The following is a 121,896-nucleotide window of genomic DNA, read 5'->3' on the forward strand; positions in this document are numbered from 1 at the left end:
TGATAAACCATATAATTTCTTAGATTACTCGGGTTTTTGAAGATGACTTTTATTTCCAGTGTATTCCAGGGCCGGCTGCATCATGTGGTTGCTGTGCAAAGTGCTTTATTTCAGGGTTAGCTTTTTGACTTCCCCGTAGTGTACTTAAAGACCTCAAGGCGTGTTCGAAAGCTTTGGATTGAAATTTTTTCCTCAATGCTTTGAATGCTTATAGACTAATTTGATAATTTAGAAAATATCCGCCTATCCCACGTCATGATTGTTGCCTTTCTTTCCTTTGTCCCTTTGACGTCGTCTGACTGCGGAGCCACACTTAGCTTTGTCCTGTCTTCTGTTTGGTCTGGATAATGCTCTGTAGGTAGATTTCTGCTTTACACTTGCGGTGTTCATTTGCCAGAGAAACATTTCAAGTTAGGAGGTTCTAGTAGGCATTTAGTTTAAACTGTTGTAGCTGCAGACCCTCTATAGGGCCTTTTCTTTAACGTTTGTGTTTACTTTCTACATGTGGCTTCTAACAAATCACTTCTCTGTCCATTTTCACTTTTTGTTAAGACACTGATTTCTATGAGGTAAAATAAGACAAAACATGTGAGGCAGTTTAAACTACTGGTAAGTAGTGGTATGTATGACAGCCTTTGCTTTTCAAACGTGAAACAGAGTAGAAACTGGCTTAGCTTGATGACTGAAGAAAAAAAGTTAAGTTTACTTTTTATCTTCGTGGGCTAAGACCCTTGTTAAACAAAAATTTTCTAAATTCAGAACTCTAGAGTCATCTTAAAAATATCATTTTGCATTAAACATTGGTTAAAAGGCTACTTAGGTTTTGATGTTTGTTTTAAGCAGAACTTTTTCAAAAAGATTAATAACTCTTCCATTTTAAAATTAGTGGTTAAGATTGTAGCTTTTGGGTACATGGAGATACTTGTAATTTTATTTAATATATAATATTTTTATCTACAAGTCAGAGCTATTTATGGTCCAGTTGGTAAGGAGTTTATATGAGGGTGATGTGTAGAATAGAACACATTCAGGTTCTCATATGAGAGGATGGATATGTTTGTGTCCATAAGGAGACACCGTAGTGGATTTTTAGGTACTGAATCCTTTTTCAGTTGCTCCCCCATCCAATTTGTCAATCTCTATATTGCATTAGTTTTTCTTGCACTTAATGTGAGGAGGGGGAAGCTGGAAAGGAGAATTCATGTGTTTAGAGTCATAAAACTTAAACTTCCCTAGTGCCTCCATTTCTAGCACGTGCCCCAGCCTGTGCTGCATTTGTAGGAAGACATCATGAACTTTCTAGAGTTCAGTAAGTGTCTATATAGACATGTGCTCACGTATATAGAAGTGCTTTTCTTTGTTATCTGTAACCACACTAGAAATGTATTGGAGCTGTCATGATTGCGTGTAGCCCAATGAACTTTTATGTATGAGTATTACTTTTTTAAAAAAATATGTTGACGAGTTATTGTCTTTTCTTTTTCTCCTTAAAAAAAATTAATTGGTGCGTATGAGGGGTCAAAAGGTATTTTAACTGTAGCAGTAAATTTAGTCCCATAATGTTTTGGTTTAATGAAACCATACTTTAAATGAACTTTAGATTATGACATGTTTTTTGCATTGAAAAATCTGGTATAAATGCTTTGCTCCGCACATTATATAGAAATACATTTTCTGGAATTTTTGCCAAAAGTTATAAAAGTTTCCAAGCTTAAGCTGTTTCACTTCTACCAGCAAGTAAGGGTCTGTGAAATTAATAAGAGAAAGACTGTTTTTTGTCTTTAGCTTTAAGGGGCTCGGACTCTTCAGCTTATTAACTGAGATTGATACTCCAGTTAGCGGTCTCATTTTAAGAAGGCCCATTTCATCCCCTACATTAACTGTATCTTCCCTGTGTATGTTCAGGGCCTCTCTGAGTAGCAGGGTTTGAGGGAAGTGGGAGTGAAAGCACCTCTCAGTTTTCTGATCTCCTTTTTATAACTTGTTTAAAGTCTTCCAGGGTGTTTATTATCTGGTATCTTTTAAATTATCCTGCAGACTTGCAGGCTGGGGCAGTCAGGGTAAGGGACATTTCTGTGATGTCTGCTATGTATCTGATACTGTGTTAAAAGTTTCACTTTTCAACAATTATGAGAGAGTTCCATTTGAAGAAGAAGGCTTGAAGAAATAATTTTTCTATCATCATGCACCTGCTAAGTGGTGAACTACACATTCAGACCCAAACCAGTTTGATCTCAAAGGCTGAGCTTTTTATTCATTGACCCTCATAACTCTTTGAAAGCAGTTATTCATGTTTTAGCCTAAAGGTGGCCTCTAGACTGACCACCTTAGAGATGTGTTTTGTTGATTTGCAGTGTCTTTGAATTTCAACTAGTGATCAGCATTGAAAAACTGGGAAATTTCTCGATGAGGCTTATGGATTTCTGGATTTTTAGGGATGACTTGAAAATCCAGTCAGTCACTGGTAGGCTGTGTTCCCACCTTCTGGGGCAGAGAGGTGGGGCAGTAGCTGCCCTTTGTAGATCGGGGTGTGTGTGCAGTCAGCGTGGTCCCCTCACCCTGGCTGGTGACGTGCGTGGCCTGTGGCACTGATGTTCTGTTACCTGCCTCAGTCCTCGTAGGTGTGTCATTCACGTCTCTGCCCCAGCTTCCCCTTGCGTGGATGACTCCAACCTTTAAAAACAAAATGTTTTTTGGACTGTGACCACTTATCCAAATTCTAATATATTGTTTGTCATTCTTAATTTTTTCAGAAGTCCTAAAAATTTGTTAATAAAACCTGTGGTATTCATAATACTTTTTATCCAGTATTAGCTTATTAGGTATTTTTAAAATCTTTGTTTTTTATAATAGTAACAATTTGAAAGTTCTAAAGAATGATGATTATAATTTTTCCACATCTCTTCATCTCAGTGAGCAAATAAAAAACCACTACTTTTTTTACTGGGATGAGACTCACAAAGAAGAAATTAATTGAAGATCATATAAATAACTTTTTTCTTTTAAGAATGGGTTATAGAGATATCGCCTTCCACTAGTCAGAATGAGCACCATTAAAAGTCCATGAATGATTAACACTGGGAAGGGTGTGGAGAACAGGAAGCCTCCTGCACTGCTGGTGGGAATGTAGTTTGGTGCAGCCACTATGGAAAAACAGTATGGAGATTCCTTAAAAAATTAAAAATAGGCTTATCATGTGATCCAGCAGTCCCACTCCTGGGCATGTATCCAGACAGAGCTCTAACTCGAAAGATACATGCGCCCCAGTGTTCATAGCAGCACAATTTACAATAGTCAAGACATGGAAACAACCTAAATGTCCATGGACAGACGACTGGATGAAGAAGTTGTGGTACACACACACACACACACACACACACACACAATGGAATACTAGTCAGCCATAAAAAAAGAATAAAATAATACCATTTACAGCACCATGAATGGACCTGGAGATCATCCATTCCAAGTGAAGTAAGCCAGAAAGAGAGAAAAATACCATATGATATCATTTATTTGTTGAATCTAAAAAAAAAAAAAAGACAGAAGTGAACTTATTTACAAAACAGAGACAGACTCACAGACATAGAAAACAAACTTATGGTTACCAGGTGGGAAGGGACAAACTGGAGTTTGAGATTTGCAGATACTAAGTCCTTTATATAGAACAGATAAACAACAGTTCTCTACTGTATAGCACAGGGAACTAGATTCAGTATCTTGTGTGGCCTATAATGGAAAAGAATATAAAAAGGTATGTGTGATCCAGATTTATTTAAAATAAATAAATACTAAAAAAAAAAAAAGAAGGTATGTATGTATATATATGCATGACTGAGGTATAACTTGGTACACTAGAAATTGACACAACATTGTAAACTGACTAAATGTCAATTTAAAAAGAATGGGTTATAAATATAAACTCTGCTTTCAAAATGAAGACAATGAAATGGAATAATAAATTCAACAATAAGCATTTTTCTAACATTGTTGGTAGATGACGGGTTTGGCAAAGAGAAGATTGCTGTGTAAAAATCTCTGGGACCAGACTTAAAAATTTTGGCTGTTTTTGATGGAAGTTTTTCTGAAATGTATTACATATTTATTGTGTCCCTAAAGTGGACTGAGTTTAATCTTTTCTTAAATGGTTGAAGTTTAGTATAAGAACAACTTATTGTTTTGAGCTCTCTTGTAGTTTCTGTTTTTTATTTTTCCAGAAACAACTGAATGGGCATTATAAACTTAGATGATGGTGTTTCTTATTCTTGTATCTAGTTTTAATTCTATTTCCAACTTTTTATTTAAATTTCCTGGTTTTCTTGCAAACCTTGAGGATGTCACCTTCTGATTAACTGTTTCTAATATATTTTCTGTGGAGAAAGTAATCATCCTTGACATTTGCCTGTAAAGTGGAATAAATAAATTCTGAATCTTCTGTGCAGTAAGATATATGAGCTTTAGTCGTTTTTTTTTTTTTTTTAACACCTGTTTTGGCTGTGTAGTGTTTAGTGTTGCGATTGCCCTGTTACTTTCTAAACAACTGGGATGATGTATTAGTTAAAGTGAAGCAAAGTAGGATGGAGAGAAGAAACTGATGAATAACCAGAAAGACACAGCAAATAAAATGCACATTCCTTAGGCTTCAGGTAGATCATTTCTGAGATTTGAATCATGAGTACTCTGGCTCTAAACTAATACACTAGGTTATTGATATTAAACATAGCCTAAAGTGTCTGATTGTAATAGGCTCTCCAGAAATGTAAATTATCAATGAAGAAAAAGTACTTTCTGTATTTAAAGGAAAGAGTAAGCAGGAGGTAGATGACAGGGGCTCCGGATGCTGTTTTGCTGTTAGTTTGTAGTAAGTCGCTGCTGTGCATTACATTACAGGTTTGGTGACTATGACTCACATGAAGTGAACTTGCTTGTTCATCTTTGAATTTTACTACATTCTAATGGTCCGGAAAATTTTGCCAAAGTTAGAGGTATATTTTTAGGGTGGCCTAGCTTCAGATGCAGTCTATATGGGGTATCAAAAAGTGGAGTTTGTTGACTTGGAGAGATTTGGGGGCAGGGCAAGGGCAGTCACTGGCTATAACTGCTAACACAAAGTTTAATGAGAGGCCTACGTGGCCACTAGCTGCAGGAAACAAATTGTAGGTGCGAAAGGCTGTGAACAGAGAAACACTTGGTGCCTTCAAGTCTGAGCCCCAAGTCGCAGGGCGCACTCTCCAGGCTGCAGGACTTGATTTGTGTCTTGTGTTTTCACATGAGCAACTCTACGTGACATGCTTGGGCAAACAGCCCCCGGGTTTTTCTCAAAGAAGGATTTGATTTATTGAATGATTGTTACTAATTCTTCTAGCAACTCTGAAGTCTGCTTATTCTGAATGAAACCCCAGCAGGGCTAGCCCTCACGTAGTTGAGCTGCCCGGCTGCACAGCAGCAGGAGGAAGCCGTGCTCAGGGCGGATGGGAAGGGCCAGGCAGCCCCCACCAAGTCAGATCCCTGGGAGGCAGTGGCCCTGCCGCCTGGCAGCGCGCAGGCCTCGGCTCGGTGCTCGTGGGGCCAGTCCTGTCCTGGCCGGGCTGCTGCAACAGCAGCGCTGAGACCAGTTCTCAGGGAATGCAGGTTCCTTTTGCTATTGGGTGAATTCATCCCGAAGCTACTGCAGTTCCAACTCAACAGCATGCAAACGTGCACAGGGAGAGCTCTGCTGTTCAGTCCCCAGGCTTTCTGGTGTGTCTGTGACTCTAGGAGTCATGATGCCACAGCCTGGAGGGGGAAGAGAAGTGAAAAACACAGTTTGTCGGAGTAGACAGAAATATCAAGACCTAAAACTAGAGTTCCAATTATGTGTTTAGTTGCAGTTGAAATGAGAATTTATTCAGCTGGAAAGACATCAGCCAGCTGGGGAGAGCTGTTCTGAGGTAGCAGGGAATGGCATGCAGTCTAGTGAGGGGCGTGCAGGTTTACCTGCCTGGAGTGCGGAATCCAAGGCAGGAAATGAGGGGAGATGCTAACAGGACCATGGTAACTGCGACTCTGATTATTCACGTAACAGGCCACGATAACCGTGAGGCAGAGTATTTGGAATTTTGATTGATTGAGCCGTTGGGATATAATACAATAGGAAATAAATTAGCCGCTTGACGAACTGGGTTGATTGAGTCCTGGATTAGGGTAGTGATTGTCGAAATAAATAAGAGTAGAACAAGACATTACATGGAAGAAAAACTGGTCAAGCTTGGCAAATGTTTGATGTGAAAGTATCAAAATTTCTTGAGGGCTCACTCTCTGGGTTGAATTTGGACCACAGACGCTGTTGTATTGGAAAGAGTCTGATTTTATAAAACTTTAAGGAACTCAGGCTTTGAAGTTGAAAATGTCTAAAATTCTGAATCCAGATAGGAGGTTATAGGTTGGGGTTTGTGTCAAAGTCCGATTTTATCCTACTTGCAAGCTAATACTTTTGTTGGGGGTTGGTTAAAAGTTTGCACGGTCCTTCAGTAACCTGTGCCTAGTCTTTTGGGAAGCTTTGGTCCAGATAGTTGGGAGGTAGAAGTTTGGTGAATTTGGAGAGGAGGGGAGAAATTAGATGTAAAGATACATTATCAATTTTATTTCTCCTTTACAGGTATATATTCACTCTCCTTAAGCTGGAATTAGACTCTTCAGGTCAAGAATATGCTTGATCCCATTGATTATATGTGAATTGTAAAATTCTTGTTTCAGAGACAAGGTGGGGGAAACTGTGATCTCTGCATTGGAGGCAAATGTATATGTATGATTTGTGGAGCAGAATTACCTTTTCATTTATCTCTTCTTGCATTGATGATGGCAAAGGATACACACATACACATCTTTGAACTTTGAGGTTTGGATTTAGTTTTCAAAAGAACACAGATAGAATCTTATACTTAGGAATTGAGTGGGATATTTATACACTGCTTCTTTTCCTAAGAATTAAGTAGGTTAAGTTTGTAAAATGGTGAAGAAACTGTAAAGTGCTTTGCAAATATTGTTAAAATTATGTTGTTTCCAGACCTACTTTCTTTTGGAATCCATCAGTTAGAAAATATGGATAAATAAATGTATTTTTAGAAGTTGAAATACTGGAACATCATTACCAAACATCATCTAATAGAACTGAAAAATGCCGAATTCCTTCTCAAATACGATTTTATCACTTTTTAATATTCATCATTCAGTCTTTTAAAATGCCAGTTGTTATGAGTTTACATCATAGTATTTATGCAGTTTTGTATCCTTTAAGAAATTAACCTGTATTAAAAAATGTATATGCAGAGCAGAGCCCGCAGCACTTGTAGGAGGCATGGAGGCGGTTCGGTTGTCGCAGCTGGAGGGGTGCTCCCAGCACCCAGTGCCTAGAGGCCAGCGATGCTGGTAAACAGCTTACGGTGCTTAGGACAGCCCCCGGCAACAACGAATTATCTGCCCCAAATGTTTGCAGTGCTGAGGCTTGAGAAACCCCACCCTAGCAGAGATTTGTCACTGTTGTCACTGTCTTCTTTGTCTTTTTTGCATTGTTGTTATTTCCTGCGGTTTGCTGTCTTCACTGATTACTCCAGTTGCCTAAGCTTCCCGTATTCTTACCCTGCGAAGCCTCCCTCTTCCAGCGCTCAGGCACTGCAGTCAGAACAAGTGGCGTCTGCTTTCCAGGGTTGCCCATGCTTCTCTTCATCTTTGAGCTTGTGTTTGGGAAGAATACCTGATTCTGTTAATTTTTAGCAGTGATGGAATGATGGCCCATGGGGATTATCTCAAAACCAGACCAAGCCAGTTGCTTGTTAACCCAGAAGAGCCTGGATTAGAAGGGTTTTAGTTTCTGTGGGGGAAGATATTTGAAGGCACTTAAGCAGCAATTTACTCTGCAAATCTATCTTCACAATTAGTTCTACTCAGCTTCAACTTTTCACAATTTATTTTCTTCAAAATTTTAACTCGGAAGTCCTAAAAAATCTTCATATCTTTCTCATAACTCCATCCCTCTCTCCACTTATTTTCATCTGTAACATTTTTGGCAGAATTGTTTTATGTACACATGCAGATTTCCTGGAAAGAGACAGAGGCAGATGGTTTGAGGTGCAATATGGGAGAAAGGTGAGGTCTTGAGGGTGGGTTTAGGATATACTGTAGGATGTGCGATAGACAGATACCAACATTGGGGGAGTGACTAGAGCCATTGTGTGTGTGTGTGTGTGTGTGTGTGTGTGTGTGTGTGTGTGTGTGTGTGTGTGAGGGTGTGTGTGTTAGATGGTTGAAAGTTACAGTCCTTTATGCAGGTCGCTAATGTCTGTCCTTGTGTCTGCACTTACTTGAAATAGTGTACAGGAGTTTCAAATTAGTGTGGAAATCTAAATTATGTACATGTTTCCACTTTTGGATTTTTAAGTTATATTTCATAAGTGGATGTAATTTAATACATTCAGTATTAAATCGATGTTTTATGTCCTTTGTGATTGATTTAGTTTATAATTTATAGTTTAGTATTTCACTGTGAGCCAGCTAGCTGCATTAGTTTTAATTCTTAGAGACTAGCTTGTCTGAAAAAGTGGGTGTGTTGGAATATGCGTATAACTGTAGACACACTCTCCTATCTTGAACTTTCATTTGTAGCTCTTAGGTGTAGATATTTGTAGAAAATAATTTGACTAGTTTCTAATGAAGAAATAGATAATGCAGCTAGGTTTGAAGTCACATTGTACAAGTTGCTTCTCCAAGACTGCAGCAGTAAAGGCACTTAAGTATGTTGCTGAAACATAAGACAAGACAGTTCCTCGAAATCTGCCTTTGTCCTACAAGAGAACAGCTTTGTTAATGGAATTTAGTTCTTTAAGATCAGAGTGAATACATAAATGTTAGAAGCCCTGGTCAGCACAATGTGATGCCTAAGACATGGTTGATGACTCAAGTTCCTTAGGAAGAAAATACAATTTTATGTTGGGGAAAATGCTCTTGTTATCTGGTTTTTAAATTGCACAAGTGAAAAGGCTGTACAGAACACCTCGATTACAAGTGATTTTCCTGAGGAACGGGAATGTGCCAGCCTTAGCTTATTCTTACACATCATCTCATATATTGTAATTGAGTTTTTCTGTAAACACAAAGATCTGTGATGTCAAAAGATTTTTGCAGATTTTCTTCCTCTATTCATAAGATTGTCTGATCAACTTTCTTTCATATAAAAGGAACATGATTCACTTTGTTTCTTATATAATATTGCTTTCCCACACAAAGATGACACTGAGCCACCGTCAGTGAGCTGTACTGATGGTCTCTTCTCCTCTGATGTCAATGGCATGTTCATTCTGTGTTTTTTGTCCTGTTACATTTAATTTAGATCAGAACAGAAGATCGTAGGCTTTAGATTTAGGAGTTAGGAAGGAAGCTTTTGTTCGCAGGCATTCCTGGGAAGCAAGATGCTGTCTCCTGATGGAACATGAGAAATAGCCCTAAGGGCTGGCACTTAGGGCATACTTACTGTATGCCAGGTTTCTGGATGGAGTTGATACACCAAATGCCCAGGTGAGGGTGTATCAACTCACATTCCACAACATCTCTGTAAGGCTCTGTTACTGTCATTTTATAAATGAGGGAACAGATCAGGGAGGGTAAGCTATCCAAGTCAGAAAAGCCCTTTAGCTATTAATTAGGGAAGCCAGGATTTGAATGTGTTCAGTCTGGCTCCAGAATTCATGCTCTTAAAAACTTAACTGCCTCTAAGAAACATATGCTTTAAAAAGTATAATGAGTTTGTTAGATTCTGCCTCTGTATGAAGCTTGGATCATTTCACAATCAGAGCATAATTCAGGCTCTTTGTGCTTAGAGTATTTGAGCCATTTGGCTTTTGGTCGGTCAAGTTCTTTGCAAGGTTTTTGGTTGTTTTCGTTTTTGATGTTAGAAAGTGTTTGCAATTAAGAGAGGGTAAGCAGCTTACAGAAACATTTTATGCACAATACCATTTCAGTTTTGCCAGAGATAAATTTATATATGTATTCATTTTTTAAAAGCTGAGGACAGGTAATAAATCTCTGGATGGTGAGATATAGGTTCTATCTTTTACAAAAGTATCTATTAGAAAAGTAATCCCTTATGTAATTTTGTGATCAAGTACTCACAAAAGACATCAGGGGAAAAAAAATTTTTTTAATGGCAGACTACCTTTAGTAAATACCAGAATCCTGGTGTCTTTCAAAAAAGTTACAGGAATTAAAATGCTTTTCTCAAATTATAAAAAAGAATAGACCTGCTATGCTCTCCAGTGGCAAGGAGACCAAGTTCTATTTTTTCTGCTTAGAGTCTGCTGGCCATTTTCCTCCTATTCCTGTGTGTGTGTAGGTAAGTGAGTTTTTGGTGTAGCTTTACTCCCCCCGCCCCCGTTTTTCTTTTAACCTGTGAAAATTAGTTATCTGTTTTCTCCATATCACAGGTACAATCTAATTATTCTTCTACCAGTTTTACACATAGGCATTTGCTTGATATACTATGTTTGTTTTTCCCTAACTTCTTAATCTTAAAAACTTCTATATTTTCTAAAAGGTTGGTAATATATATAGTCCAATGAACATCTGTATACTTTTTACCTAAGTTTACTAATGGTTATCTTTTGCCACATTTGTTTTCTCTCTCTTAATATATATTGTTTTTTTGTTCTGAACTCCTAATTATATACACTTAAATACCTCAGTTTGCATCTTACAAGTTTAAGGGCATTGTCCTTACATAACCAAGAAGATGATCGTCTCTTTTTAAGTGTGGCGATGTTCAAATTTCCCATGGAGCTTGTAGGTACTAGGCACCACATGAATTTATTTTATGCAGATTTCTGGTGATTACAACTAAGGACTGGAAAGTAAAATGCTGTTGGTCTGCTTTTTATGTATAGATAATGTAATAGTAGAGAAAAGAGACATTGACATATAACTACCCTGCAGGATGGAGCGCTTTATATAAGAACAACAGCACAATAAGGCAATAGCCTAGAGGTTGTCACAGCATTATGACCTCTGAGGATAAAGATATTAGTAAGGATGAGCCCGGCTCAAGAAGATGCTAAAGTAGAGGACAAACAAACAAAACCCAGTACTAGTCCAAGTGGAAAGGTATTTGGCACATAGATAAACTTCAGTTATCTAGAAAGTTTCCTCAGTGGAAGCTGTCATTTTCCTTTAATGTCAGATCACTACCGTCTTACTGTACTCTCGGTTAAATGGATTTTGTCTTCATCATTGTCAGGAGACAGATCTGTTTTCTCTATTGTTAAGGACTTTACATGATTAGAACATCCTCAGTGAGTGTTATATGCTTTAGCAGAAGGGAGAAAAGGAGTTAAAGGTTGTCATCCTTTGAGTCCTTCCCGGTCTGTCCCCTGTGGTTCACGTTGCCCTGCTTGGGTAATATATCCGAGTGATAAAAGCAGCTCCAGGTCTGTATTTAGGAACTACAATAGAATATTCATTTTTTTCATTGTTCATTGTTTTATTATTTTTACTCCTAGATTTGTAGGTTTGTTTCCCCGTTGAGTATTTTTTTTATTCCCTATTAATTTAAAAAAATTACTAAGGCTGAATGGGTTAGAATTTTCTCTGTAAAAACTTCATTGCTTTTTCTCAACTACTATGTCTTCCTATTAAAAAAATATTTTTTAAACACTTAGCAGTTGTCATTCCCTGCAAAAATTAGACTAAAGGGAAATGTAGAACATCTTCATGGTTATCTGATTCTATCCAATAAAAGTTGTAAAGTTGACTATGTTATTAACATGAATCCTTATTAAAAAAAAACCCTTTTCATTTTGGGGTAAATTTAGAATCACAGAATGTTAGTGTTAGAAGGAAGTTTTGTACTCTTGGTTGGGTTACTTAACCTCTCTGTGCCTCATCTTAAGATTAATTGTACTTGTCTTACATGGTTGTTTTGAGGTTTAAGTGAGATAGTATATTCATTGATTAATTAAGCCATAATTTACTGAATTCTTACCTGTTAGGTAATGTATGCTATTGTAAGCACATTAATTCATTTAATCCAGGTGACAACACTATTAGGTAACAGATCCTGCCATTTCACTTATTTAACAGACAGGGAAAGTGAGGCACAAAGAGGGAGGTAACTTGTCCAAGATCACTCAGCTAGTAAGTGGCAGAGCTGGGATTCTAAGCCATGCAGTTTAGTTCTGCTTATAAATGAAAGCTAGTGCTTGCTAAAGTGTTGAAATATGAAGTAAGACGTTGACCATGTACTTCTGTAGTTATTGAAAAACGTAGTTGCAACAGCAGTATGACAGTTACAATGCTGTCCAGAAACTCATGCAAAATGGTGCTGAAAGTTGCATGGGTAATTCCAGAGACCGATACCTGAAATGTGCTCATAGCATCAGTGGAAGATTTTTTAAAACCTTATCTAGTGAACAGATCTATAATAATTTTATTTTTAACAAATTGCACTTTGCAAATGCTAGACCTATTAGAAATTCTGATACTTCTTGGATGAGTATCGTAAGATCACATTTCCTGATAATTGATGCATGGCTCTCTTATCAGCAAGGTATAGGCTGCTTTTTTTAAAAAATAAATATAAATGAAAACAGGTATTTCCATGGACCAGTAAGTGGATTCCTTAATTCTTATTGCAGACATTTACTGAGCCCCTATTTTCTTTCTTACTCTGTTCTAGGTAATGAGGGTACATCACAGAACAAATCTAAGTCCATGTTCTTACGGAACTTACATTCAAGTGGTGGAGGGATGTCAATAAATGATAGTGTGAAGGAAGGCAAAGCAGGGCTAGAAGGAGTGTGATTGGGACATAGGCTTTCAGACAGGATGATCAGAGACAGCTCGTGAAGAAATTGAGCAGATGTCTGAATGAAGTGTGGCAGCCAGCGCTGCTCTGGGGGAGGATGGTCCAGGCAGAGGGACAGGCGTTGAGGCTCACGTGGCTGCAGAGTAAGGGGAGAGTGGCAGAAGGTAAGGTGAGACAGATACGCGAGTGGAGTGGCGGAAATGCAGCCTCCTGTAAGGATCGTGTCAGCCTTGCAAGCCATGGCTAGGACTTAGAGCAGCTGGGAAACCTTTGGAAGGTTTTGAGCGGAAGACTGACATGATATGACTTCACTTCAACATTGTTCCTCTGGCTGCTGTGTGAAAAGGAGACTGCAGTGGGGCGAGAGCGGAGGCCAGTTATTTGTCATGAGCTTTGACTGTCTAGAACCTTTTAAATCTTGCTTTGTTTGGTACATTTTCAGCCTTAAGAATTTCATCTCCCTAATTTAGACTCCTCAGCCTTTCATTTGCAACTAGGGCACAGACACGTACACTAGCCTTCTTAAGTAGCTCCTCTAATCAGGAGCATCGCTGGAGACCTGGCTTCTGGCTGAGCAGGCGTGTGTGCTTGCTGAAGTCTTGCCAATGCTGTGCACCTTTCAGACAGCTGTGACAGGTTTCCCCCTGGTCATTTAAAGCTTGTGTTTGTGGTACAAAAGGGGCATTGGGGAGGCAGGGCTCTCCACTAGGGTTGATGTTTTTCACAAGATATTTTGGGGGTAATTATGGGATACACTCCTGCTTCTGGGACTACCTGGATAGTCTTGAGGAGGATAAAGGTGGGGAGGGTGCCAGTACTGTTGTCAAGTAATACCTTAATACTTCAAGTAAAAGAATGTTGTTTGGGAAGTATGGGAATTGAATGAGGTCATAATGGAGAATGCTTTATCGTTTATGGAAAAGTCTATAGATTCTGGGCCAGGTTTCCTTTGTAGGATTTGCACGTTGATTTGCAAGAAACACAACACCTTGTATTCATATCTGTGTCTGGTGTTCCTTTGCTTGGCTCATGATTTCTCTTGGTTCGTGCTTGTTCTTACAGAAGCAATGATATTGTCGGCGTTTATTAGGGCATATATTTTCATAGGTTGATGGAACCTGGGAGAGTCTAGCAAGTAACAGGGGTCAGGAATAGGGTAGCCAATTAGGAACTGGAGTAGACAAGTAGGCAGCTTGGAACTAGGGCATCAGATCTGTATCAAAGGGGAGAGAAGATAACAAATACGAGTGGATCAGAGGCCAGGGTCTATTCAGACATGGTTGAGGAGAGGAGTGAATATTTAAGTGTCTCAGTGAGATTTGGTGTTAGAGCTGCATCTGTCCCTACTTTTTGAGCTTTTGACTGGTTGCTAAGGTATAGGAACAAATCTCAGTTAAGTAGATGCAGACTCCACGTGTGGGAGCAGGCAATTCTGTGGCGTCTGACAGAGCCAAGGAGCGCAGGAGCTGGAGACTGGCATGGGCTCCTGTAGGGGAAACTGTGCCAATTTCAGTCACTAGCTGTGGAAATCAAATATCTATATTTGGTGTATAAGAAGTACATTCTTCTGTATTATTTTGTTACATGTTTTTCCAAGTCTTCAAGGTAGATGTCAATTTAGATTTTAAACTGGTTTAAAAGATCCCTATTATATGCTATATTTAGATAATTTTTTTCTTTTCATTTTTTTTTTAGTCATAGCAAAAATGTGAACCAGTAACTTCCCTTGTAATAAAATTATTCTAGAAAGTTATGAAGATTGAAACCAAAGTTGTCTCCTTGGCACTGTCTCCTAATTGCTGTGTGACCTTGGGCTTCTTATAGATCTCAATTTAATTGTCTTTATTTATTATTTATTTATTTATTTATTTATTTATTTATTTATTTATTTATTTATTTATTTAAATGGAGGTACCAGGGATTGAACCCAGGACCTCATGCATGCTGAGCACACACTCTACCACTGAGATATACCCCAACTCAGTTTTCTTTAAAACAGGCTAGTCGTTCTTACTTTATAGGTCAGTTGAGTGGCTTACATGAAAAGCTACAGCAAGTGCTCAGTAAGTGTCAGCTATCATTACGTCCAGTAATTGTTTCTAAACAAGAAGTTCATCTAGTCAGGCTATTTTTTGCACCTAGCGAGCTATCTGTACATTTAAAGAATTGAATACATGTTTGAAATAAAGGAGACATATATAGTTTTGGCTTTTTCATTTTTCCATTTATAGATGTGAAATGTGAAGCTTAAAAAAAAAAAAAACGTTTGTTTTAAACACATCATTTTAGCCAGATTTTCATGTGAATTTTAAAATACTAGGTTTCTAAAGTAGGAATGGGAGTAAACCTTAGTGGAATATTATGAATATATTACATGATGAAAAATAAAGATATTTGTATTAAAGTCAAGAGCAAAGTGCAAATGCTCTCATTCACTGTTACTCTGCATGGCTTGATAGTTCTAGTTAGTGTAGTAAATTTATTAAAACAGATAAAATTATGAATAAATGAATAAAAGATTTAAGTATGGAACCAGAATCAAATATATATATACACATTCTTAGAAATTTTTATTGTAAAAATCAAGGGGCTCGTGAATCCCCTATAGAGGCACATGGATCTCAGGTTAGAACTCCTGTTATAGTGGGGGGAAAAGGTGGTTATAACCAGTCAGCACTAACGAAATTGAGTGCTTGAGTAAACTTTCTGTAGGTTTGGCATCTATTTTGCAAGCTCTGCCTTTTCAGCCCTGCCACTGTCGTATGAAAACAGTGATAGAAAATACACACATGAATGAATGTACAGCTCTGTTGAAAAAACAGATGCTGGCCTTTGGGCTGTAGCTTGCCTACCCCTGTTTTATTTCATTTGGGAACTTTTTCTAATCAGTGCATTACTTGTGACATCAGATAAGACATATCTTGCTAAAATGGTAGCACCGGTGGTCACTAGCCTGATTAACATACTTAACGTTAAATGCGTAGATTAAAGCAAGCACGTAGAAAAAGAAGGCTCTCACTGCTGGTGGAAGTCAGGGAACTTCCGTATGCAGAGCAGTTGCAGAGCTTGTCACACTTGAATATGTATGCAGATCACGGTGGGGATCAGGTGCGTCGGGGTAGAGCCTGAGTCATTCTGGGATCAGTAGATGTGAGGTGAGCCCAAGATGCTGTATTGGAACAGTTCTCCTGGAGATACCCGTGCAGCTAGTTCCTGAAATACAGCTTGAATAGCAAGATACCGTGTGTGAGGAAAATGCAAAATGTTGTACACACAAAAAAATTTGGTTGGTTAAGGACTGAAATATCCACAAACACATATTTCCAGTCTCGGGGGCAATGGTTAACAAAGGAACTTGTTATCGGAACACGCAGTGAATAGCAGGCTCCCAGGTTTACTTTTAGCTTTTCAGCCTAAATGTTGAGTCGGACCTACAGTATCGCTCAGAAGTTCTTCAACATGGTCTAGTAGCTCCTTTCTCAGCTGACATTGTGCCTTGATGTTTGGTCCCCCAGCTCTTCTGGTGCTTGTGACCACTGGCTGCCATTTAATCTTTTATTTCCCCAATCTCTTACTACTTACATCTGTCCTATTAGCAAAATATTGTTATTTATGAATAATGAGTCATTATAGGATGCTTAATAGTTTCTCGGAGGTGAATACAATGTTGATTTTATTTATTTTCCTCAAGGAGGGCAAGTTGAAATGTTTTGAATTGTTTTTGGTTTTGATTCTGGACTTTATTTTTGGACAAAGTTTATAACTTAGGGAAAAGGAAGAGAAAGGCCAAATACCCGTATGCCTGCCATTTTGTTTCAACATTTTTCTTTAAAATTTTTAAACAATAGTTTTATTGAGGTATAATTTCTATACAATAAAATTCAACAATGTTTAGAGGTGTATGTAGTTGTATAACCACTACCGTAGTAAAAATAGTGTGGAACATTCACATCAGCCTTGTGCTCTTTGCAGCAAATTCAGAATACTTTCTGATTTCCATTTTGATTTCTTTTTTCACCCATGTGCTCATTAGAAGTGTGTTAAGTTCTTAATATTTGGGGATTTTTCCAAGTTTCTGCTGCGGATTTAGTTGCACTGCAGGAAGAAAAGACGCTCTGTTATTTCAGCCTTTCACATTTTAGGGAGACATGCTTTAAGACCTAGAATTGAGGTCTGTCTTGGTGCATACTCCATGTGCCTGTGAAAAGAATGTGTATTCTTTTGTTGGGTGGAATGTTGTGTAAATGTTCACTGGGTCACGTTGCTTGATAGTGTTCAATCCTTGTTTTTTGTCTACTTGTTCAGTGAGGACTGTTATGATTTCCAACTATAATTACAGATTTGTCTACTTGCATTTCTGTCAGCTTCTTCATGTACTTTGAAGCTCTGTTATGTGATACACACTTAGGACTGTTACAGCCTTTGGATGCATTATCAAATGTCTGCTTTATCCCTCAGATTGTTTGGGGGCGGTTGCTTGTTTTAAAATTCACTTTGATAACATGGCGGTCCCTCCGGGCTAATTTTGGGTTAGTGTTTGGATGTGTACCTTTGCCAACCCTTTTACTTTGACTCATCTTTTTATGTGTGTTTAAAGTGTCTTTTAGACAGCGTGTATTTACATTTTCTTTTTTGAAAAAGAAGAAAATTACTTTCTGTCATTTAATTAATATGTTTAGATCATTTACTTTTAATGTAAGTATTTATATGATTGAGTTTAAAATTCCCACCCTATTTTTCTGTTAGTTCCTCTGTTCATAGTCTTTTTTTACTCCTCATTTCTTACATTCTTTGAGATTAATTTGCTTTAAAAATGATTGCATTTTATCTCTGCTCTTGGTTTATGTAATATACCTGTTTACTATATATTTTTAGAAGCTGCGCCTGGGTGAACAGAGTACATTTGTAAGTTACCAGTGTATACCTTCAAGTAAAATGCCCCTTGATGTGTGGTATGCTTCTATTTCTCCTCCCCTCCACCACGCTGTGTTGTCATACATTTTAAATGTACGTACATCATAAATGCCACATTATGTAGTGTTTTTTTTTAAGTACGGTCACTTAACTCTGAAAGAGATTTTAAAAATGAGAAAAGAAATTTTTAAATTTTCTCATATATTCATTATTTCTGGCACTATTCTTTGTGTCAGCACAGATTTCCAGCTGGATTATTTCTTCTGCCTGAAAAACTTTTAACATTTCCTCAGTGCAGGGCTACTGGTGATGAATTGTCAGCTTTGATGTCTGAAAAAGGGTTCATTTTACTTTTTTTTCTTTCATCGTCATTTGTGAAAGATATTTTCACTGGGTATAGAATCTTAGGTTGAGTTTTTTTTTTTTCTCATACTTTTAACATGTTTCTGAATTACCTTGTGACTTGTATAGAGTCGTGCTGTCATTGACACCTTTGTTCCTCTGTGTGTAATGTCTTTTTCTCTAGCTCCTTTGGTCCTAACCCACCCACAGCTGATTTTAAGGTTTTTTGTCCCTAGATTTCAGCCGTTTGCCCATGACTTGCCTCTGAGTGGTTTTCTTTTATATTTATCCTGCTTAGGATTTGTTGAGTTTCTTGAATCTATAGACGGAATTTTATCTTTCACTTTTCCCCCATCGTGTTTCTTTTCCTGTATGTTTTTCTAATGTTCCTATAACATGTTTATAATAACTTTTAACTTGTTTGTATACTGATTCCATCATCTCTATAATTTATTTCTAATGTCTGTTTTTTATTCCTCTAGTAATTGGAGAAAAAATATTTTCCTGATTCTTCACATGTGTAGTAATTTGTGATTGGATGCAGATCATTATTGATTTTACTGTTTTTCTGTGTTTGACTTTGTCTCTCCTTTAAACACTGTCAGATTTTTTGGAGGGGTGTGAAATTAAACTACTTGGAATGAGTCAAATCCTTTGGAAGATGGCCTTTAGACTGTGTTAGGGTAGTCCAGAACAACCTTTAGTTTGTGGCTAATTTTACCCCAGGAATAAGGTGATGGTTTTCTGAAGACTTTACACAGTGCTCCATGTATTACAGGCCTGTCTTCTCTGGCTGGTGGGAGTATGAACACTTCTGAGCTCTGTATAAGCTTTGAAGAATCCTCTGCTTACTTTCTTTGTGGTTTATTTTTCTGACCTGGGATAGTTGATTTGCTCACATGATCAGATTTGTGCTCAGCCAGACACGTAAGGGGATCCCTCCTCAGGTTTCCGAGCTTTCTTTCTGTGTGGCTTCCTCTTCTTTCGTACCCTGACCCACAAATCCTAAATGCCCACCCTCTCTGGACTCAGGTATCTGGCTCCTCAATTCAGTGAGAGCAGCAGCCTCTGTCTGGGTTCCTTCACCCGCACATGGAACTAGAAACTGCTCTCAGGTAGTACATCGGGCCAGTTGTGGCTGTTAACCTCATTTGTTTTTCCTCCCATATATTTTTTCTAGTTTTCTAATTATTTACGGTGGTAGGTTAAAGTGAGTCCCTTTTCCTCCATTATAGCCAGAAGTGGAAAGTGATAGTAATTTGTGTCCTTTTTCATTTTTGTCCTGTCATGAATCACTTCCATGAAAATTATGCATGGCACTTTACTGCTAAATTCTTCAAAATACATATCCAAACATTCAGATCCTTTTCCTACTGTATAACCACAAGTTTTCTGTATTGAAGAAAATTAACAGTTTTTCCAGGATTGTTTCCTTCTCAATTGGGTTGTCTTGTCTTTTTGTTTGTTTGTTTGTTTGTTTGTTTTGTTTTTTTGCTCTCATGTGTTTGGACAATGTCATGTTCATGGTTATATGGCTCTTCTCTGTCCTGTTGTTTTTTTTCTGTGATATAATGTGGGTAGCTTCTTTTTTCCTTGTCTCTGAGTCCAATGTATTTTTTTCCCTCAAGTCACAGCTTGAGGGGCTGATTATTTTGTGTTTTACCTACTTTTCTGGAGTCATGGGATCATGATTATATAGCCAAAAATGGGCAGAAGGCCAAAACAAGCAATTCTTCAATGAACACATACAAATGACCAATAGGCACATGAAAAAATGCTCAATCTCACTAATTATCAGAGAAATGCAAATCAAAACTACAATGAGGTATCACATCACACCAGCCAGAATGGCCGTCATTCAAAAGTCCACCAACAATAAATGCTGGAGAGGTTGTGGAGAAAAGGGAACCCTCCTACACTGCTGGTGGGAATGCAGTTTGGTGCAGCCACTGTGGAAAAGAGTATGGAGATTCCTCAAAAGACTAAAAATAGACTTACCATATGACCCAGTAATCCCACTCCTGGGCATATATCCAGGATATCCATATATCCATATATCCTAATTCAAAAAGACACCTGCACCCCAGTGTTCATAGCAGCATTATTTACATTCACCAAGACATGGAAACAACCTAAATGTCCATCAACAGATGACTGGATATAGAAGTTGTGAAATATTTCTACAATGGAATACTACTCATCCATTAAAAATGATAAAATAATTTGCAGCAACATGGGTGGTCCTGGAGAATGTCATTCTAGTGAAGTTAGCCAGAAAAAGAAAGAAAAATACCATATGATATCACTCATATGTAGATCTTTAAAAAAAAAAACCACAAATGAACTTATATATAAAACAAAAACAGACTCACAGACATGGAATATAGACTTGTGGTTGCCAGTGGAGAGGGAGGTGGGAAGGGAGAAACTGGGAGTTTGAGATTTGCAGATGGTGTATATAAAACAGATAAACAAGTTTATACTGTATGGCACAGGGAAATATATTCAATATCTGTTAGTAGCGTATGGTGAAAGAGAATATGAAAATGAACATATGTGTAAGTTCATGTATGACTGAGGAATTGTGCTGTGCACCAGAAATTGACACAACATTGTAAATTGACTATACCTCAATAAAGAAAGAAAGAAAAAGAAAAGAGAGACAGACAAAAAGGATTGAGAGAAAATCACATAGAAGGTGGTCAGTGAAGATGCAACACACATAGACATCCCTGAGGATGAAAATCAAAGGAACAAGATGGAACAAATATTAAAAGTGGTATCTCAAGAATTAACTTTGATGAAATGAAGAATGGAGTGTGTATGTATATATATATATGTGTGTATGTATTTATATATATATAAAGCCTACATCACATGCCTGGGAGAACTGACCCAAGGTGGCCAACACCAAGGACTATTGTAGCGAAAGTGTTGGGCTTTAAAGGAGAAGGAAAGTCCCCTGGGTGTCTGAGCAGTGTGATCAAGGACAGAAAATCTGATCGCCAGCAGGGAAGGAAGTGCAAATTAAGGAGTCTGTGCCATTTCAATCTTCCAAGAGTAAAGTCTGCAGGCAAGGACTCCAGGAAGACTGTTCCTGCGAAGCAGCTTCTGGGGGTGGGGGTGTCCCCTTGGGGCGCCCTCTGAGCAGAGGGCATCTCTGTGGGGTGGGGGTGAGGGAGCCCTGCAGCGCTTCCTCAGGATCCAGCGGCTGTCCGGGATCGGAGGCCCCCAGGGGCCCCTCCTGCGGCCTGGCTTGGTCTGGGCCACAGTATCTTCCCTGGCCTTGGTCTTATGTGATTCAAATGAAAACCACTGGTTGAGGCTTTGACCGAGACCCATGCCGCCCAGTACAAGTAGAATATGGCCGTGGAGACTGTTTTAAACATCACATTAGAAAAGGAAAAAGAAATAGGGGACATTAATTTTAATAATCTGTTTTATTTAACCCACTATGCCCCCAGATTAACAGCTCAACATGCAGTCATTATAAAAGCAAATTGACGTGGGTATCTTAAATTCTTTGTTTTCACATTCGGTTTCTGAAATCTTGTGTGTCTCACGCACAGTGCACCTCAGTTCAGACCAGCCATGTTCCCGTTGCTGTATGTGACCGGTGGCTGTGTGGTGGCTAGTGCAGACCTGGGCGGGTTTGTGGACAGTCAGTGTGACAGCCTGGGAGGCTGGCTCTGAACGTGCTGGCCTCTCTGTGGTGAGGCTGTGCTTGGGAACAAATTCAGGTGCCTTACGGATGCTGACTCAGGCCAACACCTGAGGACACACAGCCTGCCAGCGGGGGGCTGTGGACACATCCCAGTGCTCTCTGCCCCATGAGGGGGTTGGAGGCCAGCAGTGGACAGTGGGGAGGTGACCACAGTGGAGAAAGGACAGTGGCCCTGGGGGTACAACTGTGGAAAGGAGGGCATTGCAGGAGCAGTGGAGAGGACGGGCTGAATCGGGGTGTGGGCAGCAAGTGCGTGTCCCCTGCCAGGCCCCCGTGCGCTCCTGGCCTGGCCCTGGGGCCCCGCGGCGCAGCCCCCCACCGCCCACCGCCGCCCTTGTGGGGGATGGCGGCCACGGTGCCAGGCCCGGCTCTGCCCTCACACCCCGCCTCTGGTCCCGTGGGAGCTGGATGGCCTCCTGGAAATCAGCCGCGTGACCCACACGCTGCTGAGCAGGGGCCTGACCGCACACTCACCCCCCGCGTCCTCCCGGAGCCCGGCCCCGGCTTCCCGCCCGCCGCCGCCGCCGCCGCGGGGGGATGCTGGGCGCCCCGCCAGCGGGCATCTAGCGGGGTGCTCTCAGGGCCTCCACCCTGCCCCCCGTCTCCCATCATTTCCCGCGTCCAGGGTGCTCAGGCCCTCCTGGTCTCCCGTGTGAGCAGGGGCCGCCGTGGGCCAGCCCGAGGGGGTGCAGCGCGGTCGCGGCTCCGGCGGACCGCGTGGCGGGGCCGGGGTTCCCGCCCGGAGCGGCCCCTGCAGCTCGGGGTGGGGCCCGTGCTGCCCGAGGACGGCGGCTGCCGGGTCGGCACTGCCTGCACACTTTGAAGTCTGCAGACGTTGGAATGTGCTGGGCGCCTCTCTTTTTGTTGCTTCTACTCTGAGCTGTTGGGGGACATGAGTATCAGCTGGTCAGCCACCCTCCCACCCGCCTACCATTTCACTCCTATATTGAGCAGCACAAAGCCACCCACTGGGTGGGTGGCATGGCTGCTGGCCGCAGGGTCGTGCGGTCCCGCCTCGTGAAGCGGCCCACGTCCTGGGGCGGCCCCTGCACTCTGGGCGTCCACCTGCCTGAGGCTTGTCCTCTCTGCGCCCTGTTCTGTGTCAGCACATTCAGGAGTGTGCGTGTATGTAAGAGTGTGTGAGTAATAGTGAGAGCAGTGGGGGAATATGAGTGATGGTGGGTGTGTAAGAGACAGTGTGTGCGTGTATGTGAGCGTCTCTGTGAGTGTCATCACCACTGCTTAAAAATAAGTGTCTTTGGCTTTTACTTTGCTTCATTACTGCATCTGAACATCCCACCACGTGCTGGCTTAATCAGGGCTGATGTCTAGGCCTAGATTTTTTTGATCCAGAGGGGCTGAGCTTTGACCCTGAGGGTCGAAGGGAGGCCCTCCTACAGCCTGATCATACCTGTTGTTGCCCTCGTCTGTCTGGGACCCAGCGTTGCTTTCCTTGTGGGGAGGCAGGCCTGTTCCTGGTGTGTGGAGCTGTGCCTCAGAGCCGTTGGCCCAGCCCCAGGCAGCAGAGGGGACATGGGGCCGTGGCCACAGGAGCCACAGGTGGAGGAGCCTCCTTGGGTCGGGGGTCCCCACGCCTGGCTGGGCATAAGCCACCAGAAGCAAACTTGAGAGACCACTCAGCCCTGTCAGCTCCCTTCTGAGTGCCCACTTTATTGAAACAGGTGTTTTTAAAGTTGTTATAGAGTTAGAATTAACTGAAAAAATATTTTTATTATACAAGTAATTCCCCATAATTGTAGAAAAGCTAGAATATATATATACATGGAAATAATTAAATTCCTAATGATTTCCATTGTAAAAATGTCTTCTAGAGTTTTAGCCATATGGTCAAAGACAATGTACTTTTTTATTTTGCAGAAATAGTGTCAATAGTCATACTGTTAAATACACATTTTTCCCCATGTGATCTCAAAGGAGAGCATGCCGTGTTAGCAAGGGTATATACATGCTTGTTATGCTTCTGAAAATCTGTTGAAGTCATGGCCAATGTTTGCAAGATGTTCGTTGCTTTGGTTAGTCCATTTGGAACCATTTCACCTTTGCAATGAATTTCTGTTATGTCCCTTAAATGATTTTTGCCCAGTGCTTAGAACTGGCACCTCCCAAGGGGAAACACAGCAGAACCCCAGTGTCGGCAAGTCCAGAAAGTATGTTACTGTGGGGGCGGGGGAGGGGGAGCAGAATCAGGCTACCCAGGAGCTGTGATTTTTGGGGTGTTAACTTTGGATTGCATTTTTGATTGCCAAGCGTTTGTCTCCCTTTTAAGGGATTCCCAGAGATCTTGCAAAAGGAACAGTTGAAATGTCCCTTGGGCCCCCTTTGTGGCCACTGCACTGTGTGCACACATCGCCCGCCTGTCCTGGTCATCTTGGTGACAATAATTAAGATGGGCCGAGGCCTCAGAAACACCAGGAGCCGTGGAAGGACTGTGGGGCGGCGGGGGGAGGGGCAGGTGAAAGTGACGTGAGGAGGAACGTCGGCACGTGCTGGAAACCCTTCTGCTGAATCACTGTTTTCTGAAGGATGCTTCGGGCATCTGGGTGGAAGCTGGGTGAGGAGTGTGGAGTTACGGAAAGAGATTCTGAGGCTCCGCCCTCTGAGCTGGGCCCACGTGGGTGCCCTCACCCCAACTGTGGCTGATGCAAGGGAACAGCCCCGCTGTCCAGGGCTGCCTGTCCTGCTGGCGTCAGGATCCCCGACGTCAAAGCCAAGGTGGCAAGAACTCAGGTCAGGACCTCCGCCCTCAGTCCCCTGAGCCTGCCCTCCATGATGTCGACATCATGTCGGTGAGCAGAAGGCTGCCTTCGCCTGGTGCTGCGCTGGGAGCCCGCGGGCGGGTCTGCAGAGCCCACCCAAAGCCCAGGCGCCTGGAGGCCAGGCGATCGCTTGGAAACCCAGTGTCATGTGTGTCAGAGCTGCAATCTTGGTACGTGTGCTGGCTGGGACCAGTGTGATGTGACCTCAGCCTCCTCGGGCCCAGAAACCTGGGGTGCAGTTCAGGCAGGCACACACCAGAGCAGATCTGGGGGACCTCTCCCTTCTGTCGGTGCTGGCAGGAGCCATTCTGTATTTTTAGGTCTTCTGGTGGAACCCTTAATGCTTCATTAGCTGGAAAAGGTGTTTTGTGTGTCCAGGGTGAGAACCGCAGTGCGCGCCCGGTGTTTTAATTCCTGCGTCAGGGTTTCCCGAGAGCTGCTTGCAGGAGACCAGGACTGCCTTTGTTGTCTGGCGTGTCTGCTTGTTTTGCTGTTTATTCCTGGTGACTCTGGGAGGGCGCTTAGGTGGCCTGTGACTTCAGTGTAACCTGTGCAGCTGCTCACTGCGACAGTGCTGTAGCCTTGGCAGTAAGCCAGCAGTTGGGCTCAGAGTCGGGCCTCTGGCTGGAACAGCACCGAAGGCGGGTGTGTCCTGAGTAGAGTGTGGTGCTCCACGAGGCTGTCCCACCACTGGCCGTGCTCAGGGAGGTGGCTGCCAAGTTTCTCTGCTGGCGTGGTACCATTTTTCTGTTTGAAGTTGATAAGTAATTTATAAGGAGATAATCTGAGACCTTAAACAAGCTGCTCCTGGACACTTAACACTGATTTCAGCACCTGTTGATTCTCACCCAAAGCCGTTCTCACTGCGGCGGCTGAACGGTGGTGATGTGCGAGCTTTTTCATTCCATCTGCAGTAGTAGTTGGCATTCTGCTGTGTGTGCTTGTTAGTGTTTATTTATTTGTTCATTTATTGTGAGTGAGGACTCAGGGATCCTAACACGGGGTTATGATCTGTTACTGGCAGGACTTGATTCTGTGGCTCGAGTCGGTGGGATCCCCTCCCGCCTCGTCTCTGTGTCTTCTGGGCTGTCCCCAGGGCTCTGCAGCCCTGCCCTGCCCTGCCTTCTGCACCACAGGGGCTTCCAGGTTCATCTTGGAACTCTCCTACCTTATCCTTGAAATCTGCAATTCACCAGGACTCCTTTTAATGGAGAATATTTTAAAATTAAGCCAAGCCCGGGTGTTATGTGTGTCCTTGCCTCTGGTCCCTCTGGGACTCAGGGAAAGGACTTTTCTGGACTTCCCACTTGTGGTGTGGCCAGTGGTCCCTGGCCTGCAACCCAGCCCATCTCTGTCTCTGTCTCTGTCTCTGTCTCTGTCTGTACGTGGTGATTTCCTTCTGTGTCTCTGTCCTTTTCCTGTGAGGTCGTCAGCCCTGTTATATTGGATTAAGGGCACACTCTGCTCCAGAATGGCTTCATCTTGACTAATTACATCTGCAACAACCCTGTGTCTGAATGAGCGCATTCTGAGAGACTGGTGATTAGGGCTACAAGTTCTGTTTTGGGGGGACACAGCTAAACCCCTAACGTTTCCGTGGGCCTCCGTCCGCCCTGCTGTCTGCCTACTAAAGCCATGTATTCACACTGTGGCCATCAGTTTCCACTCAGCACTGCAGGCTTCAGTTCCACTTCTGTAACTTCCTTCTACACTGAGGGTTCTTGTTTCATCTTCTTAGTGTATGCCCTCATTTGCTCAGTTCTAGGCTGTGCAGAAAGTAGCTTCAGAATTACTGACCTTACCCCCTGCAAAACGCAAACTACTAACCGGAATTCAGTATTTGTTTCCATTATTTTGCTCTTTGGATTGAGAAATACATACGGTCAAAATACGGTGTTTAACAGTTGTTTGGGGAGAGGGTATAGCTCAGTGGTAGAGTGTGTGCTTAGCATCCCGAGGTCCTGGGTTCAGTCCCAGGACCTCCATTAAACAAACAAACAAACAAACAAACCTAATTACCGCTCCCCCCCCCCCAGTTTTTAAAAATAAACGTCGTTTAGGATATCGGAGTAACAGTTTGGATTTATTCTTTATCCTTAAACAAGTGGGACTGTGGACACAATTTTTGAAGAAACTGTTTTCACTGGATGTTCCCCTGAGGGAAAGGAAACGAGGGGTGTGAACTCTGACTTCCCTGGCTTTCTGCCTGGAAGCACTTTGGACATCTTGCTTGGTGGAGGAGACAGACTGGAAATTGAGGAAGCCAAAACAGCTGGAATTTGCAAGGCAGAGTATGAGAGAGGAGAGAGGTGCACAGAGAAACAGCTCCTGAGACCAACCTAGGGGCCCTTTTTAGTCTTTGCTTGAATATTAAACTCCGTGACTAGGAGAGGGGGAGCTGCTGTAAATGGAATAGTTCCCAGAGCTCACTGGGCCTTGCCCGCGAGAACGGAGAAACCTCACTGAGCACTGGGCACTTGAGAGAGTTGCCAGAAGGGCCTGTCTCAGTACCAGCCCTCGGGGAGTGACTGCCGCACACCCTGACAGGTCACGAAAGGATCCAGCTGACTTGCAAGCAACTTGGCCACCTGCCCACTGAACACTCAATGCTCTTGAAAGGATGAGGACAAAATCCAGCCACTCAGCAACATGCCGCTGCTGTGCAAACGCGCTCAGTGCTGCGGGCCGCTGCCCACCTCTCAGATGCGCATGTTCATTTCATGCGCTGGTGTTGTTTTGACAGTTACATCCTTGGTTAATTTTTTAAGGTGCCATCTGTGCTAATCAAGGTCTTAGAATTTAGTAATGAGCAAATCTATATTTTGGTAATCGATGTATAATTATTTTGCAATGTGCTAGTTTTAGGTGTACAGCATAATGACTCAGTCATATATGCATATTTATCTGTTCTTTTTCAGATTCTTTTCTACTAAAGGTTATTCTAAAGTATTGAATATAGTTCCCTGCATTATACAGTAGGGCCTTTTTGTTATCTATTTTACATACAGTAGTTAGTATCTGCTAATCCCAAACTCCCTAGTTTAGCCTTCTCTCCACTTCCCCTTGGGTAACCATGCTTTGTTTTCTGTCTGTGAGTCTATTTCTGTTTTGTATATAAGTTCATTTGTATCTTTTTTTTTTAGATTCCACATATAAGTGATATCATTTGATATTTGTCTTTGTCTGACTTCACTTAGAATGATGATCTCTAGGTCCATCCATGTTGCTGCAAATGGCATTATTTTATTCTTTTTTATGGCTGACTAGTATTCCATTTTATAAATTTATCTCATCTTCTTTATCTAGTCATCTATCAATGGACATTTAAGTTGCTTCCATGTCTTGTCTATTGTAAATAGTGCTGCTATGAACACTGGGGTGCATGTATCTTTTCAAGTTAGAGTTTTCTCCAGATATATGTCCAGGAGTGGGATTGCTGGATGATGTAGTAACTTTACTTTTAGTTTTTTAAGGATTCTCCATGCCATTTTCCACAGTGGCTGCACCAAACTACATTCCCACCAACAGTGTAGGAGGGTTCCTTTCATATTTTTTTAAATCATGCTTCCTTGCAAAAGTTTTATATGTTTAAACAAACCCTTCTGATTTGAAAAGAAAGCAGGAGTAGGGGAGAGGGTGTAGCTTAGTGGTAGAATGTGTGCTTAGCATGCATGAGGCCCTGGGTTCAATCCCTAGTACCGCCATTAAATAAAGAAGCAAACAAATAAATAAATCTAATTACCTCCCCACTAATAAAGAAAGAAAAGATGGAAGGAAGGAAGGAACCAGGAGTAACTGTGTAAATGTAAGATAAAGTAGATTTTAGAGCAAAGACTATTACCAGGGATGGGGGGACATTACATAATGATAAAAAGGTCAGGGAAGAAAATACAGCAATCCTAAATGATGATGCACCAAACTGCAGAGTTTCAAAACACTTGAAGCAAAAACTGACGTAAGTGGAAGGAGAAATGAACTGCACAATTGTAACTGGAGAAGTCAGCCTTCCTCTCACTTAGTAATTGAAAGCATGAGTGCACAGAAAGTCAGCCGAACACCTTCAACCAACAGGACACTATTGGCATGTACAGAACACTTCACCCCATGACAGCAGCACACAGATTCTTTTTAAGTGCCCATGAGCATTCTCCAAGATAAACCATATCCTAGAACAGACCTCAAAACAATTAAAAGAATTGAAATATTAGAGTGTGTTACCTGACCACAGTGAACTCAAACTAGAAATCAGTAACAAAAAGATGACAAGAAAATCTCCAAACACTCGCAGATGAACACATTTCTAAATGAACCTTGGGTAAGACGGAAAACTCAAGGGACATTTTTAAAAAAAGACATTGAAGTAAATGAAATGCAAATATATCAAAGTGTGAAGGGTGCAGCTAAAGAAGTGTGTGAGGGAAATGCATAGCACTGAATGCTTGCGTTAGGAGTCTCCGTGCTGAGTGTGTGCCCATGTCCTTAGACAAGCTTGGAGGTCCCCCTCTTACAGGAAGCCACCCTGATTACCTTTCCTGCCAGCCCACCCTGCATCCCTGAGAATGCAGCTCCCCTACCCCATCAGAGTCTGTCCTGGATGTCTCCCCCAGGAGACTGGGAGCAGTTCCATGGGGGCAGCAAAGAGGCTATAAGGTAATTTCATTTCTCCTTGCAGGACCTCAAAATGCTTTTGTAGGACCAGCAGTTTAATAAATGTTGAAAACCAAATGGCTTTGTTTTCCTTCTGTTTTAGCAAGTTTGTTTTCATGTCTTCAGGTTGAAATCATAGATGCCAGTAAGGGGGGTCTAACAGGTTCTCCGGATCCCTCCACCCAAGGGCCCTGTGTACTCATGCACTTTGGCAAGCAGTTCCTCCTTTTCACGAGCACGTAGGGGCCGCTTCGAAATCCCCGAGACTCCGTCAAGCACTGACGCTCTCTGTCCCCAGCCTTGGAGCCTGGCCTGCTCGGGCATTTACGGCGGCGGCCGCAGCTTCGTGGGCCCCCACTCTTCCAGGTCGTCTGCTGGCTGCGGGCTACCAGGGCATCGCGGCGGCCAGGGGGGAGCTGCTGCAGGTGGCCAGGAGCCTGGTGTGTGCCCCTCGGTTGTGCGGCCTTCCTGGGGGGGGGGGGGGGAATTCTGCATCCACTTCCTGGGGTGGGGTTAGGGGGGCTTTCCTTTCCAGCCAGTGATTCTCAGTCCTGGGTCATCACAGGGCATTTTATGAACAGACTCCTTTTCCCAAACCCCTGTCACACCTCAGCCCATGGGGCAGTGGGGGCTGGTGGCTGACACGGACCTTCTCCCTCAGCTGCGAGGCACGATCCTGCAGTATGAGGGGACACTGATGGAGGTGATGCCCGAGGTCTGCCGGCTGCCTTGGCACAAGTATGGCCCCCCCAGTGAGCATGGCACCTCCTTGGGTGCACGGGGGGCGGGGGCAGTGTCAGCCCGGCCGCAGGGAGGGAGACCGATTGGGCAGTCACTGACAAGGTTGCCATCTTTTTTCCCCGCCGGGAGGAGGTGGGGGCCAACCAGAGCCTGAGTGTCTGCAGCCTTTCAGCCAGGAGCAGGCTGCAGGAGGGTGTGTGGGAGTTGTGGGGCGGGGGTGACAGGGCTCTGAACCCTGTGCACCTCAGCTCTCCTGCAACACCAGGATCCTGAACATCACTGACCAGGGAGGGGAGGGGAGCTCAACTGCCAGGTCCAGCTGCCCGCCGGGCTTGACCGGCCCAGGCCTGGGGGCAGCTCCACGCAGGGTGCAGCCCGTCTGTCACACTGACTGGCCGGCTATAGGGCCCTGGGGCGGGGGTGCCCTGCGGGGTGCCAGACTTGCACGGCCTGAACAGCGCTGGTTTGGGGATCCCCACACAAACAGCCTTCGTGATCTCAGAAAGCATCATCCACGATAAAACTGGACTGCAGGAACCCTTGTCTGGAACAAAACTGCCTTTTGTCTTGTATCCATTAATACTTCCCTGAGAGCTGGATGACTGCCTTGCTAAGTGACTTGAGCCCACATGTGGACCACCCATGGGAGACTGCTCTGATGGGCAGTCGGCTGGTGAGGCTGAGCCCCCAGGGCTGTTGCTGGTGTCTCGGGAGACGGCGAGGTGACCCATTCAGCCGCTGGGGAGGGAAAGGACCGTCGGTGAGCCTGGCTCGGGAGCCTGAGTCCATTGTCAGAAACAGATGGTAACACTGGGGTCATAAAACTGGTGCTCAGATCCTGGCCAGAGGGGGACATTTTTAATGTCGGAGATGAAGCCATTTAGGCCAAATCCAGAGCTGGTCTGGGGCAGAGCTGTGGACTTCAGGGCCGCTCCCTGCATGTCCTCACCCCCCTGTGTGGCCAGGCCCGTGGCACCTTGTGCGCCTCGTGTAGATGACACGGTGTTGCTGGGGGAACCCTGCTATTTAGTGCCTGTTGGGGGGGCTACACATGTGGAGGAACATCCCCCTGGGAGGGTCTGAGCTCACGCTGGGTGATACTGAGGCCTGGGGGGTGGATGGGGTGGGCGGTGGACCACGAGAGGAAGCGATGGCCTCTTGGGCGGGCAGGGCCATGGGTCCTTGTGGGTCAGCACCCTGGGCCGACCTGTTGGGGTGAGGGGTTTGAAACCTCTTAAGTCTCTGACTTTGTCCCTCTCGGGGTTGTTTTGGCTTTTCCACGTCTTCTGTGTGACTACCCATTCTGGAGTCAGCTCGGGGAGTTCTGACTGGGTCAGCACTGACTATCGGATTGAGTCAGGCGACATTGACTTTCTGTCCAGGCTTCACGCCTTGTGTCTTTTCCTGCCATATCACAAGGTCCAGGGCCTCCAGGACAGCAGTGGAGACTCGCTGTCTTGCTCAGGAGCCCTGGGGGAAGCTGTGCGGGTGTCACCACCCAGTAGGAGTTTATCTGCAGGGCTTTCCTGGATGTCCTTTATCAGATTAAGTACACTCCCCTCTGTGCCTGTGAAGTGAGTTTTATCAATTACCTTTCCTATATCTGCTGGCCATGATGCCTCCTCGGAAGATACAAGCAAACCTGGGAGACATGGCGGGTTTGGCTCCAGACCACCGCAAAGAAGCGAGCCCCCTGACTTGTTTGGTTTCCCAGGGCATGCAAAGTTATGTGTACACTAGACTGTAGTGTGTTAAGTACATAACAGCATTATGTCTTAAAGAACGTACACACCGTAATTAAAAAACACTTCATTGCTGAAACATGCCAACCAACATCTGAGCCTTCAGCAAGTTGTGACCTTTTGGCATAGTGACATCCAAGACCACTGCTCACAGGTCACCCTAACAAATATAATAATGAACTTTAAAATGGGGGCAGGGTGTAGCTCAGTGGTAGAGCGTGTGCTTAGCATGCACAAGGTCCTGGGTTCAATCCCTAGTACCTCCATCTAAAAACGAACTAAATAAATAATTACCTCTCCACTTGGCTAAATACATAAATAAATTTTTAATTATAAAATAGAAAAGGGTTTAAAAATTAAGGGAGGAGGGTGTAGCTCAAGTGGTAAAGTGTGTGCTTAGCATGCACGAGGTCCTGGGTTCAATCCCTAGTACCTCCATCTAAAAACGAACTAAATAAATAATTACCTCTCCACTTGGCTAAATACATAAATAAATTTTTAATTATAAAATAGAAAAGGGTTTAAAAATTAAGGGAGGAAGGTGTAGCTCAAGTGGTAAAGTGTGTGCTTAGCATGCACGAGGTCCTGGGTTCAATCCCCAGTACTGCTATTAAAAATAAATAGATAGATAAACAAATAAGTAGATAAATAAGAAAATCCAAGGCCCCAAAGCAAAAACAAAAATAATATAAGGGGGAAAAAATCTAAAAAAAGTTTCTAAGTTTAAACTATTGTAAGGATGACCACGATGTGACACAGAGGTGGGAAGTGAGAAGATGCTGTTGGGGAAATGGCACCTGTAGACTTGCTTGATGCGGGGTCACCACAAACTTCAATGTGCAAAACACACAGTGTCTGCAAAGCACAGTAGCACAAGCTCTGTCTGCACAGGGCTGACAGAGACAAGAGGCTCTGGAGCTGAGGCCCAGGGCCCAGGTGGTGCTGGGCTCAGGAGACGGGTGGCCATGCCCATGTGGGCACAGTGGCCGTGTCAGAGGATGCTCCTGCCAGGGACCCCAGGGGGCACCCTGGGGCATCTCCTGCCCCTCCAGCCTCCCCCAACCCCAGACTCACCCCCCACCACCACAGGCATCCTGGAGATCTTCCAGTTCCAGATGAAGGACGTCGTCGAATACGCGGAGCTGAAGACAGCGTGCTTCCAGAACCTGCGGGAGGTGGGCGACGCCGTCCTCTCCTGCCTGCCCCACCAGCGGAGCCTGGTGGGCGCCCAGCCCCGCCTGGGTCTGGCGGGCCCCGCCCCGGGGTGCTGGGAGGGGGAAGATTTAGAGGCTTGATTTATTGGGATCATTAATAAGGGAAGGGGAGCAAGGGTTTTCTTCATGACTATTTAGACTTTAATTTGAATTTGTTTCCTACAATTGAAAAACAAAAAAATTTCAAATTAAAGGTAAACTTTTTTTTCCTATTTGGAAATACGATTTTTAAGCTTTAACAAATCATGGCATCATTTTTTTTATTCCTATGCTATTTTTTCTCTGCAGATGATGTTCTATTTCTCTCTATATAAATTTCTAAAAACTACCATTGAGTTTTTTCTATTCTGTTCAAAACCCATTCTATTAAATAAAATTGGAAATTTTGAAAAATCATTTAAAAAAAAGAAAAACAGATATGCAATGGAGTTCATCGTTAAAGAATGGTTTACTCTGTGAGCATCGTCAATGTTTTATTATACAGTATTTGCTGCATCTAAATGAACATATGTGACACACGTAAGGTGTAGATCGCCGTTGCCCGGGAGCGCTGTCTGTGATGGAGAGTTCGGAGCTGAGGCTGTTGAGCCCTCGAAGTGCGGCTCCACGTGACGGAAGAACTGATTTTTAAATTTTATTGAATTTTAATTATTTTACATTTAAATAGCTGCATGTGCCCCATCCCTGCTGTGTGGAGAGCCTGATAAGCAGACACTAGGAGCCCCTCAGCACTAAGAAATCATGTGTGGGACACCCACTTTCTCCACTGATTGCCTCTGGTGTCATTTAGCCTGTCCCTCTGTCCCCTGTAGGTCATGTCCACGGACAGCTCTGAACTGAGGGCCTAGTGAGTGTGACACGGGCTCTCACGGGCCTCGCTCTGCGTCTCCCTCAGGACTGAGGAGCGGGGCGTTTTCCCTGCTGTTAAATGCTCCCTTCGTGTCATGTGTCCATTTTACTATAATCTGTGTATCTTCTGTGTTACATTTGATGCACACACCTCTCCCTGTCTGTGGCTTGAGTTGTCACTCCAGTAGTGGTGGTATTTGATAAACTGATACTCTTTGAATATAGTCACTTGTTTTTCATGGTTAACACATTTTGTGTCTCTTAAAAGAAGTCCTTTGCTACCTAGGAGCCGTGGAGATATTCTTGCATTTTTCCGTGTACACGTTGCAGGTTTTGCTTTCTACGTTTCAGTTTTAATACCTCTGGGGTTGGTTTTGGTGTCCGATATGAGACGTGGAGGAAGTTTGTTTGTCCCTCCCTGGGGGGGTGACCAGTTGTCCCTCCTCGAGTGGCTGAAGGGCGATGCCTCTCCTTGCTGGTCCCCAGGGTCACTCTGTCCCCCTGCAGCTCCCGGTGGACACGCTGCTCTGTCTCCTGGCTTTCTTCCACGTTCCACTGGTCTGTGCATCTGTCCCTGGCTTCCAGCTCATAGCCTCATGCATTGTAGCTCTAACTTCAGTCCTGATGCCGGACAGGACGTGTTCCTGACCTCATGTCTTCAAGCACCTTCTGCCTCTTCGTGGATCCTGGTTCTGCTTTGGAAGGATTAGAATCAGCTTGTCAAATAGATTAAAAAAGCATACTGGGATTTCAGTGGGAATTGCGTTGCCTTCTAGATCCGTATACGGAGGTCTTTGCTCTGTCGCTGCTTTGGTGCTTATTTGGCGGCGGGTGATTAGGTTTATTTATATATTTTTAGAGGCGGTACTGGGGATTGAACCCAGGACCCTGTGCATGCTGAGCACACGCTCTACAACTTGAGCTGTCCCCTCTCCTCCTGCACTGTTGCTTCTTAAAGCAGTCTCTTGTCTCCAGGGCCCTGGCAGCTTGGCAGGGGCAGGGTTGCGTTTTGCAATGACCGAGACCAGGGTGCCCTGTACGCTGTGCTGGGCATGACAGTCAGACTGCCGGGCCTGTAGGGGGCTGGCTGTGCCACGGGACTGGCCGCCTCACACCTGTGTCTGCAAAAACCAAAGCATGCTGGGTACAACCTCTGGTCAGGATCCACATCTTCCAGCTTTCCTTCTGCTGCTCTGCTCCAAGGAGACCCTTTCCAGAGAGAGGGGACCCCCAGGCCCTCATTGTCCTGCCCCCTGTGACTCGCATGGCCACCCTGACCTGTAGCACCGGTGGCGGGGAGGTGGCGTGTGGCTCCCTGAGGAGCTGGTGTCCAGGGACAGCTGAGGGAGAGCTGAATCTTCACCCTAAATACATGTGAATGTTTTACAACCGAGTAAGTTAGGGAATATTCCTTTAAATAGTAATCACTTATCATGAAATTGAAATGTTTAATACAGGAAAGTTCCCCTCACATGTGGCTTTTTCTGAACACACACACATAAAGCACAGCCTTGTCCATGTGTGTCCAGGCCTGAAGGTGCCCCTTGGTCACTGGCCCCAGGGCAGGGCAGGGGCCGCCCTGTGGGATTGATCGGGTTGGTGGCGGGGACCCCTTAGAGGCTGCTGTCTCTTCTGGTCCTGCTGCCCTTTTAGGAAATAAGATTTAACTGTCAAAAGCTTTTCCTTTACAAAATAGAAAATGTCAAGGATGCCTTGTATGAACAAAAAATAATTATGGAAGCAAACTACTTTAGGAGTTTGGGACTAACAGATGCACACGGCTACATCTGAAATACATACCAAGGGCCTACCGTACAGCACAGGGGACTGTATTCAGTCTCTTGTAATAACCGACAATGGAAAAGTATCTGAAAAAGAAGAGAGATATACATGTATAACCAAGTCACTCTGCTAGACACATGAAACTAACACAACTTGTAAATCACTACACTTTAATCTTTTTAAAAATTCTAGTTTTCAGATGATTGATTTTCTTCAGCAAATGTTTCCTTGCTGACTTTTCATTGTTCTGTCTGAAATAACTGAAGATGGGTTGGGTTCACTGGTGACTAACCTACAAATGGGTAACCTTGATGATAAAATAATCTTAGCACATCTCATTACAGACAATAATATAATTATATTCTGTTCCACATGAGAAAAATATAATTATGGAACCATAGGAGTTTGAAGCTGGAGGGGCAGAACTCATCTCTCATCAGCTGAAAGGAGTTGTCAGGGCAACACCTGGACATTTGTTGGCTTCTGGAAGGAGTGTGATCCTGTGTTAGACACTTTGGAAAAGAGGGGGGAGGGTATAGCACAGTGGTAGAGCGGGTGCTTACCATGCACGAAGTCCTGGGTTCAGTCCCCAGCACCTCCAGTAAAATAAATAAATAAATCTAATTACCTCCCCACAAAAAATTAAAAAATAAATAAAAATAGTAATGAAAAATACCTAGGGGGGAAAAAAAAAACCTTTGGTAAAGAAAAATCTGGGACCGATGAGATCCTTACCTGCCCAGACCCTTAAATTTTCGTTGTCTATCCCTGGACACAAGCACAGCCTTTCTGAGGTGTCTGGGACTCTCACAGGCCCCCCAGCCCTGGGAGACCGGCCTCCACAGCGGACGGACCTTCCAGCTCTCAGGAGGTGGGTGAAGGCTGGGCCCCGCTGCCCCACTGACACACATCCTTGGTGTCTCCTTCCTTGTGGGCCTGGGTCTCAAGTCTGCACTGTGTAATGACTCCCCTGAGTGAGGAACGTAGCACTGGGCATCTAGAAAAGATGTTATGAATAGCTGTCAGTTGATCTTAAAGCTTTGACTTATGAGTGGGTGGCTACTTCTGAAACATAGATAAAAAGATGGCCTGCAGCCAAGCTCAGTGCGGCCTCCTCAGCTCCAGCCTGGAATTCTGCACTGTTGCTTTGGTCCTTCTAGAAATAGAGGTAATGTCTTCCAGTCGGTCCACCGGGTGGACTTTGGAAGGTGGAAGACACCTGGCTCCTCGAACTCCATCCCATCACATCCAGACTCCAGACACCGACCTCTCCTTGGTGGTGATTTTCGTGTCTCCAAGGAAAGTGGTGGCAAAGTACATTTGGCATCCATGTGGGCTCCCACTAATATAGATGGAGATGTTAAGGGTGGATGTGGCCTTCAAATTGCCACAAATTAGACAAATGGGTTCGCCATCCCCCAGCTGCCGGGGACACCATGACTGTGTTGATCTGGCTCTGAATCTCTGCTTTCTGGAGAAGGGCTGTTTCATTTTGTTTTTCAAATTCTGCCGTCTAAACCCAACCTGAAATTTTTCGCAATGTAGTTTATTCTTTTTAACTTGTATGTGTGTATACTTGTTAAACTTTTTGTTTTACAATAGTTTTACACTGCTTTGTTTTGATTTTTTTAATTGATGTATGGTTAGTTACAACGTGTCAATGTCTGATGTATAGCACAGTGTCCCAGTCATGCATTACATACATATATTCATTTTTATATTCTTTTTTATTAAAGGTTATTAGAAGATATTGAGTATTGTGCTGTACAGAAATTTGTTTTAAGTATATATATATATATATATATATATAGTTTTATATATAGTTAATATTTGCAAATTTCAAACTTCTGAATTTATTCCTTCTCAGCCCCTATTTCCCCACCACCAGTAAGAGAAGATTGTTTACTAACTCCGTGAGTCTGTTTCTGTTTTGTCGATGAGTTCATTAGTGTCTTTTTTAGATTCCACATATGAATGATATATGGTGTTTTTCTTTCTCTTCCTGGCTTATTTCACTTAAAATGACACTCTCCAAATCCACCCACATTGCTGCCTGCTTGTTTCTAATGCTGACTTTTATAGCCACTCACCGTCTTTCTGTGGTTTGGTTTGGGGGCAAAAATTTGAGCTCATTGGCTGTGGCAGCAGGAAGCAGCATAAATGGCTGGATGGCCCGTCTGGAGGGGCACCGCTGGTAGGCAGGTGCTTTACCACCAGTAGAGACCCCTGTCTGTGTGGCTCTGTCCCCATGATGCCACCCATTGGCCAGGCCACTTCCTTGCATCAGTCACCTTCCAAATGCCCTCCTGCCCTGCTGGCGCAGGCTGGCCGATCACCTCGTCTCCACTTTGCATTTTTTGCTTGCCAGTAAATATGTCCTGGAGACCACAGCACATGAGTGGTGACATTCCTCTACCTTTCTGTAGATGCATAGGCTCCCACAGACACCACCCTCGTTCCTGTTTGCAAGCTGTGCCTCACCATCCGGTGCTCTCCTTCCTTGAGCATGTCCCCCCCCCAACCCCGCCACACATACACACTTCTAGAGGAGGCCCAGGGAACAGCTCGTGTGCGTGCTGGCTCCGAGTGCACCTGTCACATGTATTCTGCGCACAGGATTCAGGCACAGGTGACCAGGAGCTTGGGGGGTCAGCCTCCCTCTGGGGGGTTCTGGTGGAGCCGGGGATGGCTGCTGACCGCTGCATTAGGTGTCTGTTAGGTGACAACAGGACCCTCACCTGTTGGGGACAGAAAGCCTTCTCTCCCTCCTCTTGGTCTTAGCTTTGCTGTCACCTTGGGGGAGCTCCTCAAGGGAAACTCTTGGCAGTCATATGCTTTGACTCTCTGATTTCTGTTTAATAACCTGCTTATTATGGTTGCAGGTTAGGTGCAGAGTAGGAGGTGCAGAAACTCATGCTCATCTTCTGCCCTGAGGTGAAGGCACCAGTCAGGGGAGCCTTCCTGTTTGTGGGCCCCAGACTCGGGAAGGGCGCCCTGTGCTTGACCATCTGTGGATGCACGGTGGGGCTCTGGGAGTTCTGTCACCCCTGTGATGCTGGAAGTAAATTTTTCTCCACACTGGGTTCTCCTGGAGAGTGGATGGGCCTTGCGTGGTGTAGGGTGTCATCGCCTCTCTAAAGCAGCTAGTGACCCAGCAGCACGTTCAGGGCCACCGCTCAGAACTTTGGGGCTCTGGGGACACTGGTGCCATCCCTTCCTCCTGCCTCCTGCCCTGTTTGCACAGGAAGTGCCTTCTTTCTGCCTGTGCAGGGAGGGCTGTCAGGCCATCAGTGCCGGAAAGCAAAGGCCACGTTCAAGGCTGGGTTTGTGCGTGTCCACATTGAAATTAGTCAAAAGTAAGTAAACTGAAAATTCAGTTCCTCAGCCACATTCCAAGGACTTGATCACCACAGGTGGCCGGCAGCTACCTCGGTGGACAGCAGAGAACATTTCCACCAGCCCCGGAGACTCCATTTATTTTACACTAAGTGACAAAGATGTGCCTTGTTTTCAGCACTGATTTCTTTGTCCATCTTTGCTGTGAGATAAACTACCTAATGTGACCTTCTTCTCTCTTTGTTCTGGTCTTTAGAAGTATGTGACCTGATGCACGCAGCCCCTTTCCAGAACATCTTGCCAAGAGTCCACATGAAATGTGAACCAGTGTCCTCTGACCAGGATGGGGAGGCACATCTGTGTGGCCAGAGGGCTCAAGGCGTTTTGTTTTGAGTTTAGTGCCTGTTCATTGGGATAATGGGTAATTTAATATAGTTAACTGAGTATTGAATCACTGAAGTATTTAGGGCTGAAATGATGTCTTGGATGTGTGTCAGAAAAGCTTGGGGAGGGGGAGACGGTACAGCTCAGTGGTAGAGTGTGTGCCTCGCCTACACAAGGTCCTGGCTTCAGTCCCCAGTATCTCCATTAAAATAAATAAGCCTCATTCCCCCACCCCCCAAAAAAACCCCTGAATCGCTTAGGAGCAGGGATGTTGAGTATCTGTCCAACAAGAGTGGCAGGAGTTCGTGATCCTTGCAGCAGATGGGCACAGAGGGTTCACTGTCCTGTGCTCTGCTTTTGATTACTTTGGATTTTTCAATACATTGTTGGTTGCATTTGCATTTCTCTAATTATTAGCGAAGTTGAGCATCTTTTCATGCGCAGTTTAAAAAATAATGACAAATACTGGTGATGTAATAGAAAAGAACAAATCTGACTCCACATTAGATCTGTTCCTTTTCCTTTAACCCTGTGCCCTGTTTTCCAGGCGCTAGCCTTGCCGGCTCTGCACCTTTTGGGAAACAATGTTGCCTGTAGCCTGAAATAGGAGAGCCTGTTCTCCGGGCGCTGGCCTTTAAGGCTGTCAGCACTTCTGCACTCCTGGAACAACAAGCTGCAGACTAGAAAGTAACATTTGTTTTGTTGGAGGTTTTGCAGGAGCACCATGACCTGGTGCACGTGGACAGCTGCAGGAGCAAAGAACTCCTACAGCAAGAAGTTTACAACAACTAGCACACATCCCACTCTTTTTTTTTTTTTTTTTTTTTTGTATAGAATGAGCCTGTATTCTGACTGGGGGAGGATGGTTCTCCAAGGCATTAGTCGGCCATCCTCTCAGTCGGCTGGCTTTCCAAATAAAGTTGCCATTCTTTGCCCCAACACCTCATCTTTTGATTTATTGGCCTGTCGTGCAGTGAGCAGAGTTTGGACTCGGTAACAGTTTGGCACATACAGCAAAGCGATTCCGTTATACATATAAATACTTATATATTTCTTCTCTTCAGATTTTTCTCCATTATATGTCATTATAAGAAATTGAATATCATTCTTTGTGCTCTACAGTAGGACCTTATTGTTTATTTTATATAGAGTCATGTGTATCTGTTAACCCCAAACTCTTAACTTATCCCTCCCCCGCCCTGTGCCCTTTGGGAACCATAGTTTGTTTTCTGCGTGCAGGAAGCATTCTTAGAAGCAGATTCCGGTGAGCTATAGGCAATGTACATTTAAAATTCTGGTAGATATTGCCAAATGGCTTTTCAAAAAAGACCGTACACCTTCACACACCCACCAACATTTGGGCCAGCTCTGTGCATTATCAGCCATTTTTCTTTTTTGACAATCTGAGAGGACAGATTCTCACTGTTGCTTTAATTTGCTTTCCTTTTGTTAGGATTGAGGCTGGGTATCTCTCTGCCTCCCCCTCCCAGAACACAGAGACATCCTTGCTCATTGGAAAATACACATACAGAAAAAGCAAATTTCTACTGTATAGCACAGGGAACTATATTCAATATCTGGTAGTAACCAACTATAATGAAAAAGAATATGAAAAGGAATATATGTATGTACATGTATGACTGAAACATTAGGCTGTGCACCAGAAATTGACACATTGTAACTGACTATACTTCAATTAAAATTTTTTAATTAAAAAAAGAAAATACACATACAGAACGTGCACAAAGCTTTATTTTACTGTGTGTGTGTGTGTGCACGTGCGGGCATACACACACATTAGTGAATAGATACCAAGCAAACACTTGGGCAACCATCACTCAGGTCAAGAAACAGAACACGGAATGTGACAAGCACCCCAAAGCACACCCTGCTCCCAAGCTCCTCTCTGATCATAAGCCCCTCCCTCCCGCAGAGGTAACCACTATCTTGTGGTCACACCCAAATAATACAGTCTATTTTGGCCTATATTTGAATTCTCTGTGGATGGAATCATATTACACACGTCCTTTTGCCCCATGTTGTGTTTGTGAGATTCATGCCCTGTTGCATGGTGATCGGGTGTCATTTCACACGATTAAAAATCATTTCAAATTCTCTCTATACTGGGGGCTGGGTGTCTTCTCTCTCCCTTCAGTGTCTCACTGGTGTTGTAAAATCTCCCCACATTTCTAGGGAGAAAGATTAAGAAGGTGGGACGGGGGCTGGGAATTGGGAAGAAGCTGAGGCTCAGAGAAGCCACACAGCCAGCAGGCGCCAGCCCAGATTCACATCCACGACTGTCTGACACCAGAGTCCAGGCTCACTGCCCCATCCCAAGGAGATGAAGCAGCTCCACACAGACCAGGGGCGTCCAGGGTGACCTGGGCTCCATACAGGGCGCACCCCAGTGAGGACTGTAGGGATGCAGAAGAGAGCTGAGTTCAGGAAGGCTTCCTGGAGGGGGCAGCAGTTGACCTTTGCTCTGACCCTTCTTCCTCCCCAAGGCCCCTGTGCCCCTAGCCCAGGGTGGGGGGCTCCAGATGCTCTCACCTCTGGGCAGTGTCTTCTTGGAAATGACTTGTCTGCCTGGCCCCAGATGGGTCCTGAGACAGGTTAGAAGGTGGAGGCCATGGGCCTGTGCTGGGCTCCTGGGAACCCTGTCGTGACTTACCCTCTGCCCTCCCCTTGCAGACACAGCCCTGGACTGCGACCTGAGCTGTGAAGCCAGGCAGGTTAGGGGCTTTGTGGACAAGGCAGGGGATCTGTGGCTGGGCCCAGAAAGGGGGATGGAGTTTGGAGCTGCTCTAGGCTGGGTTAAGAGGGATGAGGCCCCTCAGGTGTCCCCCTGCGTCCCAGCTGATGCCGAGGTCGGGGGGGGGGGCCAAAGAGGAGCCAGGCATGGCCGGGGGCCTTCCACTGGGAGAAAAATCATCACCAAGAATTTTCAAGCACACAGGTGCCCAAACCTTCCTTTGAAGGGAAAAGTCCTTCTGGATTTTCAGTCTAGACTGGGGGTCGGCAAACACTTTCTGCAAGAACAAGCTAGTAACTATTTGAGGCTTTGGAGCCATGCTGTCTCCGCTGCAGGTACTTGGTTCTGCCACTGTGGGATGAGAGCTGCAGGCAGCATGGAAACAAAGGGAGGTGACAGTGTTCCAATAAAACTCCACTCAGAAAAACAGGCAGTGGCTGAGCCCAACGTGGCCCTTGGGCAGTAGTATGTCAAGCCCCTGATGTAGGTGAAAAGGGAAACCTACCAAGGATGAAACTACGAGCTTTGGGCTGGACTGTGGTGGCGCTTAATGCCCTGGGAGCTCAGAGAAGAAGGTCAGGATGGGTTTCGTGAGCAAGGACTCACTTGAAGTCCACTTGAGCTGGGCTCCAGAGCGATGCCAGAAGGATGACATTCCAGGTGCGGGGACAGCAAGGAACAAGGACTGGAGGGAGGAATGGGTCTCACAGTCAGGAAGTTGCCTAGGGAAAGAGGATGCTGGCTGCAGACAAAACACGGACATCCATGAAAGACAGCCATGTAGTTAGACTTGACGGTGTAGGCACTAGGGAGCCATTTCCATTTCTTGAGCAGGAGCGGACCTATCCTCAGAGGGTGGGGTGAAGATGAACAGATGGGGTTCAGAGGATGGCCAGGGGGACACTGGGGAGGGGTGCTGGTTGGTCTGGGACCCCACCACCAGCTCTGCTTTGCCATTGGCAGCAGAAGTGGGTCTGGGGGCCTGGTGGGTGTGGAGCCATCCTGCTGGTGAGCTGTGACAGGGACAATCTGCACTATGATGACCAGGATAACGGAGCAGCACGTGCACTGCCTGCAAGGTGAGGGGGCGACAGGGCGGCTTGTGTTCCTGGACTTTCAGCATCGCTGCTCAGTTACCCTGCAGGGATTCTGACCCACATGAGCGGCTCTGAAGGCAGAGCTCAGGGCCAGAGTTTCAGCTCCTGATACACCGTGATGTTCCTTCAAACCTACCTCAGACTGGCAGCTGGCCCTCCCCACACGCCCAGTGCCACCGGGCACACACACCAGGGCAGAGCTCTGGACATGAGCTGACTCCCCTTTCTCCCCCTCTAGGGGAGTGGAGAATGCCGACATGACTGAAGCGCCTACTGTGAGCCGGGCCCTTTCCCAGAACTCCCTGACCATTCAAGCCAGAGGGCAGCATCTCCTCACTTCAGAGGTGAGGATGCTGAAGCCCCTGGAGGTACTCCGCCAGTCTGCAGCAGATCGAAGCTTTCCTATTCCAGCACCAAATCCGGCCTCCTCCCCGAGTGCTCTACGTTCCTTGGCCCTAAGGATCACAGGGACTGAGGAGGGTGGTCAGAAAGGTCCTCAGTTCCTCCCCCCACTTTTGGCCAAGATCCAAGCAATTGCCTGTGGCGAACATCACTGCTGGGGCTTGGCACATGGGGTCTAATAACCACAGGATTTAGGGGCTCCCAGGACTGAGGGGCGTGTGGCCCCTACAAGATCCTGAACCTTCTGGCTGAGATGAGGACATCAGAGCCAGAGAGCTGAGGGACACACAGCTGGAGGGAATGTCCGTGTGGAGAGCCGGGGGACAAAGGGGCTTTGCTGCATCTGCCCGGAATTGCTTTCTCATCACCCGCATCTTCAGCCTCACCTCTGGCAGGTACTGGGTGCCTGCTGTGGGCCAGGCACCATGACAGGCATGTCACGTGGTTCTTTCATCCTCATAGCCTGAAATCAACCCTTTGGAAACGTTATCATCCCCACTCTATAGCTGAGGAAACTGAGGCCCAGTGAGAACAGCAACTGAATTCCAGGGATGTCCTCACCGGGTGGGTTCTGAATCCCAGCGCAGGCTGCCTGACTCCTGAGCTCTGCACTGACTCCCTCTGCTAACAGGAGCTGGGGGTCCTTGGGCAGCTCCTGTGGGATCAGTCTTCTATGTGGATTGTTTCAGAGCTGCACGCCCATCCTCTGAGGTGGGGACCTGTGTGGTCCCCATTTTGCAGGTGAGGAAACTGAGGCAGCTCAGAAAGGTGAAGGGCCTTGGCCAAGGTCACAGAACCCACATTTCCTGGGCTCAAGTTGAGGCTTATCTGAATCCCACCGTGAACAGAGAATCCCTAAAGCCTGCACCTTCCAAACCCCTCATCTTATGGCTGGTGAAGTGGAGCCCCAAAGGGGAGTGGAGTCTCGCCCAGGCCCACAGTGGTCGTCGGCAGCAATGGGACGCAGGTCTCAGTGGAGTCCCTCACATATAGTTTCCATTTTACAGATGGGCCAATTGAGCGCGTGGAAAAATAAATGGCCCAGAGAAGGCTAAAGGAAGAGTCAGGGTGGTAAACCCAACTTTAGTGCACAGAGCTTCCCGAGACCCCCTCCCCTCCCTGCCAGATCCCCCAAGACCTGTTCGGGGGCAGGACTCCTGGCTTCAGCCAGCTTGACCCTGGGCCCGCCTCCACAAGTTCAGATTTTCTGCCATCCCAGCCCTGAGCCCCTGCCCCTGGCCCTGTGCGGTGCTCTGCCTCACCTGTGCTGGTAAGCTGGGGGTCTCGGCCAAGGGCGGTGGGAAATTGGTGCTGTATGCCTTCAACTTATAATACAGTGCTGCATGTCAATTATCTCTCAGTAAAACTGGAAGAAATAAATTGTGACTTGGGAGACACAGATTTGGGTAAAACTGAGTGTTTCAAGACGGGAGTCAGGGGCTTATAAAGACAAAAAGCCAAGAGGCTGTCAAAAGTTGCCTGATGAGGATTGTGACTGACACTGATGTGAGTCAGTCAGGAGACACGTGTCCTTAAGGAATCACAGTTTATTTCAGGGTAGGGGCTCAGTAAGTAGCTGAAGTTTCTGGCAGGTGTTCCGGATGACTTCATTAGGGTAATAAATGCTCACAGGGCCGGATTCTCTGTGGGCTGAGATGTGCGTTAAGTCACACCTCCTTCGTGAGCCCTCTCGAGCAATGCAGACTCAATTTTTATTCTTTCACAAAGGCAGTCTTCTGCTGCCGGGAGCAGTGACCCCAGCTCAGCCTGGAGGACATTCAGGTGAGCTTCAGCTCACTGGCTAGTGCTGGAGGAATAGCGGAGTTTGCCATCGATCTCTTCCCTGCAGGCGCGGCAGCGCCCACGCCAGCTGTGAATGAGCACAGCTACCTGTGCTCAGGCTTGTGCTGGGGTGGGGGCGCGGAGCGTCCCTCGACCCTTCTAGGCTCATCTGGCTGGTCTAAGAATTAACCTGACATGAGGCAGACTAACAGGAGAAAAATAAAAATTGAATAACACGTATACTTCCTGTGTATACCCATGGGAGACAGCCAGGGTAAACTGAGTGAACTCACCAAGAAGGCTGCAGCCCTCACCTTCAACATCCTCTTCAGCTAAAGACTAAAGAGGAAGCTGCAGGCAGCGGTCAGTTACAGAGGTCAGCTACATGGAATGCCCGGAGGAATGAGAAGTTCAGTTAGACAAGGGCTGGAAAGGTGTCACTTTGGTTTAGACGTGGGAGTCATCAGTGACTCGCTGCGTGGGAATGGAGGAAGGGAAGACACACCAGAGTGGGTGGGGACAGACTGCTGGTGGGGAAGCAGGCAAATCCTTCAGGAAGTTTGTCGTCAGAAGTAAGACTGTCTGGTTCATCTGAGAGGGAAGAAACAGAGGGAGATGTTTACAGAGAGGGAAATTTGAAATCATCACTGAGAAGGAAGAAGGTGCAAGTTAACTACATAAAAGTAGTAGGATCGCTGGGCAGTGCGTGACTTTCTTCAGCAGCACTTAGATGCCTGGGGGGATGTAAGGGGGAAGAGTGACAATCAGTCTGTTGTGCAGTTGGGAGTTTTGCCAAGTAAGCACACTGAAAAGACAGAAAAGGGAATAAAGGATCTAAGTAGGAGTTATTAAAAATTTAGCTCCTGGAAATTGTTGAGAAGGAGAGTATTTCCTTTACCATCTTACATTCAGTGATTGGGAACCTGCAAATTAAATTGACTAAAGCTGATTACTGTGAGAAAAAAATTATGTATGAACACATGCAGGAGTTCACAAAGCAATGGGATTTGAAGAGGGTAGCTAAAGTGGGGGCTTATATGCAATTTAATAAGTGACAGGAAAAGGAGAAAGGCATTTTCTGAAAAACAAATGACTTCTTGGTGAGAGGGGAGAGAAAGGGCACTTATGGTAGAACAAGTGACATTTAGGGAAGATAGATAACGCCTTAGGAGAATGTATGGGAGAGATGGCATGTTTGTGACAATGTCCGTTTGAGTCTGGTGCTCAGAACTTGTCTCTAATTTTAAGACTGTTTCCAAAAATTAAATAAATACAGAAAATGAAAAGCCTGAGGCAGATTTCGCTTCTCCATGAGGAAACATCTGTGAATCAGTGTTTAAGGTGACATATAGAAAGCTTGATGGCACTGTAATGATTGTTGTGATCCATCAGAACACTGCAACAGCCACAGCAGATCCAAACGCTGTCGTCTAAATCTTTAGGTCTATAGACAGTGATTAACGCTGGAAAATTCAAAAAAGCTATCAATCAACACGGCTCAATATCAACGACAAGTTTGGTGGGTGGCTGGGTGCTGTTTAAACAGCTGGCATCTGGGCTCAGTTTGAGTATATAATACTCCAGAGTGCTGGGTTTTATTCCCAAAATCTGCTTAAAAGTCAATGAGATGCAGAGAAACGTGATTTAAAATACTACATCAATTTTAATCATGCCCATAGAATGCAAGAGTATTTTCCCTTAATAAACAGTGTCAGTATCTTACATAACGGGAAGTAAATAAAATGTTAAGCAAACAGCCCAGCAGGTAAATGTTTACTATTTATCTTGCACATCATATAATTATTCTTCAAAATCTCCACATATTCTTCACGTGCTTTCGAAACCAGATCTGGACTTAGACTTGATTCGTCCATCAAGGCTGTGAGAGAGTCTCTAGGACTTAGATCCGAGTTCAGTAGTAGCTGGAAAGAAAATGAAAGAATTAGATTCTTTACTTAAAATACTTCATAGGTAACTAAATGTCAGTTTATTTTTTAAGAAAAGCTGAGACTCTTCTAAGTTTTAAGAAGAATGAAAAATACCTACATACGATTACAACACAAAATACAAGATTACTATTCTAGACTTTGCCCAGGGCTGCATGTTGAATTAACTGCTCCTGTGGCTAAGGATCAGAGACCCCGGTTTTCTCATTCTTCATTCATTTACTCGGCAACCATGTACTAAGTCACTGTGACAAGCACTGGAATCACAAGATGAAGATGACAGAGTCCACCCTGAAAAATCATGTACCATAAACTGGAAAACTAGATGAACAGGCAATTTCGGTACACAGACATAAATGCCATGACAGGTATAAAAGAGGGCACAGTTGGAACACTCAGAAGGGACGTCCAGCTTTGTGTCAATTCTGTCTCCTCTTTGGTGGCTGTGACGTGTAAGCAGATACCCAAAGGAGGAGGAGAAAGTGTGGGAGGGAGAGGCAAGAAGCAAACACAAAGAGCGGAGGCAGGAAGGGCGCCCACTGAGCCGGACACAGTCTGACAAGCCGCTGGAGCCAAGGGGCAGGGCAGGGGAGTAAAGAGATACAGCTGAAGCCTTTGGCAAGAGCCAGATCGATGTGGGTGTTTTTCTTCCAAGCTAAGGAATTTGGAATTTTTCCTGAGGGCAAAATGTTAACCCCTGACAAAGTGAATGACAGGAAATTAATTGTCATCCACCAGGGGACAGGTACATGAACTGTGATTGCTTGAGTCTGGGATTTTGGCCTCAGTCACTACCAAACTCGAGAAGCTGATGACCTCCATGCTTTCTGAGAACAGGTCCGTGTGCAGGTGACAGGCCCACGGGGACAGCGGGAGAGGAAGGGCACAGCCAGAAATAGAGAGAGAACACAGACTTCCTGAGATTTTTTTTAAAGCTATGGATCATGATGAATAAATGAGGAATAAGTACACTTATCATTATGAATGAAATTATGCTTTCACATTTTCCATTAGATATGTGTAAGAAAAAATTTAACATAGTATCTGTTATTCAAACAATAGAAAGAGGTGCCATTTACTGTTTACAGTGTATTTTGGAAATCAATGTCTAAATTTAATTCAGAAATGTTGGCAACATACCTTCTTTTAATTCTCTATCTGTATTATTCTCCAACTACTTCCGCATCTGAAATAAGTCAAATATTATTTTTAATGTGTAAGTTAAACAAGAAACACTATCATAGGAATGACAGCTAGCTTATGAAATGTGACCTTTAAATAAATACATTTAGGGACTTGACCTAACTTGAGGATTGCTTAAATAGAAAAAATAATCACAGAAATAAAATCAAATAAATTCCTACTTACTTTGATTTTAGATAATAGAGAACATATATATGTAAGGCTATTTAGATTCCCCTGATGGAAAGTACAATAAACACTGCCCTGTCAGATACACAAAATCTCAGAGGGCGATGCCCGATCTCATTAGCACAAAGAGTTTAAACAATTCAAGTCATGTTCTACACTGAATGCATTACTCTGCAGTTCTCAGAAAAACTGCCCTTTATAAAAGTTTAGTTTTTTTAACGTTAATGGATTTTTCCTTAAAATGAGCTTTCCATTCCTGCACTTTTAATTTTAAGGTCTGTTCTTGCTAATGTTTTTACCACACAATCGTAGATGCATAAAATGAAGAAGTGTTCTGTTATAATGTCAAGTGAAAATTCTACTGGCAAACAAGTTAAGCAAATGTATTTTGCTCTCTGTCTATGACTAAAATATTCATACCAGAAAATCTGCTTGAAGAAAAGAAAAGGAGAGGGTAGCGACAGTTTCAAAAGTTGGTTTCTGATTCACAACTTCCTAGAGTTAGAAATAAGGAAAACAATACGTAATTCTTTAAATGTAACTTTGTTTCCATTCTAGAAATTAGGGCCAACTTTTTGAAACATGACTTAATTAGTTACGTATTTAATTATGAAATGTGTGGGGACTTTCAAACTACAAATGTCCCCATCTAGAGTGTTTTTTTAAAAACCTTTCTTATAAAAGACACCCGCTCACTAAACAGGGTCTAAACTAGTCCACCAGACATAATAAACACTGCGGTGGTAACAGCGACACGAGAGCCGAGGCCTTTGTAAATGTTAGGTGCAAAGACAAAATTTGGGGCTACCATTTGCCAGTATTTTCAGAGACTATTTTCCGTAACACTGTCTGACAAGAGCATTCTACAGAGGCCTTCTGCCATCAACAACGTGACAACAGTGCCAGGTGGGTCCTGTGAAGTGAAAAACGCCTAACAGATGAAGGGAGAAGACTTTACTGAAATAAATTCATATAACCGTTAATAAGCACTATGCAAAATGTAGATCACACTTTCACATGAGCTGAATGTAAGATTACTATCTTTTCCTCTGCAAAGCTATTTTCCTAAATAGGTACTTCTGGGACCTTTATGTTTATTTCTAGGTGAGGACCCCCATGTCCAGATGGTGGAAGTGGTCTGAAGTCCAACATTAATAAGGAGAAGGCACCTGCAGTTTTACTTAAACTTTTCCATTTAACAAAAACACAGAAAGGTGAGAAAATTATACACAGGAAGACAATGTATCAGCAAGTTTTAATTCTAATGGTTTTTAATTAGGAGCATTCTCTCCTAACTGGCAGTTTGCAGACTATGTCCCATAGAAATGGAAGGTCCCACTGGGGACACTGCAGGATTGAGGTCAAAACTGAGGTCACAGGCTGAAAGATAATGCTGCCCTCTCTTTCCGAGATCAATTTGATAAAAACACACTTGCCACACACGTATACACACACGTTCATTTCCAAAGTGAATATGTTCTCAGATTATTGATACTTTTCAGTTAAAATTTGGTACCATTCTTATTTAAATGTTATAAACATAAGTACAATTCCAGAAATGAAATAAAATCAAGTCATTTAACTGCTTTGATTCATTATCCTGTTGTAAATAGGTTAATGTATGAAGGAAATGACACTTGTCAGTTTGTAACTATTAAATGCATGTATTTTGCTGCAGAGAAAGGAAATGAGAAAGTATTTGTTGATCAAGGAGCTAAAAAATTAAGTACAGAGAAAAAAGTGAATGAAAGAAAAAGAACTGGAAGAAGTTGAGTGATTGTCTTTCAAAAGATAGCACGCTTCCTCATTTGTCCATTCAGACAAAATGAAATGAGGGCAGGAGGGAGTCCACAGGGCAGAGAGCTGATAGCAGAAACAAGGTTACTGAACTCTGCCTCTGCCTTATGAGAAGTGAGCTTAACTACTGTGATAGTTTGATTAGAATTAAAATTCAGAGTGGATGTGCCCTGCCTTGGAAGCCTACTTTTAAAAGAAACGTGACCAGATTCTGCTGAGACGCAGTGCTGTGTCATGTCAAAAGTTAAAGTCTTAGGAATGTTAGTCGTTTTAGCTCTGGTGCACTGCTATAATCCCATTTAGAAAAAGGGCTGCTAAACTGAATGGACATTTGAGAAATTTAAGTTACTTAAATAAATCATTAGAAAATGTTTGAAAGTGTCAGTAATACACCAAAAGTCCAAAATCAATGAGTGTAACATTTAGTCTTCCTATTTAAAATAGATCTGAAGGACATTTATTAACTATTGTGGCCATGCTTCACGTTAGGCATACCAATACTAAAACACTCTTGAACACAAAATAATCTTTAAAACAGAGAAATTTTGTCTGTTATAATACTGTCTGGAATCCATTTTTAAGTTTTCAGTTCTCAGAAAAAAATTCTATGTGCAAGAAAATCTAACAGTGATGTATCTGCTCAGGATAATTTTAACTTTTTGTATTTTATAGTAATATAATTAAATAACACAATTGAGTAAAATTGTAAAATTGCTTCTGACATGTAGGACAAAACACCCCAGAAATAAACTAGAATGTGAAATCTGAGGGTAAAAATCAGCAAAACAGATACGGGGTCCATCTGTCACCGCTACAACGATGTCACGTGACAAGGCTATACTTCATTCAGTGGTAAGAGAGGCAATAAACCCAAGTGTTACGAACTGGAAAAAACTTGCTTCGACAACCAGCACGACTGAACTCACAGACTTAGAGCAACACTTCTGTCAAGTTAGAAAAAAATGCTGAGTAAGCTGGAACTTCACAGTAGGAACAGTCCAAAATGTTAAAACCTTGCACATAAAGGAGAATGTTAAATTCAACCGCAATGCCATTTTTAACATTTTGCTTTCTAGAACCATAGCTGAAAAGCTGTGGAAGTCTGTTGTTTTGTTAAGCCCCATGCAAAAACCCATCCCTTCCTGTCATTTTAAACAGTATGTTCACACCTCTCATAGCATTACTTTATGTTTTCCCAGCAGAAATAATTACATCCCTAGCAATTCCACAAGTCACCTTCTTTCTCTAAGTCTGACTAAGAAATCTGTAAGCAGTAACTGTACAGTAACTCCTGTGAGGCGCCCGGCAGTGCTGAGGGAGACGTGTCTCTGCACCCGGACAGAACGGGGCTTGTTAACCTCCCTGCTAAACCTAGCATGATTCGGCCCCACGGCCCCACAGAACTACGTGTACCTCGGAACTACAACACTGAGGTTAAAATAAATCATTTTCCAGTGTATCTAGAAGTACTAAAACATAGACACCTCTTTCCCCAAAAACATTAAAGGAGAAAACTGTCCTCAGGAGCTTTCTCTTGCATTGCTTTTGCACTCACACTCTTCCACCATCATCCTGCAAAGTGACACACTGTCGATTTTTTGGTGACAACTAATGAAAACATTTCGAGTTTGCATCATGCTTAGCCACTGGCGGAAGTGTTAGCCATGCATTTTTTTTTTTTTAACACCACGCAGTCCGGTTTCATGACTCTGAAGCACTTAGACTCAATTTACCCACAACACTGTCTACGAAACCTGAGCTTTTTTCTTCTTTGATTTATTATGACACGAAGCCAAGTGAGAAGAAATGGGTTGAGACCTCACATAACAAGGGCCCGTGTTACCCTTCTCTGCATCAAGAAGATCATGAAAACACCATCAAATCATAAACCAACGCGTACCGCTTTAAATGGCTATTTTAACAACGATACACAATGAAAACTGGTTGTAATTTAAACACTCCCTATCGTTGCCACCTCGGCATTCCTGCAGGTGAGGGCAAGACAGAGACATAAGTGAACTTCTTGTTAAAAATTGAAGTATTTGCTTTCCTTGACTACATATTTAGAAATGTTCTACAACTGCTCAGTAAGACATTTTATAACAATTAAAATAACAATGCTAGAAGTAAAATAGCAATTAAGGATGTACTCTTACAGAAGAAAATGATAAAAATTTTAAACTTAAAAACGGAACTTAATATTTTTAGTGTTACAAGTTTATTGAATTCATAAAAAGAATTTATCTTGGATTCCTTTACATAAAAAGCATCCGCATGTGGTTAAGTAGCTCAATGCCAATCATTTACTTATGCTTAGGGGTAGAAAAACTGGGCTGCAGCAAAACTTGAAAATTACTATCAACCAATGCCAAAACGAAATCAATCAGAAACTAAGCCAATCAATGGAAAGTGGATCTCTAGTTATTTGGCACTAATACTTAACTTCTAAAATAGAATTTAAAATGGAGCTTTTTAAGAAATTTAACATTTGTCAGTTTAGTTGCATCTATTGAATAAAGTTAATGACAGGTATCTCTTGAAAACTACAAGTCCAGGGACTTTAAAAAATTATAAAATTTGTCTCCTTTCTTTATTAGCACAATTAACTATGGCTTCTACTTAGTGTGCATAAGTCAAAGAAACAACTCAGAATTTCATCAAATTAAAAACAAGAATTGTATCAGAAATCTGAAACCCAAGGAAAAAAAGATAATATAACTAACCCGGAACAAGGGAACGCTCAAGTTAGTTGAAGGGTCGGAAAAAGTCCTGAAGCGCCTTCTTCGAGTAGGACTCCTTTTGGCCTCCACGCTAGTACCAGCAGCAGAAGGCGGTGCGCCAACAGGCCTTGCAGGAACAAAGCCAGGGAAAGAGCTCTTGTGCTGTCTCTCCAGCAGAAGCTTAGTGCTCACCTCGGCCAGCCTCTCATTAACCCTGCGAGGATCGCAAAACACAGATTTCATTCATTTCATTTTCTTCCTAAGTGATGTGTATTTTTACAGTTGCTATAATAGTAAACAGATTGTCCCATTAAACTGCGTTTTAACACCAAAAATACGTCAGCGAAGACCTACTGTAAACAATTACAGTTTAAAACTGTCCTAAAGAAGGACGTACGTGCCTGGGGGGGCGCTTAACTAACAAGTACTTCAAAGTGGGGAGAGTCAGAGATGGAGACGCCCCCACAGAGGACCCCCACTGCCTTCTGCACCGGCTGCATCTAGACATACTCACCCTCAGTAAACCAGTTTAGAAATAAAAGATAAACCATTCCTCAAAGCCATTTTCAAGCATTTGCTTTCACCCCCCTTATATACACATTTCACTCATTACCTGGGAGAAAGGAAGCATGCGGCACTGAGCAACAGTTTAGAGCCACCACCTCTGGGGGGCACCAGGCGGCACAGTCGATGGTGGGAAAGAACTCCGACAGCGCCAGGGGCAATTTCAAGTGTCCCCCAATTTCCCAAAGCTCACTTTGTTACTTCGCTTTTACCAGAGGCCTACATCAGCACCTGTTTTCCATAATCAAACAAACTCTCAAGCGGATTTTCACTTTTATGGGAAAAAAGCAAAAAGCCAGAATAGCGCTGGGTGTTTGTTTTAGCCCGAGCCATCAGAGGGGCAACGAGCGCCCCGAGCAGCGAGAGGGGCCCCACCGAGCTCCTTCCGCAGAACCACACTCAGTGTCCCGGCATCACGCCGCCACGGCTTAGGACTGTGTCCGTGAGCGCCTGTGCTTTATGCATATTTATTTCATGCATCCACCAGCAAGATGTGTCCTAAGGTAACTGCCTCTTTGCTTTACATCGACAACTTTCATAGGAACGCTCTACTTTTGGATAGCGGGGAGACCTGTAGCTTGTAACACTGCTACTCAGGCACCGGAGGTGGGACCCGCCCTTTCTGTCTCCCACACACCCCCTCGGGCAGGCCACCACATTCTTCTTAGCCACTTTGTGAACCACTATGCTGCCCTTCACCCCTATGTGAAGTTCCCCCTATTCCCCAAGCATGCCTTTATGTAGCGGAGACAAACTTAGAAGGGTACAGTACTTCGTCTCAGGGTGCCCACGAGCGGTGACACCAAATATCACAATCAACAAAGTAAATTCACCAAACACCAGCATGGGGCCCCTTGGGTTTACATTGTGCTCTTCCAAAACACAGTCAATTTTAAACTCATTAACATTTCTATTTATGGGAATTCCAGCTAGAAATTTGTGATAATATGGCTGTCTAAATTACAAAGTTTGCAAAACCCCTAGCTTAAAGACTAGATCAGGTTAAATATATGCAAATATAAAAAATAAAGTCGTGTAAAAGCAACAAAAGGCAGGGAGATGCAAAGTGCCCTGGACTGACATTTTAAAGGGGAGTTCATTTGCTAACATCATTTCCCCAAATTACACTATCTAGTTAGTTTTCACTTGCTGCTCACCTCATGAACCTGGCTCAGTAAGAATTATGCCTTAGAGGCAAATTAATGACCTGAGTTATTTTCTATAATTCTACGTTTTGACTTACGAGGTAAGTTCACTTGCCAAAGACTTTCTATTTTCTAGCTCTTGCAGGTAGAGTTGTTTGTATTTTTCCAATCTGTTTTCATTACAATCACTTTTAAGTTCAGGCTCCAGATCTTTAACTCTGGGTTCCGTTTGACTAACTGAAGCACGCTTATACTCTTTCAACACGTTTTCTTGAAATCCTGCTTGTGCCTAAAGCAAATTAAAAGGATACAACTTTAAAAATAATTATAACCTGAGTAATTACAGTCTATTTGTTCCCTTTAGTTTTGAGTCAATGACTCAGAGAGCAATTTTAAGTGTGAGAAAAAAGCTGAATGTTAAACTACTTATCATCAATGTCAAGTGAATTAAATCTGAATTACAAAATTAAAGTTGAATCACTCTTATATTAGTACTCATGTAATGTGATAGTTCAAAGAATAAAAGGATCAATTTAAAATTTTAAAAGTTGAACAATACAACTTAAGAGCAATCCCCGAGTGTGGCACAGTATTTACATCACAATATATTCTTCTCCTCCTAGTAGTCTTGACTTACACCAATTGGTCTTAAAAATGATTCTCTAGTGAGAATTGTTCTGAAAGATCAATTTAGTGATAGTGATGATGGAAACTGAATTATTTAAAGGGAGTAACAAATGCGGCCTTCCTTCCAGAAATCTACAAAACCAACTGCTATATGGGAAGTAGAGGAAACACATAAAATGTACACATCAGAACTGTCATTCTCAGCAAAGTGAGTTAGAGCACGTTACAGATCAGTGTCTCACCTGTAAAAACTGGCTGATTTCTTTTAGTTTCTCTACTACATCATGTCTTGCTTGCTCTTCAGTTTCCTGTCTGTGCTGCACAGCCTGCCTGAGTTCTTTCAGTGCTTCTACTGCATCCCGTCTTGCTTGCTCTCCAGGCTCCCGCTTGTAATGCTCCACTTGGCTGCGTTCCACTGGGTTCATTTCGAGGTGACGTCCTCAGATTTACTGCTTCTTCCTCCAACTTCTTCTTCTCCTCCTCTAGTGCTTCACATTTCCTTTGCATCTCTTTCACAGGTAACAACTCCTTTAGAAGAAGCTGAGTTTCTGCACTCAGATGGAGAACTACTGAAGATGTAGACTCCTCTTTTGCTGGAAGATCAGCATTCTGCATGAAAAAGATAAAATTGTTTGGTAATGAGGTTAGCAGACTGAGAACAGCCTAACTCTAACCCAGCATCAAAGGTTGAAATAAATTCAGTTACAATAAAGTGGCATATCTACCTTGTGGAATGGAGAAACTCAAATTACTCAGAAAATCAAGAAAAAAAGTTCAAACCACCAAGAGTCACAAAAATATACTGTTTATTTTCATCATCTTTGTTATACATTTGTACTTGATTTTACAATCTTATTTTCTGTAGTTGTTTCATGTCTTTCCTACATAAAATGACTACAAGTCACCTCTTAGTAGAAAGTCTCTTAGCCCTTCCTTCCCCAAGTCTCAACTCTTCATGATTTTTAAAGTTTAGGGAGATCATATTGAGTTACTTAGGGCTGAATTAATAAATGCCTCCCAAAACAAGACTTTGAAAAAAAGACTGCAATTAATACATCTTACAAATATGGATTCTAATGCCATAAGCCTTTCTCTGAACTACAAATATTTTATGCTAGTTTGAATTGCATGCCAAGGAGCAATGAATGATTCACAGAGTTAAGGAGAAATCCATCTCCTAGTGTAGTGGTTTAGTAAGATGACCGATACATTTTTCTAAACACACAAAAAAGCCTTAATTCTTGTAATCCTTTGTGGCTCTCCACAAAACAAGAGAACATACTTAACAAAAACAAACAAAAAAACTTGCTGGAATTTCAGTGACACTGACTTGGGAAGAACTGCTTTCCTTCAGATAGAAGGATTATTTGCTGAGACAAGGCAGGCGGAGGTGGTGGTTGTAAAACATCTCTACAAATTCCTTGGCACTTCCCCTGCGAAATTCCCTCCCCTGAAGTATGTACTGGCCTCAGTTAACTGGTTTCCAGGGGACAGAATGCGGGGGCACTGCTGTGTGGTTTCTAAGGCTAAATGGCCTCTGACTTTCACTCCATAGGGATGCTCACCCTTAGAACCCAGCCACCACGTTGTGAAGCCCAGGCCACCTACTGAGTCTTTGTACACACAGCTGTCCCAGCTGATGACCCCAGGGAATGTCCTCAACCAAAGCCAGCTCCAACTTCCAGACATGTGCATGAACAAGCCTTTAGATTATTCTAGTGCCCGCTTGATGCCAAGTGGAGAAGAAATGAGCTGGCTCCACTGAGCCTTGTCTAAACACAGATTTGGGAACCAAGCAAATGCTGTTTGGAGTCACCAGGTTTTGAGGCAGTTTATTATATAAATTATTAGCAATAAATCACTGGCACAGATATTGATATTAAAAATGGGGCACAACCATTAGAAAAGAACCCAAACTGTGGGGATGCCTTTGCACCTGGAGGTAGGTGAAACCTGAACAGATGTAGAGAAGAGTAAGAGTGAAAGCCCAAAGTGTCCACGAGACTGTTAGTGGAAGCCTGAGGGCCCTTGAAGGGCTGAGAGTGAAGGATTCTAGGCCAGGGAAGAAAATGACACTGAAACCGGAGGGAACGGGACTCTTGCTACCGAACAGCTGAAAGTAAAATTGATGAGAGAGATAAGCTAAAACAAGCAAAAAGATTATTAAATAGAAAGGAACCAGGACTCACTGGGTTCAAATATCTGTATCCCATTTAAAGCATCTCCACATGCCCAATTGTCACATAATGGGTAAGCAGAGAAATGGCTTCCGGGCGAAGATCAAATCTAGGGTGCTGCCAGGAAAACAGTCTAAAGATGAAGCCAAGACTTTGTTAAGACCTTGGAAAGGTTTAACGTGCTGCCTCAAATTCCTTTAAAGATCTTAAAAGCATAAGAATTTCAAAGGCACGGTCCCACAACAGCTTCACAGGAAGCCCAAGGTGAAGAGTTTATCTCAAAAAGACGTGAGAATAGCTTTTCCAATGGCAGGAACCCCAATAAAATTCACAGGAAACTCAAAGTTTTAAAGAGAACTGTGGTAGCAAAACTACTGCTTGCTAGCTTGGACTGAAAGAGACAAGACAGTGCAAAACGGGAAGAGGCCTTTGGGTTTTTCTTAGAAGGTCTACGAGGAGGAAGCTGGCTTCAGAGAACCACTCAGCTGCAAACACAGGTCACTGCTCATGAAAGGGACAGAACCAAGAGCTCAGAGAGGGCGGCGAAGGAGAACCCCTCCCAGGGTTATGACTAAGTCCTAATCAAAGAGCCGGCAGCATCGGGCTGCACTTCAGAACTGCTACGAGCCAGTGTGCCTCCCACCTTCCAGCTGTGAGTGAGGGAGTCCTTAGCAGTTCAGAAAGAATGTCGGGTGTGTGGCGGCAAATAACCCGTGTCTCCTTATCCTCAAGCCTCAGCACTGAGGGGAGTGTTCCCAAGGGCTGTACTCCAGAACCACCACGCCCAGGAACCTGAGCCCCACCTGGACCTGGGGAAGATGGGAAAGTAAGGCCCTGCACTGGAGCCTGAGCCTAACACCACAGCGACCGAGACCTGCTTGGGGACTGAGTGGGGATAAGTGGATTTCTCGTGTGGAAGCAGTAAGAAAACGTTGTGGCTAGTGAGTAGATTATGCTGGTTTTTGAGTGTCTCCATAAATTTTCAAAATTAAATTCCATAAAAAAGGTAGAATATGGGCCAACCTTAAGTGACTTGCTCCTAATGAACAGAAAACAGTGAAAGTCACACCGAGTGAACTGCAGGGCTCGGTTTGAAAAGGCAATTCAGCTTCTGCCTCGCTCTTAACCCTGGAACCCAGTCTCAGGTGGGCAAGCTCAGGCCACAGAGACAGCTTACATGTTCCAGGGGAGGGGGTCCACCTTCCCGCCCCACCTAAGCCACAGCCCACCACCCACATCAACCATCAGACATCAATGGGTGAACCTTCACGTGATTCCAGCCCCCCGCCTTCGAGCTGCCCCACCTGAAGCTGAGAGGAATACAGGCCAGCTGTCTTGGCCACACTTTTCCTAAGTGCAGGTTGTGAACAAAATAAATGCTTATTTAAGCCACTGAACTTTGGGGAGTTTGTTAGGCAAAAACAGATAAGCAGAAAAGTGGATGAAAAAAGACAGTAAGAAATGTAACTTGAATATAGTAGAAATTGGTCTCCTATAAACTGGAATGTAACAAACGTTGAGATTAACTTATTAATGACAAAGTGCTGATGAGAAGCAGCAGATAACTGAAAGAAAGACCTCAGAACTAGCGAGAGGGAAGATACTTTAGAGCTCCATCCCATTACAGCTCCTTACAAACAGGCATGTATTTCACAGTTTCCCCTCAACTTTGAGGTTAAGGAAGACTGGTGAGCAAGGAGACACAGGATTTGAAGTCTAATAATTGAAAAACAAATAGAAAGAGTCAGTTTACCAAAATCAGCCTTTTTACCTCATTTCAATTAACTGAAATTCTAAGAGACAGGCAGCTTTGAGAACGTATTAATCTAGCACTCACTCTTCATTTTCCTTTCCTCAGAGACAAAATAAAATATTATGGAACCATAAATGTAATGTCCTTTCACAGTATTTAAATTAAATACAATTTTTCCTTTACCTTACTTAAAAGCTTGTTGGTAAGGGAAGGTAAGATTGTCTCAGCTTCATGTTGTAGCACAATGCTTCTCCATATCAGAGATTGGCTTTGAACTTTTGAAATTCAAATTACTAATCTGTTATCTGTTTCTGATAAACTGATTGAATATTATCTAATTTTTAACAGCTGTACTCTTGGAAAATTTTCCTTGGATGGGATGAAATATTTATTTCATTAATTATGCATTAAGCTATAGAATACAGCTAGGCGCCTCTCCTTTTAAGTAAAAGGAGGTAGACACAGGGAGCTGAGGATGCAGGATGTACACCAAGAACAAGATCGGCACCAGTGTTACACACAAGAACCAAGCCAAAAGAGGACTTCATCGTGAACGGCAAGATGATGGATTAGAGAGGTTTCCAAAGAGGAAGGTTGATTTAATCTTTTCCAGGCTTAACCTTTTGCCTCTAGATACTGAAATCTATGGATGAGTCTATGAATTATAATGAATGCAACATAATGAAGTATATTGCAGACTGAGTCAGCAGATCCCGTGACCATGATTTGATGGAAACTGGAGTGAAGTGGGAGGCACTGGGTGAGAAACTAAAGGTCTGAATGGGGGGGAAGGGATGGACTTTACCTTTGCAAGCCTACTTTCTGTCATGTCACAGAGTCAGCAAGGCATAAGCTGGCCACAGGCCCCTTCACGAAGCAGCAAATCTCCACAGAAGTAGAGTTACAGACATTCCGTGACACTGACTTTTTATTATTATGTAAAACAACTGGAAATATGCAAGAAGACTCGGAAAGAGTTCTCATAACATCTGAATTGGTACTGGCATAGGACAGACATAGATCAATGCATCACCACTGAGAATCTAAAAGAAACCCTCACATTTACGGTCAATTGATTTTCAATACGAGTGTCAAATAACTGAATGAGACAATAATAGTCTTTTTAACAAATGGTACTGGGACAACTGGATATCCACATGCAAAAGAACAAAATTCGACCTCTACCTCATACAATATATATAAAATTAACTCAAAATGAAAAAGCTAAAACTACAAAATTCTTAGAAGAAAACACAGGGGTGTGTCTTCATGACTGGATCTGGCACTTGTTTCTTAGGACAGTAAAAGACAGAAATAGATTAACTGAACTTCATCAATATTAAAAACTTCTACTCTTCAAAAGACACCACAAGAAGGTAAGAAGGCAAGCTCCTGAACAGGAGGAAATACTTGAAAATCCTACATCTGATCAAAGACTTGCACCCAGGATACAAAAGAACTCTGACAATTCAATCATAAAAAGACAACCCAATTTGAAAATGGGCAAAAACCTAAACAGACAGGTCTTCAAAGAAGATACACAAATGGATAAGCACATGAAAAGATCCCCAACATTCTTAGTCATCAGAAAAATGCAAATCAAAGCCACAATGAGATGCCAGTTCACACCTACCAGGAGAGCTGGTGGCCAGTGGTGACAGGAATGCATAGAAATTGGGAGAATTATACACTTTGGATAAAAATGTTAGATGGTGCAGCCACTCTGGAAAACAGTATGGCAGGTCCTCAAAAGGTTAAACAGAGTTACCATAAGACCCATATGACAGCATTTCCATCCTTAAGTCTGTTCCCCAAAGAAATGGAAACATGTTTACACCCAAACTTGGACAGAAATGTTCACAGCAGCATTATTAGCAATAGCCAAAAAGCAGAGGCAACCCAAAGGTCCATCAACTGATGGATGGATAAATGGTTTAGCCCCACAACCGAGTACTGTTCGACAATAAACAGAAATGGAAACACTGACAAGCGCTGTAACATGGATGAACCTTGAAGACGTTTTGTCAAATGAAAAAAGCTAATCATGAAGGACCACACAGCATGTGATTCCATTCCTGGGAAACACCCAGAGCAGGCACATCTATAGAGACAGAAATCAGACTGGTGGTTGCCAGGGGATGGGGGGCTGCTGGTGCTGGGGGTGATGGCCAAGGGATGCAGGCTTTCTTTTTGGGGTGATGGGAATGTTCTAAAATTGATTGTGGTGACAGCTGCACATCTCTGAATATACTAGGAGATACTAACTATGCATCCTAAATGGGCGAATTATATGATACGTGAATTTTTTTCTTTTTTGGTGGAGGGAAGTAATTAAGTTTTACTTATTTATTTTTAGAGGAGGTACAGGGGATCGAACCCAGGACCTTGTGTATGCTAAGCATGCACTCTACCACTTGAGTTATGCAATCCCCTTATAATATGTGAATTATATTTGAACAAAGTTTAAAAAAAAAAATCCAAAGGCAGGATCTAGACAATTTTCTTAATTCTCTATTTTGGGTGTACAGATGTGATCTGAATTTCTCCGTGCATTGACAACATGTCTAAAATGAAGAGAAAATGAAGGCAATGCCTAACTTCAACTGGTTTGTATAATGACCTTTCTGCACAAGGCATTCTGAAATCCATGAAATAAATACACACAGATTCGATATCCATTCACAAAAGTGAAGATGAGACATGACAATTTTCTGGAACATTCCATGAAACATTATCCTCTGATTTGATCTAGCTTGCCTCATTGTGGTGAGAGATCACTAAAAAATACTGTTTAATAGGGAAAAAAAGTTCACTTCTGTGAGGAAAGAGGTATAAATCTCAACTTCTCTAAGGGTAAATATTATAAGAAAAAAATAAAGAATGGCAGAATGAAAGTCAAAGTTTAAGAAACAAGTGCATTATAAAGATAATAAAAGTGTAATTATAATGAAGATGCAAAAGAAAGCTGTCCCTGAAAAGCTAGTGTCCTGCAACACTCTGCGCTGCACACTCACGGCCGACGTGCTGAATTTCATACGTACTGGATTCGCAGTTTGATGTGACTTCCTCTCTCCATCCCGTCTCTTGTTTTCTGAATTAGTCTTATGATGTGCTGTCACCTCCAGGGACGCTTCCAACATGGACACTCTCTTTCGGGTGTCAGTCAGTTCTTGTTGAAGCTGTCTCATATGGGCCTAAAGAGATAACTCTGTTACTGAATTTTAAGTCACCTTATCATTAAGTTACATTAATAATATATAACTCCAACAAATGGACATTGAGAACTATCCCCACAGACATCAATTCGCCTTCTTTTCCTCATAGGCACACATTCCTTTTACTGAGTTCCATTAAAGACACAGAAAGCGATGACCCTCCTGCCTTACCGACAGTAAGTTAACTTAGACGATGGATGCAGCCCCACCAGCCATTCCCTGCCCCTCCCAGGAAGTGGCCAAGCTTTACCCCCACTGAAGTCTCAAACAGAAAGGGGTGTGTGGGTGGGATGAGTGGTGGTAAATTCCACACTGTGGAACATTCTCCCTCTTTCTCATTAGAGGCTTAAGTTCAGAGTTCTTCACATATTCAATCTGGTGTTTAAAGCCTTCCAATAGACTCCCATCTCACAATAAAAACGAGGTTATTCCAATGGCCTTTGGGGACCCGAGACAACCTGGCCTCCCCTGCCTCCTGGACTGCAGCTCCTACGGCTCCCCCCACCCCTCCCACTCACTCCCTTCCTGCCACTCAGGACTCTGGCTGCTCCTCCTCAGTCTGAAAATGGGACCCCAGTGCCAAACTCGAACATCACAGAGCGCTCCAGTTCCTCTGTACTGGACAAACTTAGATCCAAATGACAGTAACTGAGCCTTGCAATGAGAACTGTGAGCACATTATTTGAAAAAATGTTCAAAGTAAATTATAAATAGAACAGGGGAGACTAAGTCAAACACAGTTTTGCTAAAATTTACATTTGTCCCAAATTATGACTGAATGAAAAGTAGATGTCTTTAAGGAGTGGAGAGGTCATAACAATACATGATTTGAGATGGAAAGTATTTCTAAATTTAATTCCAATTGACATGAATAAAAATAAAGTTATATCAACTAACAATGTATGAAAAGCTACTGAAGGAAAAGTACTGCAAGATACAGCATTTACACATCAGTTCATCTGGGAAATCTGGATTTAACTGTCAAGGTAATCCACACAATTGAATCTTTCTCTCTCTCTCTCTCTCTCTTTTTTTTTTTTTTGTTGTTTACTCATTTGTTCACACAACTGAATCTTAATTTCAAAATACTCATTTTAGTTCTGAGCATTTCATTTATCTGCTTCATGATACTAAAATGTGGTGACAGAAAGATTAAAATGATTTGGGCAGTATAAATTACTAAGACCTGCCTGTATCTGTCAACAACTTATAGCTTAATCTCTTAGAATTTCAGGTGACACGGCATCTTTACTCAAAGTAAAGCACCTCTCAGGTCTAATTTTTGTTTGCTGGATACAAGAAATGCCTTTAGGCTGCTTTACAGTGTATATATTTATAGACCGCACATTTCTCATATTCAACTAGTTTCAACGTTCAGCTTTCATCAGATACTACTTTGAATTTTCTTTGAGGAAGTCTGAAAATTGGTTCCCTTTCTGGGTACTTACTTCCATTTCTGCTCTGTCTGTTTCATACTGACACAGTCTGTGCTTTAAACATCTGCATTCATCGATTAACTCCTTGTTTCCTTCCTCCAGCATCAGAACTCGTCTGCTCATGGCTTCAAGTTTTCCCATGTGATCCAGAAACAGCTGTGGGGCATTAAGTATTGTCTCTTCGCTTCTGCCTTCATTTTGAGCAACTTCCAGTCGCTGTCGAAGCAACGTGTTTTCACTCTGTAGTTTACATATTGTCTCCTTCAAGAACGCCTGCTTCCCAGTGTATTTGCTGACTTCCCCTTGTTTGCTCTGAGACAAGGGTTCAGTTTCCTTGTTTGAACGCTGGGCTTGGCCTCGGTCTCTATGCACGCATTCTAATACCAACGTCGTTGGTCTAAGAGCATCTCTCCTGGGATGGAGCTCAATTTCTGGGCCACGGAATTGACGTTCAGCTTCAGGAAGTTGCTGAGGAAGCACCTCGCTGCTATCTTTTGGGTCAGACAGCTTAAAATCCATCGTGTCCTGTAAGTGAAACCCCTCATCTCTTACTCTTTGAACTGTACGCAATAAACTGACATATCATAATTTCCTTTGAAGTGAAAGACTAATCTCTAAGTTTATACAACAAAAAGTTTGCAGTAACTGGGTATCCAACTGGAAAAACTTAAGGTGGATACAAATCTCAAACTTTAAACAACCAGAAATCCCCAAAGTTCAAAAATTTAATGAAAGACAGTGAATCCATGAAAGTAAAAAAGAAACCACAAAAGGATGTTTAAGAAGCTCAGAATCGGAAAGGCCTTTCTTTCTCTGAAATACAACAAACCCAAAAGGCTTAAAAAAAATGAATAAATCTGACTACACTTAAAAATTATATCTGACATCTTACCTTTACAGCTACCCCCAAAGTAAGAGCCTTAGCTCTGTATAAATTGGGACAGGTTAGATTTCCTAAAAACTTCTTTCCTGAGAATATTCCATAAATATTCTCCCTTCCTATCATTTTTAGAGCGAGTTATAAGAATTACATCTACAGATAAATGATAAATCTAAGCACTGTTCTAAGCACATCTACAAACATCAGTTAACTCATTTAGCTGTGACAATTCTGGAATAAAGGGTTGAAAACACAAGCAAGCTGCAGGGTTTCCCCCAGGGCTTCTGACTCTCTGACACTTACACCAAACCAAAGCTACTTCTCTAGGATAAATACATAAACACAACAGAAGCCTTCTACTTCCCTAATGGTGAACACACTAAAGGTCAACAAGGTCAAATTTACAGAGCTCTTCGTAGAAAATCAGGAGACTATTTGCTTCTGCAATAATTTTGATTTCTTCTTCATGGTGTTTATAACAGTAATGGATGTGAAATAGCAGGGAAATACAGTGAACCTGCTTTATTAAAAATAAAATACTGATCAATAAATTATCACTCAGTACAGAGTACGGCATATCTATCACTATATTCGAAATCTCCTTGTACTGAAATCGGATACCACATGGAGCAGAGCGTTCCTTTTCATCACACGTAGGAGAATGACACCCAAACTACGGTTTCTGAACTGGCTGCGCTTTTCCCTCCTTACCATCAGTGGAAATGATAAAGTTACCTCTCCATTCGTCTATCAAAGGAGTGAGATCACTGCCAGAAACTAGAATGCCTGCCGTTAGGAGCAACAGTTTTGAGATAATGGAAAGTTCATCGATTCCTATGGGCAATATTAACAGCCTCTCCTTGGATGAGGCCATTGTGAATGTCACTACGTCACTGTTGCCGGCAAGTGGACTTGAATTCAAAATATTGCTTTATCCAATGGACCGGAAATGAAACCTCCAGAAAATATATTTACATATATAGGCTTTTAAAACCCTCTATACTTTCTGTACCTACAGTATTGGTTTTTAAACTATGTAAGTATACAAATTCATACACACACGTTTGAAGATGACTAAAGAAAATACCTCAGCATTCATTTCCTTATTAGCCTTTTCTGCCTCCTTTTGTTGGGAAAGATGATGGGCCAGGATGTCATCTTGTATTACTCTGGCATTCTGCACTCGAGAACGTTGTCTCTCAGCGTCATTTCGCTCTTCTAAAACCTGGAGACATATTACATTAGGTTTTGGGTTTTATACCATGAAAAAAAGTCAAAAAAAGCTTAGGAGGGGAATCTTTAAAAAATTTTTTAAACCTGTTAAAAAGAAGTAGCCTTTTTAAGCACAGGGACCTTTAATGCATATAAATAACTCAAATTCTAATATACATGACAGCTAAATTTATCACAGAGCAAAAACACAAGGGATGTAGTATCATGAAAGAAAAACTTTTTTAACACTTTTGAAATTGAGTTATAGTCATTTAACAATGTTGTGTCAAATTCCAGTGTAGAGCACAAGTTTTCAGTTGTACATGAACATATATATATTCATTGTGACTGTTTTTTGTTGTGAGCTACCACAAGATCTTGCATATATTTCCCTGTGCTATACAGTATAATCTGGCTTATCTATTCTGCATATGCCTGTCAGTATCTACAAATTTTGAAATCCCAGTGAAAGAAAATTTCTTTATAAGGCATTTAACCAGTTCCATCATAGTCTCAAGGCGATTTAACCTGGATTTTAACTTCAAAAAGCCAAAATTAACACATGGATTTGAATTAGACTTGTTATTTTGTTGAACGGACCAAAACTGTCAAACCTTATGTTAATGATTAAGCTCAATTTAACTTCCATTCCTTCATTCAGAAAAGACACAGAGCATCTGTTAGATGCCAAGAACACCAAGAAATTAGTAAATTAAGCTCTAAATGTCATAGTTCATATCTAGGATGAGATAACTTTTATTTGTTTTAAATGAAAATATAGATTCATTCAAAAGAATATTATAAATAATATTGATGAAACAGTGTTAGAGATATGAAACTTTCACGTTAAGATTAATTTACCTGATTTGGTTTATTCCTTACGCCCTTCGGTTTGCATTCTAGTGCTCGGGCAGTGCTTTCAATCTGTTGCTTCAGGAAAACTTGCTCATTGTCTTGTTTCTCTTTTCTTTTTAAATCATCCTCAGGTTTTTCATATAATGTATAAGCATTTTTCTTCTTCTTTGTTTCTTGTTCTAATGTGAATCTGCAGTGAAATATGCTTACCTTAAAATTTATTTTGTTAGAAAATAAAAAGTTCATTTTATGATCTGGTTCTTCACATGCTGATTTATTACCCTAATGGAATTTCTATGTTCTCAATTTTTTTTTCATTTCTAAGTCTCACATTTTAAATTCCTCACTTCAATCTCTTCATAAAGATACACACACACACACACACACACACACACACACACACACACACGTTTGAAAAGTAGCAATGAAAAGACAAAATGCTACTGAGTTTCAATCAAGAGTAACTCTGGTCAATAGTGTAGGAAAGAAATTTTGCAATTATTCACTAAGGTTTGAATTGAAAATTACCCTCTTTTCCCCACATAGTCATAAGTTACTCCTTCATTGGGACAGAGAAATTAGTTACTAGTTAAAAGAGAAGTTGCTATTTAGAAACAAGTTTATAAGTTCATGAGAGATAAAATTTCAACTTCCTGAAGTATTACAGGGACTCCTACATGATCTCCAGGGGAAGGTAACAACCACAGGTGCCTTTTCCAGAACACAGACCCGCTAATTAGCATAATCCAAGGCGAGGCTGGGGACTCTACTCCCTGATGCCCTACACTTTGTTTCTTCTTTTGCAACACTTTGAACTTACCTTGTTGAATATTATTTATTTAGTAAATCATTTTTAAATCCCTTATGGTACAAGGCAGGATCCATAGTAAGTAATTAAAAAATAAAGAGTAATCCACGCTTTCAGCATAGACCTTTGAACTAATCTTATCTCTGTATGAGAGCGATGCTGAATAAACTAACCAGTAATCACTTTCCACTTTACTTTTCAGTCCATCCATTCATATGTTAAGAATCAAACTGCATAAATTTTTTGAAAGTTTCTGCCTTGAGAAAAATGGTCATTTCATAATTCTGCAAGTGAGAATGTAAAGTAATATAAACTTTCTGGAGAACACTTGAGAGATAAAGATCAAAGAATTTTTTTAAAGAAATATAGAATGAGGAGATATATATATATATATATTGCTGTGTTATTTCCAAGAGTCTCACATTCCACAATATTAATGAAATTTTCTCCCCTGTAAAATCCCAAAAGGGAAGTTAGCAATTATGACTTCTCCTACATACCTACAGTATTAAAGTAAATATAAAGAGTTCAAATATTTCTTTAAAATCAAGAAATTCAGTACCTCATATGGCGGAGCTCTCGTTCCCACTCCATATTTTGAAGTTTTAACTGTGATTTTGCTTCTCTTGTTTTCAGCAGCTCTGTGTGTAGCCAGTTCACCTTCTTTTCCATTTCTTTAAGTTTTCCTCTAAGTTGTGTGCAGTCAGATTCTTTAAGTTCTATTGATCGGAATGAATCAACTGGATCCTGAATTTTCAATAACCTATCAGAATCTGCATTAGGAAGAAAACAAAAATAGAAACAAAATATATGAATAATTTTTGTGTATAAAGGACTGTGCATTTTCACATTCATTCATCCATACATTGAACAAATGGATATTGAGCATCTATAACGTGGAAGACATTCTTCTAAGCTCTGCAGATGTTAAAAGAATCACAAAGTAATATTATGAACATTATGCAAATAAATTTGACAATTCAGATGAAGTGGGTAAAATTCCTTGAAAGAGAGGAATTACAAAAGTTCACTTAAGAAAGAACAAATAAGCTAAAAAGCCCTACATCTTAAAAACCAAAACAAAAGTCCTATTTAAAGACCTTACGACAAAGAAAATTCCAGTCATAATGGTTACACTGGTGAATTCTTCCAAATATTTTAGGAAAATTTAATACCAATTCTACACAAATTCTCCTCAAAAAATGAAGAGGAAGAAATATGTCCTCATTCTATGAAACTCACATTACCCTGAATCCAAAACCAAAGATATTACAAGAAAGAAAACTAATGTCGTGAAAATGGAGGTAAAATTTCTAAACAAAACATTAGCGAATTAAATCCAACAATACAGGATAATTCATCGTGACCAAGTCGGGTGTATCCCAGGAATGCAGGGCTGTTTTAACACGTAAAAATCAATGTTATTCATCATATTAACAAACTACAAAAGAAACCATATGATCGTGTCAGTGGATAAAAAGAGGCAGACCTCTTTTTGCCAAACCTCAACATCTATTCCTGATAAAAACTTCCAGCAAACTGGGAACCAAGGGAACGTCTTCACTATGACAAAGATCCGTGCTAAGCCGACAGCTGGCACCATACGCAACGGTGAAAAACGGAATGCTTTTCCCAGAAGGTGAGGAACCGGACAGGAGTGGCTTCTCTTACTCCTTCTAATCAGCACTGTACTGGAGCCAGTGCAATCAGGCAAAATAAAGAACCAAAAGGCATCTGGATGGGAAATGAAGAGGTAAAACTATCTGCTAATCAGCGGGGAATATGACTACATGGTGCGAGTCAGCTAACTCCAACCTGTGGGCTGGGTTGCTTGCTTTGGTAAATAAACATTTACTGAAATACAGCCACGTCCATTAACTTGTGTATTGTCTATGGCTACTCTTGTTGCAACGGTGACAGAGCTGATTAGCTGTGACAGAGAATGTATTTATTGGCTGCAAGTCTTAAATGTGAACTATCCTTAGTAACACAGTAGTTTAAAGAAGAAAAAGCTGGACCACCTCTGGTTATTTAGAAAATCGGAGAGAATCCATAAAAACACTACTAGAACTAACAAATGGGTTCAGCCAGGTTGGAGGGCAGAGAGTCACTATACAGATATCAACTGTATTTCTATCATCAGAAACTAAAATTTAAATATATTATTTTAAAATAAATAAATAAAAATATACTACTTATAATCTCTCTGAAAAATAAGAAATACAGGTAAACTCATAAAAGATGGAAACACCCAGACACTAAAAACTCTAAAATATTGCTGAGAAAATCAAGGAAGACCTATATAAATGGAGAAATAAACTTTGTTCGGGATTAAAAATTTCATTTTGTTAAGAAGTCAATTCTCCCCAAATTAATCTACAGATTCAACATAATCTACATCTCATTTCCAGCACACTAGCAGACTTTTTGTTTTCACATTGACAAGCTGATTCTAAAATTCACGTGGAAAGAAGGGTAATAAAAGGAAACAAGACGAAGCCAGAGGACGGTGGCCTTTAACCATGGAGCTACGAGTGGCAGGAGCTGGATTTTAGGCAAGGAGGTAACAAAGACCTGAATTTTAAAAACTGTCTAGTAATCATGGTTGCGGTGTAGACCAAGGTCCCAGGAGGTGGAATGGTGCAGAAGAAAGTCCTGAGGTGATTTCAGCGTTCTAGGAGGGAAGTAGTGATACCCTGACCTTGGGTGAAGGCGTAGGAACAGCAGAGTCAACAGAAAGCACAGGGAGAGGGAACGGTCACAGCCCCTGGCTGGCAGCGCACAACACGTCTGCTTCTGCTTTAACACAGAGCAGGTTCCTGAGACGCAGCGGACTGTAACGGAGCCGCGCTCCCTGGGCGGCACTAGGTGTGCACACGTTACCGCGAGACACTTAGAAAGGCTGTGTAGTCACACGGGGGTCCTACCTTTACTCTCCGGGCTAAGTCGCTCGATTAGCCTCAGGGTGTTCTTATAATTAGGGGAAAGCGACTCGCAATCCTCGGAAGCTGTCCCCGGTGACCGAGGTAAGTCATCGAGGCCATCCAGAGAATTCATCTGCTCTTTGACCTACAAATAAATAATGCTATTTCACAGTGTCTCCAACATTGTTATCAAATATGCTCAGTGTACAGAGGTGATCGATATCCATCTTTTTATGAGAGCAAAAACACAGACACTTCTCGAAAGAACTGATTTCTGTCAAAAGGCTAACTTTATCAGTAGTGTTTCTAAATGATTTTGAAGTAAACGTTTCTACAACAAAGGAGGATTTTCTGTTTTTCCACTCTATCTTTTATAATTTTTTTTTACTACAGGAAATCAATATTCAGGAAGGTTTTTTGCCTCAATTCCAAGGATAAAATTTAACTATAAATTATTATAGATCCTAACAATACTTTAAGTTTTGTGACTAGATAAAATGCTATTAAAAACTAGATATTAAATAATTATTTATTGACTCTAAAAGTCTAGTTTGAAAGGCAATTTCTTTTGAACTGTGTTATCAAAGCACAAAAAACAGTATTAAACAAGAAATTTAAATTTACATTTTTACATACCTGTGAGTGGTTATTTTCACTTCCATCAAGTCTTTCTTGCTCTTCCTCAGATGTGCTTTCTAAGTCTAGGTCTGCTGAAAAATGAATATGCTTAGTTAAAATTCACTACTTAGTAACAGCTAGATAAAAGGCATCATCTTTATAAAAACATAAAACACATTTCATCAATTGACAGTTTAAATTAAGCTTAATCTTTAGCTGGATATTTACTTCTTTAAGAAATACTTCTAATTATTTAAAATTTCAACAAACTATTTGGGAAATACTAGATGTTACCAGATTAAAGGCATACAAACATCTCAAAGTTTCACTCACAAATTGATTCACCAGACATGAACAAAACAAAGAAATAAAACAAAATTTAAAAATACAGTAGAAATATACAAAGTCACCTTCTCTACCTCCTAACAGTACCTTTTTAACAACATACCAAGCTTCAAGAGCAATGTTATTCATGCTTTCCAAAATTACTGTTACTTTTTATGCTTTCATCTTTCCTTTATCTGAACGTTTCCCTCTATTGTTCTGACAAGTGCCTTTTCCTCTTTGAAGACTCAGCCTGCTCTGTGAAGTCCTCCTTGATTGCAGCTCTCTTTCTGCAGAGACACAGGGATCTCTTTCCTTGGAGTTACCTTGGTACTTCACAGATTTTTCTAGTGTGTCTTCACCAGCTGAACTCTAAACTATTTCTTTACATGTCTATCCTCATTGCTCCTCTGCTGCAGAGGACAAACTCTTAAAAGTATCTTTGTATAAACAGTATTTATTAGAAAAACTTTGAGTTTATAGCTTGTAGTCACTACTATAGGAGATAACTGAGAATCTTTTGTAAATACGACATTAATTCTACAGGTAAGGAAAGAAAAGATAAAACTATAGGAGCAGAAAAAATATTGTATGACTTATTACTACAGCTCTGATTATATCACTGCAGAAGGGAATCTTTGGATGTCCACTTAGATTTCCCAACTAGACATCACTCTCCTACCCACTCTCAGGAGTATGCTAAATACTAGTCTAAATGAACTTACTTTCTCCTAATTCTCTTTGCTATTTAACATGCTGCTTTGGTCAGAGGATGAATGTAAATGTCATGCCAAAAGGTATTGTCCCGTTGCAGGTTGCATAAAAGGAGTAAACACAGAGGAGATCCTGCCAAATGATCTCTGCAAAGTCGGAGGATGGTGAAGCCACGCACAGGTAGACTATGGCTAGCTCTCTATGCTGCTTTATTACCTTTTTTGCTGCTTCTGTTCTCTGGCAGCTGTGATTCACACAGGCCACGGAGCGCTGCATTTTCTGACAGAGACACGGCTCCAATATTCATCCGGTCTTTATCTATTGGGTTCTCTTCCCAGAGCAGCAGGCCCACGTCCTCCTCTCCCCCCAAACACACTACTCCTTCCCAGCTGGTTGTACTTTACATGTCACTGCTGTTCACATAGGGAACCACTGTCTCTCTTTTTCCTACTTTTAATTTCCTAGTATTACTTATTTGGATTCACTCATCACTCTCCATAAAACAGTCTATATTCCGTAAGAGCTTTATGAATAATTATATTTCTTCAACATATGAATTTTTTCATTAACAAAATGTATGTCTAACCAGCCATTTACCAGATGTTTAAATATGCGTAACAGTATTGTGTCCTAGAGACATGGGCTTTAAGAAAACTTTTACTGAATGGTACTACTTAAATTACAATGAGACAGTCTTTCCTCATGTACCAATATCTTCAGAATTCTTACCTTAAGCCTTGGATAAACATCATAAACTTATATAAGAAAGGATAGCCTTGAGTGACTAATTTTTTCCATATAAAAATAGGGTAAGTCTAGGTACAAACTAGATCCAAAGAGTACAGGGTGCCACGAGACAGGAAATACGTAACAAAAAATGTTTTCCTTTTCTTAAAAGAATTAAGTTGTCAGATGAGCCCTGTTTAAAACAGCAGTTCTCACGTGCCATCCGAGAAGCCCTGAAGCCCCAAGTTCCCTCCATCTAGGAAGTCCAGGAGGTCAAAACTAATTTCACAATAATACTGAACGCTATTTTCATTCTCATTCTCCGTTAAGTGTGCAGTGGAGGTCTCCAGATACATGACATGTGATAACATTATAGCTCTAATGGCTAATGCAATGTTTCTCTGTGCTTGATTTTTAAATCTTTCAGTTTCATTTTCTAATATACTAAACATCAATAGATACAACCCACTTAAAAGTTCTTCAGAATTCTCAATAATTTTTCATAGTATAAAAAATATCCTAAACCCCAAAACTTTTAGGATTATTTTTGAAAAGATCATGTCTACCAAATACTAAGGTAGGACTAATAACTTCCATCATTTTTAATAATCAAAGACACCACACACACACTCTCCTAATCAAAACATCCAGTTGGCTTAAGATCTTTGGGCTAGGGAAATAGCTCAGTGGTAGAGCACATGCTTAGCATGTACAAGGTTCTGGGTTCAATCCCTAGGACCTCCATTAATAAATAAGTACAGAAATAAATAAATATCAGCAATGTGATAGCACTCGATGAAATCATTAAAGTGAAATATGACTGACATGTTAGCAAGTGAAGCTTTACCCTACGTAAAGGTCAGAATTCAATTAAGCATTTTAAAACTGGAAAAATCTTAGAACCTAATAATCAATCTCTCAGAATCCCCGAGAAGTATAGGGACTCCAAACTGAGCACTTTAGTGTCTCCCAACATCAATAGAAACATCCGAGTCAAAGCTGACATTTTAAAAATCTATTTCTTATGCTTATATATATTTTTCAAACATGGATACCGATCGTAACATCTGCCTTACTTATGTCATCTTTCAATTAAATTTGAAAAAGTAAAAGGAATTAGGAAGAAGAAGACTGTACTTCATTTCAGAGTTAAATTTGTATTGCAAAATTTACCTGATTTGAATCTTTGTAAATTCTTCATTGCTCCTGTTTTTTTAGGAACAGAATCTTTCACTCCAACTGCAGGCTGAATGGTTTTTGAAACAAACCGATTAATAATGTACATTTGATACAATCTGTAGTAATAATTCAAGGGGGGAGGGTCTAGCTCAGTGGCAGAGTGCCTGCTTAGCAGTGCATGAGGTCCTAGGCTAAATTCCCAGTACCCTCATTAAAAAAAAAAATTCAAGATAAAAGTATAAAAGTTTTTACCTTCAGGTGAGGATATTTTTCAGTAGCATCTAAAAGCCAAAAGAGACACATAATCAATTATAAATAAATATGAAAGCCAACTATCCAGTCATGCAGTTAGTACTGAGCGCAATCCTCATGCTTGCTTTGGAAATGAACACGTTAGGTTTCGGTGTTTAGATTTTCAGGGGCAGTTAGGACAGCAACAAGGCAGAAATAAGAGTCCATTATAGATACTGAATAAAGAGCAGGAATATAGGTTTAACAAAACATGCAGGTAAGATCTCAAAAGTACGATTATGTTTCAAATGACTTTATAAACTAGAAACGTGCACATGTACCAGGGTGAACATGCTGCCTGAGGAGGAGAAAAGCGATCTTTAATCAGAGGAACAAGTCACGGCTCCAAGAAGACAAATGTGAAAGCTGACGGTAAAACGCAACAGCACATCTTCCATGCGACTGACACCATTAGACTACAAGTATTTACCACGCTCTTCAATTCGTCCTGTGATTTAGGAAGTCCACAGTTGTGATGGCAGTTCATTTGAATGTGCAATTCACTTCTCGTCAGAGAAAGTGTTATGAATTGATCGGCTTGGATACACACTTGTAGAATAATCGTTCATAAAAATATTCATTTTTTTCCATACCCACATGGGCTACCGGTGTGCCTACATTTCTTGGATCCTCTAGCCGTCAAAGTTTCTTGATCCACTCATGCAAGAAAGAATGTATACTGAGTTTTCAATATTGAAATCTGGTGATCAAAAAAAAATTTCATTGCCACAGAATTATTAGACATTAAAAGTCTTTTATATTTCAAAACCTGTGTAGTATTCACTGAAAATAACAACTTTAGCATTTATGGAATGAATCCTATTAATTTCTTTTATTTCCAAAATTGGTTTGGTAAATCAGGCTAATGTTTAAAAGGATTATTGTGAAACAAATATCTTATCAAAAAATTAGGTATCATTAAAAACAACAACAACACAGCCAATGCTTCATATTCAAATTAATCTCACTTGAATAACAAATACCAATACAACATGTATCTTTGAAGCCTGATAGGAGGAGTGGCTGTGGTTTACCCCAATTCTAGGCCCCCTCCTGATTCCAGTATTCTCTGGAGTGGCAGTGATCTAACCTGGCTTCAGTGCAAAGATACTGACGCCATCGAAAAGGAGTTCTCTCAAGTTTCCCCTCAATTCCAAAATCACCTACCTGCGGCCTTTTTTCCCTCCTTCCTTCCTTTCACTTTCCTCTTCAAAGGTACCTCTAGATCTGTGGTCTTAATTCTTCCCCTTCTCTATTCTTTGGATGGATGATGCCCACCACTTCTTTTCCCTCTCTGCTTAGCAGCAGTAGCTTACATCTCTAATTTCTACTTCAACTCTTTGCCTCGCTCTGGCTATGAACGTGCTCAGAAAGAAAAACAAAATCATGCTTTTCCTTGATGCTGTTGTGTCTTTAACTCCCCAGTGGCTCTTTTTCCAGATTCCCCTAAACACAAGTCTACCCTCTGAGCGTGATCTGAAGACCAGCAACAAGGGCATCACCTGAGAGCTTGTTAGAAACGCAGACCCACTGCTCAGAATGTGCACTTTTCACTGGGTCCCCAGGTGACTGAGTGAAATGTGAGCAACTCCGGTCTATACCGAGTCTGCTTCTGCAGCACTCGGACTTAACTGATCCTTCTGAAATCCAGCCGCACGCGTCTCACTGTAACACTTCCCCGAAAGCTGCATCAGGAGTTGCAGACTTTCCAGTGGACTCTTTACCAGGCTCCAGCGCCCCTGACCTCCCCGGAACGCACCCTGCCCTCTTCCTCTTTCCCACTCTCTTCTGTTGGCCTATGAGACACCATCCTATAAGGCAGCAGCACGCTGCATGACACGAAGGTCCAGACATTGACAGCTGACCACACACGCCTGTGCTCACCCACGGCAGGCACACCCAGCTCTGCGTGATCAGGTACCGCAGTCCTCACCGCCTTCCTAATGATCGGGGGATGGGGGAGTGGAACATTCTGCTGAGCTTCCCGGACAAGCTTTGGTGCTGGAAGCAGCTCACTTCATACCCACCTCATTTCAAACACTCCTCTTCCTTCTTCTAAAGAACTATTCTACATTCATTACCACCTCCTGCCAGGGACCCCCCCCCTCCTTTTCCTTCATTTACTCCCCTCCTCTCTACCTCTCTCATTCTTCGCTCCCTCCTTCCCTCCTCCTGATTTCCTGACTGTCCTCAGGTCACAGAGCATCTTGAAAGAAAGCTAACAACTGAGCTCCTTAAACAGCATTCTAGTTTAATCTGTTGCTGACACCTGATAAGATATACAATTTACTTCCTTTCCTCCTCTTTTTTCTCACTATACGTTCAACAGGTGATTTTCTTTGGCTGAGAGAATAGATCCAAATCCATGTTTTAAATCAACATTCTGTCAAATGACTTTTTTATAAAATACAGTGCTTACTTTCTATTTGTCCATTTAATGTATTTTTTTCTCCTAGACCTGCAGCTCCAGATAAATGACCAACATGGCTCCGTAGTTGAATCTCGGAGGTACTCTGTTAAAATTAATATTAATAATGAGTTGCATAAAGATTCCCTTATCCCTTTCTAAGAAAATACCTGTGTTTCCTACCTTATTATTATTTTTAAATTTCCTACTTTAAAAGCAATTAGACTTAAAAACAAAATAAGCATATCCTGGAAACCCAAACATTTAAAGAGAAAATTTCATATACACTCTCTAGATCAAGTCTATCTTTTATCTTCAGTTGGCTTCTGACTCTGTAAACTGAGCATGGAAAGCCAGAGCAAATATTTTCATAGACAAAATACTGACTTATGTGCAGATTTCAACAAAGAATTAACTTCAAAATACCTAATTCCATTCTGCATTCCTCGACAAAAGAAGAGGACATTTTAAAAAATACACATTTTTATATGTATAACTGAATTGCTTTGCAGTACACTTGAAACTAACATTATAAACTGACTACACTTCAATAAAAAATAAAATTAAAAATATACATATTTAAATATATTCTTTAATAAGTATACAGTGCTATAAATTTAAAATGTTTCTTAGGACAGATATTGCTTTTAATATTAAAATAACATACTTGGCATGAAAAGAAGCCTTGGAGTCTGTCATGTTGAGTATTAACAGAACACTGTGGAAACTGCTACATTTCAGTAAACAAAGGCTTAGCAGAATCTAACGATTATTTGATAAAACTTTTATTCATAGGAAAAATAGTTGAATAAAGTACCAAAGTAGAAAGAAAAACATTTATGTTTAAATTAACAGCAGAGAAATTTTAAATGTAGCTATGCAGCTCTTCAAAAAAGTACCATAAGCTTTACTTTACTAAGGGAAGAATAAGAACACTGTTTAGTGACCACCCGCATGTGCCAGGCCCTTATGATGCACATTCTCTTCTCTACACACAACAATAATAAAAGTGATTCTAAGGACGGTTACACACTTGCTGCTTCCTGGCCACTCCAAGATGCTGGAGCACCGTGATGAGCAGACGGGACCCGCTGTTCTCTCTGTCCGGAACATCCCTCCCCTGGACCTTCGTGTGACTGGCTCCTTCCTGTCCATCACCTGGCAGCTTTGGTCACACTCAGCTCTTTTCTGACTACCTAAATTCCACCCTTACTCCACCCCCGGCCTAACTACAAACTCCCCCACTGTTGTCTAACCTAACGCTCTCCACGTTCCTTAAGTGAAGGACTTACTGTCCCTGATAAAGGGTTCCTGTTTACTTGTTCTTCTGTTCCTGCCACTACAGCCTAACCCCTCAACTGCTACATTCAGTGTCTAGCTGCCTGGTGCTAGTCGGTGTTCAGGAACAGGAGTTTATTTAAGGTCAAAACATCTAAAGTCCCCAGAAGGCGTCAAGTACCAAAGCACTACATACCTATCGGAGATGTCCGGTAATAGTTTGCTGACACTTAACGTACCCCAAATGAGAAGTCCCCGTGCCCGCTCTAACTTTCCCATTTTATTGTCCTTCAGATTTTAGAAAAGTGTCCTCAACATTTCAGTAGGTCCCTAGTGGCCACTGTGATCATTCTGTCTTACATTTCTATAGCACCCTTTACAGTTGACAATGTGTTTTCACATTTGTTACCACAGTTTTGTTCACGACACATAACCTGAGAGGTAGGTATCAGTACCATGTTTTTGAACGAGGTCACTGACATTCAAACAAGTCAGACAAGTGTTTCCAAGATCCCACAGTGGGTCAGAACCAGGATGCCACGTCTGCTGACTTCAAGTACAGTGCTGTGCCACCAGGCAGGAGCTGCCGGGATCCAAGGGCTCAGGCTCTTACCTCTTTCCACGGCTATCACCTTGGAATAGGTCACCACTACCCTGCACTTAGCTGCCTTCAAGTCCGGTCGCCATAAAGGTACTCAGTGCACGCTATTTTCCCTACCCAAAATGGGCTGTCCTCAGTAAAACATCACTAACCAAACTGCTGGTATTTTAACCCCACATACTTATTACTATTCCCCATGCTTTTGCTTCTCCTGAAATGTTCTTTGCAGCTCTAATTGACAATCCAAATATAATAATACTTTGAAGTCACAAGCACTGTCTTTTCAAGGTCAAAGTGGTTAAACAAACAAACAAAACACCCTTTTTGTGGTTTTTTTTTTTTTTAGTACAACCTGTTTCTCTCTGAATCTCACTAAGAGTTTTACACATTCATTTATAACAAAGAAACAGCTGGTCACAGGCTGACCAAGAATTATTTTCTTTAGTTTTTAGAAAATGTAACTTCAGAACCCAAGCCGATTCCCTATGACTTCTAAGCCTTGGTTTTTGCACTACATACACCAGTTTCATTAGGTGAGTCTGGAAAATTAACAGAAGTGCAGTCTGCAGTGGTATGACACGTGGCACAGGAATGACTTTACTAAGTGTGGGTTAAAATGAGGAAAAAATTTTGCTGGGCAAATGTAAAAGTGAGAAAGTGAAGTCAAAACATCCCTCCATTTATGTTTTAACATGACTAGTCAAGTACAAACTTAAGGCAAGAAAAAAAGGAAAATGTAAGTATAACAAGGCATGTGGAGAAATACATGTATTTCAGCATTTATATATAATAGATCGGTGATGTATCAGTATTGTCAGGGATATACTATGAATGAAAGCCTCTGTTTAACCTTTTTATTATATATATAAAAATATATAAATTACATATGCAAGTATATATATTATTCTTCAGCAAATTTTATAAAAATATCAAAATATATGATATATAAAACAAAGGCCTTTGTTCATAGTATATCCCCAATAATACTGACTTGTACTAATCTACAACCGTTTGTTTGTAAATACTACTATAAGTAAGACTTAAATTTTGTCACTAGAAGTCAGCTCAATTGAACACGGTCATCTCTCACTACCTGAGCACTGTGAATTATTACTAGAGAGAGAGAAAAATAGATTTTAGAAAGTTCCTAACACATCAACTTTCCACTTAGAGAAGAACAGGTAATCAGGATTCTAAGGATAATATATAGCTTGAAAAGATACATTGAATGGAACATGAGAGGGGGCTAAAAAGAAGGTTAAAAAGTTTTCATCTCAAATTCTAAGCTCACAATTGGTAGATACTGGAAAACAGACTGTAACTTATTCCTATTCATCATATACTTCTTATCTATTTCCTTGGCATTTATGACATATTTCCTGTCATAACAACTGAACTTTTACAACCTAAACAAAGGGAATAGAAATTTAAGTCATATTTTTAGAATTCAAATAGATTTCATTATGACATAGTACAGTGTATTATATTACCTGTAACCATCAAATAGATTTCATTATGATAGAGTGTGCATGTTATATAACCTGCAGCGTGGTGCAGAAGTCCATGTCTCCTCATGCACTCACATTCAAAAAATACTAAAATGCTTCTTACATTTAAGACCTTATTCTAGGTGCTCCAGGAAATGCACAATTACATTCCCTAATCTCTAGCGGTGTATACTGATGCAGGGGTTATAAAATGAATATGTAAATAACTATACTACAAAGTATCTGAAACTTGAAATTTTAGAATGGGACACGAGGACTGGACATACTTTTTTAAACTATAATACAAAAGAATTCTGAAGTAGGTTTTATCATATGGTTGTTATTAAGAGTCTACTTTGAGAGCTGGTTGTTATTTCAGGGAAAACATGTATTCTTCAATTAGATGAAGAGTTTTGAATATACTCTTAATGGGATAATTTAGAAAACACAGAGGAATCTATAATATGGATTTTGAGAAACAGAATTTTAATTTCTAAATTTCTATAATTTCAACTATTATTTTAGTCTTAATGCAGAACCAGAGATAGAAATAAAGTAAAACAAACCAACAAACAAACAAAACAAAAACCTCTTTCCTCACAACTCTCTGATACCAAAATAAAAAGTGTCCAAGGGGAAAAAAAAGACACATGCTATGCAGTTTTGGAACTGAAAGGCCCCAGGAAGAGGCCATGATTATCACAGTAAGTAGCTGTGTGCACTGAAGATGTCCCTGAGGCACGAGTATTATACAAGTGCCGTCAGTGTGGTTTAAAAGTCAAAGAACCCTTATCCTTGGCCAAGCTTCACACTTCCTCTATTGTGGGAAACCTTTTCACAGTACAGATTTCCTGTCACTATATATCTTCTAGTCCATTTTGCTTCAGCCTTATCTTCAGTATTTACCAAAGTAAAAAAAAAAAAGAAAAAGAAAAAAAAAAATCAACCTGTCATATTTTTATAAAATGGTTTACTCTGACCAACTTTCTAACACAAACATAAAACAATGATAGGCAGACCACTGCTAAGTTTTAAGAGTAAATACTACACAAAACTAAATTCAGAGCAGAAAAATGAATTTCACAAGAGAACACTTTACCTTGGGAGCAAGAGCTAAGTCATCATCTGATGGAGGCCTTGAATCATCAATATCATGTTTGGGTGAAACTCTTTGGAGCAAAAATACACATCAAAAATGAGTGAGTTCACTTCTTTAAACAAACTAGTCACAAAAGTCTATGCTGAGGGATAAGAAAGCAGATTTGGGAGCCAGGCTGCCTGATGGTCAAGTCACAGGTCAACTACTTGCTAACCATGGAATCATGGGTCAACCAGTCAACCTCCTTAAGCTACAGTTGCCTAGTTAACTAACAGTAAGCTGTAACAGCACAGCTACTCTGCAAAGCTGTTGTGGTGACTGTACGAGGTAACAAATGTCAAGTACATAACACGGTGTCTAAGCCAGAGTAGGACACTCAACAAGCCTTGTTTCTTTTCTCTGTGTTCCCTTAGTCAACATGTAATTTTTAAAAATCCATAAAATCCTACCTGATGACAGAGATATCTTCATTACTCGGTGAAACCTCAACCACTAAATCCGCTATTAAAGAAAAAAGTAAATAGACTTCATATCAGCAATAGAAAAATACAGAATATTGAAAGTATAAGACCAATGTTCTGTTAACAAGCATTCCTTTGGGACCACACCTGGAGACTACACACTTGAGTGAATACTGAGTATACTCCTGGTAGGTAATTAATGCATAAAAACCACTTCCCCTCCTTTATATTTATCAAAAAGAAAAAGGATGTTTATCCAAATTTGGTATCTTGAAGTGAACTGCTGTTTACAAGGACCAAAATCCCAACCAAACTTTACTGAGACTCACAAAAGATGATAATCATTAGTAGAATCAGTATCATAAACTGACACTGTCAAGCTCACACAGCGTGGTGTTTCTGGACGACACCCATGGGACTAACCCACCCTGCCATTTGGCTTTGTCAGCCTCGTGTTATCTGGGTACGGTCATCCTTATTCGCTCACATACGGTCTAGGGCTGCCTTCACACTGCAATGGCAGACATGAGTAGATGTGACAGACACCACATGGCCTAAAATATTGACTCTCTGGCCCTGTATAGAAAAAGCTTGTGCATCCCTGCTTTATGTACATAACCAGGAAACCCTAAGACTTCACATCGAATCTTCTTACTCTTCTGCTCAACATTCTTCAGTGGATCCATGCGGCTGCCATTGCTGGTTCCCAACTCGACAACCATTTCTTCTTTGTCGTCCTTGCCGGACAATTGCAACTTTTCTTGGATGTTTTCTGCCCCAGTATGCGAAGAAGGTAATCTCTTCTTAGCTGCAAAAAGAGAAATGATTATTCTGCGGTCATCACAGTAACTATATCTCCTTCCCCCGTGGCTGGTTTAGGAACGAGCATGAGATGTAGCCCAGCCAGTAAGATGCCTAGGGGAAGTCTACCAGGAAGTGTCTCTGTTTTCTTCCTCGTTAACAGGAAACATGCAGAGAGAAGCAGCCCTCCTCGCCTGCAGGATACTGTCATGTGAGAAGATGACGCTTGGAAGCTGCTGCCAATCAGCAGACCAGGAAAGGCTGACATCAAACACCAGCAGCCTCACAGCTGAAGGAGGGACAGCGTCTGGGATCCTGACGACATCACCGAACCTTCTGACCAATCCTGACTCCTGTTGCTGTAGCCACTGTTACTTAGGGCTCCTATTGTTATTTGTGGCTAAAAGCATTCTGACAGATTTCCCAAGGTCTACAGCAGACCTCCTCCTTTCTATAGTACTAGAAAGGCTTTCAGAAGCGTGCCTGAGCTAGGTAGTCACCTCGTTCCCAACCATTCCTACAGCATCCTTCCTGCACCAACAAAATGAAACTCATAGATCCTGCAAAGTTCACTGGCACATCTTAGCCTCTGCACTGCTGTCCTTTCTGCCAAATGTAATCTTCAAAGATGTTCCGCCCACCAAACACTGCCCTTCTGCCTCCTTCCCTGGCAAACTTCTACTCGCTCTGCATGGCTTACCTGACATCCTACCCACTTTTCAAAAACTTCTTTCCTCACCATGGACTTAAAGTATTTGGCACATATTAAATACCAATAAAAATATATATAAAGACAGTTACAAAGTCCTCGTGGGCTCTGGGACACAGTAAGCAGAGAATAAAGTAAAGCAAATCTTAAAAATGGTGATGACAGTAACGAGCTCCCGGAGGCCAGGAACTGTGCTTTTGACCTGTTTGCATTCTGTAAAGTCAGAGTGGCGATTAGTACCTAAAAGACACTTGAGAGTCATCTGTTAAGTGGATGAATTAACAGATAAGAATGTTTTCTTTGAAAATCCTGTTTAAAAATAATACAGACATTAACCAGGGACAACTCTGTTGTGTTATGAGCACCTTGAAGACCAAAACTCTGTCTATTCCATCTTTGTATTTCCTACAACAGAAGTTCTTTGCTTGATCCAGGTCTACCAAGTTAAAGGTGCCCTCATACAGTTCAGACCGAACAGCACCCTAGGGGTCACATCTAGGCAACACTAGTCTTTTTTTTTTTAATGTGAAGCACTTCTGTGCTTTTATTACAATTTGTTGAGTCCTGAGTTGTGCTATTTGAGTATTTATTATGACAATCCTTTAACTAATGGCAATAGAAAATCTTGTTCCAACAAAATATAGTTTCATGACAAGTATCCCCCAAAAAGAAGAAAACATCTGACTCTCATGAAGGCAACATATCTCATTCTGTTTGCACTTCTGAGGAATGCAATCGGTAAGAAAGAGACCTTGTTGGTGTAATGATGCGAAAAGTAACCAGTGCTTCTCAACAAGGCACTGCTTTCCTGACTTTCTGCACTATCACTAGGTATCTTTAAAAAACAATCTCTTATTAGTATGCTACACACTGGCTCAGCTGTGCAGTTCTAATTGTTGGCCATTTGTTTACAGCACCAGGAAGGTATTGCTGAGCTCCCAGTGTTAAAGACAATAACTTTTTAGTGAGACTACTCATTATGCAATAACTAGCATTCATTTACCGGATGTAATCCATTTGCTGTAAAAATTAAAGATCCAGTTCTGTAACAAGGCCAACTTGTTATAATGTTAGAGGAAATGTACAACAAAGTTAAAACCCTGTTTTTCTTATTTACACAAAGATATAATATGGGATTTCAGGAGCCATGATTAAATAAATGAATTTCTTTTCAGACCATATTGTCTCAGATTTTAAATTACCTACAATTAACTTCTTAAGTAATTCTGAATACTAGACCATTAAGAAAAAATTAATGAAAAAAATAAAAACATACATGAAATTTACACACTGGCTTGTTTCACTGCTCTTTCATTATCAAAACTTCCTCACTCTTACTTCCGTATCTATGGTAGGGCCCAACAAGAGTAACTTATTACCAGAACTCTGTCCTAGGTCGCTACTTTGAGGGGGAGTATTTGGTATATTTCCAGTCTGTGTAGTCGACAATCAGCTGGTAAAGGCTATGTATAAAAAAATGGGATAAATAAATATTACTACTTGAATACTAATATGAAAAACAATTACCAAGTATATTAAATTCTTAGATTATTTCAGACAATATCAGAGGTAATATCAAAACTTCAACTGTCCCATATACTTCAAACTTGTACAATCTACACTTTTAAATTTAGGATGTATAATTAAAAAAGAAAAAAAAGGAAGGTGAAGTAGTCATGAACTGAGGGCAGTACAGCTCAGTAAGTTAACTAGAGCGAGCCTGACATATGGAAAGTGTCTCTGAACTCAGAAGTCCCAGCTCTATAACCAACAGCTATTTGTTCCTGGAAAAGGTGCTTCTCTTCAGCTCAAAGTCTTCCTTTATAAAACTGGGATCTTACTGTCTTGTTAGGCAGTTAGTTATTAATACTCATAAGAGTATTACGAAGATTTAATGAGATAATGTATCCCTCAGATGCTCAGAGAAATAGTGGAAGAATGGAATAATCTGTTCTTGAACTTTAATGCTGGAACTATTTGAGAATCCTAAATAAAACCCAATGTGTGTTTTTTTCATAGGTGTAACATTTAAATGTGGCAGTTTTCAGAAAATGTTACAAATTATGGTGATTAGCTGTTCTTCAGTGGTTTATAATTCAGGACACCTCAGCTACTATATAACTCGTAGCTAAACTCATTTATAAATATATGACCTCATACAAGCATATGTATGAGAACTAAACAAGCTGTCACGCTGAAGTTTACGTGTCGATCGCCACTGAAGACCGCGGAAACTGGATCAGCACAGGCATCCCAGGAGCAGAGGTCAGTCATGACCCGACTGCACGACCAGTTTCTTTTTCCTTTTCTTCTTTTAAGATTTTATTAAAGGTCTTTAGAGAGCAACATCCAGACCCCAGACTCAGCTGCCAAGGAGATCCTGTTAAAACTAGTTTTAGTACCAACGCTGCAGCAACAGAATCAAGGGAAACAAGAGAACGATTAGCATGCCCTCACCCTGCCCCAATGCCTTGTGCGAGAGGATTGTCACTGTGGCCTTACGGAATCCCTTAGGTTCTTGAAAAATTCAAGAGGAAGATTATAGAAGAAAGCCCCCAAAGGAAAATACAGGATTTTCTGCTCTACTAAACATTTCAAGACCCAAATAACTAGTTAGAAAAATCAGATATGTGATATTATTTGGACCCCATGCATAGGGGTTACACTGGAATGAAATGGAGACCAGTAGGACCCTAAGGATAAAGGTCTTACAAACCCCGAGATAAAGAACCCTGTGCCCACTGCTCCATCTCACTAGTCTGGCCTTTTGCTGGTTTCCAGCTGGTGATGTGGAGTGTCTCACTGCCATCCCCAAAGTTCCTGCTCCCAACTAGGAACTCTCACCTGTCACGTAACAAGTAACAGTTAGGTCATTTTCAACCTCAGTTTACATTACAGTGCCAGTTATCTCTAAACACTTACTGTTTAAAACCATTACAACAAGCATATCTTTCAGCAGACCATCCTTGAAAATCTAGAGAACAGGCATTAACATGCTTCTGAAGAAGCAGCTTGACTATGTCTGGTGAGTCATGATGTGCAGCAAGCATGAGCGCTGATCTAAAATAAAAGAGACAACTTCACCCTTAGGAACTTAGCGTAACTTAAACAGTTAATTTGGTCTAGTTTACCAAGTTAATATCCTGCCCACCCCTGGAGAACTGACCACTTACATGCTCGAGTGCTCATCTTTGCAAATTACCTCCAAGGCCAAAATGGAGGGACAAAAAAGAAGCCTCCTGTCCTACTTGGGTAGCACATAGTAGAAGTTGCTAATTTAAAGTCCTCTGATGGACAAGAAAGGATGCTGAGGTCACTTATCTGAAGTAGGTAAAGATTTAAATAAAGGATTCCCCATTTCTTCCCTAGTCTGAAATATAATACTTTAAAATCAGCTAGAGGTCAGGTAAGGAGAAGCTGTTTGCAGGCTGAAAACAGTAATATGAATAAAAATGGCAACAAAAATAGTCACGGCTGCAGTTAACCACGCTGAGAAGCATGTGCCCGGCACTAACCTGAACAGTCTACGTATGGTCTTTCTTTGGCACAACCGCCCTTGAAGGATGTACCCTCCTTTACGTGTCAGGAAACATACTGGTTGGTGCTAAGTCATGTACCCCAGGTAACACACCTGGCCAGCAGGAGAGCTGGGAATTCAACCTCGTCTGACTCTAAAGCCCAGCTCTTTCCTCTTTATCATCCACCAATGACTTGTCTTCTTTAAAGGGAATGTTTATTCAATAATTAAAGCTATTTTTCTTCCTTCTACCATTATCAATTAAAAATAAAAACATCAAAATGTACTAGAAATGAAAAAGGATAAAAACTGATGAGCCCACAGTATCTGGTCATAGTTACTCTCTTAGTGATATTCACTTAGTGATAACCTAATAATATCAGTATCCTTCAAAGAAAGTAATTTAAAGCAGAATCATCCAAAAGGCAAAACAAACTCCTCTGTTTAATATGCATCTTTTAAGAAAAAAATATACACCAAGTAGAGGTTAAAAAAATTATAAAAGAATGAAGAAATTCAACACTGTCTCATAAGGTAAATTAAAATTACAGTCCATACTAATAAAACTAAAATGAAATCCCTGAACTACTGTAAGATCATATGACCAAAAAAGTCAGGTTGCAAACGACAGCAGTCACTATTATAAAGGAAGATGAATCCTGCTGCATACCGTTCGTTCTTTGACACCAGGCAGAATAATTGCTTTTCTACCTGACTGATGATGTGTTGATTCTAAGTTAATCCTCTTCTTATTAAGTTAATCTTTCTGATTGGCTGTTACTACTCTAGAACAACATTAAGATTAAACAAAAAAAGAGAGGGAGAGGGAACAAATTATTGTACCTTTGCCGCATGTCGACTGCATGTACATTTGCCCCGTTCTCTATCAAAAATTCGACCATCTCTTCTTTGTTCTCCCTGACGGCGACTAAAAATGGTGTGAAGTTATACTGTAAAATAGTAAAAAACAGTTGATAATGTACAAAATTACATATACATTTCAAAACTGAATTTAAAAACTTAAGTCTCTGAACTTAAAACATATACTATAAAAAAGTAAATAACAAGTAGCCCCTTCCTCCTCGCCCCTCTGTGCCCCTTCTCTTGAAAAGGTTCCTCCTTGACCTCTGGAAGTTTCCCTGTGAAGTCATTCTCTGAAACTCACTTCAGACATTTGCTGGTTCCAAGAATCTTCGCTTCTATCGCAGTGTGTATCAGGCATTCTCTAGTTACCTTACTGCTCAACTACTACTCCTGACACTCTAAACACTGCTCCAGAGAGAACCATTTAGCTACTGAATCAACTACATTTTTAAGGAGCCACGCTGAGGAGAAAGATACCATACTGTCTGCAACATGCATTAACCTATCCAGTTACAACTACGACTAATCTCATAAAGCTTGCAGACATTCCAATGGGAATATGACTACTTGCATGTAAAGAAAAGGTTTTTCTTAAACCAACTTATAAATTCCTAATTCGAAAACTTCCATCCCACTCTTAAGGGATTATTATAAAATATGAAGTAGACTATAAATTAATATAGACTGATCTTTAAAATATTGAAATATTTATCAAAATATACAACAGGAATTGTAAATTCAAATGCTTACAGAGGCGACATAGGTGGCCCGAGTAAGTGAAGATCCCAGGTGAGGACAGCACACCGGAGAACACACGCCCCACTGAGAAGGGGCCACCTCTGCAGGGCAGACCGCATAGCAGCCTGGGCTCAAGGGGGACCAGATTTGATTCTTTAGGAGAAGTTCTGAAGTGCAGATTTCTGCACAAGTCTCCTAAATTTTAAATGTTGACTCAATGTGTGGAGACAAACTGAACATACCCAGGGCCATGTTTAGTCTATAGCCCACTTGTGTTTTTATGTTTGCTGTGTTTCCAAACAGTTGGGTGTAAATCAAGTATTTGTATGTAAAACCTTGCCTTCCTGTAGAATCATATGTCTTACACACGAAAACACTGGGCCCCAACATGTAATAAAAATTGTGATTAAGACTCATAATATCCACTTCAAGAATTTTTCCAATGCCTGCTAAAACTACAATCTACCTGTATCTTATTCTCCCTGATTGTTAATCAAATGGATCATCAGTTCATAAGACGGCTGAAACTAAATTATTATAACAATTCCAATTTGTTACTAATGTCATGGGTCTTGATGTTTAAAACTGCCATCTTGCATGGTACACTTATATACAATGGAATACGACTCAGCCATAAAAAAGAATGAAATAATGCCACTTGCAGCAACATGGAAGGACCTAGAGAGTCTCATACTGAGTGAGGTAAGTCAGAAAGTGAAAGACAAATCCCATAGGCTATCACTTAATATGTGGACTCTAAAATATGATACAAATGAACTTATTTACAAAGCAGAAACAGACTCACAGACATAGAAAACAAACTGGTGGTTACCAAAGGGGAAAGGGGGTGGGAGAAGAATAAATTAGCAGTTTTGGACTAGCAGATAGAAACTACTATATATAAAATAGATGAACAACAATGTCCTTCTGTATATACTACAGGGAAATATACTCACTATCCTGTAATAAACCATAATGGAAAAGAATATGAATATATATATGTATATACATATAACTGAAAAAGAATATATATAACTGAATAAGAATATATATAACTGAGTAAGAATTTTATATATAACTGAAAAAGAATATATATAACTGAATAAGAATATATATATATAACTGAGTAAGAATATATATAACTGAATAAGAATTTTATATTTAACTGAATAAGAATATATATATATAACTGAATAAGAATATATATATATATATATATATAAAATAGAATCACTTTGCTGTACACCAGAAACTATCACAACACTGTAAATGAACTAGACTTTAATTTTAAAAAGCTGTCATCTTGATTATGCTAGGGCTCAGTGAATCTAACAGATATATTGCAAGAGTCTGTCACACAGCTTTAACCAAAAGAAGGCTCATGATTTCCTATTATTGCAATCAGAAAAACCCTGTTGACCTAATGACCTGGATGGGAACAAATGGTGCAAAATCTTCAAAGGGTCCGACTCTACTTACTGAATCACTCACCACGACCAAGTTTCTAAGACTGTCTGAGTGCCAATGAATGATCAGTGGTTAGAAGGGAAAAGGAGCTATTCTTCAAGGCAATAGACATTGCCAGTAATATTGCCAGGAAGAGACGGATAAAAATCAGGCTAACACGGCTGGAAACGAGAGCACTGAATGAAGCAACATCTATCAAACCCCCGCTCTTCCAGAGACGTCTTATTTTTGAGATCTGTGAATTTACATGTATTACACATATCCATTCAATAGTCCTTAACTGAGGGTTGTATCAGAATCTCAGGGAAGTATTTCTAAATACCTGTGTCCAGACCTGAGTAGACTTATTCAATCAAAATCTTCAGGGGAGAGCCAGGAGGAAAAGCAGGACCAGCTACGCCATCACTTGCTCCCCACCTACAGCCACAGCCCCACAGGGGAGCTGCACCCGGCTGAGCGTGGAAGACCCCAAGGTGTACGTGGAGGGCCACGTGGCCACCAGCACAAGTGAATGCCCCTGCTGGCTGTCAAACATGACCTGACCTCACTTGCCCAGATTCTAGAACCTGGGATCCTGGGGTGCTCAGGGCCTGCGGTTTGCCGCCTCCCCTGCCCAGGTGCAGTCACCCAGCTCCCCCTGCTGGGTACTGGGTTCCTTCCTCCTCCCACCCATCCCCAGGCAGGCAGCCAGCCCTTGCCATCGCTTCACTCCCTGCAAGCCTTCATCTTCTGTAGGCTCTGAGCCTACCACCCACTCCCAGGCACTTCCTAATGGGAAGTTGTTCCTTCTGGGGTACAAGTGCGGCTGGGAGACAGAGCTCTGCCCTTTCTGTGGGCACTACCTCTAGCCCCTGGCCTTGGCTTTGGAGTTGTTTCCATGGATAACAGGGCCTGATGTATTCAGTATATATACTACTATAAATAAAACACCTGTAGCTAGAAAAGGCCCTGTATTTCAAATATCTTGTAAATAAAGTCAGTTGAGCTATACCTTGTTTATCGCCTCGATATTTGCCTTATAGCGGAGCAGCTCTGCTGCAACTTGATGTATCTTCAGCCAAGACGGCAGTAATGCAGAGCAGTGTTCTGACAGTTGTCCGCAAGATTTGGGTCAGCACCCCTGTTTCAGCAGGATAGTGACACACGCTTCTTTCCGGCATTGTACAGCCTGTTGGTATCACGCCAAGAAACAGACTGTAAGTGCTAGGCATTCCAAGTTAACATTCCTCAAGTTCCAGCAGCTTCGTTATATTTAAAACAGATAAATTCATTTTTATTCTAAGTAAGTAAATCGAATCCATCTCACGTGGACACGGTTGGCTGCTACACACCTTGATGAGAGCTGTCTTGCTTTCCTTCATCACGAGCATCCAGGTCACACTTCCACTGGATAAGGAGAGCCACCACTGATGACTGGCCGCTGGCGCAGGCTAAGTGTAGGGCAGTCCTGCGAACATGAGAGGACTTTTTAGGAAATTAGAGCATACTAGTTCAAAGGTACAGTTACTCGTGTAATTGTAAACATTCAACAGCATGCTATTCCTACCCCTTTAAAACTAACATTTAGTCTTCTTATCTTAGTTCTTTCTATGGGGAAAGAACAATATTTATTAGCTCTTATTACTCACATTAATGGAAGAACTACCTGTTTGAATAGGAAGGGCATGCCGTTGAGATTCAGCTCACCTTGGGTCTGACTTCTACTTTAACACTGTCCCTTATTAGCTCTCACTTAGCCTGTCTGTGCCTCAATTTCCTCATCAACAAAATGGGCATGAAGTAGTAGTTATCTTACAGGATGCCGCTGTGATGCTTAAATGAAAAGCTATGCAAAGTGTCTGGCAGTTGAACAGCTCAATAATTGTTAGATAATATTATAATTGTTACCGTTACTATTTTACCAAGACAACATTTCAATTAAGTAAGATGATAGTGTATCTACTTTGCTGCTGCAAGGATGAGAGGGAACACTGTACTTCAATGATTCTAACATGCTCATTGTCTCACACTTGAACATCTCTGACATGGAAAGGCAATTTAAAATCCATGTCTTACAACCACAGTTGGCAGCTCCTCCTAGGCCCGCCCCACCCCGCACCACCTCTGTTACCTGTTCTTCCTGTCTCTGCTGTCTACATTTTTCTTATGTGACAGCAACTCCTGCACTGTACGCGTGTCACCTAAATATGCGGCTTTGTGGAACTCCTTTAGCTCACACCTATGGACATGATACCCAGGCACAGGGCTTCTCACGATTCCTGCGCTCTCTCTGATGGATGCTGAAGTCCACCCAGCTCACGAACTCAACGAGTCTCTTCTTCATCTGGCTTATCGCCTTCCGACACCGCTCACTTCCCTCCTGGCCTCTTGCCACCTCCCGATCTCAGCGCTGGCGCTGCAGAAGAGCCACAGAGGTCTCGCTGCCACACCTTGGCTGTGAAGCTCAGCGGCTTGGAATGTTTGGTCCGGAACACTCGTAGCCTAGCAACAGCACTGACCCTCAACTGTCCCTCAACTGTCCCTCCAGAGCCAGTGTCCCTGTGAGTGCGCACAGAGGCCCGGAGGCCCAGTGTGCCCGGTGCGCACGTGGGAGCCTAAGGCATTTCAAATCTCTGCAATTGCTTGTGGGCCATTCTGGATTCCCTTCAAATGTTGGTGCTAGGTGGCTGAGTGTTTTCGGGACATTTCCAGAAGTGAGGCTTGCCCCTGAGAAAGCCAGTGTTTGTATGCAACTGTGGTTAGAGTAGGGTGGAACCACAGGATGCTGAAGGCCTAGTCCCCCAGAGAGCTCCCCACCAAAAACCTCTGTATCTCCTTATCCCCCAGTGTATTCCTTTCCCCATCCCTCTGGGCCCCAGCCAGTCTCCAGGGAATTTAGCAGATGCAAACAGCAGAAAGCTGTTTTCATGGTTTCAGAGATTGTGGCAATATGTATCATTAAGTACAAACTTGAGAAGCCAACACTCGCTCTCCAGATGAAATGAAAATGTGTTTCCTCATGTCTGCTGACCCTGCTCTGTGGCTCAGCCTTATGTTTACACGCTTTCTTCACTGTATTTTTTTTTTTTTTTTGCTTTTATTTCCACCAATTAAATCTTGAATCAATCTGAGATTTATTCGGGAGCATGGTACAACATTTGAGAACTTTTTAACCACATAACTATGAAAAGACCACGTCAGTTACTCAGTGAGGCCACGCTGCTGGCTGACCACTTGCAGGAGAGGGGGAAGGCAGGGCAGGCCTCTTCTTCCTGCCTAACTCCATCCTTCCTCAGCTGGCTAATTATGGCTTCTGGCCCTGCCAGGATCAAAACTGCAGGGGGCGGTAGAGTTCCTAAGTGGCTGACACTCCTGGGAGCTGGTCTTGAGTGGACTGGACCTGGCAAGTGTTTTGAAGCTGACTCTCTCAGGGGCATTTCTGTGCCCCCACCTGCCCTCACCTGCAACTCCCCTGACCTAAGGGAATGTGGTGTTACTAACTTCCCCTGTTAATCTATCTTTTCTATTAGCATATACTGTTATTTCCCTCATCTTAAAAAACAGAGATGAGTTCACATTCCAACTGCAGCCCCATTTCTCTGCTCTCCTGTACGAACGTCTCCTGACCCTGCAAAGGAGTTGTTCCGATTCGCTTTCTCTGATTCCTCTCATTTTCCATCCAAGCAAGTGTGTCCACTCACTGCAACTGCTCACGACAGGGTCACCCACCACCCACCAGGTGCTGATTCCACGGGGAGCTCTCAGTCCTCTCCTCGCACGGCCCGGCAGCCACCCTTCCCACCGCTGCTCTCCCCGACTTCCTGAAGCCCTTTCTTCATGGGGCTTCCCCGGCCTCAGGCTGCTCTGGTTTCCTCCCACGGCCCTGGCTGGTCTTCTCAGTCCCAGCCCCTGAATGCTGGCACACAGCACCCCTGAGTCTCAGTCTTCTGGCCTCTACTACTGTCTGCTGCCGCCCACATCAGCCTTAGGGCTTTATGTATTATCTACAAGTTGGTAACTTCCAAACTGCTATTTCCAATCCAGACCTCCCTCCTGTATTCCAGACTCAAATACCCATTGCCTCTCAACGTCATCTCTTGGAAGTTTAATAGGACTTCTCCTGAGCCTGCCCTCTCTTGGTCCAGCCCTCTCCTAGGCCTGCCATGACCTGGGTCTGACCTTACCCGGACATGCTCTCACTTGGGCCTGACCTCTCCTGTTCCTGCCCTCTCCTGGGCCTGCCCTTACCTGTCTTGCCCTCTCCTCTGCCTGCCTTCTCTTTGGCCTGCCCTCTTCTGGTCCTACCCTCTCCTTGGCCTGCCCTGACCTGGGCCTGGCATCTCCTGGGCCTACCCTCTCCTAGTTACTGCCCTCTCCTGGACCTACCCTCACTTGCACCAGCCTTCTCCTGGGCCTGCCCCCACCTGTGCTTAGCCTCTCCTGTTCCTGCCCTAAGCTGGGCCTGCCCTCTCCTAGGCCTGTACTCTCCTGCACCTGCCCTCTCCTGGGGCTGCACTCTCCTGCACCTGCCCTCTCCTGGGGCTGCACTCTCCTGCACCTGCCCTCTCCTGGGGCTGCACTCTCCTAGGCGTACCCTCACCAGGGCCTCCCTGTCCTTTGCCTGCCCTCCCCTGGGCCTGCTCTCACCTGGGTCTGCCCTCGGGTTTGTCTGCCCACCCCTAGGACTGCCCTCTTCTGGTCCTGCCCTCACCTGGCCCTGCCCTCACCAGGTCCTGCTCTTTCCTGGGCCTGCCCTCTCCTGGTCCTGCCCTCACCTGGGCCTGCCCTCACCTGGGCCAGCCCTCTCCTGGGCCTGCACTCACCTGGGCCTGCCTTCTCCTGGTCTTGCCCTCTCTCTCCTGGGGAAGTAAGCCAGAAAGAGAAAGAAAAATAACCATATGAGATCACTCATATGTGAAAATCTAAAAAAAAAAAACCCAAAATATAAATACAAGACAGTAACAGACTCATAGACATAGAATACAAACTCGTGGTTGCCAAGGGGGTGGGGGGTGGAAAAGGACAGACTGGGAGCTCGAAACTTGTAGATACTGACAGGCATATGTAGAATAGATAAACAAGATTATACTGTATAGCACAGGGAAATACATACAAGGTTTTATGGTAGCTCACAAGGAAAAAGAATGTGACAATGAATATATGTATGTTAATGTATAAGTGAAAAATTGTGCTCTACACTGAAAACTGACACAACACTGTAAACTGACTATAAGTCAATTAAAAAAATGTTAAAAAAAGAAAAGGTGCTCCATTCAGAGATATGGTTACATTCTGATCTTTTAGGGACAGAGACTAGGTTGGAACCTAAATGTACAAACTGGGAGAGAAAGGGATTTCAACTATTCTGACCAATTCCTGTTGAATGAAACAGAGAGGCCAAGCCCTCCCATTTCAAAAGTGCCCAGTTGGTGAGAAGACCCACCGCAGGGCAGGAGAAGGGAAGGAACCTCCTTAACAAAGGTCCCAGATGAGAAAACGGCCCAGTGACACTCACTCAGCCCAGAGGGCCTTCAGCCTGAATGTGAACGTGGGGAACCCGGGCAGAAGTAGGCGTGAGCCCTTCCCTCACCTGCACAAGGTGGAGGCAGCTTTCAGCACCCTCCTCACCACCCACCTGCCCAGCCTTCCTCACTGAGTCACAAGGGAACTGGGTGGAAAGGATTTCAGCCTGTGTTTGGCCCTGGGCGGGGCTGGGGTTCCCCTTCCATCTGAGTGGAGGGCAATGATGTCCCCAGAATAGGGTGTGTCTGGAATCAGCTGCTCCAAGTGCCCCATGTGGGTGTTTCCTGGCACCACAATCTAGAGGGGAGGACCTGATAAATTCTGTCTGACGACAACCTAAATGCTTACCGAGTCTTTTATTAGTCAGCATTATAATGTTTATAGCAAAGGGCTGAGCCCAGACACAGCAGAAGTCAACCTCTGTGCCACCTCATGAGATCTGCCCAGGCCACAGCACTGGATGTAATTTACTCTCATAAATTCCCTCTGCATTAAATGTGAGCTCACACTTGACCCTTAGCAACTTCAACAACCTCCCATTTAGGTTCCTGGGGAAGGTTCTCACATACAACATCCAGGGCTTATGATAGTGACCCCAAAGCATCCCAAATGTTAGAGACATGTACACCTAAGATACACTTCTCGGGGAGAGATCTCTCTATTAAAACAGCTACTCCAGGCAGTGGATAAGAGCAGTGTTGTCTGAACATGTCTTGCCACACACAGGATGCAAGTCAACATTCGGACAGGCTCAAGTTTTGTTTATCTTTGTTCATGGTCCCTGCTTCTTTTTGTCAAGTCTTGTAAGTTTACTTGCCCTCCGATGTTCTGATACTCTTCCTACTCAAATTAGTAATTTCTGCTCTCTGTATTATTATTCTACTTAGAAAATGGAATAGTACTAAGATAGATTGGCAATCTGTTAAGAGCCAATGAAGGCAAACTTTCAGGTAGGTTCCTAACAAAGACGTGTCTGTTACAATGAAAGCCCATATTGACAGGGTCTATGAATGATTTGCATTTACTACTGGGGTTTTTTAACTCATATATAGCTAATCTGCATTTTCCCCAAATTCATTTTTGCTTACTAACCCTACAGTTGATACCCTTATGACTTAATTCATCAAAAGCAATCACTTAAGCATTGTACGCAGGCATGTTTGTGGCCTGCGTTCTCACAGGCTGCCAAGCACGACACAAACATGAGACTAAGTTCATCAAGAAATGAGTGTGCACGTGACCCAGGGCCACACCAACTCATCTACTGCCCTGCGCCAGCAACCACAGCAGAAGGCACCATAAAATCTACGAAATTCTTCTGCCAGCTCTGAGCCAACAACAGTACTTACAGGTTCCGGAGGCCTCGTGCCAGCCAGGGCAGTGCACACATGTGGCGCTGCTGCACCGGCCAGGGGCAGGGTCCAGCCAACGTCCCCGCTGTTCGGTGGATTGTACGCTTGGACATTTCTGGCCAGTCCTCTCACCACTGAGAAAAGAAAAGGCAACACATACTTCTTACGCCTATTTACACATGGCAAGCTATCACTTACCCCAAACTTTTGCTCTATAGTAGGAGAAATACTGACTTCCTTAAACTTTGAATTATCTACACACAAAAGCACATGAAAACTCTCCAAATCCACATCTAGCCAAACTCAGCCAACTAGGGCCTTGGTCTCTACAGAAGCTAAATTGTCAATAAAAACAAGGGAGTAAAAGTAGTAATACTGGGTTGGCCACAAAAGGACAAGGGACAAGGGGCAAGAGCGAGAAACTGGAAAAGCAGCCTCAGTGTTCCAGCACAGGTCATGGAAAGAGAGACAAGAGGATTCTATCATCTCTGCCTCTAAATGAGAACTGACAACACGGAGGACGCCCATCTAATCTGGGCAGCTAGATTAGCTGGTTTCAATCATTCATTTCTTCTCATTCAACAGACACTGAATGTCTTCTGTGATTCAAAGAAAAGGCAAACAGAGGAAGAAATCAAAGATACACTCAGTTCTCAGTTAACTGCCCCAATAGGGACTTAGAAAAACATGCAAATTAAATCCATGTATTATCTCCAAATTCCACTTTAGGAATAACATCATTTTTCTAGACCACTAATCTTTTGCCAAAAGAAGTCATCCATACTTGCTTTCTTTGAGCCATCAGCATGTATATTCTTAAGCCAAAAAAAATATTTAGAGGTATGCACCAAAGCCTTTAAACAATACTACAAAGAATTGTAAAACCACTATAAACTGGTTTCTCAGCATGTTAATAAGCAAATGAAAGCACAGAGATTTTCAATGCCAAAAAGCACTTCATCAGCAGAGAAATGTGCTATCAAGTAACATGACCAGCAGATTTCAACAACTGACACTGAAAGCCAGTGACAAAACACTGCTTCGTACAAATTTATTGAGCACAAAGCAAAGCTCATGAACTTTTGTCAGTGACAGAGAATATTGATAACTGTACACACATTTAGAAATCCTGAAGTTACCACTTCAGAAGAATGTCACTTTTATTTCATACACTAAAATATTAACAATTGGTGGGGGTTGGAAGGTAACTATGTGTAATTGTTACATTTTTATTCCATCATTATGTATTTCCCAAATTTTCTTTCTACTTTAAACTTTACGCTATACTAAAGAGCAAAATGCATCATGAAAACACTGAATTTGTCTGCCTTCTTACTTCCATGTCCTTCCAGTGTCTGGTGTACGTCCTCCATCACCCTCAGGATAAAGGGGAACCACTGTAACAGTGTCTGGGACACCTGGCTGCAGATTCCTAAGAACGGCATCATTGGTATTCCCAGGGATTGGCACCTAAAGATTTTAATAAAATGTAAAGTACTTGATTTGAAAACCTTGTATAAGAAATAATACTTTGAACAACCAAACACTCAAAATACTAACTGAAGACCAAGTCGAGAAGCAGGTTCTGTACTATTGGGACCTAAGGATGTGCCCCCATACAACCTGTTCTAAGAGTTGATGAAGGCCTCTCTGCACACGCTCAGCTCCTTCTTGAAAAGCCCCTGGAATGATTTGATCCCCTAGCCCCAGTCCCCCAAAAGCCCCCATCACCCAGGCACTGAGGCCCCAACCGACTACCCTCCGTCAGGTTCTACAGAAGGAACACGAACTCCTTCGGCGCTACGGTACACTAGTTAACTCTTGATCCTCACTTCGCAATCTACAGCTGAAACTAACACACACTTTTCCCTACAGGAAATAGTGACCAGTTCCTCCAGACCACCTGCTGTGGGTGCATAGAAGAGCTTGTACTGATGAGGATTTTGCTCTGTGTGCTCCCAGCGAACATTCAAAGTGCTGGTGGAAGAGTCGTACACCGAGGTATTCAAAGGTTCTGAAAGGCACAGAAAGCACACCACGCGTGACCCTAACAACCGAGCACACACGAAGCCCAGGTTTACTGATGGGTCCCGGGAACCCTAGAACCCAGGATCCCTTTAGTAGGCACCCCACAAATACCTGTTGAAGTAGTGAATAAAGGAAAAAATGTAGTCATCAGGTACATGTCTCATCCCTCCACAAGGTATCTTGGCCTCAGAGCATAATTTGCTCATTTGTCTGTGTTATCCTAGAAGGTAATAAACACCTTTCTCCAAGACCAGAGACAGATAACTCCAGTAAGGATATTAAAAGCAATTTAGATCTTTGGGGGGAGGGTATAGCTCAGGGCTACAGTGTATGCTTAGTGTGTGCACGAGGTCCTGGGTTCAATCCCCAGTACCTCCACTAAAAAATAAATAAAACCTAACTACCCCCCACCCCCAACAGAGATTAAAAAAAAAAAAAAAAGAGCATTATTAACATGCATTTTAAAAGTTTAGCAAACCTCTGTGTCCCCCCAGTGTTTCCAGTGGAAGATGTGATTCCATCCCCATGACAGTTACTAAAACAGCCACAGGAGTCCAGGTTCACTTACTGGTCTCGCCTCTTCCTGTCATCCGACCTCCTTCCACATCACAACACAGGGAGGACAGGGTGATGGTGTAAGGAGTGTCAGGCTTCAGCTTCTGCAGGACCACACTGTTCTGCTGTCCACCTATCCTGGTCTGGAGTAAAACAGGGATAAGTGTCAGCTTTGCTCTCTCCAGCTCACTCATTTGTTAGGAAAAGCTCTTTCTCTGTTAGAGGCCTTTGCCAAAATCTGGAAACACGCCCCACTGTGAAAGTTTAAAATGTATCCTAGGGTATCATTTTAAATGTAAACGAGACCCCTTAAATCATAAAAAGGATTCTAAGCCTTAAAGTACTGATCTTAAAAAGATATTTCAACTGTCAAGAGACCAGCACTGTGAAATTCCATCCAAAAGCAAAATAATAAGTGGGGCTACAATAGACTAAAAGAATGATGCACAGCAAAAGATACAATAAATGTTATGATAACTCACAGAGAAAAAAATGTGACAATGAGTGTGTATATGTCCATGAATGACTGAAAAATTGTGCTGAACACTGGAATTTGACACAACATTGTAAAATGATTATAAATAAATAAAAAATGTTTAAAAAAAAGATACAATCAACAAAATGAAAAGGCAACCTATGGAATGGAAGGATATCTTTGCAAACCATCTATCAGATAGGTGGTTAATATCAAAGTAAATAAGGAACTCACACAATTCAAGAGCAAAATAAAAGCAATCTGCTTTTAAAATTGTACAGAAGACCTCAGTAGATATTTTTCCCAAGAAGACGTACAAATGACTAACAGATAATTGGCATCACTAATCATCAGGAAAATGCAAATCAAAACCACAATGACATATCACCTCCACCTGTCAGAATGGCTATTATCAAAAAGACAAGAAATAAACTGGGCTGTGAATTTCACCACTCACGAGAGCAGTATGTCAGAGTTTGGGTTAATTTAGTAGGTATCGATTTCCTTGACTGCGCCTTTGAAACTTGTTTCAGCTTCTTCTAGCCATGGCTTTATTGTTGTTTTCCTTACTCCTCATTATTTCCTTTTCACTGACATGACATATTGAATTAATGTAAATTAAATGTGTTTATCATGTAACTCCACTGTACATTCTACATTCATATTATATGAGTAGTAAAGGATGAAAGGATATATGCAACCTGTATGTATGTGCTGTATTTGGGCATTTTCTTGAAAACTAACTAATAGCCAGCTTATTTATGATTATTAGTTTAATAAGCTTCTGTGTGGCAGAAAAAAATTTAGATTTAAAACTAACAACTAAATCATGGTTTTGGGCTAGGGTCTAAATATACAGGTTTAAAGCTTGCTGCAAACTCTCAGATATATTTTGATAGACGTGTTACTCCATGATGGAAACAAGCAGGAACTAAATAATCAAATGTCATCAACCAAAAATGACTGAAGAATCAAATGTTGGAGATATTTTTAGATGTTTTTGTTACTAGCTATTTTGAGTTCAATGAAAACAAAGAACAACAACAACAAAAAGACAAGAAATAACAAGTGTTGGTGAAAACGTGGAGAAAAGGGAACATTTGTGCACTGTTGGTGGGACTATAAACTGGTGCAACCACTATGGAAAACAGTATGGAGTTTCCTTAAAAAAATTAAAGATACAATTACTAAATGATCCAGCAATCCCACTTGGGGATATAGATTTGAGGAAAATGAAATCAAGATCTTAAAAAGATATCACCACTCCTAGGAATATATATCACTGAGAAGCTCTTGTACATGTGAACCATTACAATATGAACAGGACTGTAAAAGCAAGCAGAGTCATCCCAAATTAGAAAGTATTTAACAGGTAAAATGGAAAACTATGCTGCGGTAGAATCAAACAACAGAAATACTCTACAGTAATGCAGACGAACGAGCTAGAGCTACTGGCAACACTAGTGACTCTTACAGACGGTTGAACAAAAGAAGTAAGGTATAACAAAGTAAATCTATGATTCCATAGGTCCTATTAATATGCAACTCAAAAATAAGCAAAACTAAATTGTATTGTTCAGAGGTGTAAACATAGGAGATATGACCATAAGGCAAAGCAAATAAATGGTTATTACCATGAAATTCAAGAGTATGATTGCATACAAACTGGAGTAAGATGTTTTGAACTTGAAAGAACATGCATATTCTTTCTGGGGACCTGCAATTTTCTATTTCATAACCATTGCATTCGCGTTTGCATTGTAATACTTTGCTCAATTGTATATCTATGTTTCATTTACTTCTTTGCACATACACTGTGTTTCAAAATAAAAAGTTTAAAAATTGTGTATTACTTATCTGTTGTATAGAAATTGATCACAAAATTTAACAGTTTAAATGAGCAAATACTTATTATCTCACACATTTCTGAAGGCAAGGCTTTAGGGAGTGTCTTAGGCGGGTGGCTTTGCTTTGGTGTCAAGTCATCGGCCAGGGCTGTGGTCATATGAAGGCTTGACTAGGGCTGAAAGATCCACTTCTATGAAAGTTTACACACATGTCTGTTGGCTGGAGGCCTCAGCTCCTTTCCATGTAAGCCTCTTCATAGGGCTGTCACTTTATCACATACTATTCATTAAAAGGAAGTCATTAAAGCCCAGTCCATGCTGAAAGACAGAGGAATTTACCTCCATCTCTTCAAAGGAAAGTATGAAAGTATCTGTGTACTTAAAATCACCATAAGTTTTATAGAAAGTCTACTATAAACAAGTTCAATGTAGAGCAGCTATATTAGGGAAAGTATCTGCAACATCTATGAAAGCAAAATGATTGAATCTATTATAAATGAGGAAATGAAATGAAACACAATGAAAAAGACAAGACATTCTCATGAGATTGTAAGAGGAGAAATACAAACATTGCTAGTGAAAATGAAAATCTGAGTTTCCCGTTTTGGGGGGAACAAACATCACAATGTATTTTAGCACGAAGACTTCAGCCACTTAACATATGAATGACTTATTCTTAAAGGGGACCACCATGAATCAAATATGTATGGAGATCTTTACTTCACAATATTTGTAGAAGTAAAAAGCTGAAGCCAATTGAACGACCAATAAATACAGAGAAGTTTGAATAAATTATGACACATCTGTGCTGTGGAAACATTTTTAAACATTCTACTGAAAAATACTGTACATACAGAAAAATGCAATATTGCATGTCTAAAGCCCCCCAAAATATCACAATCTGGTCAGACTCATGAAGTCAGCATTCTAATCAAGTAAGGGAACAATACTGGGACCCCCAAAGCCCTCTCAACTTCCCTCTAGCCTGAACCTCTCAGGGTAGCCACCGTCCTGACATCTGAGAGCACAGATTAGTGTTGCTTTGTTTTGTACTTTGCACGCATGAAATCAGATAGTGTGTTATGTGGTATACTACACACAGCTGACCCTAGAATGCACTGTCTTGGACTGTGGGTCCACTTATATGTGGCTATATTTCAACAGTAAATAGTACAGGACTACATAGTCTGTGGCTGATTGAATCTACACAAGCAGAGTAACCATGGATACAGAGGGCTGACTGAAGTTACACACAGGTTAACCCGTGTGTTGTTCAAGGATCAACTGTAGTTTTATTTTCCTTCATGTTGTCTTTGTCAGATTCATCCGTATCACATGCAGTTATAGGTATCTGATTCTCATTGCTGCACAGTAGTTTAGTGTGTCTCAATTTGTTTACCCACACCACTGTTGACAGATAGTTACAGTTTCCAGCTTGGGACTATTATGATTAATGCTATGAACATTCTAGTACATGTCTTTCGATAAATCTATGTGCATATTGGTGATAGATATAGACCTAGCAGTAGAATTGCTGGGTCATGGGGTATGCACGGGTTTGGCTTAAGTACACTCCACCAAACAATGTTCCAAAGTGGCTGGACCAATTTGTGCTCCCATCAAGAGTGTGTGAGATTTGCTAATGCTCCACATTCATGCCAACACTTGCTTTTTCCATCTTTTAGATTTCAACTATCAGGTGTGTATCATGAAGTGGTTCTCATGTTTTAGCCTAGAAGTCAAATCGTTTTTTCTTCACATTTAGGTACGCAATCCATATGGAGTCAGTTTTCACGTATGGTATAAGTTAAGGGTCGAGTCACATTATTTCTTTCATATAGATATTCAACTGACCCAGCACCATTTGTTGAAAAGGTTAGCCTTTACCATACTGTTTTGATGAGTGTAGCTTTGTAGTAGCACAGTTTGAAGTCAGGGAGCATGATACCTCCAGCTTTGTTCTTCTTTATCAAGACTGTTTGGCTATTTAGGTCTTTTGTGTGGGAAAGTATACTGTGTTCATATATTGGAAGAATTAATATTGTTGAAATGACCATACAATCAAAGGAAATCTGCAGACTCAATGCAACACCTATCAAAATGCCAATGGCACTTTTCACAAAATTGCAACAAATCATTCTAAAATTTGTATGAAAACACAGAAGATACTGAAATAAGGGAAACCTCCTAATTCATTCTATGAGGCCAGCATTACCAAAACCAGATAGTCTTCACAAGAAAACTACAGACCACTATCTCTCATGAACACAAATGCAACAATCATCAACAAAATACTAGCAAATCAAAACCAACAATATATGAAAAGAATTACACACCAAGACTATGTGAGATTAATCCCAGTTATGCAAGGTTGGTTAACATTTGGATATCCATTAATGCAATCCATTACATCAGCAGCTAAAGAAGAAAAAAACCCACATGATTATATCAATGCATACAGAAAAAAATCTTTGACAAAGTTCAACATTCATTCTTGATAAAAAAAAACTCTCAGCAAGTTAGGAATAGAGGGGAACTCCCTCAACTTAATAAAGAATAGCTACAGTGAACTGATCTTAATGAATCACAAAGGTACGACAATGGAGAAAAGATAATCTCTTCAACAAATGGCAGTGGAACAACCAGACATCCACATATTAAAAAACCTAGGAGTCTAGAGACAGACCTTATACCTTTCAAAAAAAAGTAACTTAAAATGGATGATAGACCTTAATGTAAAATGCAAAATTATAAAATTCCTAGGAGGTAACATAGAAAAAATTCTAGATGGTGCTCGGTATGGTGGTGACTTTTTAGATATAACAGCAAAGGCACGGTCCATGAAAGAAAGAATTGATAAGGTACACTCATAACAACAACAACAACAACAACAAAGTTCTTCTCTGTGAAAGACACTGGCAAGAGAATGAGAAAACAAGCCACAAACTGAAAGAAAACATTTGCAAAAGATTTATTCAATAAAGGACTGTTATTCACAATATACAAAGAACTCTTAAAATTAAATAACAACCTGATTTAAAAATGGGCAAAAGACCTGAACAGATACCTCACTGAAGAGGATAAACATGAGAAATTAGCATATGAAAAAATGCTCAACATTATATACCGTTAGAAAGTTGTAAACTAAAACAACAGTAAGCTACCACTACATACCTATCAGAATGGCCAGACATCTGTAACACTGAGAACACCAAATGCTGACAAGGATGTGGAGCAACAAGAACTCTCCTCTTTTGCTGGTGGGAATGCAAACATGGAACAGTCACTTTGGGAGACAGCTGGACAGTTTCTTACAAAGCTAAACATACTCCTACCACACGATCCAGCAATCGTACCCCTCGGTATTTACCCAAAGGAATTAAAAGCTTGTGTACCTGCACATGGATACAAAAACCTGCACATGGAAGTTTATAACAGCTTTATTCACAATTTCAAAAACTTGGAAGCAACCAACTTGTCCTTCATTTGGTGAATTAATAAGTAAACCATGGTACATCCAGGCAATGTAACGTTATTCAGCACTAAAAGGAAATGAGCTCTCAAGCCATGGAAAGACATGGAAGAAACTTAAATGCCTGTTACTAAATGGAAGAAGACAATCGGAAATGGCTGCATACTGTATGATTCCAATATATGAAATTCTAGATCAGGTACAGTTACACAGACAGTAAAAAGATCAGTGATTTCCAGGGGTTCAGAAAGAGGGAGGAAGGTAAAGTAACTCTGGAGCACAGACGATTTTTAGGGCCGTGTAACTATTCCATATGGCAGTATAATAGTGATACATGTCACTATACATTTGTCAAAACCCACAGAATGAACCCTAATGGACTTTTGGTGTAGTGTATCAATGATGTACCAATTTAGATTGATTATCCAATAACATACAAATGTACTCTCTGGTACAAGCGTTGGTAGTGGGGGAGGTTGTGCATGTCTGGGAGCAAGGGGTAACTTCTGTATTTTCTGCTCAATTTTGCTATGAACATAAAATAAACATAAAATAAACACAGCCTCTTAAGAAAATATTTTTAAATAAAAAATAGAAAAAAAGAGACAATCCCCTACTCACTTTTGAGGCTAGTATTAGCCTTAAAAGACCTTGTAAGAAAATTACAAATCAGTATCTTATGAAAACAGACATACAATTTTCTAGTAAAATTATAGCAAATTAAATCCAGAAATTTATAAATGGAATACTACATCACAAACAAGTGGGGGGGGCGGTTTCTTGTGATGCAAACCTAGTTAAAGAGACATCACTGATGTAACCCATTATATTAACTGACTAAAGGATGATGCAGCAATTTTTTTCAGTAAAGGACCAAACAGCAAATATTTTAAGCTTTGTGGGTGACATACACTTTTTACAGAATATTATTCTTCTTTTTACAATCCGTTAAAAAAAATGTAAAAAATGTGTTTTAGCTTGCTGCCTCTACACAAACAGCCAGGGGGCAGGATTCAGTCTGTGGGTCACAGTATGCTGATCCCTGGACTAAGGAAAAATCAAAACCATATGATTATATCAGCTGATGCAGAAAAATAACCTGAAACTTTCAAAATATATCCATCATTAAAAACTCTAGCCAATTAGGAATACAAGGGGACTTCCTTAATCTGATGAAGGGCATCTACAGAAAAAATCTACAGCTAACATCATACATAGTAGTAAAAGATTTAATGTTTTATCCCAGAATCAAGAACAAAGCAAGGATATAAAACTTTTACCACTCCTGTTCAACATCCTACATTGACTAGTCAGTACAATAAAGCAAGGGGGAAAAAAGCATAGAAATTGGAAAGGATGACATGATCATGAAAGTAGAAATCTCCAGAATCTATAAAAAGTTGGAATTAGTAAGTGAATTTAGCAAAGTTGCACAATAAAAGGTCAACGTACAAAAATTAAATTGTAATGTATAGAATATTAATGAAAAATAAGAAGCCAACTTTTTTTAAATGCCACTTAAATAGCTTTTTTTTAAAAAAACAAATACTTTGATACAAATCTAAGAAATATATGCAGCGCTGTATACTTAAAACTAAAAAAAGCTAACAAAAGAAAACAAAGGATGTCTGAAAGTCTAAATAAATGGAAAGATAGATCATGCTCATGGATTGAAAGACTCAATAGAGTTAAAATATCAATTTTTTAAAACAAAAAAAATCTATAGATTTAACCCAATTTCAATAAAACCCCCAGTATTACCTATTGTGTATATTGACACATTAATTTTAAACTCTATACAGAAAGTGATAATAACTAGAATAGCAAAAATATTTTTGAAAAGAAAAAAATCTTATTTTAAGACTTACTACAAAGTGACAGTTACGACACTCAAGATAATATGGTACTGATGAAAGGAAAGACATACAGATCAATGGAACCAGACAGTTCATGAATCCACACAAATACAGGCTTTTCTATTGAGGTAAAATTACATAACGTAAAATTCATCATTTTAACTGTTTTTAAGAGTACAATTCTGTGCTATCTTTGGAACTAAGGTCTGTAGTAATTTCCTTACTTTCATTTCTGATTTTAGTAATTTGAGGCTTTTTTTTTTCTGATCACTCTAGCTAAGGTTTTGTCAATTTTGTTGCCCTTTTAAATGATTTTGGTCCATTTATTTTCTCTCGTTTTTCTATTCTCTATCTCCGCTACAATCTTGACTATTTCCTTCCTTCTACTCATTTTGTATTTAGTTTATTCTTCTTGATTAATTGATTTGAGATATTTATTTTTAATATAGACATTTAAAACTATACATTTCTCTGAGTATATACTTCATTGCATCACGTAAGTTTGGGTACAGCAAGTTTATGTTTTTTGTTTTCATTTGTTTTAAGGTATTTTCTAATTTCTCTTGATCTTTTTTTTTTTTTTTTTGGTCCATTGGTTGGTTGTGTTGTTACTGTTGATGTATATGTGAATTTTCCAGTTTTTCTTCTCTTATGTCAGGGACACTTTCATGGGAATTTCTCTATTTCCTTGGGCAGAGGAAGGAATTCATGAGTAGACCAGAAAAAAGCAGAACAAAGTGGAATGGATTCTGGCCACCTATTCACAGAGCTACTTGTCTTCAACATTTAATAAAATAAGTTTATATTTTATTTAAATGACTCTCTCCAGCAATGACAGTGACAACTACAGTGACAACTACAACTGTTGGTGAGAATGAAAAATGGTACAGCCCTATTGGAAAATAATCTAAAAGTTACTTAAATTTTAAACACAGTGTTACTATTTGACCCAACAATTTCATCACTAGGTGTAAATACCCAAGAACAATGGAAATAAATAGACTATGAGAACTTACACACGAATGTTAAGAGCATTATATATAATAGCCAAAAGTCAAATCAACCCAAACATTCATCAACTGGTGAATGGATAAATACAATTGTGGTGCACCCCTACGATACAGTATCACTTGTCCATAAAAATATCAAAGCCCTGATACATGCTACAACTTGTATGGACCTTGAAAACATGGTAAGTGAAAGAAGCCAGCCACACAAGATCCCACATTATTTCTTTTATATAAAATGACAAGAATAGGCAAATCCATAAAGTAGATCAGCATTTACTTAGGATCTGGGAAGACCAAGGCATTGAAAGGTGATAGCTAATGGGCATGGGCTTTCATTTTTAGGTGATGAAAAAAGTTCTAAATTTGATCGTGGTTATAGTTTCACAACTATGTAAACATTCAAAATATCATTGAATTGTACTCTTTATGTGAAATGTCTGGCATGTGAATTTGTGAATTCTATCTCAGTAAAGCTACTTACAAAAAAAATTGTTGTCCATATATGTGTCACTCTATTTCTAGACTTCCCAATCTTTTTTCATTGATTCACTTGTCTATGTTGTGGTAAAAACACACCATCATAATTTTACAGGTTTATAGTGACTTTTGAAATCAGGTTTGCCTTTTGACTTTGTCCTTATTTTTTGAAAGTTATTGTGGCAATTCTAGGTCCTTGGAATTTCTGAATGAATTAAACCACATGTCAATTTCTATAAGAAGCCTGCTGAGATTTTAATAGTTATTCTATTTATCATTTACTTTAGATATATTTGACCTCATCATAATGTTAAAAGTCCTGAGACAGGACCAAGGTACCCATCTTTTATTTTAGCCTTCTTTAATTGCTTAACAGCAATCAACAATATTTTTAGTTCCCACTTTGCAGGTCTCATACATTTTCTTTAAGACTTACTGTATATTTGATATTATTATACGTGTTATTTGTATTCTAATTTCAGATTTTTAAAATTTCAGATGATTTTTTTATATTGGCATTACATCCTGCAACCTTCCTATATTCATACATTAGTTCTACTAACATTTTTATAAATCCATCAGATTTTCTACATAGATTATTCTGTAGTCTGCAAATTAAGATAGTTTTACTTCTCGCTTTCCAATCCGGATACCCTTTTTCCTATCTTATTACACTTACTAAAACCTCCAGCACAATGTTAAATAGAAGTTGTGAGAATGGATATACTTGTCTTTTTCCTGATTTTAAGGGGAAAACATTGTCATTTGCTCTGAATTAAGATGCTAGCTGTAGAGTTGAGGTAGATGCTTGTATCAGGCTGAAGAAACCCTTTTCTCCTAGCTTGTTGAAACTTTCTCTTATCAAAGGTGAATTCTGGATTTTGTTCAATTTCTCTTGGATATAATGAGATGACTGAAATTTGCCATGACTAATCAGAAGCAATCTCCAGCTCAATATGGGAGCACCTTCACCTCAATCACACATTAGAGGAGTGAGCACCTGAAACAAATTAATGGAAGCGATGGATTTGGGGTAGAAACAAATAGCAGCCATTCACCTGTCTTTCAGGTGAAGCCACTTTTTCCTATCACCCAAAACTTGTCATCAGCCAAGACTGAAGTGCTCAGAGCGTACTCTTTTAGGCTTCTCTGCCTTTGTATATTCTGTTCAGTGTTTACGATTTATTTGCACACTCTCAATATCACCATGTGCATGATGTACCTCCAACCATACTTTGTCTCAAAAATTAATTAGGACAGCAGCAACATGGATGCTCCTGGAGAATGTCATTCTAAGTGAAGTAAGCCAGAAAGAGAAAGAAAAATACCATATGAGATCGCTCATATGTGGAATCTAAAAAACAAAAACAAAGCGTAAATACAGGACAGAAATAGACTCACAGACAGAGAATACAGACTTGTGGTTGCCAGGGGGGTGGAGGGTGGGAAGGGATAGACTGGGATTTCAAAATTGCAGAATAGATAAACAAGATTACACTGTATAGCACAGGGAAATATACACAAAATGTTATGATAACTCACAGACAAAAAATGTGACAATGAGTGTCTATATGTCCATGAATGACTGAAAAATTGTGCTGAACACTGGAATTTGACACAACATTGTAAAATGATTATAAATCAATAAAAAATGTTAAAAAAAAAAAGATCACTAATCATCAGAGAAATGCAAAAAAAAAAAAAATTAGGACATGTTTTACACAGGGAGGCAGTAACTTCCTTTCCAGGCTTCTACATGGAAACACAAATGGAGTGCTGTACTTTTTAATACAGAACACTAATAGTACAATATGGAGAGTATTTTGGGAACTGAGTGAGGACTTCACATCACAGCAGCAACTGGGAGCTAAGTAATATTTTGCAAAGTGTTTAGAAATTTTCCATTTCACTGAGACACATACTCTGCTGGGTCATTCAGAACTACATTTTGGATTTTAAAATTCACTAAATACTACTTCCACATAATCTAACTTGTCTGAATCTAAACATTTCCTCTTGGTTTAAATGTTGAATAAAATATGGTCATCAGAGTAATGATAAATACTGCAGAGTTTACCAGAGTGTCACTAGATCTCAGTTCTCCTTTATTTAATACTATTTACAAACTGTCCTAAATGAAGTAATGAATAGTGTAACAAGGCGATGCTTATGTAACTTTAAAATACAGAGTTTCTAGGGAAAATAAAATCACAATCAAATAGATAAAATCATGGATTTTAGACAGTCATTGTGACTAATCCATGGCTATTAGAAATGATAACATATAAAAGACTTAAGATTAATTAAAACATTTCACAAAGAATAGTGATATAGCATAGTCAACAAACGAAATAAAATCTATAAATATAATAGTAAATACAAAATGAAGAGACATCCTGTACTAAGACTGGAAATCGATATTATCACTGGTGGGACTGCAGCTGCAGTACTGTGTTAGTTCTGGGGCACTTCAATGCCAGGCACGTGTAGCAACACTGGAAAAAAATCCAGGAAAAAAAACCACCGAATAATGAGAAGGAAAGACTGATTTATGGGGGGAGATTAAAGCAACATAATATTTATAGCTGGGCTAAAGGAATTTGAAAATGATCTGCAAATATTTGAAAGATGTAAATAACAAGTAGAAAAGGAATTCTCGAGGAGGAAGCAGAATTAGAGGCGATGCAATCTGAATGGGAAGTGGCAGGGTTATTTATGCCAAGTAAAGATTAAAACACACATATAACTTCCTGACTGGACTACTAAAAGGAAGAGCACGCTTTCTCCTTAAGCACTGAATGCCTCCCTCCTGCATGAAGCGCTAAAAGGTGTTATTTTATGGATTACTCATGCATTGACAGGCAGAGAGTGTGAATTATTTTATCAAAATCAGAACAGAAATATATAGGATATGTCGTCTGACTCCATCTGAACCTACCAAGTAGAATTCCATTTTTTGCTTTGATTTAGGAATGTAGAGACTTATTTTTTGTTTTTTAAATCCTTCACATAAGAAGTTATTTGTGATGACTGGGAATTAGTCATCACTAAAATCAGCAGGGAAGATTTATACAGAAAAGCTGTACTAGGATCCTTCTCCAAGAGGAAAGGACGGATGATTGGCATTTAAGTAGCCCTACAGATGATAGCGTCTCCAGTGTAGTGCTTCAGTGTGCTCATCTATTAATCTGGCTTCTCAATTGCTTGAATTTCTCTCTTCCAATTATCTTACTTAGCAACATGTATTGATGATATCGCTGGCAAAAACCCATTATCAGGGAATAAAAATGGAATTTAGGGAGAGTTCTGGTCAAGATGGCAGAGTGTTAGGACCATAAGCTTACCTCTCCTTGTGACTACAATGAAACCACAACTGAATGCTGAACAACCATCAGAAAAAGACTGGAACCTAGCAAAAAAGATCTCCTGCAACTGGAAACATAAAGAGGGAACCATAGCAGGACAGTAGGAGGGGTGTGCTCATGATATAATGGGGACCCATACCCACAAACTGAAGATTTATTAAGTCACAGAAGCCCTCCCACAGGAGTGAGGGCTCTAAGTCCCACTTCAGGCTCCCCAGCTCAGGTCCCAGCATTGGGAAGAGGAGACCCCAGGACATCTGGTTTTGAAGTCCAGTGGGGCTTGGCTCTGGGAGCCTTATGGGACTAGGGGAAATGCAGACTCCATTTGCTTGAGAAGTGTGCACAGAAACTCACGTGCACCAGGTCCAAGGGCAGGGACAGTGATTTCATAGGAACCTGGGCCAGACCTGCCTGCTGGATTTCGAGGGTCTCCTGGGGACATGGGGACTGGATGCGGCTCACTCAGGGGACATAAAAGCTGGTGGTGGACATTCTGGGAGTGTTCATCTACATGAGCTTTCCTCGAGGCTGACATCTTGATTGGATCATTAGCCCCAAGACCTAGCCCCACCCAACAGCCTGTAGGGAATAGAACAGACAAAAAATTGCTTTGGCTGTTTGGGGTCTTTTGTGGTTCCTTATAAATTTTGGAATTGTTGTGGGTATTTTGACAGGGGTTGCACAGGATCTATAGACTGCTTTGGGTAGTGTGGCCATTTTGATAGTGCTGATTCTTCCAATCCAAGAGCACAAGAAATTTTTCCATTTCTTTGTGTCACTTCAGTTTTTGGAGTATAGGTAACCTCCTTGGTTAATTGTATTTCTAGGTATTTTGTCATTTTGATGTAATCAGATGTTTATGCTGGTTATAAAATTCTGGTTTTTGAAGTGAAAAAAAAGTGGATGAAGGGCCACAAATGGCAGAATATCCTTCTTTCTTATGGGTGAGTTGTATTCCATTACATGTATGTATGCTGCATCTTCATTATCTGTTCAACTATTGATGTGCTCTTAGGATGCTTCCAAGTCTTGGCAATTATGAATAATGTTGCTGTTAATAGCAAGGTGTATGTATCTTTGTGAACTAATTCTTATTTTCTGGTTGGCTCTAATCTTTTGATAACTATGTAAGTTTAAAAAGCTAAAATTTTAAACGTTCTTAGAAATAATGAATAGTATATATATGTAAATTTTAAAAAGTATGTGCAGTGAAAAAAATGAGCTATCAAGCCATGAAAGACATAGAAGAAACTTAAAAGACATATTACTGAGTGAAAAAAGCCAGTCTGAAAAGGCTACAAACTGATTCCAACCAAATGACATTCTGGAAAAGGCACAGCTACCGAAACAATAAAAAGATCATGGTTTCCAGGGGCTTGAGGAGAGGGAGAGAGGGAGGAATAGATGGAGCACAAAGGATCTTTAGGGCAATGAAATTATTCTGTATGATGCTATAGGGGTGGCTACATGTCATTATGCATTTGTCAAAACCCATAGAATGTACAACATCGAGAGTGAACCCTAATGTAAACCATGGAATTTGGTAGATAATAATGTGCCCATGTTGGTTCATCGATTGTACCAAATATGCCACAGTGATGAGGGATGTTGAGGGTAGGGGAGTATGTATGTGTGGGTGGGGAGGGCTATGTGCGAACTCTGTATTTTCTGCTCAATTCTGCTGTGAACCTGAAACTGCTCTAAAAAAATAAGTCTATTAAAAAAATGCTCTCAGCAATGTTTTAAGGGAAAGGGGAGGCAGAGCCTATAAAAAGATATATGGAATACATGATAGTGTTTAAAAAATGTATATTATAGGGGGAGGGTATAGCTTAGTGGTCAAGTGTGTGCTTAGCATGCACGACGCCCTGAGTTCAATCCCCAGTTCCTCCATTAAAATAAATAAATAAATAAACAAATAAATAAATAACCCTAATTACCTCCCCCCCAAAATTTTAAAAATTGTATACTGTAAAACCACCAATCAGAAGAAAGATAGAATAGCTGCATGAATATCAGAAAAAAGTGCACTTCAGAACAAAGACTATTACCCTACAAAAACAGGTGCGTTTCATAATGATAAAGGCAACCTTTCAAAAAGAATAATCCTAAGTGAGCAGACATCTAATATCACTGCCCCAAAACACATGAGCTAAACCCTGAGAGAACGGAAAGGAGAAACAGATCACAGGCAGAGCTCAATACCCTCACTTCCTGAGAGACTCTGAAGGCATAAGAGTCATCAAGGATAAGTTATTTATAGAAGATTTTATCCAACCTCAGAATATACTTTGTTTTCAAGGTCACATGTTAATTAATCAAAGTGAACACGATTCTGAGACATGATGCTAATCTCTGTATATTCAAAAGGACTAAAATAAATTATGTTCTCAGACCAATACACAATGAAACTAGACAATAATAACAAAGATATTTTGAAAACTTTTAAATATTTGGAAATTAAGCAACATACTTCTAAACAATCAATGGGTCAAAAATAAAATAAATAGGAGTATTTTAAGCAATGAAAATTAAAACACATCATATCAAAATGTGTGGGATGCAATTAAAGTAGTGCCTGGTAGGAAATTTATAATATGAAGTGCTCATGTTAGTAAAAAGACAGATCTCAAGTCAATGATCTAAGTTTTCACCTTAAGAAACATGGAACCCAAGAGCAAATGAACTTCAAAGCAAGCAAAGGGAAGGAAAGTTACATGTTTTAAAAACATTCATTCATTCAGTTCATTTAATATCAGTCATCAAGCTTATTAACTTGTTCAGATTATTCCTGTTATTCTTTTAATGTCCATAGGATCTATAGATATGTTCCCTTTATTCATGATTTTATTTGTTTCTTCTCTTTTTTCTTGATTAATTTTCTTAGGTATTATCAACTTTATTAATCATTCTGAAGAACTGGTTTTGGGCTTCACTGACTTTTTTCTAGAGTATTTTTGTTTGCTATTTCATTGATTATGCAAACTCTTTCAGAAATTATGAGGTGGGAATATTTCCCACTTTATTCCATGAGGTTAGCAGTACCCCAAAACCCACACTGGAAAACAATACTACAAAAAAATATAAACCAATATTCCTTACAAACACAGATCCAAAAATCATTAACAAAATCCTAGCAAACAAAATCCAAAATAACTTTAAAAGAATAATCCCCTGTGATCAACAAGATTTATCTGAGGATTACAAAGTTGGATCAACATTTGAAAATCAACAAATATGACTCACTGTATTAACAGCTTAAAAAGAAAAATCATACGATCATCTCAATAGATGCAGAAAATGCACTTGACAAAACTGAGCACACATTCCTGATAAAAGTTCTCAACAACCTAGGAACATGAGAAACATCCTTAAACTGATAAGAGCAACTATAAATAAAACATAGCTAATACCATTTCAAATTATGTTTTAATTAAGGAAGAACATGCTTTCTACTTAACATAAGGAATGAAGCAGAGATGTTTGCTGGAATCTCTTCTGGTCAACAATTGATTGCAATAGGTCAAGAAAATGAGATAAAAATTATGTGGATTGGAGAGGATGAAGTGAAACTCAATTTACAGATGACACTATGGTCTACATAGACTATCCTAATGAACCTACCAATAAGCAACTCAAACTAATAAGCTCAGCAAGATTGCAGTATGGAAGGTTAATGTGTACAAATAGTTGTGTTTTTTTATTCTAGCAATGAACAGTTGGAAACTGAAATGGAACAAATAACAGCATTTACATCAAAAACAAATACTTAATGATAAATTTAACAATGCACATGGCAAGTCTTGCCTACCAAAAACTATACAACATTGCTGAGAAAAATTATAAAAACCCAACTAAATGGAATGTTACGCCATATTCAAACAGTGGAAGATCTGATGTTCTTAAGATGCCAATTTTTCCCAAGTTGACCTATAGATTTAATGTAATCCCAATCAAATCTTAGCAGTCTTTAAAAAAAAATAGTGGTAATAGTTTCTTTTTTTATTTGAATATACTTTAGGAAACGATATACATAACCGAGCTTTCCCACCATCACCAGGTAACAGCAGGAAGCTCCAGCTACACACATTCAGCGTTTTGTGATGGCTGAGAACAGCAGTCAGCACCAGACGTGAACAGTCAGCTGCGACACAAACATCCTTCCAAATGAAATGTCATCATAGCAAGACAGGTAAACCAGGGTTTAACAAGTGACAGCCATCTGGGACATGACTTCATCATTCTTGTTAAATTTCACATTTCATTCAGTATTCTTACACACAATTCTCTGTTTATAGGTTTTAGACAAAACCTCCCTTAATTATTTCAATTAAGTATAAATGTTCAACAATAGTTGAACATTTCTGATAAACACTAGTTGAATAGTTCTGATAAGGAATCCCCAGGCAGTTCAAATTCTAATATGCATTGACCAAAGGAAAATAAAAATAACAATTTTTGTTTGTTCTAACATGTTAATTACAACAGATACATTTCACATCTGATCAGCTTTTCTCCCCCTTTCCCCTCCCATAACCATGTTTATCAGGCCATTTCCCTATATTTGAGCAAACCATGTACTTTCAGCACACATGCCCAGCAGTGCTTTAAAGTCCATTCTTACAAGGTGCAAATGGGTTTCAATAATTTATACACACAAGTGGGTTATGCTCAATCACTGCAATTTTAAGCTACTGTACACAGGAATGGAAAGGTTACAGAAAAGTGCCATAGCCACAGTGCCTGAAGAAAGGAGGGAAAGAGGAGCCTTAAAAAATGGATAAAATCAGATGAAGGATTTCAGAGGGAAATGGAACACATGGGCAATGAAAAACATTCCTCTGCAAAACAAATGGAGAAGCACTGCTCTTGACCATCAGGTGCAAGTGTGGGAACAGGTGTTTGATGACATTGTATCCACTGCCTGTATGGTTCACAGTCATATCTTCAGACACAGATCACCTGATGCTTGCACTGAATTTTTGAAAATACAAGATTTCTAAATGATAAATTAACCCGCTAATTTTGCAGACAGGTTTACACGTAAAAGGCTAAGTATTTAGCCGCCTCAGCATTGATTAGTTTTGGGTGTCTAAGCTCTGTTACACATGACTTCCCATGTGTAACAGATGAAGAATGCATCTACAAGAAACCTACATTTCAAGGGTTTTACAATCAATCTTGTATCTTTCCCCTGAATTGAATCTCACAGACTGCCGTCCCCTTGTCATTTGTTTTGCCCAGCTTAACAGTCTTCCTCTACTTAAATGCAGCTCAAAAATGTTATGATTGGGCAATAGATTTACAGTTCCTGTACTCAACACCATGTGCAATTATGACCATACTTGGTAATGACTGGCTCATACCTACAGGAAATGGTAATTTAAAATGAGGATCAATGGGCCATGTGATAAAATAAACTCTAGTTTAAGGTCAATATATACTTTATCGACTTTATAATTTGTCTGGATTAACATACCTGGGAAAACAATTTTACATAGGCCCCTGAAAAAGTAAGGAAAAGGCCCCACCAAAGGGTGACTAAAAAACAGCATTCATTTATAGTTAAAAAGGAAAAAGTGCACTAATTTAAAAAACCCATGCTCAAATATCTAATTTACCCAACATGGTGAAAGGCCAATGTATGCCAGATAAGTGATTTTCTCAACAGAAAAAATGTTCAGAGTATCACAACATTTCTAAGACTTAAAGGAATTTTACTCCAGATGTGGTACACATTTGGAAAATGCATGCCTAAATGCTCCTACTTCAGATGACTTCACTTGCTTGGCTTCTGGAGTTTTCCATCCTGCTTTTAGTGGCATTTCTCTCACGGCCATCACTGTCAGGCTACCAGCAACCGATTCGTAGAATGATGGCATATTAGCTTTTAGAAATCGGAAATCTGTACCCCTCTGTCACTTGCTCTGTTTGTCTTTTTTAAAAATAAAGACAACAACCCGGACTTTAAACCATCATACATTCTAGCCTATTTCAACAACATAAACCATCATAACTTTTTTAATTAAAAAAAAAAAAAAAGAGAGAGAGAGAGAAGTAATACTAAGTGAAAGCAGAGTAAGAGCTGGTAGGCTTTCCTGGGACTCCAGCTCCCTCAGTGAGCAAACTTGTTGGCTATTCTAATATTCTTCCCTGCTTTCTAAGTTTCTGATTATATCCTCCTTGGTTGAAGCCATTTGAAATCCAACCTCTACATTACTGGTATATTACTGCACTTTCAAAGAAAGGGGAGAAATCCCTTTTCTTGACACTGGACCCTGTGGAGACCCTGAAATGAAGCCCACAGGTGGCTTCCCACACAGGCCTGAACATCAATGCAAGTTGTGTTTCTCTTTCTGATTTTTAAAAACAGCTGCTCGGCATCACAGGTGGAAGATAAGCCATTTTCTCGTGAATTCCTTGCCCAGATTAAATTATGCTTCATAAAAAGTCCTGTGTTAATAAGCAGAAGTATTCTCCAACGCTGGAATCTTACATGATTTGCAAGTTCATCTACTTCAAAAGAATCCAAATCTAGTCCTGATTTTATAAAAGGCCTTTTGTTATTTTGCTATTTGCTATTCTGTTAATTCATACACTCAATAATTCAGATGTTCCTAAACGGATGCCACAAAAATTTAATTATATGACCACAGAGATCTTTATAATGAACGATCGAGATGTTTTCATCAAGTTGCTGCATGGGATGCTACTATAAGATTGAAAATTAGCACCATGAGGAAAGTTTCATTTTTCAACAGGACTTTTAAAAATATTATAACTAGAAACGGCACCTAGAGATAGAGACAGGAAGTGGGGTCCCTACTCTGGAAGCAGGTTCCATCAGCGGCTCAGGTGGCAGTGGGAGAAGCAGGGATGGGTTTTAAAAATGCCAAATGGACTGCTCTGGCTTTATCCTATTCCCCTGATCCTCCCCCAAATCTCTCAGGAGGGAAAAATGGTCCCCATTCGAGTTACAAAGTCAGAATAGAAGGGAGAGACGCAGGCTCTGGGGGTGGCCCTGTGTGAGGTGGGGGAGGGGCGGGCAGGCAAGCAGCAGTGATCACTTTGGAGATTATGAATGTATCACTGTGGACCGAACAAAATCCAGATAACCAGAGGTCTGTGCCCAGTTCAAGGACAGTAGTGCTCTGCCACTTGAGGGAGATTTAAGATCTAGAAGCACATTGAAAACTGGAGAGAGAGTTAAGAGATGGTGTTCAACTCCCCTGTCTTGCTTCACGTGCACTCGGAGACTCGGGCATGTCACCTGGACTCCTCCTCTAATCTGAAAAAGCAGCCTGAAGTGCAGTCTTTGCAGCTCCCTGAGAGTATGTCACCCAGACTAAGTACTTCTGCATCTATCTCAGAACACAGCGTCTATAATCCTGGAATGAAAACTACGTCCATATGTTCAGACGATACTAGGACTTCTTTTAAATTTCAAATATTCTCTCATTAGCAGGCTATTTTTTATTCCATAGCTGCTTTACTGATTTTCCCCTTGTTTCTAGGCACATAATATTCATCCTCAATCGTATCATTATCAACTATTTCATACAACTTTGGGCAACTTAAAGACACATTTTCAACTCCCAGTTAAAATTTCTGATCACTGATTTAAATATATCAAACAGCCATGGTATACTGAAATTGAAAACTTCAATACTGTCAAAACAGCAGTTCCTGCAAAGTGACAACACGGCAATGAAACAGATGTGTGTAAACACCCATGTTGTATGAGCTTGTGATTGACAGATGTAAAGCCAGTCAGATCTACCAAGAACCCCAAGAACGCACAGCCAGAGCTTGTTCATACTGTTCACCTCATGGAAAACTCCGGTTCCTCCGGTAAGTCCAGCAAACCTGTCTTCCTCCCAACCACTACCCACCCTCAGTTTTAACTAGCCCGTCTGGTAACCCCCTAGATCTTGGTCAGAGTCCCCACCGTAACACCAGTCATCATCTGTGGTGGTTGCTTGCACGTTTGTCTCCTCTCCTAGCTCACGAGTGCGCCAAGGGCAGGGTCTGTGATTTGTCTGGCTTTGGGTCTGGCACGCTGGCTGCCAGTAATGGGTGTGAAGTAAAGATCTGCAGGTGACCGAAGACAGGTTAGCTCTCTTGAACAACAATAAATTGTCATATATATATATAATACATAATACATGCATAATATAATACATATGTATTATACATACATATATGTGTCCATATATATGTATATATAAAAACAAAAGTCAGAAAAGTACTTGTGAAAACTCTGGATTAGTAATAAATGAAAAAATAGGATTACTAATCACTGCCCCTTCCCTCAAAAGGCAAGGCAATCTGATACAGGAAACAAATATTGAATATCCATTTTTCTTAAAATATTCTATGAAAATTCCACCCTTCAACTATATCTTTGAGACAACAAATTGTCCATCAAATCATAAACCAGAAATTAAGCATTATACATGCTAACCACATAAATATAAAGGAGAGCTCTAAGCAGATAAATAAGCATGCTATTTGTAAAATGTTTGAAGAGATTTGTAACTTTCCACTTTTAAACTCTAATGCTATGCATTATTTTCTCAAAGTATAGATCCAGTAACACACTTCAATATTACTGACAAGTATTTAATTAAATCTACTTCACCGCCATCCCTACGAAGTGCCGCCTGCTGACACACATCACACAAAGTGACAGAGGGGCTGCCGGGGCTTGTCCACCAGGAGCACCAGAGCAGACAGACGTGCTTCCAGGCGAAGGGTCTCTCCTGACGACTGACTCACGCAGCTTTATCCTCACACTTCAAACGTACGCCTGTCTTTTCAAAGATAAACATTTACACAGCCTTGGTTGACTGATTCTTGCAGCTGACTTTGTAAATAAATGAACAGGAAAAAATTTCCCCCAAAGCCTGGCTACAGATAATAAAAAGGGCTTGAGGGGGCTTGTGAAGGAAAAGAACTCACTCTGTAACGTGTGTGCTCCGGTCAGTTTGGGTTATGTTAATTTATGGATGTAAATGCAAGCAAACCTGTTAATTATTTAAACAAAAGGTTGTGCGTTTTCAGAGCCTGAAGTGATTAATAATTAGTTCAGACAGGTTACATATTACAGAGGAACATAGCCACTGACCAGTTCCAGGACCATAAAAATAATAAAGCTACTTCAAGAAGATAGATGTATCATTCAAATGTGATTTTTCTTTTCTTCTTTCAAATGTGGCTCCATTATGGAGGTAAGAATAAAAAGTAATATTTTGGTTTCCAGAAAATACAAAAGTTACACATTTTGTGCTCTCTGAAATTATCATTTCACTATGAAAGTTGTGGTGCTTGGGCAACAAATATGGAAAGAAGAACTAAGAAAATCTGATCAAAGTTGGTGAGGCTGAATAGAAGTCTATAACCTACAGACAACCATAGGGACCTGGAGAGATGAACTTTAATAGGTAACTGTACATCTGACCCCTACATACTCATTTATCACCACTTTGGAATTGTATATAATTTTAAAAAATACTTTTCTGAGACAAAGGACAACTTTGTTAGGTGAAAAAATTGTTAAAAACTCAAAGGAAATCTTAGAAAAGAGAGAGAGAAAAGAAACTAGGATTTGTTTCCTCCTACATGTTAGGTGACTGGGCCGGGGGTGCTACACATTTGTAGGTCCATGCCCTGCAAGTCTGTGACACAGGAGCTGTTAAAACTCCAGTTTTACAAATGAAATAACCATGACTCAGGGAGGTTGGTTACTTTACCTAAGGTCACACAGTCAGTAAGTGGTGGAGCTAACATGTAAACTTTAGTCTGTCTTATGCTTCCCCAAACTGTTTACCTAAATCATGTATTTATTGTCAAGAACTTAAAGAGTTGGTTTCCTAAAACTACATAGGTTCGCAACAAAATAAAGGCAACACATCTAATTGAGGAAAGCATTATTC

At 41.0% G+C, this 121,896-nt stretch overlaps 2 protein-coding genes and 1 long non-coding RNA gene across 10 annotated transcripts; all 3 read right to left on the minus strand.

Annotated features, from left to right (window-relative positions):
- Positions 1-46,950: 46,950 nt before the first annotated feature.
- On the minus strand, positions 46,951-91,151 carry LOC106731038 (ankyrin repeat domain-containing protein 26). Of its 8 annotated transcripts, none has more exons than XM_032471496.1 (20): positions 91,014-91,151; positions 87,797-87,903; positions 82,582-82,734; positions 81,915-81,966; positions 81,466-81,535; positions 77,013-77,106; positions 74,555-74,583; positions 74,297-74,369; positions 71,378-71,451; positions 70,745-70,886; positions 68,380-68,590; positions 67,016-67,199; positions 66,030-66,167; positions 64,075-64,587; positions 62,453-62,605; positions 55,724-56,090; positions 54,953-55,143; positions 53,149-53,359; positions 48,398-48,443; positions 46,951-47,233 (listed from the first exon to the last, which is right to left on the minus strand). In XM_032471496.1, the coding sequence occupies exons 2-16, from the start codon at positions 87,822-87,824 to the stop codon at positions 55,782-55,784; spliced, it is 2,223 nt and encodes a 740-aa protein (XP_032327387.1). In that variant the 5' UTR covers positions 87,825-87,903; positions 91,014-91,151; the 3' UTR covers positions 46,951-47,233; positions 48,398-48,443; positions 53,149-53,359; positions 54,953-55,143; positions 55,724-55,781. The 8 variants fall into 8 exon arrangements, with proteins under 8 accessions (XP_032327387.1, XP_032327386.1, XP_032327383.1 ...); XM_032471495.1 differs by having other exon boundaries at positions 71,378-71,448; positions 82,567-82,734; XM_032471492.1 differs by having other exon boundaries at positions 82,567-82,734.
- Positions 91,152-91,168: 17 nt separating this feature from the next.
- Positions 91,169-97,010, minus strand: LOC116660910. The gene is made up of 5 exons (XR_004316555.1): positions 96,874-97,010; positions 94,825-94,860; positions 92,133-92,417; positions 91,354-91,469; positions 91,169-91,190 (listed from the first exon to the last, which is right to left on the minus strand). It is a non-coding gene; the product is annotated as an uncharacterized LOC116660910 (long non-coding RNA).
- A 1,310-nt stretch (positions 97,011-98,320) lies between these two features.
- Positions 98,321-121,433, minus strand: LOC116660909 (collagen alpha-1(XII) chain-like). The gene is made up of 4 exons (XM_032471500.1): positions 120,603-121,433; positions 99,473-99,602; positions 98,780-98,890; positions 98,321-98,346 (listed from the first exon to the last, which is right to left on the minus strand). Exons 1-4 carry the CDS (start codon positions 120,636-120,638, stop codon positions 98,321-98,323), a joined length of 303 nt encoding a protein of 100 aa, XP_032327391.1. The 5' UTR covers positions 120,639-121,433.
- Positions 121,434-121,896: the final 463 nt, after the last annotated feature.

The sequence above is a fragment of the Camelus ferus genome, chromosome 32, assembly GCF_009834535.1.
Source record: "Camelus ferus isolate YT-003-E chromosome 32, BCGSAC_Cfer_1.0, whole genome shotgun sequence".
NCBI classification, from domain to species: domain Eukaryota; kingdom Metazoa; phylum Chordata; class Mammalia; order Artiodactyla; family Camelidae; genus Camelus; species Camelus ferus.

Bases quoted from the DNA above. Each gene is read 5' to 3' on its own strand.
- LOC106731038 (XM_032471494.1), bottom strand. From the start codon at position 87,824: ATGTACATGCAGTCGACATGCGGCAAAG. The intron at 71,452-74,296 runs GTAAATTTTGCA...TTCATTTTTCAG, and splicing joins TTTACAAAGATTCAAATCAG to CAGACCTAGACTTAGAAAGC. The intron at 62,606-64,074 runs GTAAGTACCCAG...TTATCTCTTTAG, and splicing joins CAGACAGAGCAGAAATGGAA to GCCCATATGAGACAGCTTCA.
- LOC116660909 (XM_032471500.1), bottom strand. From the start codon at position 120,638: ATGTGTGTCAGCAGGCGGCACTTCGTAGGGATGGCG. The intron at 98,891-99,472 runs GTAAGTGAACCT...TGTGCCTTTCAG, and splicing joins GACAGGAAGAGGCGAGACCA to AACCTTTGAATACCTCGGTG. The intron at 98,347-98,779 runs GTGGTCTGGAGG...TAAAATCTTTAG, and splicing joins CTTCTATGCACCCACAGCAG to GTGCCAATCCCTGGGAATAC.